At 40.7% G+C, this 123,252-nt stretch overlaps 1 long non-coding RNA gene and 1 pseudogene across 1 annotated transcript; one reads left to right on the top strand and one right to left on the bottom strand.

The window, feature by feature from the left end:
* Window positions 1-1,597: 1,597 nt before the first annotated feature.
* Window positions 1,598-73,020, top strand: LOC121165185. Its single transcript, XR_005885201.1, has 7 exons — window positions 1,598-1,904; window positions 3,012-3,161; window positions 7,418-7,637; window positions 10,460-10,599; window positions 17,728-17,851; window positions 59,041-59,084; window positions 72,959-73,020. It is a non-coding gene; the product is annotated as an uncharacterized LOC121165185 (long non-coding RNA).
* Window positions 46,900-47,996, bottom strand: LOC121165184 (annotated as a pseudogene).
* Window positions 73,021-123,252: the final 50,232 nt, after the last annotated feature.

Below are 123,252 nucleotides of genomic sequence, written 5' to 3'. Positions count from 1 at the left end.
TAGTATCTTCCCTATGTTGTGTTCCAAGACTGTCTTGTGGTTCCTTGCTGTATTCCTACAGATGAGGTGAGGTGAGAGGTCATGAATGCAGCTGCTTGGAGGCCCAGGCGTGCACAGAGCTTGATCACAACTGGTCTCACAGTCACCTGTTCTGCATAGTCTTGAGAATGTGTGTTGTATCCACATGAGGTTAGTGCTTATGACACCAGGACCACTCCCACATGGGGTGCAAAATTGTGATGCTAGGGCAACACTGGATCCATCTGTAAGCACTGGCACGGGGGTAGAGTCCTTTAGCTTTATCAAGTGCTGGATGACACACCTGTCACCAGATTCTGAGCTCTGGAACAATATTCTGAGCTCCCCTTTCTGCCCTATGCTCCAGCAGCTAGAGTCTGGCTCTGTCTGCAAGAGCATTAGGGAAGGGATGGTGAAGTAAGTACCTTAATTGCCTGGCTCAGGAGGGTCTCAGTCTGCAGGGCCTCAGGCAGGACCTGCAGGCACTAGCTTGTGTGTGTGTGTGTGTGTGTGTGTGTGTGTGTGTGTGTGTGTGTGTTTTGAGGCATGCCTGGGACTTGATTCCAAATCTGAATTTAATTTGCTCTCTGTTCTCTGCTTCTCTCAAGGCAGGATGTCTATCCCCACGCTGTGCTACTTGGAACTGAGAGACAGTGACATAGCAGTTCTTTCCCTCCTTTCTTCTTCATTGCATCTTTTCCTATTGTTATACTAAAACCAGGCATTTCAGTGTCTCCCTGGCTTACACAGCTCTTGTGAAGGTGAGCTGGTGCATGAACAGCTGTCCAAATTGGTGTCCTGTGGGGAAATGATCACCCAAGCATCTTACTCAACTGCCATCCTCCCAGAAGTCTCTCTTCTTGAATTGACACTAACTACATGAAGATGTTCTGACAAGCTCCTTTGTTCCATCTGGAGTGTTTCTTCTTGGACGGAATGGTTCACAGGTTATTTTCCCCCATGGAGTACTCATAGATGCCCCTGTTTGCATCTCAGTGGATTGGTCAGCTGTTGTTTCCTGCAGTTGGAATTATTTCTGGAAGCTGAAAACAGCACCAGATAATGGGCCATGGGTGGCTGGGTCGTCTGACCCTGCCACCTACATTTTAAAACATTATTGGGAGCTTAGATATCAGAGTGCCTGGGGAGTCTTCCTAAGGATTATATTGGGAAGGTGAGCAGATTTTCATTCTTCACTTTTGTTCTGATAAGAACGGCCAGAAATTGATCCTTCAGGGTTATTTCTTAGAGGTGCGATAGATTCAGACATGATACCCTTTTAAGTAAACCACCCTCTCACTATTAGAACAATTTATTGTAAGGGAATGGTCAATGTGCAGTGTGTAGAATCATTCTGCTTGGATCAAGTTCAAGATTCAGTGTTCACTAACTGGTTTTTGAAAAACTGACCTTGACCTTTCTATACCTCAAAATATAATTTCTCAATATAAAATAGGAATAATAACAATTCTATTTACCTTAAAATCCATTTTGAGTTGAGATTATATGAGTTGGTACAAGTTAAATGCTTACAGTATAAGTGCCTAATATATATTAGCCATTATTATTATTTTCCAGATAATATGATCAAAATGTCTTCAAGTATCTAGAGAATCTGGAGAACCTCTGACCTCCACGTCCCTCTGAATTTCTTCCCACTGGGAAGAAAATAACGATCTGCTCTGTAGAAACCCTCATTGTCACTAGCTCACTAATTAGATTTTCAACTCTTCATGGCCAAGAGAATGACAGACAAAATTGGAATGTAGAAGAAAGGAATTGTTCCTAAATATAACGAGAAATTTTCTAAAATACATTGTTGCTATGGAGGCACTGTGTTTGCAGAAGGTGCAATGGACATGGGACCAAATGTCCTCTGCCCCTGGGTGAGTAACTTATTTCTCACCCTGCAAAATGATAATAACATCTTCTTGCAGTGGATGCAATGTTTGTGTTTCTCCAAAATTCATGTTAAAGTCCTAATCCCCAATGTGAAGAGATTTGGAAATTAAGCCTTTGAGAAGCAATTTAGTTAGGTTAGGTCTTGAGAGTAGGGTCCTCATAATGCACAAATGTCTTTATAAAAAGAGTCCAAGATACAAGACATTTCTCGTGCACAAACCAGAGAAGTGCCAAATGAAGATATAACAAGATGGCCATCTGCAAAGCAAGAGAGAGCTCTCAGCAGACACCAGATCTTCTAGCACTTTGGTCTTGGACTTCTCAGCTCCAGAACTGTAAGAAATAGATACTTGCTGTTTAAGCCATATAATCTATGGTGTTTTGTTATAACAACACAAATGGACTAAGATGCTGCTTTGCAGAGCATTTTGAGTATTCATCACATACAAATGTGTACACGCACACACACACACACACACACACACACACACACACACACACACACACACACACAGAACTCATATTCATGGAATGTTAGCAGTCCTTGGGAGGTAATTCTGGATGTTGCTTGTCTTTTGATTGTCCCTCAGTCATTGATGACCCTCAAAAATCTGTTGTAAGCCTCCTCTTCTCAACTCAGACTTCTCAACTCAGACTTTAATGAAAGAGAACTGTTTGCTCACCTTGACATCCAATTTCTCCTTTGTTCTTAGTAACAGAACTTGAGTTTTAGATGAACACCTAAACCACTGGTGTAAAGACAGTTCCCTACCTCCTTTGCAACTAAATGATAAAGAAATGATTATTTCATATGGTACTTCAAGGAATGTTTTTTTTTTGTGATTCTCATCATTCTCTTCTGAAATAAAGATGTAATGGTGAAGATCCTAAAACCATTTTTGAAAAAGAGGGGGCCTTGATTGTAAAAGCCATGTTCCAGGGTAGTCGGGAGAGGGCGAGGGAATAGAAACCCTTCTGAGGAACTGCCCCATCAGCCCTTGATTTCTCATCTTTATTGTCTTTTGTTTGAGAGAGCCATTTCCATTTTGTTAATAGCTATATTGGGTTTTCTTGTTATGTGCTTGACACAGGTGAACTTCAAGGCACATGGAGGAATGGGCAATGAGGTGACTAGTAGATAACAATGGACTGGAGAAGAGACCATATTTTGGAGGATACCATCTGAGATTCTGGTGCAATGAATGTGAGCGAAACTCAATATTGACTGAGACAGGTCAGAAGTAAGATCCATGTTCATATGAATAAATAATATATGTTTCTTGCACACATAGATTTGTAGAGTAGGATTTCTATTGCAACATATGTAGGTAATCTTTTGTATATGACATTCCTTAAGCTATTTCCCCACAGCTTCTTATAATGAAGACTTATTTCTATGTGAGTATAAATGTATATTATCACATTTGATGGGTGAGTATAGTCTGCTAAAAAGATGTGCTATAGCGTATCTCCAATATATCTTTAATTGTTTCTGCCAGCTGTTGTCTCAGAAGATGTAATGAATTCTGGTGCTTGTTGCTACTTGTGCATATATTGGGTGACTTGTTCCCGGTCTTGGCTCTTCAAGAGTGGTTGTTGGACTAACTAACTTAGCTGTGATTTCTGAGCATTCTGTGGTAGGCACACTCCTGACTTTTATTTTAGCCTTCCTGGTTTCCTGTCAGTACTGGCCCTTTCTGCAAGGCACCCACCCTTTTGGTGGTATGCTGTAATATCACTCTTCCACATTCTCCTCATATCCATCCTTTAAGGCTCAACTAAAATACTGTCAAGTGATCAAGTCACTACTGACCCACTACATCAAATCAAAATGGTCCATTTTTTATTATAGGTTAGCCCTTTACCTATACCTCCGGTGTGATCTTGATATTTTTATCTATTTCTGTAGGATCATAGCCTGCCCTGTTGCCCCTCCCAAACCTTGGAATTCCTTGACAAGAGGATTGATGCAGCCTCATCTCTCAAGACCAGTTATCCCAGTATTTTTCCAGGGCTTTGGAGATGTTTGTTGGATGAATGGCACCTCTGTTATCTTTCCCCATAATAATTTGCTTTGCATCATACCCTTGGATCTCAGTATCACTTAGAGACTCGTTCTGTAGTAAAAATCTCAAGGCTCTGCAGGTAAATTTCAAGTGTCTGAAAACATGCTTGCTCTTCTGCAGAGGCAATTAACAGGAAAACAGAGCATTATAAATGGCTGGGCTGGATTGCCCTGGATGGTTTCAAGCCTTCAAAAACAAAATGAGAGCGAAAAATGGACTTTCCTGCTGTCCCAGGAGCTGTAGGCTATCTCAGGTTGCACTTGGCTTGTCATTGTCCATCTGTTAGGGCTGTTAGCCCTGAAATACCTAAAGGAGAACGTAATGTCTTGAAGTGATCAGACAGGCCAGCCTGACCTGGGCCAGATCATTTCCAGTGGCTGATACATGAGGTTACCAGGACACCAATTTCACATGTGATAATTGCCACATGAGCCTTCCAAAGATGGAGGGGAGATGGATTGCCTCTTTGCTGAGTGGAGTTGTCTGGCAAGTTTAACAAGGGCATCTCCAGGCTCTTGCAGTCGGCTGATGGGAGGTTTCATGTGACAGGCAGTTAATGTCTAAGGACATTGAACTTACTGTGTGTGATCGCTGCAAGATGTCTTTCATGGTCTCACTGATGACTCATTCTCTCAGGGCCATCAATTTTTAGTTTGCTATCCTTGCTTCACTTTCCCTATGAGTAAGTTTATTTATAATCTTCAAATCTTCTATTCCTGTTTGATCTCTTGTGAACTTTTGGCATCAGCTGGGGGACTTCAGGCTGTTTAGGTTTAGGGTATGTACCTCAAGTCAAGTTGTCTAGACATCTGTTTCAGAAGTCAGTGTGGCTCTGCTGAGCGTGTCACTTGGGAGATGAATTTCTTTATGGCTAGCCTGACATTATTTTAGCAGAGTTTTATGTTATAATTTTATTCACTCACAGTCTAGAAGTGCTCTGCATTGCTGATCTCCACAGGCTGGGGGAATGGAAAGCCTCCGACAGAGTCTATGGCAGAAAAACATAACCAGCTCCAGCACCTGATTATTCACTGATGTTTCCAATGAATCTTCCAATTCCTGAGCCACCTGCTCCACCTAGGTTTTTTTTTTATCACTTAATATGAGAATGTAAACATGTCACCATTGCTGAGAGCATAACAACAACACCAACAGTGATGGCAATGGTGGCACTGATGGCCACCATTTATCAAGCATTGGCCAGGAGACCAAGGTATTCTCAGTGAAGATTGTCAAAATAAAAGAATTTTTAAAAAAGACATGAGATGAGAAGAGGAGGTATTTGGCTTAGTGGTCAAATACCCAAATGCCTGTTGGGATGCCTATTGGAGCGCTTGGGTTAGTCTAGGTTCTACTCGCGGTTCCCTGGGAGGCAGGGACAATGACTCAGGTAGTAGTGGCCTTGCTTTTTATCCGGCAGACATGGGTAGAGTTCTCAGCTCCTGGTTTTTTGCCTGATTTAGTCCTGGTCATTTTGGGTTTTTGAGCAGTAAAGCAGTTGGAGGGAATTCTCCTTGTATTTATTCTTACATCAAATAAATTTAAGAAATTATATACGCATTTTCCTGTGTATATTATTTTCTTCAAGATAAGAGTGTAATAGGTATAATATTCTTTTGTGCGGTTCTCATAATTAGTACAACTTTCTTTTACTATTGTGTGGTGACATAATTTCTGCCTTTTTACTATTAGACATGAAAGCATCATGAATGTTTGTAACCCATCCTTGTTGATTTGAGCTATTGTAGCATAGGACTTCAGTTAAGTTAAATCTTTGTGCCTCAGTTTTCTCATCTACAGATGGGGCTAATTTCAATACCTACAATATAAAGTTGCTGAATGAATAAATAAAATATTACATTTGCACAGCAGTGTTTAGCACAGCATTTTATGAGTTTTCAACTTATATTAATTTTCACTATTTTTTTTGCATTTAGGCATATGTGTGTGTATACTCTCTCCCCATTAAAATGGAAGCTCTCCGAACACTATAATATGATTTTTGCCTGCTCTGCAAGGCACCAAGCAGTAGTAAGCATGTGGTAAAGTCAGTATACATTCTTTCATAAACCAACTGATGACCTGTTGGTCCACCAACAACCACATTCTTTGGAAAGGGTGTCAGCATCCTTAGGCTCCCATAGCTCTCCTTGGCCTGAAAAACCTCCATGGGCCCTGCTCACATTTGCTCCCTTCATCTCCTGCTGTCGTGTCAGCCTTTCTCCATGTAATCATGGCTGCAGGGGGTCAAAACCACAGGTGACTCAAAGCAGGGGAGCTCAGGAGCATTCTGTGACCTCTCCCCTCAGCATGTCACTGACTTGTTCTAGAAACAGAAGCAGATGAATTGGAAGAGGCTGAGAATGAAAAAGGACAACAGATGCTTTTGCCCCTGAGAGATGCCACCTTGGAGAGATGCAAGGAGATAAGACAAGGACAGAGCTATAAAGTACGGCTGGACAGGGTGCCAGCAGTATACTCTGTTCTGATAGAATAGGAATGCAATTGTATTGGTGGCAGGGGATAGGGTTGGAAGACTGTTGTTGGAGGTTGTATTTTCCTCCTCATGGAACTGTGGAATTAAGGGTCCTCCCCACACCCAGCCCTACATTAGTGCACGTCCCTGCAGGTCTCTGGATCTCTGATAGGATAGTAGTGCCTGGGGCAGCAGGCCACTCCCCATGCTGGCCTCAGATCTGAGGTGTTCTACAGGCCGAGGCTAGACTTGGTGCTTAAGGAGATGGGCATCACCCCTTCCATGTTTCAGTAGCTTCAGCTCCGTGGCATTTCCAGATGCTTCCTTCTTCCCTTCCCTGAGCCTTGGAATCAGGGAATCTGAAATTGTTGACCATGTGGAAAACAGGAGCGCTGGGGAGTCAATATTTCCTTCTTCTGGTAAAAGAGCTGAACTGAGAAACTAAGACTATATCTGACTTGTTTGAAAAGGACAAGAGTGAGCAGGGGAGTTTCCAGAAAATGATGTGTCTCCCCTTTCTCATGAATACACATCTGGCTTCCCAGCAGTGCCAGGAGGTCCAGAAGCTCAGGAGGGATGACCATGCTGACAGCCTGGAGGTGCAATTCTAGACAGCAGGACTCCCAGCCCCAGGAGACACGGCATGGAAGCAGGGTACCACCATAACTTGCTGAGGGTCTTGCTGAATACAGATGGTGTTGAGAGCTACATTTGTTTCTGCCACTGCCCCTTGGGACCTTGCAGACTTTGTGATTCTGGCACATCTTTCAGAGAAAAGGATGGCAGAGGTGTAGTCAGAATGGGAGTACTGGAAGGAAGTTCTAGAAGTTCCACAAGGGAATGAATTTATCCAGTGCTTGTTTGCATGTCCTCAGCCAGTGTTTGTTGAATGCATGATGAGGGAAGAAATATGCAAAATACAAATTGCTTTTTTTTTTTTTTTTTTGATTAACAGGTTCAGGAAGGAAAAAGAGCATAGACTGGGTGCATTGAGGTGATGCCATTCTCCATGTCTGCTGAAGGTTAGCTTCAAGTCATTGGACGAAGCTCCAGGTTATGGACAATACTAAAGGCCATCAGATGTCCTCCAAGACTCCTATAAAGGCTAGCTGCCCTGAAACAGCCAGTGACCCAGTCAGAAGATGACATGAATCTTCACCAGACATCTAAAGGAGGTTGGCTTTGAAACGAAAATAATTTGAATTGAGGAATGGAAACGCAGCCTACTGCCTTGTGCTAACTTAGGCACTGGCTACCTCAGGATGAATCACAGGGACTCCCAGCCTGAGGACGCTTGGCACAGAATGTTCACAATGGGAAATGTCAAGTAAATAACTGAAATACTGTCGACTGCTACAGCAGCTTTTATTTAGAAAAAAACAAACCAGCAGTGTTCAAAAGATAACCTATTTTATTTAATAAAATATATTTGAAGGGGGAAAAAACAGCTTTCCTGAACCCTGCAGAGTCAGAGGCAGGAAAGGCAAACACAATGACATTTCTTTAGGCTCACTGACTTGTCTGTTACCTCATTTCCTTTAGGCTGCTCCAGCTTCTTTCTAGACGCACGATCTGGGAGATATGCCCACCTGAGAAATCCCACAGGGAGTGGGAAAGGGTCACAGCTGTGTGCTGCACAGATTGGCCAAGGTCATAGTGTGCTCCGGTCCCTGGCCCCAGCCCCGTGTAGCTGGTGCAGAAGCAGCCTTCTGCTTTGTATTGACCCCTTCTATTTTCCAAACTGCATGGGTTTAAAAAAATAAAACCCTGACTCAAGCCATTTTCCCCATTAACACTACCTGTGCATTAATGCCTCATTGCATTCTAAATGTCAAACTCTAATGGAATAATAGGCTTTAACCCAGAGCAGACAGCGAGGCTGATCAGGTGTTAAAAGAAGGATTATTAATGAAAATGAGGGAAACAGTATACTTAAGAGAGAGTATATTCAAGTGAGAAAATGGTGGGCTGGGATCATGGTTTGCTGCAGCTCATGGGGAGCAGCTGCAGAACCTGTTGTCTGCTGCACAACAGAGGGGTGCTGTTTCCTGGGGAGCAGTGACTCACCTTCCATCACAGGGGGGTAGCACGTCTCCTGCATAGGAGCTCCTGGCTCCCCTGAGTTCCTGAGACAGATGTTACAGAGAGTGGGGGAGAATCTCGCAGGAGACTGTGATATGAAGCTACCAGAGGTGTGGTTTGGAAGACAAACAGGAAGCAAGGGGGGTGGTGGTTCAAGGTGTTTTGGGACCAGAAATGGTACAAGATAGAACTAAAACCATGATAGCAGAAACAATGGAGAAAGCCCCACTTCCCCACGTCAGTGCTAAGACTGGGGGAAGTGAATTTTGTTCATCTGGCACAGCTCTTCAGAAGGATTTAAGGAAAGGCCCTTTCCCTTGGTGACCCCAGGGACAGTTATATCCCTTGTGCTTTGCTCCAGTGCCTATTTTGTTATGGTAACAGATGTGAAAACATCTTTAATTGAAAAGTGTATTTCACCCAATGAGTGTTTATTTAACAGTTTGTAAAAAAAAAAAAAAATGTGTAGTCCTAATATGGGAAAGTACTGTGTTCTATGCAAAGGAAAAAGAAAAAGGCTTTTGAGGCTAAATGGTTACAAAGTGAGGCAAGTGATGATGGCTCCTCAATTGAAAAACCATGAGATCTTGATAAGGAGATTATTTTCAGCTTGATATCTAATAATTGGAAGTTTCTTTGGAAATAGATGGCAGGAGGGCTAAGAAAAAGCTGGACAGACAGGTAGAGACAACATGCCAGTTCAAGAAGCCGCATGAGGGAGACATGGGATGGAAATGGCTTACCTGTGTTCTAGGAGTGTAGAGTAACTGGATATCTGGAGTGAAGGATGCGTAGAGGGAATAATCCAAGATAAGGTTGGAACACAAAGGAATTGTGTGACTTGGAGGGCCATGAAGCTAGGGTGAGAAGTGGGAACTGTATTCATAGCTAACGGGGGCCTCTGTCAAATGGGTCTTGCAAATAATTTAATTTTGTTGAATGGTATAATGTGGACTAAAGCAAAGAAACATTCATTGTCCCTGTTAGGAGGTTCTTGTAATAGCCCAGATATGAAACATTAAAGAATGGAATTGGATGATGACAGGGAACTAAAAGGAAAAAAAAAAGGCGTGGAATGGGAATAAGGAAAAATCATCAAGTGCTCATTGGAAATAAGAGTCCTGGGAGTAAAGAAGGTTAAGGCTACAAGGGAGAAGGGACAGGGGGAGGAGCATCTGGTTTAATTCTGAGATACCAGAAGCCTGCAACTTCTACTTGAGATCCTGAGGTCATCCAGTTCGTCTTGGAGGAGGAGCCCTGTGTAGGCTATGAAAATATGGCTGGCAGAGAGAGCTGTCAGAAAACTTTATAGCCTATTGTTCAGATGCACAAAATGATGGGCTGTGATCAAGGGCAACAAAGAGCTATTTCTGAGTTGAAAGTTACGAGTTGAAGATGACTCAGTTTTCTACCTGTGGAAAACAGGTGGCTGGTGATGTCTGTTAGTCTATTACTGGAAACCAGGAGCGCCGGCAGAGGAATGCTTTGTGGAGAATGGCAATTAATGATGTTTTGGACTTGCTGAGCTTGAAGTGCTTTTAGAACATCTGAGTGAAGATCTTCAGGAGAGAGCTGGAAATAAAGACCAAGAGTCCTTTGGAAACACAGGCTAAAAACAGAAACTAGAGTCAGCAACATAGAGATATAAATAGATGCACCAAGGTTGGGCTCCTGGGTAACCCCAACCTTCACAAGGCATTTAATAGCCTGCACTGGGATTTAACAGTCATTATGTCTTTGATCATTACAGCCTCATGGGTTAGGGAGTGAAAGTTTCATTAAAACCTATGTTTCATGGCAAGGGTAGTGTACAAAGATGGGGCTGGTAGAACAGTCTCGTATCGTAGTGATGTGCTAACTTATTTTGAGGGGAAAATTTATCCAGTTTTCTTGATTATTTCTTTATTGCTTATAGGTCTTTGGAGCAAGAATCTTCCTGCTTTTCTGAGCTCAATTTGATCTTGAACAAATCACCAGAAAAATTTCCATCTAGAAGACCAAGGACAGAAGTAGATAGGATATGTGTTATAGCAGCCAGAATGCTTTTTGTCACAGGTAACTTAACAGAGGTCTTAACTTTTGATTACAAAGAAAGTTGTGTGTGTGTGTGTTTTAATATGGCAAGACGTCTGGAGATAGAAAACTAAAGTGTGGGTTTGGCAGTTGAGTTCAGAGAGTTTTTAACCATTCTAGTCTTTACCTTGTAACTTTTAGGTGACTTATGTGTTTCAAGTTTCATGGTCACCTATGCAGGAAAAAGAGAATACCATCTATGTTGATTTTTTTTCCATAATCAGAAATACCACAAAAACACTCCTCGCCTGTTGGCCAGAACTTTGTCATGCAGAGTGTTTAGGAATGTAAATATTTAGCATTTTCTATTCTCTGTAACAGAGTCAGGCAATGATATTGGGCTGGGACTGAATCCTACTTGGCCACCCAGCACTCTGCTACTTGTTTTTCTCAATCACATTGATTATTGTAAGAAAATTACAACCATACAATAACAGAACAGTGGAAATAGTCTCTGATCACGGCACAGCATTCTTTTTCTTACAAAGTTTTTCGTGTTTACAAAACTTGGTGTTTGTTCTTTACTGCCATCCTCTGAGGCTTTTATGGTTCTTTGACTGTTGAGGAAACAGAACTGAGGGGAAGCAGAGAGACTTCTTAAAGTCATAAGGTTAATAGCAGAGATGAATGAACGGCTGCTATGTGGCCACAGTGTCAGTAAGGCCTGATAAAGACCCTCCAATCCAGAGCTGCTTCCACTGGCCACAAGCTGTTTTGTCTAGATGCTAACACAGTTACCATGCTAAGTTCTTGCCTTGGCATTTTCACAAATAAGTATATGTTTGGGATCTCAGTGCCAATTTGCCCTGTAGGGTTTCCCACAGTGTCTCTGATCTCAGGTAGGTAGAGACCGAAAGAGGTTGGAGAAGCACACAGCCACTGCCAAGGTCATCTTGTTACTGTTAGTCCTTTCCTTCATCTCCCTTTATAGCTGCAAAGATGTGTAGACTGAGAGACACAAGTAACCTTGTTGAATATGAACATGTAATAAGGCATCCAGGGAACTTACTAATAGGAAAGAGGTATCCATTCAGTTGTGAGCAAATAAGAGATGCACAAGCACATGTGTAACTACAACCATTTGCTGGTCACTTGGGTATCCTGAGGTTCTCCAGGTCCCCAGGATCACCCTGTTGATTAAATTTGTCTACAGTCTTCCAGTTATGACTAGTGGCACATGTGGCACCCATCTTCACATCTCTGGGAAGTCCTGCGGGAAACGGTATGTGTTTTTCCAGTGATTCCAGGGTCTCCTCTCCTCTCTTCTTCTCTCTTCTTCTCCTCTTTCGTCCCCTTCCTTCCACTTCCCAACTTTTGCTTAATTATTTTACTTCTTGATTTGTTTCACCAAAGTGAATATGGATATGCCAAAGATCCATGTAACCCTATCACAAAATGTATCACTTGGTGCTTGATATTGCTGTGAATTTTTCAGTGCCTTAGAATTTCACCTCCATGGGCAGGTAGGTATGTATCTCAGACTTTTATCTAAGCTCTGGTGCCCTGTGGCAGATAACCAGGCAGGACTAGAGGGAAGCAAGGGTTCTACATTTCCAACTCTTGGTGCTTCTTGTGCTGGTCATGCTAGGCTGACTCCCAGTACAACAATGCATCACAGAAAAAGCAAACAATTTCAAAGTCAGTACTAAGTATTCCTGTGCTTTAGGTCACCAAGCTCTTCCCACAGTATTCATGGACCCTCCTTAGTAGAGATGTGGGGCTTTCTCTGAGCTCTTCTTGGTGGTTCATTTTCTTATCCTTTGGGTACTAATTACCATTCCTAGCTCCGTTTCTCCATTTAGCTCAACCCGGCCATGCCCCCTGACTTTCACCCTTCACTGTGAGTGACCATCAAAACTCTGAGCTGAACAAAGACTGTATTTTGCCTAAGAAGAGCTCCATAGACTGGTATGCTTGAGTAGCGGTGGCATGGCCATGTGTCTGGACTGTGTTTCTGAAGCTGATCAAAGTCTGGAGTTAGCTAATCATTCTCTAGGTGAGACCTTCTTGTTGGGAAATAGTTTGGTAGGCCAGGCTGTGTCCTGGGCTAGCCTGAGGTTCTGGCACTGGTTGAGTGTATACCTGCACAACTGTGTGCTTTGTGAATCCATACGGTCTCTTCACCATCATGAGTTTCCACATACTCATATGTAAAATGGTATGGAGATTATGAGACAGTAGCTGTGAAGTTGAGTTTTAAATTGTACAGTGCTCCAAAATGCTATTGTAGTATAACAGAATAGCAACAGGCTGAGGACTAATGGCTGGGATGATGTGAACTGGATTGGGGGAGGGCCATGGAGAAGGGGCAGGAAATCAGAATGCCATGTTTTCTGCTGGATGATCCCCACAGGAAATGACCTGCTTCTTACTGAACTCCTCTCTCAGGAGCCTCAATTAGGAAGTGACTGAAGTGCCAAGTCCAATTAGTGGCTAATTTCCCAAAGTGCCAGAAGAACTTCAGTCAGGTTCCTAATGCCTAAGATCATTTGGTGGAAGTATGAAGCAGTGAAGCAACTCGCAGGAAACTTCTTATCTCTTTGGGGTCTCCCATACCAGCACACTTTTAAAATTAATTTTATTTTTTATAATGATTACATGGTTGATAAGGGTGGGGAGGGTAGATGTCTAGGAAAAACTGGGTGAACTTACTGTTGCCAATTTTGCTATTTCTTCTTGCTGTTTCTGGGGAAGGGGAGAGACAAAGAGGGAAGTCACTCATGACTTTCCAAGTGTCCCAGTACCTATGGATGAGGAACCACCGCCTCTTATCAGCCCAGAGTCTCAATGTGTACATATTCCGAGGATTCCACCCAAGTGGTTTGGATAGTTCTAGAATGCTGTTGATTTCACCGATCGAAGGATGATATCACCCTCCCAATGTCCGTTGGCTGACATAGTAAGCCTCAGGTCTCCAGTCACTGAGGTTTTTTTCTGTCATCGTTTGACTGGGGTAGTTGTCCAGCTTGTTCTGTTCTTCTATTGTGACACAAAATGAGCTGCCATATTCACCTTTTACAACAGGGCCTGTGTCCACTGCTCTGCTTTTTTCACTAAGTAGGACATGTTCTTACACGGCAACCCAAGGACCTGGGCAAAACAATCCAAGCCCCTCCAGATCCCTCTAGGACCTGGGCCAGGCGACCCAAGCTGCACCAGATTTCCCATCCCTGTGCTCACAAACCCAGCCCCCACTACGCAGGTGGGCCCTAGGACCTGAGCCAAGTTACCTAAGCCCTGTCAGATCCCCTCACCCTGAGACTCAAGTACCTGGTCCTCCCAGGCCCATGCGAGCATGAATCGTCTCATCTCAGTATCCACAATCTTATTGTACAGCCTGGATTGGTCTAGTCTGCCCCTTGTTGCAGCTTATGCTGGTGGGTGCTACAGCCTAGCCCACTGAGCCTGATTGTTGTCCCAGTCCTAATGTGAACTGGCTGATGTAGCCCAATTTGGTTCCTCCTGCCCTCTGTCCTAGTTCTCAGATCTGCCAGTGGATGTTATGAATTGGCCCAGACTGGTCTGTCCCCAGACCTGACCCACATGTATGCTTGCAGGTACAGTATTCTGGCGAGGTCTGGGCTGCTCCTTGCCTTGCTGTTTGTATTCACCTGCAGGGACTGCGTCCCAATGAAGGTGTTTCCCAAACTCCTCTATTGAATCTCCTCCCAGTGGCAGTTCTTGCGCACACCAGTGGGTCCTTGGCTAAGGTTGACTTTGTCTACTTCCTGTCCTGGCAAGAACAGTAACCTTGCTCCACTGGCCCACACTCCTTCTGGTTCTTACCAGCACATTTTTAAAAACCAATTTACACTAGGAGTCTGCTGAGACATGGCTGCAAAAATAATGCTTAGAACTGCCTCTCTGTTAATCTGTGAATTTCATTTTCAGTATCAGCAAAAGGCGAAGATAGAATTCAATAAAGCATTTAGTGCTAGTTAAGTGGTGGAAAAATTATTCTTGGTTCTCATTACTCTTCTACTTATGAGCAGCTATCAATGAACTGTAAGCAAATGCTTTGCCTAGCTGTGGCATCTCTTCCTGATTGACTGATAGAAAACATGGAAAATGCTAACTACAAAATAATTTCCTAGTATTTCTAATCAGATGTGCTGTCTTGCAGGAAACGAATCCTAATGAATAGAGCTAATACATGTGCTGGGCATTAATGTGAGACCTTGAGTTCTTGGGCCTCAGATAAATTCTTCAATATATACATTTTCAGATCATAGGGAGCTACCCACAGCCTCCTCTGAGCAGCAAATGGGGGTCGCAGTGGCTTGCTGAAATGCCAAAGAAGCTTCTCCATTGTTCTAGTTTTGTTCCATCAGCCTTTGCTTAGAGATGACTGGAGGTATCATTTCTTCAATAACAATAGTAATAATAAAATACCTAATTTATTAAGTGTATGGCAAATGGGACAAAAGTGAAATTAACCAAACCCCTAATTAAGAAAATGGCACTTAAATGTTAATATTCTAGTTATTGTAATTAAGTTTCCTTTTTACTGCTTTTAATTATTATTATTATTTTATGCTACAGTTCCATAGGCTCTGGGGTTTCCCATCTTCCTTCCCGCAACTGATTTCCCCTCTAGTATTACAATGGGTGGTCCTTCATGAACAATCGTTAAGTCCATCATTCTGCTATTGAAGTGCTTCCTGAGAGTGTAGGCATGGACAATGGCAGAGTCCAGCATCCTACTATCAGGATATAGTCAACAGTTTTACTGGGAGTCCATCTTTGGTCTGGATGCAGAGAGACATACTGCGCTCTGTCTCCACATCTGGTCATGTCAATCTCCACTGCATTTCTATCTATCTTAAATACAGAGCCAGAAAACACAATCCACAGTGGGGAAAAAAACAGACAATTCATATTAACGTGAAGTTAAGCAACATACTACAGAACGACCAATGCGTTGCTTAAGTCATTAAAAAAATGACACTTAAATATTAATGTTGTAGTTATTGTAATTAAATATCTCAACAGTAATGTTTAGAAATAATTATTTGTGTTGAATTATTCTTTGTCCTATGGGTAAAGGTGATAGTCCTGGTTGCAAAAACACAGTATTGACATTGCTCTAAATATTCCAGGTCCCAGTGTACTAAGGGGACACGTTTTCACATATGGTTCGGGTCTTAACACAAGAGGCAAATTTCTGTATCATCCTCAGGAGACTGAAGCGTAAATTAAAAACAAAAAATCGCTCTAGTAGAAGAGTCAAGTTCATTTTCCATGGTCAACCCTGCTCTATAATTGGGGATGCTGGGCATCGGTTACGTTACATTTGCAATGAACGGGATTGAATTGTAGAGAACTGGTACAGTCTGGCGGAGGGTACTCAAAGCTCTGATTCAGTAAAATGCACATAAAGGAATTACAGATGTGGCTAGAGCCACGTCCTGGTGAATTGAGAGTATGACATCATGCCTTGCAGTAAATGCTGAGGTCAGCATGTTGTGATATCTGTGAATCAGTTTAAATACTTAAGCTTAGATCTGGTAACATTGAGAATGCGTGTGAACTGATTTATGCCACATTTTAGGGAAAACTAGCTGCCTTAATTAGAAGTTCATTTTCTGAGAATATTTAGTTAACAATTAGAAACAATACTCCAGAAGCTACCATAGGGGATTCCCCTCTCCTCTCTCTCCCTTCATTCCTTCCTTACTTTCTCTTTCACCAATCCCAAAGGCATAATTAGCATAATACATATTGGACATGAAACTTAACAGGTGAAAGTAATGGCTTGTTAATTAGAAGATGGATACCTGAAAGGGTTTCTCTCTGATTTTTACTTAGCAAGTCTGGATTAGTTAAAATATCTCAGAGACATTCTCCTTCTTTATACAAATCAGATATAAAACTTGAGCACGCCCACTAGTCTAAACTTTCAGGGAGATCTCTACGCAGTACTTCTAGTACAAAGATCAGCAGATGTTTCCTATGAAGGACAAGGCAGTTAGTATTGCATGCCTCGATGCTCGCGTAGTCTGTTCTTCCAGACTGCATTCTGCCTTTGGCCTGTGAAAGTCGTGGTAAAAAACAAGTTGAAGATTGGATGTGAATGTTCCAATTGAACTTCATTTACAAAATGAGACACAGTTGAGTCTGTCCTAGGGCTGGAAGTTAGGCCATCTTTGCAAATAGTGTTTTGTCTGCCCCAGGTGAATCTTAACCTGACAGCTCAGACGGAATCTTGGGATGAAGTCAGAGACAGAGCGGATATATGGATAGTTTTGTGACGATGTACTGATGATTAGTGTTACCTTTGTGGTCAAATTTGGACTCAGACTTGGCACTGTAGGCTCGCAGTAAGGAATTAGAAAATACATATACAACTAAAATTGCTTTTGGCCATTTTTATTTTCCAATTTAATGGTTGTATACATTGAATTGTCCTGGGTCACAACCTTCTACAAGATTAGGGTGCTTGTATTAGATAGTGGTCTCCCACTGCTGCAGTCCTTCCTCATGGTGTGTTACATGATAGGTGCTCGATGCAGATTTCCTGAATCAGTGACCGGGTTGATGCTCGCTGGACAGTTTAGTTCAAGATGAGCTGTTTCCTGGGATTCTGATATGCCTAGCCCTTAACTATCAATGTCAGCATGAGAATTAGACATGTGGATGAAATACTATGCAAACTTACAGTATCAACTTTAGAGATTTTAATTCATAAATTTATCACCTGATTTCCATTTGTTTCATCAAGTTTTATGCAGAGAGTGAAATGAAAATTCTGAGCTCTTTACATTGTCCTCATGTTATTTTTATATCTAACATTGATTTAGTTAACATGACTTAGGAATGAAACTTTAATTTCTGCTGTGAACTAGTCCTCATTGTAGATAACCTAGTACATAATTGAGATAACTAATAACTGACTATAACTGGAAGAACAACGGTGACTTTTTTCTTCACTTTTCTCCTTGTGTCTCTCTACAGAGCTCTTTGCAGTGAGGGCTTTCTTGTTTTAATACCTGTCCTGACATTTTCAGATTAAGCCAGTATTTAGTAAGCAACTTTCATGTACATAGCACTGTGTTAGTTGTCCTGAGGGAACAGAGGTGTAAATGATGTAATCTCTGATCTTAAGTTCAGGTGGAGAAAAGATGGGCAGCTTGGAGTCATGAATGCCTGATTGGATCCAGACCTTTAAAGACAGGTGGGATTTTGGTGGATGATGGGAGCTGATGTAGACGAGTGGATGAGAGAAGACTTACAGGTTAGTGCCTTCTGGGTGTGTTTGCATACAAGTCGCTGGTCAGGTTTTTTGGGGTCATTTTTACACAAGCGTAGAAGCCTGTCCTCAGGTGGGTGGGAGGGCTGTGAGAGAGACCTTTCTACAGGATCACCTTTACTCCAGGACAGATTCCTTTAAAGGCCAAAGGAGAATACCTCTGCTGAAAGTTTGATAGGTGCGGCAGCTTGAACTCTGACATCTGGCCCGTCCTGAGAAGCCAGGAGCTAATGTTATTTAAAGTGCTCAGAGGTTAGCTACGGTGAAGAGAAAGCTGTGTCACTAATGTAACATGTAACAATGAGAAGCTATTGTGGGAAATGGTGAGGTAATAAGCTGAAAGGCTGCTGGGCTGTGGAGACCAGGTCTCCTTCCCTGCCTTCCTCTTGTCTCTCACCAGCTGAGGCTGATAACGCATAGCCAACTACCTTAACGATATTTCTTACCTGCATAAGAAATCCTCTGGAATCCTTTTTTTTTTCTTTTTTTAAAAGATTTATTTATTTATTGGAAATTCAGATATACAGAGAGGAAGAGAGACAGAGAGGAAGATCTTCCGTCCAATGATTCATTCCCCAAGTGAGTGCAACAGCCGATGCTATGCCGATCCGAAGCTAGGATCCAGGAACTTCTTCCAGGTATCCCACATGGGTGCAGGGTCCCAAAGTTTTGGGCCGTCCTCGACTGCTTTCCCAGGCTACAAGCAGGGAGCTGGATGGGAAGTGGAGCTGCTAGGATTATAACTGGCGCCCATATGGGATCCCAGGGCGTTCACGGTGAGGACTTTAGCCGCTAGGCCACGCCGCTGGGCCCAAAGCTTCTCCCAGGTCTCTCACGTGGGTGCAGGGTCCCAAGGCTTTGGGCCGTCCTCGACTGCTTCCCTAGGCCACAAGCAGGGAGCTGGATGGGAAACGGGGCTGCCGGGATTAGAACCGGTGCCCATATGAGATCCAGGCGGGTTGAAGGTGAGAACTTTAGCCACTAGGCCACCAACCTGGGTCTAGAATCCTTTTTTTAAGAGAGATTTATTTATTTTTATTTGAAAGGAATGTTTACAGAGAGAAGGAGAGACAGAGAAAGATCTTCTGTCTGCTGGCTCACTCCCCAAGTGGCTGCAACGGCCAGAGCCGAACTGATCCAAAGCTGGGAGCTTCCTCCAGGTGTCCCATGTGGGTGCAGGGACCCAAGGTTTTGGGCCGTTCTCAACTGCTTTCCCAGGTTATAAGCAGAATGCTGGATCCTGGGTGTTCAAGGTGAGTTATTTAGCTGCTAGGCTATCACTCTGGCCCCAAATCATCTGGAATTAAAAGAAAAATTCATAATTTGTAGGTTCACTCAATCTAAATCAGTAGATTCAGATGTACTAATGCAGAGGTGAGAGTATGCAATTCAATCCTTGTGATGTGTTTGGGGCAGGACTATAGCATGTGGGCCCAGGGGGCTCAAAATAAGTGAGTGAGCAAGGGGCAAAGCTGGTCCTAAGCTGGGCTCATTTGACTCCTAGTCCTCTGCTTTTACTACTGTGCAAGCCACTGCCTCAGCACAAGTTGCACTCTCCTCAAGGCCAGTTCTAAAGGTTTTCCAGCTATGGTATGTTCTAGGCTTTTTAAAAGTTGTATGAGCACATTAGTAGCCCCAAGGGATTCCACTGAAGTCAAGTCTTCTTTCTCAGCGCATTTATGTGGGCAATTTTCACTCCTCACTTTTCCAGACAGAGGAGCGGGCACACACACAAAGTATCCCCAACTTCTGTTAAAATTATCTTGGGTTTTGGAAGATCGTGTTCGTGTTTCTAACTTCCTTTACCTGAAGGGTGCCTCTGGATATTCGGTCAGGTGATGAGTGGGAAGTTTCAAAAGAATGATCTGTTTCAGGTTTCATTGCTTAATGATGTTCAAAAAAAGCCAGTGCAGGTGATTGAAGTGTGAACCTACAGGCAGAATATATTTTAATTTCCATTTAAAGTGGGGAGCAAGCCCATGGGGAGCTGGCCTGACCTCATTTGGTAGCAAAAGGCAGGTATAGGCATAGCTAATAATGAAGGTATCTTATATTTGTAAAAGGTTTTGTGCTTTTAAAGTTCTTTGACATACTTTACTATAATTTTTACCCTTTCACTAGTCCCAAGAGGAGACTAGAATTATTATTGCCTCTGCATATATGAAAAATGTGATGAAGAAAGATTCAATAATATATCTTCTGTTACCTGGATTCATAATCCCACTATGACATTGGCAGTGTTACAGTTCTAGAGATCACATCTAGTGCTGTTTGTTGTAGAGAAGGCATGACATGTGGTGTAATCTCCTCCATGTATAGCAAAATTAATCATTACCATGTTTGAAATCAATTTTGACCGATTGGACAATGGCTATAGTACATGCAAAACACTTCATCCCACTGGACCCTAACATCCTCTTCGAAAAATGTTTATCACAAAGCACCCCCAAGTTTTTCATCTTAAAATTTTGTGATTTGGATCATAATGGATTTTGAATGGAATATTTTGTTACATGGATCCTTATTGAACTTTCAGGATAGGTCAAGCGCATTTTAATCGGCTTTCCAGAAGTAGTTTAGCTATTTTGGGTTTCGGAAGCATTCCTAGAAACCTCTGAGACTGTTTCCTTTAGCCTAAGAATCAGCTAATGAAGCCTGTTTCCTTCATAATGTGAATATAGTGTGGTCATATCATGGTGGTGTTTAAATGCTTTCAAGTTTTTCAGTAGAGATGATGTAGTGTGAAAAAAAAGATTGACATGTTATAGCATATATGTTAGAAAAAGCATTGATGAGGTATAGAAGCAGAGGATATTCATGTTAGGAGGGCTTTGCAGCCCATGATACCAGCCTCACTTCATTGGGATGGCGCCCATGTCTTACAGAGGTTAGATAGCTTGCCCAAACTGACGTGGCAGGCAGTGGCACTGCCAGGCCTAGAAAGGAGAGAGACGGTCTTTGAGTGTCCATTTTGGCAGGGACTTAGAACGTGTCTGTTAAGGATTGACTCATTTCTCCCTCTCCAGTCCTTCCTGTGGTTCCTTTGTTGACATCTAGTACCCAGGAGCTCAGATGGTGATTATATTTGGGGATAAGTCTGTACAGAGGGTCATCCAGTTAAAGATAAGTCATTAGGTGGGTTATTGGCCATTACAACCACTAGTGAGGGGAAATCTGGACCAGGTTATAGAGACAGCATCATCATGGGAGCATGAAGATAGTCATTTGCCTGCAAAGAAGAAACATCTGGAACAGATCCTGCTCTCAACAGCCCACAGAAGGACTTAAAATTGCCACCATCTCGATCTCTGACTTCCAGTCTGCAGAACACTGTGAGGCAGCAGGTTGTTCACTCGTGGGCACTTCGCTACAGCAGCCTGAGCATTATACCTAATCACCTTATCTAGCTGGTCTCGTTTTCATTCTTGAATGTAGCTGCAGAGGCTGAAATGTTGTAAAGTGGTGGTTCTATTGGAACCTCAGATCTGTGAGCCTTTTGCTACATGAAGTGGCTTCCCTGGGAGGACGTTATAGGCTAAGTAGGCTTTGCCTTCCTCCTTTGCCCCACATTATTTTGGCGTGAAACTGCCCATTGAAAGCCACAAAGCAAAATACACTTAGTGACTGTTCAGTTTTCTTTACAGTTGAACCATAGAATCTCTCTCTTTTTTTCTTTTTAAGTAGAGGCTTTTTTTTTTCCCCTCTCAAGTGTTTTCAAATGTGAGACTTCGTTTGCCCCAGGTATAGCTAGATAAACCCTTAGCTTTAGCAGTTGGGGAATTTAAACACTTCAGTGCATCGAGTGGTGTGCTTCTCTTTGAATCCAAAATGCCTACAGCTGCAACTAAACATAGTTTAATCAGTCAAGTGTCAGGTCACAAGTTGTGCAGTGATCAAATGCAGTGTTGCTTTTCACCAGTGGGAAATCCACTGTGAATAAGGCTACGATGCGAGGTCAGGAGTCCACCAGAGTGGGATTCGGCAGTGTGAAAAGCTGCTTAGGTTTAGAGGATGAATGTCTGTCCCCTGATTGTTCACTCCTTGAAGCTGAGTTTCCTCAGATAGGTTCTCCCAGTGGTGGTAGTTTTTACTGCTTGTTTATAAACCAAGGTAACTGGTAAAAAAAAAAAAAAAGGTTTTCTAATATCCTGTTTCCTAGAAAAAGCATTTTACTCAAGTTTTTTTTCCTTTTTCCTTTTAAAGATTCATTTTTATTGGGAAGGCAGATTTACAGACAGAAGAAAAGACACTAAGAGCTTCCATCCTGTGGTTCACTCCCTGTATGGCCACAACAGCCAGAGCTGAGCCAATCCAAAGCTAGGAGCCAGGAGCTTCTGCTAGGTCTCCCACATAGGTGCAGGGTCCCAATGCCTTAGACTGGTCTCCACTGCTTTCCCAGGGCATAAGCAGGGAGCTGGATAGAAAGTGCAGCAGCTGGGATGTGAACTGGTGCCCATATGGAATGCTGTTACTGATAGGTGGAGGATGAGCCAGTAGAGTCTTCACACCGGTTCTCTTGTTTTAAATTCTCCAAACTTTAGTGACCTTAGCTGTGAAATGTGGTTAGATCTGTCTTTGGAGGATTGTTGTGGGGACAAAATAAGATGCACATTGGAAGTTTTTGGAAAGCAGATGACTCTACACTATGATAAATAGTACTTTTTAATCAGACTGTAATTTTGCTCAAACATTAAAACGATCTTGGAATCCATTCATTCTCAGACATAGCTAAGCCTCTTTCCTCCTATATTTGAAGTCAGCAGTGAGCATGCCCATGTATGGCACTGCTTGACACTTTGTGGGGAAAAAAGTGCCACGTGAATTGGAGGTCTTAAAACTATTAACTGGGATGTTTCTCCTTTCACAATTGATAAATGGCTTGGAGTTACATCTAAAGGTGTTCAGTCTTGTTTTTTATTATTTTTGACTGCACTGGGTCAGGCACGACTTCTCTTGGCACCAGTGCAATGTTTGAGACTTTTTTGTTTTAAAGCAGATATGTTTTCGTACCCATAGTGCCAACGCCCTCACATACCACCTATTCTTTATTCTGACCATCTGCATTAGTTCTCAGGAATGAGGGAGAAAGAAACGTCATGAGAGATTTTATAGGAAGGGTAGCAGAAGTGACATGTAGGAAAAGGGGCTGAAGTAAAAGTGGTGGTTTAGATTATGGCTTTTGAGACAGACTTGTAGGATTTGAAATCCAGTAGCTCCCTATCAAGTACCTTAGTTTCCTTGTTAAATAGGAATAATGATAGGATGATGATGCAATGAGCTACATGTGTAAGCAACTGATGCCTGTGCCCAGCACACACATGTGTTGCTCAGTGTTGCCCATTCTTCCTGTCTATTTGTGTTCTCTCTTCTGTTGAACTGTGAGCTCTGTGCAAACGTACAGTTCATCTGGTAATTTCTAATGTGAATATGTTGAAGGAATAAACCTGAAGAGCTTTTGGAATATTGTGTACCTTCACTCTCACTTTGCTGCCTTGTGTCATTATCATCATTAAGCATCATGTGGAGGCTAGTTGGGGAAATTGGTTAGAAGTTGACAGACATTTGATTTTGGTTCCAGGTCTAGACAAGATGAATACATTGGATTATAAATTGTGCCTTAGTGTCAACAGCAGCAATTTTTAAAGTTAAGGTTCAAAAAACCAGTGGAGGTTTGTTATTTAGAACGTGTAGCAAGTGTCTGCCTAGAACAAAGTGGCTGAATATAAAGTTTGCCTTGAAGGAGTAGCATCAAGCAGAAGGTCATTTCTTAGATACCAAATAGCTCATTTGTTATCACAGCCTTTATGCTGTCCTGCCTGAACCTTTCTTTTTCGTGTGGCCTTGCCTTTGTCTCCCTCCCATCTTTCTTGTTCTCTGTTAGTGGTGTTTGTGTAGATGCCAATCCCCATTAGAGAGAGAGAGTTGCTCAAGGGAAGGACCATTTATCCTTACCCTTCTTTAACCGTTGCTTATCTCAAAATTACCAAGGAAAAGTAACTATTCCATAAATGATGGCCAATTTTTTTTAAAGATTTATTTATTTTTATTACAAAGTAAGATATACAAAGAGGAAGATCTTCTGACCGATTGTTCACTTCCCAAGTGATTGCAACGGCTGGAGTTGAGCCAATCCAAAGCCAGGAGCCAAGAGCTCTTCTGGGTCTCCCATGCGGGTGCCGGGTCCCAAAGGCTGTCCTCGACTGCTTTCCCAGGCCACAAGCAGGGAGCTGGATGGGAAGCGGGGCTGCAGGGATTAGAACCAGCAGCCATATGGGATCCCGGCGCATGCAAGGCGAGGACCTTAACCACTGCGTTATCATGCCAGGCCCAAATGATGGCCAAATTTAATGCTTGCCTCCTTTCTGCTTACTCTGTCTGTCCCTCAAAGCCAAATGGCTAAACTCAGATGTTTTAGGCTCATGCAAATGAACATTTCTAAGACCGCAGTTGGACTGCTAGTTCATTTCATATACTATTAGAAATAGTAGGTACTGGTGTGATGACTCAACTGGCTAATCCTCAGCCTGCAAGAGCTGGCATCCCAAATGGTATAATGGTATTGATTTGTGTTCTATCTGCTCCACTTCCCATCCATCTTTCTCCCTGCTTATGGCCTGGGAAAGCAGTAGAGGATGCACAAAGCCTTGGGACACTGTACCCATGTGTGAGACCCAGAAGAAGCTCCTGGCTCCTGGCTTCGAATTAACTTAGCTCTGGCTGTTGTGGCCATTTTGGTAGTGCATCAGCCGATGGAAGCTCTTATTGTATTTCCTTCTCTCTATAAAGCTGCCTTTCCAATAAAAACAAATCTTAAAAAAGAAAATAGTAGATAAGTGAGCATCCAGTCAATGGTTTGCTGAGTATGATTTGGCATATTCACAACTAAGAAGCAGGTAATGTTTCAGTAGCTGATTTAGGACGAGACAGTAAGAGAAAAGAAAATTCTGAGTGAGTCTTTCAAGTCCATGGACTTCAGCCTGCTAGGGAGGAAAAATTGGCAATCATGCCTTTGACACACTTGAGTCAAGCTTCTGCATGATGGGTGGTTTGTGTGAGTGTGCCTAGGTAACTCTTCATGTGTCTATTTGTTGACTGACTACATGCTATTTATTAGAGTTTGCATTAATGTATTCTCAACTAAATCTTATTTATGTACTTATTTATTCTACAAGCATTTATTGAGCTTCTGGCTGTGCCAGGTGCTCAGGATATAATACATGACAAAACAATTAGAGTATGCCTTATAGTTTAGAGTGGGAAAGTGACATTATTCAACTAATCATACTAATAAACATAAAACTACAGCTGTGACAAGTACAAGGCACTATAAACCCAGTCTTGAAGGTCAGGAAAGGTTTACCTCAGGAGGTAGGTTATAGACTGTCAGCTGAAGCTGAACAAGAGATAAGTAGGCATAGGGCAGGTGAGAGCCATAACTTCCGGGGCAAGTGGGAATATGGCTCACTCTTAAATGAACTGAAAGGAGTCAATGTGGTGGGACCCTGTGGAGCAATGGAGGCTGGGAATTAAGGGATTCCTGTTCTACAAAGCCTTCTGAATGTACCAGGGGATTTGCTTTTGTCCCAGGAACAATGGGAAGCCAACAGGGAGTTTCATGTGTCGCCAAATTCATATTTTGGAAAGATTGTATTGGTTGCAAGAATATATTGGAGGGAACCAGAGTGGATGAGGATATATAGACCTTGCCCTTGGAGGAATCTGTGGTAAAGATGGGGTGGTAGTTGTAGAGGTAGAGACAAATAAAGACTTCAAGAGTTATTTTGGACCCAAGCTTTGCAAATAAATGCTAATTGATTGTGTATGTGTAGGCCTACACAGATGCTGTAGTTTATATGGAGCACCTTAGAGGCTAAAGGCTTAGAGGAGAAATAGAGCTAAGGAGAAAGCCTAGGGGATTGTCTAAGCAGAAGAGGCTGAGTCTTCAGGGGCAGTAAGGATGCACGAAAGGAAAAATAATCATTCCAAGAAGACAGATATGGTCATTAGTGTTTGCCATGAAAATATCAAAGAAGACGAAGAGTAAAATTGAAAACTGGGTTCAGTAACATGGTGAACATTCATGAGAATTGCTTTGTTGGAGATTGGGGAATGCGTCTGAATGAAATGTCTTTTTTGAACTCAACAGCAAGGGTTGCTTCCTATAGCATAATGGAGAAGCATACAAACCAGATAGATTGAGCAGCTGTGTGTATTCACAACCTGATGCTTAGGGTGAGAAAACAAACATGATCCTTCTTAGAATGGTGTGGAAATAGGCCTTTTGTGTGGGTCACACACATGCACATACTCAGTTATGCACTGACAGTAGGATCAGGTCTACCTTACAATCAAAATTTGTTGTTGGGACAGACGTTAAGTGAGGTGGTAAAGATGCTGGTTGTGCTGCCTCCTTTCCATGTTGAAGGTTACAGTCCCAGCTCTGCTGTGGATTCCAGCCTCATTCAGACCCTGGGGAGAAGAGGATGATGTCATGCCATCCACGTGCGACACCTGTATTGAATTTCTAGTTCTCAACTCTGTCCTGTAGACAGGTTAGGAGCCACTGTAGCCACTGTGAACAGTTGGGGAGTAAACAAGCAGATGAGAGCCCTATGACCCTTAAATACATTTTTAAAAATTCAAAAAGTTGTTACCTTTATATGTCTCAAACTATGTTAGAAATTTTTGAAACTACTTCAGCAAAATTTTCCTGTGCTGATAAACTAGAAGAATTATAAGACCTTACGTTATTTTAAAAAATCCTCTACTTACTTGGCCCTTAGAGAACCTGAAAAAGAAAAAGAAATACAATTTACCCCCAGAAGGCTGTAGCTGATTAGCTTTCGTAGATATTGAGTGCCTTCGAAAATTCCTGCGAAGGTCGAACTCCTTGAATGTAATTTATCCTTTGTTTATCCTCTTGGGCAATGAGAATGAGTATTTGTCTGAAACTTATATCATCTGCACTTTATTGAGCCACTCTGCAGAAACAGAAGCAAGATTTACAGTAATGCTTCATAACCACCAGTATTAATAAAACGTGTAAATGTTTTTTAGGCTCTTCAAAGGCGAGCCTCCAGATTTTTGGAGAGAAAAGGAGATTATGGATTGTAATTTTCAAAGAAGCTCAGTTAAATTCAGTTCTTCCTCTCGAGGGTTATTCACTTGGTTATGCTTCTGCCTGTGGGAAAGGATAATTGTATAAAAAAATGTTGACTTCTTCATGTTTATTTTAAGGCTATTTTAACCTTATGTGGCCATTGATAGGGTGCTTAAATAGTTTTAAAAGAAGGGTTGGCATTACCTCGTTTTCTAGGGCAATAATTCCCTTCCTGAGGGACTAGCTGCAGTGACATTACCTGGGTCCTGGGTAGGATGGAAACTGTGGAACTCCACCTGGATTCACAGCATCAGAAATGCTGGGGTTAAGGCTGAGCAATCTTTGTATCAAGCTCTGCAGGTGGTGCTGTGCACAACCAAATCTGAGTGCCACTGCTCTCAGGATAACAAAATCTATCTGTGTGTGTGTGTGTTTGCTGACGCTGGAATATTATGCTAAACATTAAAAGCTAGGAGATAGAAAAATGAGAACATTTTATCTATTCTGCAAATGTCTGCCCTGTCCATTGCTGGCTCCACACAGCTACGTAGCCTGATTGTCCCTATAGAACTTACCGCCCTTAAATTTAGCATGCAAGGTTCCAAGGGCAGGAGCATTGATAGTTACCCTTTAAGCTCAGAGGAGCTCGGAGCTCATTTCTTCTAAGGGGCATCTGAACGACATTCATCACAGCCAGGCGCTGTGCTAAGTACTTTGCTCTAAGTATCTCTTAAAAAAACACAACTTGTTACTGCTAACTGTAACTTAGTACCCATTATATAAACTTTTCTCTCCTTGCCCCAGTTTCTGGTAAGTCATTTTGTTCTCAACTTTATGAGATCAAAATATTATAGATAATGGTAATATATTGTATATTTTGTAAAAACTAGCAGGGAAGATTTTGAATATTTTTATTAGGAAATGATAAGTATTGGTAGACACACATTTACACTTGTTGGTCATTATACAAAGTAAATATATATATATTATATATAATCTCCTCATTCCCCATAAATATGTATAATTTTTTATATGTCAGTTAAAAAATAAAAGAAGTTCTTTGCAAAACATAGCCTCGGGCCCGGCGCGGTGGCACAGTGGTTAAGGTCCTTGGCTTGCACGCCCGGGATCCCGTATGGGCGCCAGTTCTAATCCCTGGCAGCCCCGCTTCCCTTCCAGCTCCCTGCCTGTGGCCCAGGAAAGCAGTCGAGGACAGCCCAAAGCTTTGGGACCCTGCACCTGCATGGGAGACCCGAAAGAGGCTCCTGGCTTCAGATCAGCATAGCATCGGCCATTGCTCTCACTTGGGGAGTGAATCATAGGATGGAAGATCTTCCTCTCTGTCTCTCCTCTCTGTATATCCACCTTTCCAATAAAAAAATAATAAAAATAAATCTTTAAAAAAAAACATAGCCTCATGAGTAGACATTTTAACCATCCTGTCACTTATGAGAGATAGAAATCTTTTCTTTTTAGCATTCATTTATTTTTGTTTGAAAGGCAGATTTTACAGAGAGAGAAGGAGAGACAAAGAGAGAGAGACATCTTCCATCTGCTGGTTTACTCCCCAGATGGCCACCATGGCTGGAACTGAGCTAATCTAAAGCCAGGAACCAGGAGTTTGTTTCTGGGTCTCCACCATAGGGGCAAGGTGCAAAGAACTGAACCATCTTCTACTCATTCCAGGTAATAAACAGGGAGCTGAATTGGCAGTGGAGCAGCTGGGACATGAACTGGCACCCATAGGGGATGCTGTACTGATGGAAGAATAGCTTACTATATACTACACTGGCCCCAAGAGAGGTTTATGTACTTCTTTAATCAATGAAGGAGAGAATTCTGTTGGCTGTTTCTATCAACTTACATCCTGGAGACCCTGAGCTATAGATTTCTTTGTCCAGTGACTGACTTGGGGTTTTTGATTTGATGAATCTTGAGCACTGGTAAAAACAAAAAGCAATAGTATACAAAAAAAGATTTTTGAGTTTTTTAAGCTGGATGAACATTAACATGAGGAGCATGACTATTAGAAGCTAAAGATAAGTGAATTATTGCATCCTGTAGTTATGCAGATAGAATTGGAGAGTATTGAAACTGTACACAGCTTAAGAACTTCCAAGTAAAATGCTGAAGATGTAGAATAGTTTCTTCTCTGCTTCGCTTTTCCTCTCCCATCTGTTCCTGTTTTAGACTTTGCAGGCTGCTATACTAGAATGCCAAAGGCAAAGTAGTTTAACAACAGCAATGGATTGTCATATTTGGAATGCTTTAAGGTCCAGCATGAAAGTGTGGACAGATTGAGTGTATGGGGAGGGCCTGTTGTCTTCCATAAACACCTATGGCAGAAGGGACTAGCGGTCTCTTTTCTTAGGGCGCTAGTATTATTCACCAAGTCTCCATCCTTATGACCTAATCACATTACCAAGGGCCTACTTGTAAATACTGACACCTTGGGATTTGGGATTTCAACACATAAACTTTGAGGGAACATAAACATTGAGCCTGTGGCTCTTCTCCATGCCTCTCCTGTGCTGTTTCTCACCTCTTCTCTGCCTTGTCTCTAGATTTGGATGTGTATTTGTCTTCAAGCAGTTAGATTAGTTCATAGTATTTTTTCCTCACTCTTATTTGTTCTGTTGGTTTCTATTACAAGAATGTTTGTTTATTCTCATTGCTTTGTATATTTTTATGGGAGATTGAGATCTTTATACGTTTTTAGCTGTCATTTTGTGACTTAGTTTTTTTGGCTTTGAGGTACTTGACGTTTTGGGCTGCGTGGTGCCTTGTGTTGGGGGCTGACCTGTGCATTACAGGATGTGTAGCAGCCTTGCTGGCATTTACTTACTAGATGACTATAGGAGCCTTCATCCCCTGAGTTGTGACAATTGAAATGTTTATAAATATCCCTCACAGGACAAAATCACCTCCTACCCTCGGTTGAGCATCGCTGTTCCCATGAACGCTTTCCACCTCTTTTTGCTATATTTCTGATCTTTCATGGAAAGTTTCTCAATTATACATTTTATTGCTGTTATCATCATTTAACATTTGCTATTCTCAGAGTGTTCCTTTTAACAAATTAAAAATAACATTCTGCTTTTTCCATGAATGAGGCATCTTTTTATAGAATATTTATAGTTATTTCTGTCTCAATTAGCTTTGTTCTAAGTTCTTTTATCCTATTATGTGAGTCTGTAGAATGTCTGATCACTCTTGGTTAGCAATTGTTAATTAAGAACAAGACATGCAGCCTGGACCAAAACCTCCTTATATGTGCAGGGGCATATTTGGTGGCCTTCAGTGTAGAGTAATTGGATAGTAGTCTCATTTCACAGAGAACCCCTGATATCAGTGTTTATGGGTTTTGTCGCTTGGCTCGGTTAGTTCCACCATGCATTAAGCCTTCAGTTTTCTGCTTGTCGGTTACTATTGGGGGAGGGGCAGAGGTGCAAGTTGGTATTCTTGGAAGGAGGGTTGTTTATGTCTGAACGCGTAGACTTTTCTTTCATGGTGCTTTTTAATAGAGCGCTTCCCACACTTTGCCAGGTTCCTCCAACATCAAGTCCTTTATGGCTTAAACTCTTCTGATAGAAAACATGTAACTTTCTTCTGGGATTAGGAGATTTGGAGCATAGCTGCTTCTTTTAATGACTATTAATGACGTCTACTTTCAGTCCTAGCTCTTAAACTTTTCTTAAAGATCCCTGATGCCTGCAGTCTTGCTCCTTTGCATGCTGCTGTAAGATACTGTCCCCAAAGGGCACTTCGCTTTCAGCTTTCTCTCATCTTCTGTGTCAATTGCCTCATCTCTAATTGTTTTTCTGCACCTAAACCTTTGTTTTTAATGGTGATAAAGACAAGATAAATACAAATACTGTTATCCCTTGCTATCTATGAGGGATTGGGTACAGGTCCCTATTTAGATACCAAAATCACTAATGTCCATGTTCCTGATGTAAAATGATGTAATTGCAGTTAACCCGTACAATCCTCTAAGTTACTTATATATAGGTGAAATTATAATTACTTGTAATACTTAATGTGATTTAATACTCTGTAAATAGTTGTTACTATTTTTAGGGAAAATGACAAGGAAAACTGTATGTATTCAGTACAGATGCATTTTTTTCTCCAAATATTTTCAATTAAGGGAATCAGAACCTGGGTATATGTGGAGAGTCAACTGTACTCAAAGAAGTTTCATATGAATGCATGCGTACACACAGTCCTCCTGTATAGAAAAGGTTTCAAAGTGTCATTAGCATCAGACTTTAGAACCTGTTTAACATGCAACATTCTAAGCCTTTTGAGAGCTAAAACGGCATTTTAGTTTGAAATATAATAATTGACTTTATGTATTTTTTATATTTTAATATTTGCTTATCTTTTAAAAACAAATATTTCAGTATCTCCTGAAAGACTTCTTGTATTTTAAGAGTCAGTTTTTATTTCTCTGGTTTCTTCTATAGCTATTTTAGTATGTTGTGTCTTATAGCCCTTTGCATTGAATTCAAATGCTTTTTAGTGACTTCTGTTTCAACTTTGAATGATCTTCCTTTTTAAGCTACTTTTTCAATGCATTACAAAACTCTAATTAAAACTCCTTATTTCTGTTTCCTCTGAACTTATGGTCCAAATGCAAATGTCTTCAGCTTTTCTTTGTGCAGTTTTGACTACCTAACAAGTGTAAATATTGAGTTGGTTATGTTCCCCTTTTAAAAAGAGTACTTGTCACTACTTTTGGAGTTCTGGAAAATGTGTTGAGAACGTGTTCTCTTACTCATATTGAAGGTATGCCTTTCTTTATCTTCAACTGTAAACCACTCAAGGCAATGAATACAAATCAGAGTTGTAGTAGCCTACAGCTACTAGTGTAGCTGCTAGCACGCTATGACTGTGAGTCATGACAGGGGATCTATCAAGGTGCCCTGATTATTCCATCTGCCTTAAGACACACGAGGTAAATAATTCTTCATTATTAAATTTTAATAACCCTTCACATAATTTTAAAAAATATTGTAACTTGGGCCCGGCGCGGTGGCGCAAGTGGTTAAAGGTCCTCGCCTTGCACGCCCGGGATCCCATATGGGCGCCGGTTCTAATCCCGGCAGCCCCGCTTCCCTTCCAGCTCCCTGCCTGTGGTCCGGGAAAGCAGTCGAGGACAGCCCAAAGCTTTGGGAACCTGCACCCGCGTGGGAGACCCAGAAGAGGCTCCTGACTTCGGATCGGCATAGTATCGGCCCGTTGCGCTCACTTGGGGAGTGAATCATCGGACGGAAGATCTTCCTCTCTGTCTCTCCTCTCTGTATATCCGCCTTTCCAATGAAAAAATAATAAAAAATAAATCTTAAAAAAAAAAAATATATTGTAACTTATCAAAGCAATCCTATTCCCGTAAGGCCAAGTTACTTCTGTCTGTTGTATAGATGAGAAAAGAAGCTGATTATTTAACCAGGGTCATGGGCATGCAGAGTTGTTATTAGATGTCTAGTTCTGGATTCTTATCTCTGACATAAGATACAATCCAAGGATGAAAGGGATGTAAAGGCTAACAGAGGAAGATATATTTTCATGCAGGGAGAAAGCACATTCTGGAAAAGGGAGTGCAGATGTGTGTCAGTGAACTGCATGCAATCAAGTTGAGAGCCATCTCTTCAAGTGTGAGGAATATTGGGCCCAGGGGTCAGAGAAGTTCCCCTAATTCATTTGGTCTGACCCTGTCAAGGTAACCAGAGGTGTGACTCAAAACTCAGTAAATCTATAGTAGCTAATTTTGAAACAAATAATTTTGTATGTCCCTTCAGTGGTGTTTTAAATATCCAAATGAACCCTTAGCAGAGAAAGGTTCCATGCTTGTGAGGTGTAGGGAGTGGTGTGAAGGTGATGTTTGAGTATTTCCAGGGGTCAGGGTTTGAGTTCTGGAAGTCTTGGATAAGCCATGGAGTCTCAGTCCCGGCGATTTTGTAATGATGTAATTAGCTGAAGGACACCACAGACACACAGTTGGTAGTCATGTTGGATACTTTTGGTTGATGCTCTTTCTGGGCAGTAGTTTGATAGAGATTGCAGGTTTCTTCTTCATGAGGCTGGGAGGGGTTGGGGTCTTTCAGCTGAAGCTGCAGATGGGGTTTGGTGACCTCAGCCTCCTTGCTCTGCATCTCGTTGCTTGATCCACCATGACAAAGTAATTGTAATTTGCTAAAGCTGCCCTAACAGAATACCCCAGTCTGGGAGGTTGTACTACAGAAACACATGCAGTTTTGGAAGTTGGAGGTCTGACACTAAGGTATCTGCTACTTTGTGCTCATCTGAGGTGTGCCTCCTTGATGCACATGGGCCCACTGTCTGTGTCCTCACATGGGCTCTTCTCTGTGCGTGCCTTCCAGGTGGGGTCTTAGTGTGTCCACATCTCCTTTTCTAGTGAGGACCTGTATCCAAATGCAGCCACATTTTTCAAGTACTGAAGGTCAGATTATTAAAATCAGAGTGCTTGAGGGCTCCCAAGTTAGCATACAACAGTGATAGTGATCAGCTGCTTTTCTGGTTAAGCATAAGATGGAAAGACAATGCAGAGAAAAGCAAAATTGATGAAAAGTTCAAGTTAGGACAAATGCCAGCTATGAAGGTTCCAGATTACTCTCCCAATCAACTTCTTAATGACTCTTTTTGCATTTCTGAATGTTTTAAAACTCTTCAGGTTGTTTTCATTTAAGAGACGTTGGTGCTTCCTTTTTAAGCTGTGTTGAAATAGTTTCAGTACTGTTCCCCAGCCTGGCTTGGACCTTTTTAAGTGCAGACACAAAGCTACTCTTTGAAACTCAAGCAGATCCTCAGGTATCTATTTTTAGAATCTGTTTGCTAAAAGTAACCTGTATCTTGTGGGTATCTGTGATGATTGTGATTTCCAGGTGCTGGAAAGAAGTGACTTCCACAAAAAGAACTCTCCTCTCCTTGAAGTACCTATGCCTTCACCTTGTGTTGTACTGCAAAATTCTTCAACATGTGTGAACTTGCAGAGTGTCAAACTCACTCTGACTGCATAGTGTCCTTTACTCACTGGCAACAGTGAGAAATTTCCTTCACTTTCCACACAGTACACGGTAGAATTTTAACAATGTTTGAGGAGGCTAGCATTGTGGCATAGTGAGTTGAGCTGATGCGTACAATATGAGCATCCCATACAGATAGGAATTTGAGTTCCAGATAACTAATTCAATACAGCTCCCTGCTAATGTGTCTGGGAAAGCAGCAGAAGATGGCTCAGGCTCCTGCCTGTGGGAGACCAGGAGAAAGCCTGAGCCATTGCAGCTTTTGAAGGAATGAACCAAGGGATAAAAAATTTCTTTCTCTCCCTAACTCTACCTTTCAGGTCTTTAAGAAAACAAATCAAAAATTCGATTCACAAAGCCTTTGAACAAATATACTTCTGAATCATATTTTGGAAGGGAACATTTGCAGCTCTGTATGTTTTATTTAAGAAGCACAGATATGCTATGATGGCAGGGCTTATTTTTTGGGAATATGAGTATTTTGGGGAACTTTTCTTTCCTGATATCTCTTTCTCTCTAATACAAAGGTCTCAGAGAAATGAAACAAATTAGATCTAATTGTGAGTGTTTGTGTAAAATGGAGACTGAAAAGTGTGTGTGTGTCGGGTGGGCAGAGGCAGGGGGAGCGAGAGAAGAGGAATGAACAAGGGAGATAGGTTTCTGTTAAGTGTTGGAGTCCAAATTTCCTGGATCCTGAAGCTGTAGTGTCCCAGAGTACAAAAAAATGGATGCTTTATCTGGTGATCAGCTGATGAACATCTGGATTGATTCCATATCTTAGTTATTGTGAATCGAGTTACTATAAACATGGAAGTACAGTTAACCCTTTCATATTCTATTGTTTCATTGGACACATTCCCAGGAGTTAGGTAGCTGGATTATATGGTAAATCTGCTTTTAGTTTTCTGAAGAATCGAGAGGATCTTCCATGATGGTTGTTCCACCAGTAATGTGTTAGGGTACCCCTTTTTCATTTTTCATAACCTCAGCAGCATTTACTAACTTTTGCTTTTTCACAGTAGCTATTTTAATTGGGGTGGATTGATAACTCATTGTGAATTTTATTTGCATTTCTATGATAACTAATGATTCTGAACACTTTTTCATGTGCCTTTTGGTCATTTTTATTTTTTCCTTTGAAAAATATCTGGATACATCTTCTTCCTTTCTTACTTGGATTGTTTGCTTTGTTGCTATTGAGTTTCTTAAGCTTCTTAAATGTTCTGGATATAGTCCTTTATTAGACATATAGTTTCCAAGTGTTTTCTCCTCTGCCTGGTTAAAACTTCCCAAACAGTTGAGTAATACTGCATAAATGGTCTTGGAAGCTTCTATACTGCAGGATTTCTATTTACAAATGGAATTGGAACCCTTGGAGAAGATTTACCTGATAATGCATTTGATTAATCATTGAAAGATTAGTAAAAGTGGTCGCAAAGTCTGAATCTGGGTGGTTGAACTGTAACATGAGTGGAGAATGCCCGAGTTTTATAGAGGAAACACTGAGGTGCAGGAGTAGGGAAGTTTTTTTTTTTTTTTTTTTCAGCCAAGGGCCATTTGAATGTTTGCAACCTCATTCAAAGGGCAACCTCATACATAGAGCACACAAAAGTATTAAAACCAGCCAAATTTCAAATCCCATCTGGGATTGCTTTGGTGAGGCCAGAGAGCTGAAGGGCAGAACTGGGGGATCCCAGATAGAGCCAGACATTGCTTGTTCCTGTTAAGGGATGATACCCAATGTGCTGTCAGGGCAGGCATCACTGACTTAGGTATTGGGTGTAGTTAGGAAAGTTTGTAAGAATTGCTTGGAGAAAGAGTGAAGAAAGTTCTGTTAACTGAATACAATGGCTATAGAATTGTCAGCCCTATTGTTGACTTCACTGGAATTTAATACTGTGGTTTTAGGATGCAGTTGATAGAGTGATTGAAGAACTACCTCTTGTTACAATCAAGGACTATAAAATATGATACATGATTCACAAGACTTTTGGCTGTTGATTATTTATATACTGAACTATTGATTTTAGTTCTCGAGGTTGTTTTTTCCATTTATTATGAATTCCTAAGGCTGTTTGGATAGCAGCTAAAGATGAGGAAGACTTCAATACATTTAATAGATGTTAAAATTATTTAAATCACTATTGCATATATTTCTAGAATAAGTGATGACATAAACTCAAGTGGGATACAACAATAAAGTAACATGAAAGGAAAAAGAAAAATAAGAAGACTAAATTGTAGTATTTCCTAGACTACTCAAAGATACAAGTAGTTTAAGCCCCTCAACAACAAAAAGACAGCAAAGATGCATGCTTTTTTTCCCTAAAACACAAAAGTTCTAGACCAGTTGACAATTTTTTTTTGTCATCTAGAAATTTCTGATTTGAGTTAATACCTAAGTTTGGTCTTTTATTACTAGATCAGTGCTGTGTAATAAAATATGTCACATTAAAGCTTTCTAGGAGATTAAACTTTATAGGAGTCACTAAAGTATTTAAACAAATGAAATCAAGAGAAGTTATATTTTTATCAATTCTACATACTGAACAATATTTTAGTATATACTCAGTATAAAAATTATTCAAGCTTTGCATTTTCTTCACATATGCCTTTGAATCTGATATGTGTTTTGCACTTGCAGCACAACTCAATTTGAATTTTCAGTTTGAAGTATTTAATAGCCACATGTGGCTGTTGGCTGCTTTGTGGAAGCACACAATTCTGGAATAACAATGCACATTCCATAATGATGTAAAATATGCTCATCACATTTCTTTCTACAGCTTAGAAATGCACCTAGAGATTTTTCCCAGGCAGAATCTCTCTTTCTAAAATTTGTCTAATTAAAAGTATTTAAGTTACAATGATTTATCTTGAGGGCTTTTATGCATTGAGCCTACAGCCATTTTCTGTCTGAACTGTCATTCCTTTGTTGAAGAAAGGGAAATCCAAAGTGTTAACAGGCAAGATTGTGTTTCTCTCTGTTTGACTTAAGAAACAGTAAATTTTGAATTTCAAGGCAACATTTGTGTGATGAAATTTCCTGTGAAACAGGAAAAACACTGGTTTCCTTTGAAGACCTGGGGAATTACAGCCAGAGTAACTGTACTATGTTGGTTATGTTAGTGTGATTCTAAGACTTGTATTGGTGGATTGCCTGTGAATACAACATCGCAAGGATTTCCTCTACTTTTATTAAATACAGAAGTAGTTGAATGATTTCTTTGCGCTGCAGGTTGAGAACAATATATTTGATCTCTGGGGCTATTTGAACAAGAATGAGGGAAGTTTTGTGCTTCAATGGCAGAATGAGTTAGGGTCAGGTGTAGATCTTAGCAGGTGCCTACACAACTAGGAGGTATTTATTATTTATTTAACAGATATTTATAATGTTTACCAAGCACAAAATGTTTTCGAGGTGTTTTTGATAAATGTGAATTCACTTAATCTACATGACAACTGCAAAATAGTGTTGCCCCACTTCACAGATGAAAAAACTAAGAATTAAGACAATTTAAGAGATTAATCTGTAGTCTCATAGCAAGTGATTGGTAGAGCCAGGATCCCCCAGTTCTGCCCTTTGTCTGTTCCTCTCAGCTGCTGTAGCTGTCACAGAGGGCCTCCCTATGGACTCTTTGACAGCTGCACACGCACAGTTCTCCTGAAATAACACTGGGTGCCTTGGCAAAGAGGTCATTGATACTGTCTTTTTTTCCCCTGTTCCCTCCAATGAGACAGTGGAAGGAATTTTCAGTATTGAAGTTATAAACATGAGTTCCATCCGTGCTGTACAAATATAATGTGTCACATCAATAAGTGGCCTAAGTGTCTGTCTTGTGTATATATAGACTCTTCAGTTCTGAGGACTGAGATGTTGCTGTGATGTTCTCCAGGATGAGACAATCTTATGGGCTTAGGGCAGATATCAAGCCCCTCTCCTATCAGTATAAATAGTGGCAGCTCTCTTTCTTTTCAAAGGATAAAAAGACAAAGGATAAAGTGCCTTAAGGGAGAGCTGCTCCCATTGAAGGTATTTTTGGAGAAGCTAAGATTATCTGCAGTTTAGCATAAGTATGGATGTTGGATATAGGTTAGCTTAAGAAAACAGGTATAAAAGGTTTAAGAACTCCAACAACAAAGTTAAAAATATGCAGAAACAAAATGTTCCCCTCCTTTTTGTGTGGCTTTGAAACAGAAGTCTCTACCCAAACACTCTGATACTATTTTTAGCTATGGTTACTCATTTCTGTAGTTGCCTGAGAACAAGTTTCTTCATTTAGCACTTATTTTGTCTAAGGAGATAGTTGCCCTCACAGTTACTATTTCATGCAAAGATTCAAATGCAATGAAATGTCCTGTTTGGTTTTCATATCTGTTGTTTTATGAAAGGTTTTGGCAAGCTTTTTCGGTAAAGAATCAGACAGTAAATCTATGGTCCTTGTTGCATTATTTTTGTTTTCCGTTATAACACTTGAAAATACAAAATTCATAATGTTAGCTCTCTAGAGAAATAGGTTGCAGGTTAACTTTGGCTTGTAGACTATACTTAGCTGATCCTAGTTTTAAAAACTTTTATTGATTTGTTTGGTAATGATGAGTGTTAATTTTAAAAGGGATTTGAAAATAGAAATTCATGTATTTGAATTCTATAGATTTTTCTGTACTTTTTTAAGGTCATTATTTTTGATGATTTTTACATAGTTGATTAAGGTGATAAGGGTCAAGGGCTACACAGGAAGGTGATGAGACCACTATTTGCACGTTCTCTTTTTTTCCCTTCCTGCATCTGGGGGAAATGGGGATGTAAGGAGAGAAAGCGAAACCCAGTCTCCCAAATGCCTCTGTACCTTCAGATGGAGGACAGAGACCCAATACCACCCCAGGGTCTCCCATGTGGGGAAAGATCTGAGGGTCTTACTATAGAGGTTTTGATAGTTCAACAGTTCTGAATTACTGCCAATCTTGCCACTCCAAGCACAATGAAATCTCTCCAGAATCCATTGGTCGACATAGTCCACTTTGAGTCTCCATTGGCCCAGATATTCACTGCCAACACTTGGCTGTGGTAGTTGATTTGTTCTGTCCTCCATCCTCTGTTATGGTACCTGGTGTCCTCTGCAGGATCCAATGTACTGCCATATCTTCTGTTTCCATCTGGATATGCTGTCTACTGCTCCATCTAAGCCACTGAGGAGGTCCAGCTATGGCACATGCACTCCACGGTCAGACCATGGAACCTGCAATTCTCTCCATGGTTGGGGTTCTGAGTCTAGCATTTCACTTGAGAGGATTCCCCATAGAAACTTCATGTGAGGTGATCCCAGACCTGGTTGTTGTGTGTGCCTGCCAGTACAGGGTCCAGACCCAGTCAGCTTATGCACATGCTGGTGATTGCAATTACTGAGTCACTTCTGCCTCCAGCCCTGTCTTCTGAACAAACCAGTGGGTGTTGCAGCCCAGCCTGATCCTGTCCATCACACACTTGTCCCTCATGCTTACCAGTGGGAGCTGCAGTCTAGTCAGAACAACTCGCAATAACCCCACCAGACTTACTCCCTGCCCTGGTTCCTGTGTTTGTCAGTATGTACAGCAGACTGGTCCAGTCTGTCCCACATCCCATTCAGCTCTAATACACATCAACGGGCATTGAAGCATAACTTAACCTAACCAGCCCCACTATCCAGCCCATACATGTGCTGGTGGGTGCCATTCTGTTTAGCCACCACTGCCCTAGTCCTGGTTCTCATGCTAACCAGTCAGAGTGACAACCCAAGAGGGACGTGCCCACTGTTTTGCTACTGGGCCCACTCCCACACTCGAATCTTGCACTTTCCAAGTGGTTCTGTAGTTTAACTTGACAGAATTTCGCCGCTCCCTTCTCCTGCCTCATGCCAGCATCTGCTAGCTGATGCGGCAGCAAAGCCCAACCAACCCACATCCACTCTGACTTATGCATGAAGGAACAGCCAACCCAGCCTGGCTTTCCCCTGATCCGGCTCACATAAAATCAGTTGGTGTTGTAGCCCTGCCCAGCCTCGTCTGCCCCAATCCCAGCTCTCAAGCTCACCAGTGAGAGTGGTGGTCCAGCAGGGGAGCCCCATGCACTCCCCCTTCCAAGTTCAGTACCTCCCTCTCTGGGTCTCACGTGTGCTGGTTGGGGGCTGTGGCCCAGTTTGGCATGGCCCACTTCTCAATATTTGCCATTGGGTGCTGTAGCCTGGTTGGGCCCAGCCCACCCCCAATTCCAGCTCACACTGATGGGGGCTACAGCCTAGAACAGCCCAGCTGGCTCCCAGTACTGGCCCTCATGTGACCTGGCTTGTGTTGTGGCCCAACCCAGCCTGACCCACACTCCATTTTGGTGCTCAGATTTGCCAGTGGGTGATATGAACTGGCCCTGCCTGGTTCATGCTTGACCTCAGCCAAATGTATGCCAGTGGATACTATCACCTGGCTTGGTCTGGGCTGCTCCCTATCATGTTTCTTGTTTTCACCTACAGGGACTGTGTCCTGACAGAAGAGTTCCCCAAGCTCCTCCATCAGAACCCTTCCCGATTACAGACCTTGTGCACACAAGTGGGTCCATGGGCCGGCCCTGCTTAGTCCCCCTCCTCTGCTAGCAGGATCATTGGCCTTTCCTGACTGGCTTTCATCCCATTCAATTTTTACTGTTGGGTATTACAGCCCAACCAAACCTGGTTCACACCCAGACATAGCTCACTCATGGCTCAGCAAGGGTGGAGACCTCGCCTAGCCTGTCCTATACCTATTCTGGTTCTCATGAGCACCAGTGGGTGCTGGAGTCTGGCCCAGTCTGGTACACCTCAGCCCCAGTCCACAGCCATTCGAAGGGACACTGCAGTCATACCCAGACTAGACAGCAGCCCCCATTCTGGCCTTTACACTAACCAATGGGAACCACAGCCCAGCCAGGGTATCCCCTTTGCTCCCCAACCAGACCTGTCCCCAGCCACAGATCTCACCTAAGCCAGTGGTTGTTCTATCCAGCTTGGCATAGCCCCTCACCTGCCTTGGCCTTTGCCTTTGGATGCTGTAGCTTGGCTTGACCTGGCCTGCCCCCAATCCTAGCTCTTTCCTAGGGGTTCTGAAATCTGGCCTTGCTCAGCCTTCTTCCATCCCTGGCTCATGCAAACCACTAGGTGTAACAGTCTAACCTGGCATGACCTGTGCTCCAGCCTGGTTCCTGCTCTTGCTGGGGAGCTAAGGTTACTTGGCCCTGCCTGATCTGCCCCCTTCTAAAACTAACCTATACATTTGCCAACAGATAGAGCTACCTTGCCTAGCCTGCTCCCCCGCCCCCTTGGTCTAGACCATGTGCTCACCAGCGGGAGCTATGAACTACCAGGGGAGTTCCCCACATTCTGCCACTTGGTCCACTCCCAGACCCAGGTCTCACACATGCCAGCGTATGCTAGCCTCTTGCTTGACATAGCCTGCCCTTCCATCTTGGCCTTTGTATGAGCTGGTGAATGTTGCAGCCCAGCCCGTCCTGCTCCACACCCTGTTTTAGGATGCACAGGCACATGCTGCAAACTGGACCTGCCCAGGCTATTCTTGGCCAAGTACCCATGAGTGTTGGTGTGTTCCATGGTCACACCTAGCTCATCCCATCACCACCCCAACTCTTAAGCTAACCAGCAGGACTTGTATTTTCACACTTTTGGGTCCATTTATCCCCCACAGAATCTACCCCAGACCTAGATCTCTCACATGCTAATCAGTGTCTTGGACTGGTCTAATGTGACCCTCTCATGTTCCAACATTCAGTCAGGTATTGGGATCTATCCCTGTTAGGCTGACCCAAGCCCTAGCTTTTGAGTAGGCTCGCATTATGTCACGATCAGCAATGTTCTGTGCTAACATGCCCAGCTCAGAACTCCCATGTGGGCTGGTGCAGATTTCCAGTCTCTCCCCTCTAAACCACCAGGTCTAAGTCTCCTTGCTCACCTGCAAGTACAGTGACCCTGTCATTAGGAGTCCCTCAGGATTCATTCATCACTTAAATGTGTGGTGGCCTTATCCATGGTGTCCTTAGGCAGTAATTCCACACCTCCAAATCCCCAGAGCTTGTTGCCAGGCAGCCAGCATTGAGCCAAGATGGCACTGGCTGTTTTTAAGCAGTCAGGCTAGGTTTCCCTCCTTTCCAGGCAGAAGCAGCCAGTAAGGTAGAGGCTCCCATTTGCATCCCTAACCCCCTACCACTTAAAAGTAGGAATATTTCCTCTTGGTAACATGTAAATAACTCATATGGCCGTAGACATAAGCCTATATACCTAATGTATAATACATGACTACACATATCAGTATCTATACAAATAGAGGCATGGGATTTGATTTCTCCATTCAGCACCCATCTATTCTATAGACTAAACAGTGAAATAACATAGTAGAATAAAAAACTTGTATTTTGGGTTTCCAAATGAAGAATGCTAATAAATTATTCTCCCATCTTCTCTCCAAAGTTCTGATATGGTGAAGATAAAACAATCTGAAGTTCTAAATGTTGCTTTTATTGCTAACAGGGTTGTATGGAAAGATCTTAGGTTTAACTTTCTAATTATTAGACCCTAGCAGTAGATTCCTTCCTATCTTTGGCTGTACTGGACAAGCACAGTATTGCCAGCATGTATTTCCTGCTAAGGACCATAAGCTTCACAGGCTGTGGATAAAGCCATGTCCTTGCTGGGAAGCAGATCTGCAAGATAGCATTTCCAGATTCTCTTCCTCATTTGGTGAGGGCAAGAGGCTTAGCCTTTCCAGTTACAGGACGGGCTGTATTGTTCAAAGTGGGGACCTTACAGAAGGAATTGGTGCTGAAGTAATAAAGGTACACAGGTAGCTATTTTTAAGTGGATGAATAGCAGGACGACGTTTAGCTTTCTTGTAGTCTGAGAAGGTAAATCCTGTTTGACCCCGTGGATCTTTTATCCTGGTCCCTGACATTACTATCCGTCAAGTGATTTTTTTTGTGTAACTAAAATGCTGGAAGTGATTTGGGCTGTGTCACCCAGTCAGGTGGCAGCCTGTTGCCCAGGGGCAATGATGCCAGCCATCCAGTCCTGCATGCCTAAAGGGATTTAAGATAGATCCACGGTTATGACATTGCAGTATTTCCCACTATGGTCATCTGCATCAATAAGCTGTCAGTGGTGAGGGAAGCTCATTTGGGCTGGTTTAAGCCAAAAGTGACATAAGCAGAAAAGGGTTAAATTGTACAACTTAAGAAAGACCTCTGATTTTCTGCCTTACCCAACCTAGTCTTTTTGCATTTTTTTAGTGTATAGCTGCAGTATTTGGGTACAGGAAAAGTGGGGTCATTTATTTCCATTTCTTCCATCTGTTGTGTTCTCTGTTTGCCCTGCCATTGCCAGCCTTCTCCCTATCTATCCATTTATTCTACCTATAAAAGAGTTGATATTCACTTTGTGAGATTGTGCTTTGGGTTGGGGATACAGTGACCAGTTATACCAATAGACCAGTGAGACAGCCAAGATACTCAAGAGACCGAGGACTCCATTGTAGATTTTGTCTCCTTGGTGTTCATTGAGGTTATTGAATGTGTAGATTCAATAAATGTTTTTCATGAACTTCATCTAGAATCTTAACTTCATCTAGAATCCATATAATTACTTTATCTGTGAATTGCCTCATGTGAAAAACATTTTGATTATATTTATTTTGTTTTTGAGGGACCTGTCTTAATTAGCCTGTGTACTTTTTTTTTGAAAGAGTATGAAGCAATAGTACAGACAGCTGGCTGGGGCCAGGGCCCTATTACAGTTACTAGGTAATGACTGGATATCATCATAGCAGAAATGATTCGTAGCTGACTGTGCTTTCTTCTGCAGACTTGTAGCCTCGTTTTTTTTTTTTTTTGCTTAATGTATTTGTGATAAGGGTCAGAAACATTTCATTCAAAAAAACAGCAGGAAGTCGAATGGCTTCTGGGAGTGAAATTTCATCTCCTTTCCACTAATTTAGGAAAGTTTAAGACCACCTAAGAGCAGAAGTGGTGTTGGAGAACAGAGCAAGCCAAATTTGACTGAAGTATTGCTTTGGTGACCCAGTAAGGCTGAAGCAATTAATTAGTGCAGATGTTGTGAATGATAGGGCCTACAAGATTAATTAATAGGTTGCACTCATCAGACATGCAGTCCTCCATCTAAGGATGAGCATCCTCTCCTCTCCACCCTAATGAAGAGGGTGTGATCTCCTCCACTCAACACGCCAAAATATGCTTATTGGTAATGACTGTAGAACAGTGGGACATTAAGTGCTTCTTATAAGACTGTGTAAACCCCTTCTTGACACAGTGATTAGGGATGAAAGGTGAGGACAAGTCACAGAAAAGAAGCAGCAACTCTCCCAACCATGCGTACCTTTGGTGCACAAAATGGTGCAACTATCTCAAAGGGACAATGAAATTTCATATGCTGCAGAAATAAAAATATTATGTATAGTGCTGTGTATGTGTCTGAATAGTTGCTAAGAGTTAACCTGTAGAAATTTCTCTTGGGGGCCCGGCACGTTAGCCTAATGCCTAAAGTTCTTACCTTGCATGCCTCAGGATTCCTATGGGTGCTGGTTCATGTCCCAGTGGCCCCGCTTCCCATCCAGCTCCCTGCTTGTGGCCTGGGAAAGCAGTCGAGGATGGCCCAAAGCCTTGGGTCCCTGCTGCATCCACTTGCTAGACCTGGAAGAAGCTCCAGACTCCTGGCTTTGGATTGGCTCAGCCCTGACCATTTTAGCCAAATGGGGAGTGAATAAGCAATGGAAGATTTCTTTTTTTTTTTTTTTAAGGCAGTAATTCTGAGCAGTTTATTCTCAAGTCATTACAGTGTTGAAACAAGTTAACATAAAGATGACATGTGCAGCCACATTTAACACTAAGAGGCAGGTGTTCCCATTTTGAAAGACATGTTATATATACAGAAAAACATGGCAGCAAACATTAAAGTATCCAAAGTGATTTCTTAAACATTTCAGAGGTGAAATATTTACAAGAGAAGTATAAGTTTAAAAACAATTAAATAATTTCCATAGACTTATAAAAGAATTGAGATAAATATAAGGAGACCATGAGAATCAGAACATTTTCCTATGCTATTGAATAAGAGAAGTTCTATAAAAAGTCTCAGAATACAGTTCATGTTTTGTATTGTGAAATATATCAAACTACCAACACCAAAATATGCTAAAATGAACAGGCAATGTGGAAGCTGTACCGAAGAAAACAGCATGAAGCTCTTAAGTAGTGTGCTGTGTCTATACAATGTATCTTCCATGTGTTCTAGAAAAAGAAATTTCCAAAAAAGCCAATATATTGCGTATGAGCAGAAAAAGTGGTAACTACTTAAAATATCTTCATTCTCATTTTCAAATGTAGCTGCATAACAAAAAATATAAATATAACTTTAAAAAAGTAGCTTATGAATAAAAAATGTTCAGTGGCGCCTTGTTATTCATGAGGATTTTTAAACTGAAATGATCTACTTCTACTTTAATATATCTTAATCTCTGGCCCCCCAAACCTGCAGGAGGGAACTTCTCTATTTCTCTCTCTGGCAAGTCATCTTAGAAAATGAAAAGGAGAAACTGATGTGCATGAGTTCAAAAGAGTACTGTAAGAAGGCAAAAAAAAAAAAATTATAAACATAGCAGCATGTGAATTTGAAGAGGTTTTAATGGCAAATGTTTAAGACTAAATTACACACAGTATTTGCTCAATTCCTAAAATTTATGATTCTTAGCAGAGGTGTTTATGATATTCCTGTGACTAAATGTATACTTAAATTTGCTCTTTAAAACACATATTGTGCAGGTAGTAACAGACGAGCTTTCTGGTATCTGTAACCTCAAATGCTACTTTACTGAACACATTAAACTTTGTAACTGGAAATGAACTGCACTCCTGTATTTAAAACGAACCATGTAGGACTTCTGAGCATATTAAGTCATTCCCAAACAAGTTGAGAAAACACAGCCAGTTGAATTTAGGCTGTTAGAGACAAAAGTTAGAGGCTGTACCACTTCATGTCTCAGGGCAGTTATTATGTCTTTACATACAAATTTGAGGTCTTTTATTGATTCAAATATACAAATGAAAACTACTTTACAAAACTTGGTTAAGAAAATCAGATCTCCTCCAAATTCTCTACTGAATGATTTTTACTGGATGCAGTGCTGACTCCTGCATGTCCTGCCAAACCTTCTTTAAACATAGGTCTGTATGTCAGTTGTCTGAATTCTAGTTCTCTCCACCTTGCGCCCAGTACAACTCCTAACCCCGACTGACGGCCTGACTGTATCTTCTGTGCAAAATTCACCACTCACTTGAGATTGAGGGCATTAAATATGTTGGGATTTCAAAAGGTCTAAATAACATAGTATAAATTTGAAAGCACCACAAACATGAGTTTAGATATCTTAGTCTGGCAATATTTCATGTGGCAATTATTAACCAATAAGAATCTGTAAATATTGAACTTTTAAAGGAAGTTATAGTAGCATTTAAAAAAGTGACCCAAATAATTAGTAAGTAAGTACCTTAAACGTTACGCATTTAAACTCAAAGTCGCCATGTAAACAGGATTATCACACACATGTTTTTACCACCCACATAACACACCGACCTCTCAAAACAGCTGAAATGGAACACTTCATATTTTTCCCTTTCTTAAAGAAATTCTATTTTGTTTGGCCACTTGCTAGATTCTTGGCTCGCCACCTCATAAAAATATCCCTCAGAGGCAGTGGAGCACTCGCCTGGGGAGCCACCTCCGCCTCTGCCGTCTTTGTCTAGAAGCCTCAAGAAAGGAAGCCGGGACGGAGGAGGCAGGCCAGCCCCATGTGCTGTCCCCTCACACATCACTGACAGGAAGGCTTGCGTCATCCAAGTCCACCGGGTCGCAATCTTCTTCCTGAGGACCATTTTTACTCAGAGGTTTCAGTAGAGCTCACTGGCCTCCAGAGGAAGCTGGTTCTCTTGCAGAGAGTCTGGACCTTGAAGCTCCCTGACTTGACCTTGGCAAAAAATTTGTAAGATCCTGGCTTCTCCAGGGCAAAGCTTGAGGCCAGAGTGGCTACGAGAGGCTGTGGAATATGAAGCCCTGGCGGGACAGGCAGTCTGGCTTCTGTGGGACAGATGCAATGCTCAGCAGTGGCCGATCTGCCGGGCCCTCGCTGGACCACGATGGTGCCAGAGACCGCTTTAATCCAGCTGTGCATCTCCTCAGGACTATCGACCTGCACATAGAAAGTTCGCAATGATGTTAAAATTTCAAAGAGATTATCCCTTACCATGATGTCACTTTGCTTGCTTTCCTGCACCCTATGAACCTCTGTAAGTGGTATCACGCGGAGAGGTTTCTTTTCCAGTTCAGCTTTGAAGTAGCCTATTGTGTTTTCACCAAAATGTTTCCTTTTCAGTTTTTCATCACTGCTCCTTGTTTTACACAATATCCAGCTTTGATAATGGCACCGTCTGAGGGTGCTTTAGGAGTAAAGTAAGGAAGTTGGCTTGGGGACTGTTTCAAATTACTCCGGTCCATACTTTGGGCACATTTGTTTGCTCTTTTCTGAGTTGGAGTAATGATGGGGACACTTGCTTCTTCCCATATTCGCCTTGGTGACTCTGGTTATCAGAGCGAAGCATTGCTTCTGACTGCTTTGCTACTGTAATTTTTATAGCTTTGTTCAACACATTTACCCATTCCACTGGGCCCTGCTGAGCATTGGCTTGTAGGAAGAATTCCCTCATTCCTGCATTCATAATAAAACAGGGCTCAGCCTTTGGCCTTAGCCTGGTTGCATTGCTAGCCTTTGAAATGTAGGTAAGTTCAGTGGCTCCAACACGTGATGATCCAGAGGGTAGGTTCTGTGGATTATCTGTGTGCCATACAAAAGTATCTTCTCTAGTATCTAGTAGGAAGTAGAAGAATTTTTCTGCTGTTTTCATTCTCTTCAATGTTGAGAAAGTCACAGATGTGATTCTGATCACATAGGGCATCTCTGTGCTACATCGTTCCACGGGGCCTCGGCCTGGGGTACCCGCACTGGCTCCGGCTCCCACCAGATGGAACATACTTCTATCTCTCCTTCTCCTTGCAAATCTGTCTTTCCAAGAAAAATCTATCTTTACAAAAGGGTCACTTGAAGCCATCATATATCCATTTAATATAGAGGACCTTCAAAAAAGCTCATGCAAAATGCATTTTGTAAAAAAAACATAAATTTTTAAAACATGCAAATTTGTACTTTTTTTTTTTTGGTGTAATGAAATGTAATTCCTATGCAAAACATAAGCTGACCAAGCTTGCCTCTCCATTTCCTTGCCTTTTCTTTGTGTTTAGAGCCTACCAACTCCTCTTAATGGACAATAGATTGCTTCATTGCCACATGTGTTCATTCCACTCTGCTATGAACAATAGAGTTGTTACTTGAATGTGACTTTGGCGTTCATTATCCAACCTCTTTCTGCTCTTTCTCCTTGCTCTTCTTAGCCCAAAGTCGCTATTCCTCGTTTGAACCTACATTTTTTTTTAAACTCTCACATATGGGAGAGATTTCATGGTGTTGTCTTTTGGTATTTGGCTTGTTTTACTTAACATAATTGATCTCCAGCTCCATCCATTTTGGTTCATGTGTCAGGATTTCATTCTTTTTTTTAATAGGTGAATAATATTCCAGTGTGAGTATGCGCCATATTTTCTTTTTAATAAAGTTTTATTTATTTGAAAGGCAGATATATATATATACACATATATATATAAAGAGAGAGAGAGAGAGAGAAGGAAGGAAGGAGGGAGGGAGAAAAAGGTGAAGGAGGGAGGGGAGAGGTCTTTGAACCACTGCTGGACTCCCCAGATGGTTCCTGTGGTTGGGGCTGAGTCAGGGTGAAGCCAAGAGCCTGTGATTCCATCCTTGTTTCCCCCCGTGGATGGCAGGGACTCAAGTATTTGGGCCCTCTTCGGCTGCTTGCCCAGGTGCATTATCACGGAGCTAGATCAGCAGCGAAGCAGCTGGGACTCAAACTAGCTCAGATATAGGATACTAATGTTATGTGTTGTGGCTTAACCTGCTGCCCCACAACACCAGACCCCAACTTTTCTTTATCCATTCATCTATGGACAGACACCTTGGCTGTTTCTGTACCTTATTGGTGAATGGTGCTGCAGCGAAAACAGGGGGCACAGATAGCTTTCATAGGCTGATTTTGTTTTCTTTCAATTTACACCTGGAAGTGGGATAACTGCATGATATGCTGAGTCTGTTTAGTTTTTTTACACACTTCTCGTCATAATGGTTGGACTAATTTGTATTCCTGCATGCAGCGCATAAGGATCCCCTTTGTTCTGCACCTTCTCAGCATTTGCTATTTTTTGTCTTTGTAGCTATTCTTAATTGGAGTGAGACTGGATCTTTTTGTGGTTTGAATTTGTTTGCCAGTCTAGTAATAGTGAACATTTTTCAGTTGTTGGCCATTTTTATCTGTTTCTTAGAGAAGTATCTTCAAATTATTGTCCCATTTTAAAAAACGAATCAACTTCTTGTTTTTTGTTTTTGATATCCTTATATGGCTTGGGTATTGATTATATTTCATGGTGTTTTATTTTTACATGTCACTGTGTCTTTGATCATCCTTGGTCTGCGCCAGCCACTACACAAAAGTTATATTGGTGCTTCTCATTTTCCTTTCCATCCTCCAGTAATCTGTGAAAGGACCAAGTGGGAGGCCAGTCAGTGTGATTAGGCCATTGCATTTGCCAATTGTCAAGAATGGAAGTTAGGTCCTGTATCTCACGAAGACCAGGGTGTTACCTTCTGGTTCCTGAAGAAAAACATTCTTGGATCAAAAAATTTACATCTCGGGCCTGGCGCGGTGGCGCAAACGGTTAAGGTCCTCACCTTGCACGCCCGGGATCCCATATGGGCGCCGGTTCTATCCCGGCAGCCCTGCTTCCCATCCAGCTCCCTGCTTGTGGCCCGGGAAAGCAGTCCAGGACGGCCCAAAGCTTTGGGACCCTGCACCTGCGTGGAAGACCCGGAGGAGTCTCCTGGTTTCGGATCAGCATAGCATCGGCCGTTGCGCTCACTTGGGGAGTGAATCGGTGGACGGAAGATCTTCCTCTCTGTCTCTCCTCTCTGTATATCCGCCTTTCCAATAAAAATAAAATAAATCTTTAAAAAATTTTACATCTCAAAGGAGCAGATAAAGAATGGGGCCACTGCTATGGCATAGTAGGCTTCACTGCCTCGGGCAGTGCTGACATCCCATATGGACATCACGTCAAGTCCTCGCTGTTCTACTTCTGATCCAGTTCCCTGCTAATGCATCTAGGAAAATGGCAGAAGATGGCCCAAGTCCTTGGGCCCCTGCAACGAGGTGGGAGACCTGGAGGAAACTTTGGCCTAGCCGAGTCCCTGTTTTTGTTACCATTTGGGAATTAAACCAGGAGATGGAAGACTTCTCTCATTCATTTGCTGTAACGCTGCCCTTCAAATACATAAAATAAACCTTTAAGAAGAAAATTTGTAATTGCTAAGAAAGTTAGGGACCTGTGATCGGGAGATAGGCTATCTGAAGTTCAGTCAAGCTGAGGGCAACCTTAGCTCCAACCTGATGAGCAGTGGCTCTCACATAGCCTCAAGGTAGTTTGTAAGGTTAGTAACTGATACCTCCTTGTCCGTGTCGATTGAGAGCACTTCCCTCCTCTGCATAGCTATGAGCAAGTGTTCTAAGGTAGCGGCCAGGTTTTCTGTGGCAGATTGACCTGGCATAAGATACTTGGCCCCAATCTGTATGAGGGGTTGATAATTCATACCTTGTTTATGTACAGAAGAAGTTAAGCCCCTATCCTTTCTTAAGATTGTGCTAAGCTGCAAATTGTGTGTGTGTGTGTGTGTGTGTGTGTATTTTTAAAGATTTGTTTATTTTTATTGCAAAATCAGATATACAGAGAGGAGGAGAGACAGAGAGGAAGATCTTCTGACCGATGATTCACTCCCCAAGTGACCGCAACGGCCAGTGCTGCGCCAGGAGCCAGGAACTTCCTCCAGGTCTCCCACCCGTGTGCAGGAACCCAAGGCTTTGGGCCCATCCTCTACTGCTTTCCCAGGCCACAAGCAGGGAGCTGGATGGAAGTGGGGCTGCCAGGATTAGAACCAGTGCCCTATGGGATCCCGGCGCATTTGAGGTGAGGGCTTTAGCTGTTAGGCGACCGTGCCAGGCCTGAATTCTGTGGTTTGGGGGGGGGGGGATCTACACTTCTCTTTCCAATGACAACTTCAAAGTTATTGTAAGTTTATAAACTGAGAGCAGTGGTCAGGTCTGTATCTCCAGGTCAACAATTCAAAGGTAATTTACTTCCTTAGAAGTCACCTTGATGCTCATTTCCATTGTATATAAATTCAACATATGTTGTAGTGGTTCTCATTTGTTCCTATTCAGCAATTAGAGGAACATATACTGGAGCTGCTGAAATTTATTTGGAAGATTTTGAGACCATTTTAATTTCTGCATACTAAAATCCACATGGGGAATCGTGGCCAGAGTTATTAGCTTTGTTTAGATCAAGATTAAAAGGAAGCTCTGATCCAATTAGGAGCTTGTTTTGTTGTATGCATTCGCCTGTCAAGTCAGGCTCTCCGAGCACGAATGTTCCCCAGTATTTTCACGAGGGACTCCTCATGGTGTGTGCTCTGTTCATCACCAGTGAGAAGGAACTTGGCATTTTCGTTGCTGATAACTCCCTTGCAAAATATGTTAACTCTTACATCATATTTTGAACCAAATCAACAAATAACAAATACCTGCACTGTGAAATTCACCCACACAGTTCTTGCTTGCAAATGACACAGACTGTTGAAGGGCCAAGACATAGATCTGTGAGGAGTGAAATAATTGTAGATTTCTTACAGCAATTTTATCTGGAGGTATGTGAGTAATTATGTAATGAACTTTGCAGACATTAATTACTGCAGGAAGTGACAGGATGGGAAGAATATGTTCAAAATGGGCCTCCTGTCTCTCCTCAAAACTTGCCTTGCTGTTCCTTCGATCTTTCTAGCTTAAAGCACACAGCATTGACAGGTCCTCACACATGGGCCTCCTGCTGTGCTGTGTTCCCTGCTCCTTGCAAATAGGATGATCCATTCTAAATTCCCCAAATTCAAAATTCTATGTAACACCCTTGCTCCACTCAAGCAGTCCTCTTTGTGGGGAGACCTTATCTCAACTCTTTTCCTCTTCTTCTCCCTCTACCTTCTCATTTCCTCTGTTAGAACAACTTTTATTTAGAACTTGTAGCCTCTTGATTTCCTCACAGAGGTAGAAAGAACATGTGGGTAGGCAGTGTTGGTCAAATTTTGGATTGAGTTCTTTGCTCTCTTTGTTCTGACTGTGTAACCACATATTTCTTAAAATCTTAGAGAAACAGTCTCCTCACCTTAAAAAATGGAGATCCCTAAGATTAATATTTAGTACTAGGAGAATTATGAATGAAAGAGATAGGTGCATATCTATCTATATGAAGACATGATTTTTATTTTTTATTTTATTTCATTTATTATATATATATATAAGAAGGCATAGGTTTTTTTTAATCTTTCCCACTGGAATTTAGTAATAGCTGGAATTGTATGTGACACAAAGTAAATTATTTTTTAGTATTTCCATATAGATTTTTTTTAAAAAATGTATTTTGACTGGGGCTTATAATTAATAGCAAGAGAAACATACACACTGTGATACAAGCTTTCTGCCATTACAAGAACTGGAAATTTGTGGATCACATTCACTGTTTCTTGCTTTTAATGTTTTTGAGATTTTTTTTATTCTTGTTGGAAAGGCAGATCTATGAGAGGAGAGAGTGAGAGAAAGATTTTTCATCTGCTGGTTCACTCTGCAAGTGGCCACAACAGCTAGAACTAAGCCAGTCTGAAACCAGGAGCCAGGAGCTTCTTCTGGGTCTCCCACAAAGGTACAGGGTCACAAAACTTTGGGCCATCCTCTGGTGCTTTTCCAGGCCACAAGCAGGGAACTGGATAGGAAGTTGAGCAGCTGGGACATGAACCAGTGCCCATATAGGATCCTGGTACATGCAAGGTGAAGATTTAGCCACAGAGCCATCATGCTAAGCCCTACTTTTACTTTTAAAAATTAAATATATATGTAATAAAGTGGCCCAATTTTTGTTGTGTAGTTCTATGAATGCTTTCACATGAATAGCTTATTCTTTAATAGTTAATTCTTTGAATGAATGAATGAGGTAGTTAACATAATACTTGCATTATGCTGGCTTTTCATATGTATATTTACCTATCTCTCTCTCTGTGTTTAGGTATTAGTGTTACTGTAGTTGTAGCTACTCTTCCCCAATACTCTGTGAGTAGATTGTTTGGCATAAAATATTTTGCAAATATCAGGGCCACCTTTAAACTTAACAGAAGAGCCCCTGTCTTGGGTCCTGGGCTGCATGTAACTTTGCTGCTATGTGGAGGTCCACTTATAGGCATCTTATGGGCGTTGTGCTGTGGCACAGTTAAGCCACTATTTGTGATGCCAGAATCCTACATAGGCACCGGTTCTAGTGCTGGTTGCTCTGGTTCTGATCCAGGTTCCTGCTAATGCTCCTGGGAAAAGCAGTGGAAGATGGCCCTGTTATTCATGTGGGAGACTCAGAGCTTCAGGCCCCTGGCTTCAATTGGGTTCAACCCTTGCTTTTGTAGCCATTTATGGAAGGAAGAAAGTAAATCTTAATATATCTATATCTTTCTATTGATATCTATGTATCGATATCTATCTATCCATCCATCCATCCACACACACTCCCACCCACCCACATACCTTAAGCCTCAGTTCAGATTTATTGAAGCTCCATCTCTGGGTGTAGGGCCCATCAATTGTTGTTCTAACACGCTTTCCAGAAGAAGTCCTCACCAGAAGCTGAACCCTGAAGCAAGCTTCATTGTGGACATTCTAACTTCTAGGATTGTGAGAAAAATAAATTTGCATTGTTTAATTCACACAGCCTTGCTATTTTGTTATGGTAGCCTGAGCTGACTAATACAGAGGGAAAGAGAACTGAATGTTGTAGATTAATTAGATGTAATGAAAACAGCTGTCAAACTAGTCTGAAACCTTGGCTTACTTCAATTAAGTGTTCAATACAAACTAATTAAATTAGTAGTTCCCAGGAGCTGGCTTTAAAGACAGCATAAATTATACATTGGAATGGGAAGTCCTGTGTTGCCAAGACCTTGCTTTGGTGATTCTTTTTGTTTTGTACATGGCATTTGTTTGTGATTTCATTATAATACCTTATGTTGATATATATATATATATATATATATATATATATATAATAGTTACATCACTGAACAAATGTATGTGGTTGTTGTTGAATATATAAATAGCTTTATATTTTTTCTCTTTGAAATTTTTTTTTAACCAACCAAGGCCCAATCCTACGGACATTCTTGAAACTCACTGGCATAATCTCATGGAAAGCTGGAAAAAACAAAATCTTTATAAGATGAATTCTTAATCCTGACTGCTGTAAGAGATTGATAATAAAGGAGCTGATAGCACCTGCTGCGGTTTCTCATTGAACTTTGATGGTGGAGGAAGAGTATAGGTTTCCAAGCTCCATGAAGACATGTTGTTTCAGTTTCTGCTTGTTTAGTCAGAGCAGGGTCCTGGGTCTGTCACCTCTTCCTAATGGTTGCGTAGTGTATGCATTTTGGCTGCTCTTCAATCATTTCCAAGGAGCACCTGCCATTTGGATTGTTCTTGAAAGATCATTCTCTTATTTTTCCTTTAGGATCATTTATAAAACTAAGCTTACAAACTATTTCTTATTTATTTACTTTTCTTTTAACTTGTTTTATTTATATAAGATGAGCAAACTTCTTGTATTTCACAACACATTTTGATGTTTCCTATCCTACCCTCCTTCCTCATGCATTCCCAATCCATCTTCCTCTTTCCATATTGTTTTTTTTTTCTTAATTTTTACAAAGACAGCTTTCCAGTTCACTTCACAATCAGGCTTGACACCCCTTTAGGTTAACAATTCAACAAACAGCAGGTAGTAAAAAGAAAAACCATTGTTCCTCAAGCATATAGACAAATGCTGTAAACTATAATCAAATCTCAGAATGTCAATTTTGTTCATATAGATTTTGAAGGTAGGAGTTACGGAGAAAGAGGAAATGACATCCGGAAATCTTATGTTCTCTGGTCCACTACCCAAAGACCTGCAACAACTGGACTGGGTCAGGCTGAAGCCAGAAGCTTCTTCTGGGTCTCCCACATCAGTAGGAGTCCATGTACTTGGGCCAGGTCTGTTATTCTCAGGTCAATGACAGAGACCTGGATCAGAAGCGGAACAGCCAGGACACAAACGGCATCCCTGTGTGATCCTGGCACCACAGGCAGCAGCTTTATGAGCTATGTCACAGTGCCAGCCCCCAAATGTTATTTACTAAGAACCTACTTATGGCAGTATTGGGCTGAGATAGAAGGAACTTGTAAAGCAGAGTAATATCTTGTCTTAATGCACAGAAAATCTAGAGCTCAAATAAGAAAATAGGAGCTGACAAGGTGGCTTATTGGGCTAATCCTCTGCATGTGGCACTGGCATCCCATATGAACAATGGGTCCAGTCCTGGCTGCTCCACTTCTGATCCAGCTCCCTGCTTATGGCTTGGGAAAGCACTAGATGATGGCTCAAGTCCTGGGTCCTCTGTACCCATGTAGAAAACCCAGGAGAACAACTGGCTCCCAGCTTTGGACCAGCCTGGCTTTTGCCATTGTGGCCGTTTCAGGAATGAACCGGTGGATGGAAGATCTTTCCTAACCTCTCCCCACATCTCTGTAACTCTTTCACGTTAAATAAATAAATCTTAGAAGAAGAAGTTGATGCAAGTGAAATTGTGGGTTGCAATAGCTTCGTATGCCAAGTTACTAACTGCTCTGAGCCATGTAGGCAGTCGTTTCAGATGGATTTATTTCCAGTTGAGGAGCTACGGGGCTGTGTAGGAGGAGTGCCCAGAACCACTCCAACATTGCTTTGAATAGTGTTTTTCAAGTTGCGTTGACCCTGAATTGTAGTAAGAAAATACTTTATACCACAATTATGTACATGTGCAGATACTCCAAAAAAAGTTGTGAAATGAAATTAAAACTTAAGTGTTTTGATGTAAACCATCCTTGATATTCTTGTACTGTTTTTCAAAATATGCATTTCCACGAACACTTTGAAGACTTCTGTTTTATGAGTATGAAACAATAAAACTGAAAAGATACTCAAGTTTTCTATGTGCTGTGCACTTGGGTCTGTCCCATTGTACTGCATTCATTTCTGTTAGTGCTTTATGCTGTGAGATGTTCCGTTTTAAGGAAGTCACTGTGATTAACTGCTATATTAATTGGTTGTCATCTTGTGTTGGTGGAGGTTTTCTAGAATAACAGTACTATTAAGAGATACTTATTTCAATATGCTGATGGAAAACAGCATTGAAAGAAAAGTTTATTTTGTTGTAAAAAAAAAAAAAAATTAAGTCCAGGATCAATGTTGTGGTATAGTGGTTAAAACCATTGCCTACAATGCTGGTATTTCGTGTGGATGCTGATTCCTGTCCTGGCTGCTCTGTTTCTAATCCAGCACACTGCTAAAAGCCTTGGAAAAGCAGTGGAAGATGGTCTAGGGGTGTGAGCCCCTGCCACCTGTGTAGGGGTGCCAGAATAAACTTCTGGATCCTGTCTTCAGCTGACTGATACCTGGGTGTTGTGTTGTCTGGGATGTGAACCAGCAGATGGAAGATTCTCTCTCTCTAAATATATCAATCAAATTTCACTTTTAAAACTTAATGCAGGCCCGGGGAACGGCGCAAGTGGTTAAAGGTCCTTGCCTTGCACGCCCGGGATCCCATATGGGCGCCGGTTCTAATCCCGGCAGCCCCGCTTCCCTTCCAGCTCCCTGCCTGTGGCCTGGGAAAGCAGTGGAGGACGGCCCAAAGCTTTGGGACCCTGCACCCGCGTGGGAGACCCCAAAGATGCTCCTGGCTTCGGATCGGCATAGTATCGGCCCGTTGTGCTCACTTGGGGAGTGAATCATAGGACGGAAGATCTTCCTCTCTGTCTCTCCTCTCTGTATATCCGCCTTTCCAATGAAAAAATAATAAAAATAAATCTTAAAAAAAAAAAAACTTAATGCAGGGCCTGGTGCAGTTAAAATCCTCACCTTGCATGCATGGGATCCCATATGGATGCTGGTTCATGTTTCTGTGGCCCCACTTCCCATCCAGCTCTCTGCTTGTGACCTGGGAAAGTAGAAGAGAACGGCCCAAAGCCTTGGGACCCTGTACCTGTGTGAGGGATCTGGAGGAAGCTCTTGGCTCCTGGCTTCAGATCAGCTCAGCTCTGGCCATTATGGCCACTTGGAGAGTGAATCAGCAGACAGAAGATTTTCTCTGTCTCTCCTCCTCTCTATATATCTGACTTTCCAATAAAAAAATAAACCTTTAAAAAAATAAGAATTAAAAAAAAAAACTTAATGCAGATTCCAGCATAGTGGCATAGCACACTAAGAAGTCACTTGAGACACTTTTATTCCATACTTGAGTTTTGGTTGGGGTCCTTACTGTTCTTCCTTACACCCTGCTTCCTGCGAATGGATCAGATAACACAGCAGAAGATGGCCTAAGCACTTGGGCCTGGTGTGTGTGCAGTCCAGGAAGTTTTTCTACAGAAAGATTATTTCAATAATTAATGGTCAACTTTAAAGTACTATAAAATACTCAAGAGAGACTACTTTGCACAGAAAAGGAATTTTTTTTGGCTCATGCTCTGGAGGTTTATAGCCCAGGATTGTCATCTTGTGTTGGTGCAGGCCCACTGATGTAGCTTTGGATGTGGGCACCATTGTTGCTAGAGTCCCCAAGTGCCACAGGGAGTCACCTGGCAAAAATTTGAGTGAGCATTCACCAATGTGTGGTTTCCAAACCTCTTTATATAAAGCTGTAAGAAAGCATAGAGTGTGAGGCTCCCCTCTAATGACCCAATTCAATAAAATGACTTCCCAAGGGCTGTCAACACTGTCATATGATTAAGCCTCTACCTCTTGGAACTTTGAACGTAAGGCTCAAAGGACAGGCTCCTGCATGAGCTTGGGAGGACAAGTACATGAACCACAATGAGCATTTCCCCTTTTTCCTTTCCCTCGCCCAGCCCCAACAGGCCACATTAGTGGCTGCCTGTATGGAGGGTACAGGGCAGACCTTTGCCAAACTGACCCATATCCAGTTAGTAGTTCCATGGCTTTTTCATTAAGTTCCAGGACCAAACTGAAAGGGGTATGTAGTGATGGGTTTGGGTGATGAGAGGAGGATTTTAATAATATTTCTATATCCCTGAGGAATTTTGTTCTCATGGAATATTAAAGTGATTATTCTTAGTCACTTGAATATTAATATATCTTCAGGAGAGTTGGTTTTCTTTTTTTTTTTTTCTGGACAGATCAGATCTGACAGTAGCTACTCCTTAGGCCATCACCAGGTGCTTTGCTAAAGTACCATCTCATTAAATGTCATCATTTGTTCAAACATTCACAGAGGATCTCCTGTATTCCAGACTCTGTGTTTGACCTGGGGAATCATGTCCTGATGCTTCAAAGCTCAAGGATCCTGGGGGAGAAGTTGCATGGGGAGGCTGAGTGAGACACTAGAGACATTCAAGTACCCAATTGCAGAAGGTGTGAGAAACTCTGTGGGGTGGGGTAGAAAGGGAGAGAGTCAGGAACAGGTGAGAAAGTTGGGGAACTTTTATGTTCTGGTCAGGAGTTTGATTTTATACATGGAGCACTGGAACTAGATGCATTGCATTAGCCAGGAACTGCCGGGGAAACAGAATTGAACAGACCTTCTAATCCTATGCAGCTATGACTTAGTACCAGTTAATCATCCTTTTCTCATTCCCCTTTCCTTTCTTTCCTCCACAGCATGATCTTTGCACTTGTGACTTCTGTGAGGCCTCTACATTCGGGTAAGGTCATGTGAAACTTGTCTTTCTGTGTTTAACTTATTTTGCTTAGCCAGATGGCCACCCATCCCCATCCATGTTGTCAGAAATGACAAAATTCCATTCTCTCTTTGAAAACATTGATTGATTTGTAAGTGAGAGTTACAACTCGTTGTTGGCCACCTAGATGGCCACAATGGCCATGGCCTGGGCTGGGGAAGCCAGGAGCCAACAGCCTTATCCAGGTCTCCCATGTAAGTGACGAAGGCTCGAGCACTCATGCTGCTTTCCCGGGCCATTAGCATGGCACTGGATTGGAAGTGAAGCCTGGGAAACTTGATCAGGAGCTCATTTGGGATACCAACATCACATGTGACAGATTTGCCTGCTAGTCCACAATGCTGGCCCCCTGGATTTCATCCTTCTTATGGATGAGTAACGTTCTGTTGCATATGTACCCCACTCTCTTTATCTGTTCTACAGTATATTAATTCATGAAGCCAGAAAAAAGTTTTTTTGTATGAAAAGTGCCTATGTGATTATGATAAGATCTGGGATCTGGCCCCTACAAAGGAGAGGCCCCAATATTCTGAAGTGTAATTATAGCCTAAAAGTTTGAGAACCAGGAGCACTAGTGTCTCAGGTTAGAAAGAGAACAATATCCCAACTCACCCACAGAGCAGACTGCCCTTCCTTTGACCTCCTGTTTTACTCATGCCTTTAAGGGACTGAATGGAACCTAAATTGGTCAGGATGGCTTTCTATCTCAGTGTATCAATTCCAGTGCAGATGATTTTTGTAAATGTTTGACCAACTGCCTGGATATCCCCTTAACCCAGTCAAGTTGACATTACATTAGCCATTATATGCATTTAAGGTAGCCATTATATGCGTTTAAGGATTATTGCTATCCTATATTTTTGGAAAGATTCCTCAGTAATTATCCTGCAAACAATGTGTTTTTGTGCAATTTAGTTGTTGCAACAGATGACATTTTAAAGTGGGGAAAGAGGATGTAGAGCAGACATCAGTGTTTTCCTGGCATGAGCGTGCGTCAGAACCACCTTGAGGGCTTGTGTATGGATCTCTGTGTTCCACTTCACCAGCTTTGGTTTGTAACTATAAAGTTATTCTACAATAAAAAAAATTGCAAACCACCACAGGCAGATGGACTCCAGCCACAGAGCTTCTGAATTGTTCATTCTGGGAGGGGCCTCAGTATTTGTAGCTCTACCAAATCCATAGGTGATGGCGATGCAGCTGGTGCAGGGAACATCTGTTCTTACAATTTTTTTTAATAAGAAACATACCTTTTATTTGCTTTTTAAAAGGTTTATTTATTTGGCAGAGTTACAGAGAGACAGAGATGGAGAACTTCCATCTGCTGGTTAACTCCCTGAATTGCCACAATATCTGGGTCTGTGTTGATCTGAATCCAAAAGCTTCTTCTGGGTCTCCCACATGAGTGTAGGGGCCCAAATACTTGGGTCATCCTTTGCTGCTTCCCCAGGCTCATTATCAAGGAACTCAATCGGATGTGGAGCAGCTGATGCCCTGTGAGATGCCAGCACTGCAAATAGCTTAATACATTGTTCCAAGGCATCAGCCTCCATTTTTATTCTTGAATACTGTGGAAGGAAGAATAGATACCCCTGGTCTTGTCCCTGTAGTCTGTGAATATGATATGCTAGATGGAAAAGGGAAAGTTAATTAATTTGTTAATTAATCAATTCATCAAGGTTGCCAAAGAGCTGACATTAAAGCAGCGATTATTCTGGATTATCCAGTTGGCCCAGTGAAATCGGAGCCCTGCAAAGTAGAAGTCTGGGGTAGAAGAGGAGAAACAGGGGAGCAAATGATTTCTACGTGGTACAATATTGCTGACTTTGCAGATCGAGGAGGGAGATATGAGGAATGTAAACAGTCTCTCTAAGCTGGAAAAGGAAAGAAAATGATTTCTCTATATTCCAGGAGGGGACTCAGGCCTGCTGGTTTTCTCATGGTTGCCCACTAGGGCACGTGTCATTTCTAATAAGACCTGTAAGACAACAAAGTTGCATTGATTTAAGCCTTTAACTTTCAGTAATTTGTTACAGCAGTAGAAGGAAACTAATCCAAATGCCTCTGGGTACTGCAGTAGTATGGGTAGCATGCTGGTGAAAATCAACTTGTCAATGGAGTTTCCCTTTTTTCTTTTCTTTTTTTCTACTTTCAACTCAGAACCAATCATGCTTCCAGCTTCCCTAGGCCAGCAACCTACAATCACAGCATATCTAACCCCCTCTTTTTCCCCTAGAAAGCCTTCACACTCCCCTCTGCCTGCCTTTAAATCTGCCACCCATGAATGATGTGGCTGACCACACACACACACACACACACACACACACACACACACTACGGCAAGCTCTGAATAAATGGCTGGCTGTTCTCATTTGGGGCCCCTTGTTTATTTCCATCAGAGTCAGTACTCTCATTTTTCTTATTACTGGTTATTCTAATGCAGTTGTTCTTAATTGAAAGTGATTACTCCCACCACCAACAGCAATAAAAAAGATTGGTGGACAGTTGCAATGTCTAGAGATAATTTTGTTTGCATAACTGTGGAATGCTACGTGTTTGTAGCAAGTAGAGGCCAGGGCTTTAGCTTCACATCCTAAGATGAACAGAATAGTGTCTAAGAATAGTTTATCTTGGCCAAAACACTAATCGTGCTGAGGTTGAACAGTCATTTTCTCATCACTGTGCAGTGGAAATGACAGTCTTTTACCTGATTAAGGCCGTAATGCTAGAGTAACACAGGAGCAAGCATTTGGCTTAGTAGTTTGGATGCCTGTGTTTCACATTAGAGTACCTGGGCTCAATTCCTGCCTCTGGCTTCTGAATCCAACTTCCTAGCAAAGCATCCCCTGTGAGGCGTTGGTAACGGCTCAAGTAGCAGGGGACCCTGCCATGTACACGGGAAAATGTAGTGTAATTTCCAGCTTCTGTCTTGGGCTCTGGCTTAGCCCTGACCATTGTGAGTATTTTGGGGACCAAACCAACAGGTTTAATATCTGTTTCTAGTAAGAACCAAATAAAACAAGACATCTAGCCAGCAATTTACCTACGTAGACTCTGATGAGGCTTAGTCTTTTGTTTCCACAAAAGAATGGGATTACTCTTGTATTTTACCAAATAGCAAAACCTAATGTTTCATTTTGTGCTTCTGCCTGGTGACTCCTGGAAATTGATATGCTAATATGGTTCCATGTCTCTATGAATTGTGTGAGGTATGACCAGCATGTGAAATTTCCACGTATGTGTTGTAGAAAATGGCCTGCTTACTGCATAGCTGTGTTATGCAAATAGCCATGCACATTGTACTCCCACGCACATACACATAAATTGGTTTCTAGCTGGTTTCATTTGCAAAACAACTTCCCCAGTTCTCTCCTTCCACCCTCACCCCAGTCAAATGAGGTTGCATTTAGTTTGAGCTTTATGTATTCAAGACACTCTCATCTCTGGATCTTCCAAGCTGATTTGGAATGCAAGCTATTGAAGCCTCCACATTCTCATGCATTTAAAATAGAGCTGTAGTTGTGAGATTTCTTCCAAAGATCGACCTCTAGTGTTTCCGATTGACAAGCTCAAGAAGAAAGAGGCAGGTGAGGCGTTAGCTATGGAGAGAAGCATTTTCAATCCTTTGGCGCTGACATTTTGTGAGCTCCCAGGCTAATTAATCAGTTTCATTAAAAAGGAGAGAATGTTGCTATGGTATCGTGAAGCATGTGTGTACTGACACGTTAGGATTCAGGATATTTTAAACCTGTTTTTGCTCACCTATTTCCATTTTTTTCTTTTGAATTGGCAAAGACCTTAGTATACTTTTTTTTTTTTAATGATATAGTCTTCTGCAGTGTTTTGAGATTGAGGCACTTATTCAAACAGAACTACTTTTCTTCTTTGCAAAGAAATAGGTCCACCTTTGGAACCTTGGTTAGTGCAAGATTTGATTAAAGGTTCCATAGGGTTCATTTTAGCAGGTTACCTTCAATGCATATACTTACTTGAGTACATAAGAAGGCACTTATCTATCACCAGATATGACCCAGAATGAGCGTTAGTAACGTATGTTTATATGGATTCAGAAATATTTTCAGGGACATATTTGATTCTAGCATTTTCTTTACTCAACAGCTTCATGGGAATTCTGAATTTTGATAACAAAATGATAGTTTTCTGAGTGCATCAAAGGAATTAGACTTGTAAAGAATTTGTTAATGCAAGGTAACTAGTAACACATTGATCATTAAAAGGCCCCTTTTTCTGGAATGTTTTCTAACTCCTAATCTGCAAAGATGTGGAAAGAAAGGGTGCAATGTAGCTTTGGAATTAGATCAGAATGAAATCTTTCTTATTAGAGCAGCATAGGAATAACAGTAATAAAAAGAGGGAGACAGAAGCTTTCTCCTGGATCTTATGAAGAATGTGAAATGTGTGCTGTAATTCTGTTTTCTTTTCTTGATTTATTATCAAGTGTCTGTGCTTATGAGGATTTAGAATCTTATTTTGAAAAAGGGGGAAGGGAGAAATGGATGCAGAGAATCTAAGTATGAACTTGCCTTTGATTAGGACCAGTGTGGCTCGTGTGTCTTCTTCTGGATCTCATTTATGCATTCTTATTCACATTTGACCTGTGGCTTCAATTGTAAGATGTGGCCATTTACAAGCTATGTTTTCGTGCAACTGACACTGTGGATTTTTCACGTAGCTCAGTGCTGTTAAGGTGCTCCTGGAAAAGCTGCATTTGCCAGGACAAAGGAGGCATCTTAGGTATGCTCCTTGCAAAGAACATGTCAGGAATGGTGCTTTCAACACAGAAACCTTAGAACCACCAACAAAAATTCTTATTTCTCCATGTAGCTCTGGAGCTACCTGTGAGCTTGTCTGACCACTGGACATCATGATGCCCCTTGCCTTATGGGTGCCACAATTAGAACTGCCTGCTAGTATGATGGTAGATGGCCAGATCCCAGGGTGTTAAAAAAAAACCCGAAGTCTGTAATATCAAAATTATTATGTTTTCAGTTATTTCTTGTATTAAAAGCCATCACTGTAGAAGTGCTAAAAATTGTCAACATATATGTAGGTAAAATGTTTCTAAGTTTGCTGTAGCTAGAAGCTGTTGAGTTAATATATAATGAATATTGGACTTTTTGCCTCGATAATCGATCTTGATAAAAGTGACACTGTCTAGTGTTGTGTCTAGATCATGTACTGTGTGACTTGTAACTCAATTGCATAAAGCCAATGAAGGTTCCAGAACCTTTGGAATTTAGCAATATTTATTCAAGTTTTCAAGTGTTGGTGCTTGTATGTATACTACTATAAATGCAACGTAGTTTATATGATTAGGATTATAGACTTTTTAATAAAGATTTATTTTTATTTGAAAAGTAGATCTTACAGAGAGTGGATTTCATCTGCTGGTTTACTCCTCAATGGCTACAATGGCCAGAGCTGAGCTGTTCCAAATCCAAGAGCCAACAGCTCTTCCAGGTGGTTCATGTGTGTGCAAGGACCTAAGGACTTGAGCCACCATTTACTGCCTTCCTACGCCATGAGTTGAGAGCTGGATTGGAAGTGGAGCAGCCAGGACATGAACCTGTGCTCATATGGGATCTGGTGCTTGCAGATGGAGGACTTGCTGTTGAGCCACCATGCCATCCCCCATGATTAAGGAGTTTGGATTCTACTAAATGGAAGGGCACAGAAAAGAGAAAAGATAATTAAAGTGCAATGTTCATGTTGCTAGCCTGCTTTGATTTTGTTTTGAAGTTGGGGCTTGTAAATCTATTGCAATTTCCAGTAGGGAGCTCTGCTAGGGAATGAACGCTTAGTTCCTGTCTTAAACTTTTTAGGCTGTTATAAAGAAATACTATAAGCTAATTCATCAACAGTAATTCATTCTTAGAACCTTAGAAAGTTTGAGATAGCAGACTGGCTAATTCAGGATCGGATGAAGGCCAGCTTCCTCATTTATAAAAGGTTGATTGCCCTTTATCACCTCATAGAGGGGGTGGGGAGATGATCTTGTTGGGGCCACTTTTAAAAGGGCAGTGGTTCTCTTTATGAAGGCTCTAACCTCATGATCTCATGGCCTTCTGAAGACTCTCCTTCCAGCTATCATCATGTTGGAGTATGGCCTCAGCATACACGTTTTTGGGAAGTGGGAAGTGAGGCAAGTTCAGTTTGTGCTTGTTCCTTTCTGAAGTGTTTTAGGAATACACAGGAGTGATGATCTGGAACAGCCCTGCAGATTCTATATTCCGGATAATATCTCATCTATACCATAAATGACAGATTGATGTCACTGTTGGGATTTCAAGGAGAAAGGATATGTAGAGAAAAATGGAGAGTGAAAATCCGTGTGGCTGGTGTGGGAGCTGTGCTCACACTGCATTTATCATCCTAGAAATGTGACATGAGATTAAGAATCATTTGCTTGTTGATTTGCACAAGCACAGACTTTCTCTGAGTGCCTCAAATGCGTGGGATATGCATGAATGCTGCATTTGGATCGCGAGCTAAAAGATGCAAAGCAGCATGCCCAGCTGCTTACGCCCCTGTTGACTGTGAGGAGTGCTCATTCCTAAAGGTAGGATGCCTGGTGGGTGTTCAGGGAGATTGACTGGCTGCCTCTGAAGCCAGATTTAGCAGTGGCTAAATGACTTTTCATGGAAGTCATGCATGGCCATCTTTTTAAACCTCTTCCAACATAAGATCTGTGGCTGTTCCACGAAGTCACATAATCCCAGCTCTATTGCTCACTTTCAAAGCAATTGGAAGTCTTTAGCTCAAGTTTTACTAGATAAGCCATAAATACACTACAAGGTCAGCTTTCATCCTACTTTGTAGGGAGATATATATGAGACTGTGTGATGAGAACTCAGGAAGCTAAGCAAATGGCCAAAAAAATTTACCCTGATTGTTAGCTCTATTCAGAGAAGGTGGTGATTCCCACCTTGACAATTATATTTTACTTTATCATAAAAATTGTTTTTGTTGTATCCAGGTGTTATAATGTCCATCCTCTGGCATTTTGGCTACATCATTGTGAAAATGGTTAATATTCTGGTTTCTGGCCAGGAGGTGGCATTTTCTGGGTGCAGAGACTATAGGGAGAGATAGGCAACAGAGGAGTCCGCGTTTTTGCAAAAGCTAGGTACCCTCTTACTAGAGGGAACAAAACTGAATGAGACTGCTAGCAGGGGATAGTTATAAACAACCAGTGAGTTGTTATTTTTACTCAAGCTGATTTGTTGTCATTCAAACTCTGGTCTCATTAAAATCAAGTCACCAATGTCTGTCCCACCCTTTTACTATAAATTTCAATTGCCTGATTTAAAGTACCTGACAAAAAAGTCATTATCAATGCTTATAAGTGTTCCTCTATCATTTTTTTAAGATTATTTATTTACTTGAGAGAGGAAGGTGGGGAGATAGGGAGGGAGGATGAGAGGGAGAAAGAGATAGAGGCAGAGAGAGAGAATCATCTTGTTCACTCCCTAAATGGCCATGATAGCTGGAGCTAGACGAGTCTGAAGGCAGAACCAGGAACCTCTCCCAGGTCTCTCACATTGGGTATGGGTGCAGGGACCCAAGCACTTGGACCATGTTTTGATGCTTAGACACATTAGTGGAGAGCAGGATCAGCCTCAAAGCAGCTAAGTCTTGAACTGTTGCCCATATGGAATGATTGTGTTGCAGGTAGAGGCTTCACAAGCTATATTACAATACTGACCTTGAAAGACTGTAAAAAAAATTTTAACTTTTATGGAATTTAAAAACTGCAACCCTTAAATAGAAAGTGCCTCAGAGTCCAGCACAGTAGCATAGTGGCTAAAGTCCTCACTTTGAATGCACTGGGATCTCATATGGGTGCCTGTTTGTGTCCCTGCTGCCCTACTTCCCATCCAGCTCCCTGCTTGTGGCCTGGGAGAGCAGTCAAGGATGGCCCAAAGCCTTGGGACCCTGCACCTATGTGGGAAACCCACAAGAGACTCCTGGCTCCTGGCTTTGGATCAGCTCTGCCCCAGCAACCACTTGGACAGTCAATCAGTGGACAGGAACTCTTTCTCTCTAACTCTGCCTCTCTCTGTATCTCACTTTCCAATTAAGAAAAATAGTGTCTTAAAGTGGATGAGATTTTTCATGTCCTTTAATTTGCAGGAACCAGTGAGTATAATAGTAAGTAAGGGAATTAGTAAGAGTTTGTTGTTGTTGTTGTTTAATTTTTAAACAAGGCTATAGGGGAAGAGGGAATGGAGAGAAATGAAAGAGAAAATGCCTAAACCTATGGAACTGTATCATGAAAAGCAGACACACAAAAAGGTAAAAGTACTGTTATAAAAAAGCTATAGAGTAACTATTTCCTACTTTGGGGACATAAGGCCCCTGACACCACTACTCTCCTGCTGTAGTATGAAAGTAGCCGTGGATAATTTAACTGACTGGTTGTGTTCTAATAAAACGTCATTCATGTTAAGTAAATTTGCTGCAATTCTAGTTTGGCAACTCTGACTTTAGCCTAACATCACGCTGTTTGGAATATATTCATTTTTTTTTCCCGAAAAGGATGAATTGGGATACTTGTATAAGACAACATTTAGTCACATGAATGCAGGAACAAGATAGAAACAAGGTGAGGTTGAATTTGTTTGGAACTTTGCATTTGACTAGAAATAGAAAGAGTACAATGGAAAGGAATCAGCTAATTCTTGGTGCTTTCAAAGAGACTGATGATTTAGATCTTCAGTTTGGTAAGCAGGAAAGTGAAGGTAAACAGGGAGGAGGATGAAGTCCAGGAACCTAGGAATGGGTATAGCACTTCAGTGTGCCAGATGAGTAAATGATGATGCTAGACAAAGAGATTTATTTTGCAAGGTTTTTTGTTGTTGTTGTTGTTGTTGCAATCTGGGATTTTGTAACCTGGGATTTTTGCACGTGGTTCAGCTATTGCTATGGAGTTGAGGCAGAGGCAAGATGGAGAAAAAAGTTTTCCGAGGTGAAGAGGTAGAACACTCTGGATGCTAAGATGTTGAAGTAATCAAGAATGGTGACAGGTAGAAAAGTAGAAAAGGATAATGAATTAGTTGCTAAATGCATTGGTAAAGGAAGATGAATTTCTGAGAGGCTTACGTGATTGGTCAGAAACCTGGAATGTGTCAGAGTTTCTGAAGGAAGAAGAATGAAAATTATTTTGAAGGACATTTCTTGTGGAAAACAACTGGCTTGACACGCATCCGTCTCGTTGCTGCATCGCCTGGGCAGACAGAATTTGTTTCTTGCTTACTCTGTAATTAAGCAAGACTATGTAAGGAATTCTAGCGGATCAAATGGAGATAAAAAAAGCTGCTCAGAAATTCCAGAGCCATTTCGTGGAATACTACCAGGTCCCTGGTGGTTGATGAATTACTAGATTGAGGAGCCACAAGCTCCTAGGGCCTTCTGTGTGGCTCAAGCACTGACCCAGAGGCAGCACTCCATCTCGGATACTCTGATAGGGGATACGTGTGTATCTCAAGTGGCTGCTTAGTCCACTGTACTCTAGTGCCTGCTGCATTGTTGATCTTGATTGCTAGGTTAAATTTTACTTGAGGAAAAAACCTTAATTGTGTTAAATTCCAAGCATTTACCTGTAATAATATATGTACCTATCTCTAGATTCTTTCACACACAAAGAGTGTCAGGCAAGAAATTAAAACAAAACCAAATGCCAAGCAAAACCAAAACCTTAAAAAGGGCTGACAGCAAAGTGGTGCTATTAGGGATCAACAAGTTGCATGGTTATGGTGACAATAATATCAGAATGAACAGCAGAAGCAGTAGTAACAGCGAGGCCACTTCTCTGGCCTCTGTGTGATATAGACCCTGAAACCCCACCTTGGATACTGGAAATGCAGCTTGAAATTATAATACGTTTTGGTGTAGCCATACCGTGATCTTGAATGATGAGTTTACGGCCTATGAAACCCACGCCATTGCCCAAGGCATTGCTGTTTTTCTTGGTCATTTTAATCTTCCATGTGCTCAGTTGTGATTTTTAGATCCCACATGCATAAGTACTTGTTACCTGCTCGCTTGCTTTCCTGAGAGATCTTACGGGACAGGGCAGCCTCATCTGCTAATTTCTTTATGCCTCAGTTTCTTAACTTTTAAAATAAGGATACTAAGTAGCATCGCAAAGGGCTGGTGTGAGGATTAAATGAAGTGTTTCATATGAATTAGTCATTTAGCATTTGGTGTCTGCTACATAGTAAAGAGTTTCATAATTGCTAGCTATTATTATTGTTGCTTGTTCTAGAACCTAATTTCTTCAAGTCTAAGAAGGGAATTTAAAGCACACATTCTTAAAGTATCTGTGCCCAGACTAGCAACATCAGAATGAAAATTCTTCCCCTCTACTCTGGCCCCATGGTTGTGTCTTCATACTGAATTGGAAGATTTAGGAGTGAGGTCCAGATGTCTGTTTTCTTGAAAAATAATCTCCATGAGATTTCAATGCACATGGAAGATTGAGGTCCATTGGTTTTGAGTAGTAAATATATACTCGAGTCACCTCCTTACCCATGTTGGCAATGTTTATTTTTTTTATTCTATAAAAGTGCTTTTAGGAAGCGTCAATTTTATCTCTTAAAAACAAGAATAAAAGCAAAGAAAACCCCCCAAAGCTGTTGAACATTGGCTGCATTCTCTTGCCAGCAGTAAAGTGTCAGATTGTCTGAGAGAATGTGACCCTGGGCTCCAGTCACAGCTGCTTCTGCTACACACCAACTCCCGTGGTTCGTCTTGTTTTCACTGAGACTACAGAATGTAACCAGGACTGCAGAAGATATTTAACAGGACTGTGACCTTGCATTCTAAATGCCAGGTATCCTGCAGGTTTGCAGTCACAACGCCTCACTGCAAAGGAAATGACCAGACGGAATATTTGTGCCTCGTTTGTGCATGCTAGCACATCGACCCTCTCTGCCTTTGGGCTTGATTAAATCTTGAGGCATTTTTAAGAAAAATGCAAGAAACCGCAGATACATACTGGTCATTGAGTCATCCTATTTCTTTCTGTTATCCTGCCTCTCTTTGTCCCCTTTGGATTCAGAGCTGAAAAGGAAGGAGGGTCCCCTTAGCCTCACTCTGTCAAACCATGGAAGGAGAAACTGGAGCTGGTACAGTGGCAAATGATGCTAACATTCTGCCTGCAATGCTAGCATCCCACAAGGATGCTGGTTCAAGTCCTGGCTGCTCTACTGATCTAACTCCCTGCCTATGGCCTGGGAAGTGGTGGAGAATTGCCCAACTGCTTGGTCCCCTACAGCCACATGGGGGACCTGGAAAAGTTCCCGTCTCCCAGCTTTGGATAGACTCAGTTCTGGTCATTGCAACCATTTGGTGAATGAACCGGCGCTCGCTCTCTTTTCTTCTTTTAAATATTTATTTATTTGAATGGTAGAGTTACAGAGAGGAGGAGAGATAGACATACAAGCACAGAAAGAAAGAGAGAGAAAGAGAGGGAAGGAGGGAGGAAGAGAGGGACTGATTTTCCATCTGTTGGTTCACTTATGGCTACAATAGCCAGAGCTGAACTGATTTGAAGGCAGGAGCCAGGAGCTTCTTTCAGGTCTCTAACATGGGAAAAAGAACCAGGGACTTGGGCTGTGCTCCATTGAGTCCTCAGTCCATAATCAGGGAAATGGATTGGAAATAGAGCAGCAAGGGCTAGAAAAAGAACCAATATGGCATGCTAGTACTGCAGATGGAGGATTGCCATGCAAACTGCCACACTAGCCCTATGGAAGACCTCTTTCTCTTTGTTGCTTCTTCCTCTCTCTGTAAATCTGCCTCTCAAATAAAAATTATTCTTTCAAACATGAAAAGCTGTTGTCCTGAGATGGGTACACAACTTACCCCCAGGCCATCCTGTTGCTCTCCTTTCCAGTGCTGCCAGGCTGTCCTCTTCTATTGCCTCTGATACAGACTTCTCTGTCAACTATCTTATTTTTGGCGTAGGTGTGTTTCTTTGGGAGTGGAGTGACTTTGGTACATAACTTTTCTTAGCTGAGAATCAAAATGACAATTTTTAGTCCACTGGCTCTGATGGTGGTAAGAATTTCTGTGTCTGCAGAAGTGCCTGGCAGCCCCACCAATTTAGCCATACTTGTTTTGACTTGTACATCATGTTTCATGATAATTAGCTTTGGGGTTGGGTTAATCTCCTTCTCCAGAGTTCTAATCAGTTCAGGAGATGTGATTTGTGACAAGGGAAAAACTTGGAGCTTTAACCAACTTTCTGACAGCCAGAGGAATTTGGTATGAAAGTCGTAGTACAGTTTAGCCATACTGGGCCAGCCATCTGTAGAATGTACCCAGCTGGCAGATTTGAATGCTATTATTCAAAGATCCCTGTTAGAGCCAGTTGTGGAACCAGGAAAGGCAGGGATGCTCTGGCTTCCTTTATGAGATTCCCATTTTCTCTCACCTGTGCTCTTTTCCCAGTTGTCTTTTCATGGTGACCTCAGTCAGCTTTACCTGATTTTCTGATGAGTTCAAACCTGAATGATCTCAAAAGCTGTGTGCGTTTTAGTAAATGGGCTCTTTTAGATTACAAAAGAATGAAGCTCTGGGGTCCAGCATGATAGCCTAGTAGCTAAATCCTTGCCTTGCATGCACCGGGATCCCATATGGGTACCAGTTCATGTCCCAGCTTCTCCATTCCTCATGCAGCTACTTACCTGTGGCCTGGGAAAGCAGTAGAGGAAAGGCCAAAACCTTGGGACTCTGTACCCGTGTGGGAGACCCAGAATAAGCTCCTGACTTTGTATTTGCTCAGCTCTGGCCTTTGCTGCCGCTTGAGGAGTGAACCAATGGATGAAAGATCTTTCTATCTGTATCTCCTTCTCTTTGTATATCTGCCTTTCCTTGAGAGCGTGTTTGGAGGTTCTAGCAGGGGAGCGCAGCTACTCCTATACCCTTGACTGAAGCCCGGTCCTCCTCTAGTGGGGATGGTCGTCCTCTTCGACCGAGCGCGCAGCTTTGGGAGGGACGCACATGGAGCGGTGAGGGAGGAAGAGGACACCCGCCTAGCCAGCCAGATCAGCCGAATCGACCCTGGCGATCAGTGGGGTGACAGATGTCACAACCAGATCACCCACACATCCTATATCTGCCTTTCCAATGAAAACTAGATCTTTTTTTTTTTAAAGAATGAAGCTTTAATGATAAAATGAGACATTGTGTATAACATTCTTTCATGTTGGCCTTAATGTAAAAACATGTGTGTATATAGAAAAAAAGTGAGTGCCATGTAATATAGATATTATTTTCACTGAATTATACCCACTACATAATAATATACCCTTCTTTTCTCATTTTATCATCTTTGTCATTCATTCCACATTATATAATATCCATTTTTTTCTTTAAAAAGTATGTTTATGGATGTGCATATGTATAAAACAGTTACATGTGAGGTGAATGTGGCAAAAACGTTGAAAATGATAAACTCCTCTTTATATTTTTGTGTTTTCTGGTATATTTAAAATAAGATGAAAGCTCATGAAAAATAAAATTTTTCCAAGATAAGTTCAGGGAACTGTGATAAATGGTTGTCTCTGGGAGCCGGGGCACAGTTCCTTATTGCTTCTTTTGTTTGACAGCATGGGAACAACTTTGATCCTGTGTGAGGACAAGCACCGCAAGTAATTTGTGACATGGACTATATTTTGTATTGTCTTTATCAGAATATCAGACCAACTATCGCAAATGGTCTGTGTAACAGTTCTGATACGTGTGAATGGATTTAAGCTATCTTTTGTATTAATTGGGCAATGTTAGAATTTAAAACTTTTTTTTTAAAGAGCAAAGGATGATGTGCACAATGTGTAGGAAAAAAAGAGTACGTGTGAAAGGCTGATATACCAAGGACAATCGCCCATCACTTAAGGATGGAGTTCACTCTGCAAGATGGGAAGGTCTGTCCGTCTCATCCTGTGTGAGCATCACAAAGTTACACAAGTCTGGAAGGCTAGAGCGTTAACAGGTTAGATTATTTTATGAAAGCCATCATATTGGTGGCTGGAATGTTTGATTGAAATGTTATGTGGCATATGATTGGATATGTCACCTTCACAGGCAGAAAAAAAAAAAAGTGCTTGCAATTCCCCTTACATAAAATTCTAGAAAGTGCAACTTAATCTGTAGTCACCAGAAGTGCACTGTATTTCCCTGGGAGGGAAAGGCTACAGTGGAGTCTTAAGATATTTTTGGGGAATGATGGATCCAGTCTTGCCTTGGTTGTAGTGGTAGTTTTATGGTCTGTACATAAATGAAAATTCACCAGTTGTGCATTTTAAAAATGTCGGTTATATCTCAATAAACAGGTTAAAAAACTGAGAATGGAAGTTTGCTCCTCAATCTGGGCTGCATTCCATACTCAAATGCAGCCCATGCAAGGAAGCAGTCCGTTTATTTATTAACCAGGCACCACCTCTGTGCATTAGAGACAGGAAAAAAAGTGAGGCAGAACCAAGGAGGTTTTCTATTATTGATCCTCTACCTCTCTTTTTCCTTCTCCCTTTCGGTTCATTTTCTCCTCTTTTTTTCTCTCCACTCCCTCCCCAAAGTCACTAGAATGTGAAAGGCTACATCTGTTCTTGCAAAAGCTATTTTGCAGTGCAATTAAGCATTCCTCACCTTAGCTCCCCAGGAAGCTGGAGACTTGTGTGATCGCTGACATAATGGATGGTGCCCAACATCCTGGCCCAGGTGTGTGGGGGCTGAGAACAGATCCATGTGGACAAGATGCTGCTCTCTGGCCTGCAACATGAGGCTGCCCTTCCCTCCTTGGGTCTTTTCAGAACTTGGAGCAGCTGCTACCCTCTGGGTGACCGACAAATGCTGCCACTGCTCACCTGCTCAGGCTGCCTGACAAATGGAGTTGTGCATTGCAGGCGGAATAAATAGTTCTGTAGTCATCTCTGGCTCCAGACTGGGAAGAAATGCATGAGCTTTGTGACCTGACAGGCTTCTTGGAGGCTGCAGAGAAAAACTACTTAGAATTCATATCTGCACTCCTTTCAGCTTGTTTCTAAAAGCTCGAGTGGTTCCTAGACATTTTTCCTTAAGTATGGTGTCTGCTTCCCAGTGTGGATAGGACAATTAGCTGGAGCATCCAAATGCTTTGCAGATAACTATTTAAATTCTGTCATTTTAGTTATTAAAATAATCATTTATTATTGGAACACTTAAAAGTGTAGTATCAGCATTAGTAAGTGATAATTGATATCTTAACTAGTTTGATGGTTCTGTATCTGCTTTTAGAATTGCCTGTAAAACAGGGCTAGTATTAAAATTTTGGACAGTGATCATTTGAAACTACCATGTTCTACTCTGGCTTGTCTGAACATGGTTCCATCTGAGACCTCAATTTGTTCTCTAATGAATACCTCCATAAGAACAAAAATTATATAGACCAACTTTCTTTGTACTCTTCCAGCTTAATTGTATAACTATGTTGTTGCAAATTTGCTGAAACCATCCATTTCAGTTTTTTCCCTCCCTATAACCGGCTCTGAATAGATGAGCAGAAATAGCTCTCTTCATGTCAGAAACTTTAATTAAACCGTTCTGAAAATAAGGATGTGGAAGTCCTGGCAGGACCTTAATATAGTCACATTTGCTACTCAACTGTTCCTGTTTCCCTGAAGGATTGACGGTTACACTGAGATATGCCAGGACTGTTGCAGGCATGGGCAGGGATTCAGAAAATTGTAACTCTTGATCTTTTGAACCCCAACACTAAATGAAAATTAAGACAGAAGAAGACACAGGGTGTATGGAATCCTTCAGGTGTTATTCACCTGAATGATTCACATGAAATTAATCGATGATCCCTCTTTACACATACAATTCATGAATCTTTACCCCATTATTTAATGCAAACGTAGAGAGCTCTTATATAAGCACTTGTAAATATTTACTCCTTTAATCCTTGGGACAAACCTATAAAACAAATCCTTTTGTAAATCTCACTTAATATATGAAGAAAGATAAATAACTTTTTTCAGCTGAATTTTAAACCCTCCCAAATCCAGATTCCAGAACCTGGGCTTATGCACACCTTTTATTTCCCAAGGATTCAGGATTGTGCCTGTGGATGGGGTCAGTCTGCCCTGCGTCTTTGGGAATGCATGGCCCTCACTCCAGCATCTAGCTGTAATGATCCACTCTCAGCCCGCTGCTATTCATGTGCTGCTTTCAAATTCTCTACAACATCCAGTTTTCCTGAACTGCCAAAGGATCTTAATGGTACAGGTTCTTAAAAAAAAATGAACATTTTTCTGGTTTGTGAATATTAGCTGTTAGACTTTTCTATTCTTCCCCATTCCCTGTGAGTCACTTCTAGGATCATAAAATTGGGCCTGCTCAGAATTAATTGATATGAGGATAAAATCACAAATAGAAAAGTATAGTAATGCTATATTAAAATTATTATTTCTTAGTTCTCAGTTTTCCTTAGTCACTTTGATCATCCTATAACAACTTTACCTGCAACACATACATGCACACACACACACAGCTTTCTAAAGAAATATTATTCCTGTATTCACATCCACTTAAAAAGCATTGGGTAGCTGTGAGATTTTGCATTTCTTAATTGAGTAAAATTAAAGGTACTTATGAAGCAATGTCAATATTCCCACTAGAAAAATAATTAATACTAAAACACTTATAAGGTGTTGTTAAAGTCAAATGCATTGAACAATGAGAAGAAATTTCCAAAAGAATATAACTTAATTAGCTTATGATCCATCCTACCATCTGGCAAAATTTTGTTCTTGGGGTGGTTATAGAGTAAAATTGTAAATGTATGTTCTTTGTACATTTACAAAGATTAGAATGTTCACAAGCTTGATTACAAAGATCCCTCTACTCACCTACTTGTGTACCCTGTGTAAATATGAGATTATGTCAAAACAGAATGCATCTAATCAACTTTTTATTTCATTTATTTTATTTCACCCTGAAAAGCTGGGTGACTGGCCATTCATCTTCTTTTTTCTATTCATCTGTGGTTATTTCACAGAAGTTCAGTGGAACCACTTCCTTAAGCATCTTTAAAACAAATGGTGTGGTAAGTTGTGTACAAGGAAGTATAGATTTCTGTAAAGAGGTTTTTGGCTAGTAAAAGCTCTGTCTTTAAATAACCATTGATCAATATGTTTAAAAAATGGTTAGAGAAAGCTGGATATTATTGAATTCATTTGTTAACATATCTTTACTTAGAACAATAGAAGAAACACCCAAACCAGAAATCGTTACTACCACTACCAGAGGCAGACACAAGGAGCAGAGCAGGGGCCAGGGGTTCCGCAAAACTTGCTGTGGCCAGTGTTTCATTTCCTGATCTCTTTCATACTGGATGTTAACTCTTTTGAACTTGAACCCTGCGTATAGGAGGCTGATCTCAGTTGAAATCAGCTTTAAGTGGTACCTATCAATGACCAGCACAGATAAACACAAATAGTTTGAAGACCAAACCACAGTGAAAGTTACATTTAGTCACAGTCTAAGAAGCAATGGGAGCGCAGCATCCAACCTCACAACAGTCTTCAGTAAAAATGAAAATAATCATGAAACTTTTGGTTAAAGGAGATGAACCTGCCCCAGACAGGCAGTTCTTGCTTTCTTCTCTCTTATTCTATGAAAATAGTGAAGGTTGTATTTTGCATATAGGATATTATGAAGCACTTCATATCTTAAGAAAGTGGTTCTTATTGATGTGTGTAGGTAGTTGATGATTCAGAAATAGACACAAAATGGCATATCATGTTTATGGCAAGTGTGACTTTATACACGATAGAGACTATCTGGGACCATGTTATATCGGTTGTATGCATCTATGAAAGCCCAAGACACAACTTACTCATATGAATAACACCAATGTGTTGAAGATCCATTTCTATTTGGGAACAGTTTCAAGAAAGGATGTTTTCATGAGCTTACAGCCATTTGGGGGAAAGCTTAAAGTTCAAGTCTGTGATTCAGGTAGCGACACACACAAACACACACACACACACACACACACGGAGAGGAGAGAGGAGGGGAGGGAAGGAAGGGGAAATAGGGAAGGAGGGAGGGATAGAAATGGTTTGCTCCCCAGTGTGCACCATGTGAATATAGGCCAGTTACTGTTGCAGATCCCTTTTGGTTTTCCCAATACCATTGAGAAGGGGATGTTGTTGACAAAGTTTCCTAGATGAAACTCAGAGAGGCAAAGTGATTAGTCATTTCTTCTCACAGCAAACATCTCAAAAAACTTCCTAGATGGTGATTTCTGTATTCTTCCTTATAAAACAAACATGCCATTTTTACTGCTCTTACAAGGTTCTGTTTTAGCTTCCAATATGTCTTCTGTCTTTGATGTTAAACAAATAGTTCCGTTTTACAAAAACAGAAATATGAAGAGAATTAAGATGATAGAATAAGGACATGTTTAAACAGACAAAGGAACGTTAGCCAGGTTGAAGCAGAGAATGCACATTCCAGGAAATAGGAGACGACAGACAGAAACGCAGGAAAGCAGCAGGTGTTTCAGGGACCAGACATTCCAGCAGCATTCAGCCTGCACCAATCTGAACTGCCCGGTGACTGGAACTCCACCAGCACCCAGGTGGAAAGGAGAGTTCCCTGGGAACTCAAGAGGTGAACCTGGACAAAGAACTGCTCATCTACTGGTTTGTTTGATTTGACCAGGCACAGACAGAGTGGCAGATCCAAAACAGGTGGTACAGGAATAGGGTGGATTTCACAACCCAAACCCTCAGTAGAACCTAATTGGGTACCATCTTGTGTAGCGAGGTAAAGGCTCCGGGACAAATTTGTGCATGTGCTAAGCTGGGAGTGACCTAATTTCTTGCTCAGTGAACTGCAACAACATGACATCCTACAGGTTCCATTCAAGATAGGTCTAGGTAGCTCCAGACCTAACAGCCAGCAGATCAAGGACTGCAGCAGTGGCACATGTTATGCCATTTTGTATAGTGTAGCAAAGGCTTTGAGACTGCAAGGATAACAGTGAGCTGCACATGCGCTGGTCTGGGAGCAAACTTACTGAGCTCAGTGTATTGTACTGGTCCCACATAACAAATAATACCTACTTTGGTATCTTATGATTCAAAATAGGTCCGTGTGGCACTCATATCTAATTATCAGCAGGTTCTGGCAAGATTATCACTGCAAACCGCCCAGCTATATAGGACACCTGATGTCTCCCTAACCCTGGGAACTGCGTGAACCGGAAGTGAGAGAAACGTTGTGCAGAAAATGGTGCAGCCTCAGCATGGTATCACAGGAGGTAGAGACTGGTGAACCAGGAACTGGGGCTATGGAGACCATGGTGGAAGTCTAACATAAGAGCCCCAGATCTGAAACTCACTGGAGGGAGTGATACAAGTGACTGCAAACAAAGAATCGTGTACCAACCATAATAAGTAAAATCGAATTGCAGACCTGTGGGCTAACACATCTTAGAAACCGTAGGAGAAGAATCTGCTGATCAGAAGGACAATGACCAAGAGGAAAAGATGAGACAAAAGCACAGTGAATGTTACTGAAGACTCCCCTGCAAAGGAACAAAAGCCTTTGCCAAGCTCAGAGTTAACTAAGGAATACGTCGAGAAAATGGGGGATACAGAATTCAAAACAGTTATTATATTTAAGCTTCTTATCAATAATGGGAAGCACATGCAGAGATTTAAGGAATATATCAAACAAGGAATAGCAATACTGAAACAAAATCAAGCCAAATTGTTGAAAATGAAGGACACAATGGAACAAATTAAAAATTCAGTGGAAAGTCTTCATAATAGAATGAATGAAGAAGAAGAAAGAATCACTGAATTGGAAGGTGTTTCTTGTCATGATAGGGAAAAATAAAAACTGGAGGCAGAACTGGATCACACTAAACAATATATTCAAGAATTTAGAGGCACTAACTTGGAGAAAGAATTGGAAAACAATATCAAGCAGGGGCACAGAACTCCCAGTAGGGTTGACCAAAAAACGATTATCACCACAACACATGATAAGCAAGTTCTCTTCAACTGAACATAATGAAAAGGCCCTTAATTGTGCACATGAAAAAAAAAATCAATTAACCTATAAAGGAATGGCAGTTAGATTCTTAGGTAACCTCTCAGAGGAAACTCTACAGGCAAGAAGAGAATGGAGTGACATATTCCAGATTCTAAAAGCAAAAAATTGTCAGTCCAGTACAACAGACCCAGCAAAGCTTTCCTTTGTCTTTGAAAATGAAATAAGATTCTTTCTCAGTAAAGAAAAATTCAAAGAATAAGCCTCTTCCAAACCTGCCCTACAAATGATACTTAAAGATGTTCTCTTGACACAGAAGAGGAATGGCACCCACCAAAATCAAAGGCAAATGTGAAGATCATCCCCATAAAATAACAGAAGATTAAATCAATGAATAAACCATTGCCAAGTGACAGCACCAAATTACCACCTATTCATATTAACTCTGAATATAAATGGCTTATGCTTAATCAAACATAATAGATTAGCAGACTGCATGAAAAAAACAAAACCCATATATTTGTTACCTACAGGAGATACATTTCACCAACAAAAATCAGTGGAAACTAGATCTCATGGATCTTGATTTATTTGCTTTTAGTTTCATTTCTTCAAAACTCTCATTAAGTTCTTCAGTGACTCATAGATCATGCAGTAGCACCATTTTCTTCAAGGAGGTTCTTGATTTTCATTTCTTCAGCAACACATTAGTCATTTAGTAGCATGTTATTTAACTTCATGGTGCTGTTTCTTTTTTCTTCCTGTTGATTTTGTTTTGTGACATTTTATTTAAGGGGATGTACAGTAACTGTCATGGAGACTATCATATCCAGTAGCATGTTGTTTAACGTCATGCTTTGTAAATTTCTGTTTTTCTTCCTGTTGTTGATTTTGTTTTGTGACTTTTCACTTGGAGGGATTTATAGTGACTGTGTAGTGGAGACTGACATGTCCAGATGTGAGGATACAGTGCAGTGGGCATCTCTACTCCTAGATCAATGACAGTTTCCCAGAGAAACTGTTGGATGTGTCTTGACAATGGGATGCTGGACTCTGTCATTGTCCATTCCTGCAATGATGGACTTGTGACTGTGTATGAGAAACTAAGCTGTTGTAATGATATGGGAGAATTCAGCATGAGCAAGTGGGGGAGATTTGGGGAGGGGCTAGGGAAAATCCCAGGGCCTATGGGACTATATCATCTGTATCATAAAATAATAATAATGAAAGAAAAAAGAATAGATGTATAATAAAACAATATGTGATGACAGATATTTTATGGGAATAGGAAGAGATAAAGAGCTGATTCCAAACGTGGAGGGTGTTGAGGTCATGAGACTGTCTCTTTCCAGGTCAAAAAGTACTGCTTCGTTTCTATATGTTCTTGCAGGTTAAAAAGTTAAGAGCAGGCAGATTGGTATTTAAAAATCTTTATTGAATCAATGCTCATTCCTGCTAGGGTCTTTGGAATATAATTGACCATCCAATCCATGAAATGACCCTGTAAGAAAAAATGTTAACCTCATGTCACTGATGTGCTACTTGAAGCCATGTTCCATGGAGTGAAGCTTACAACTCTTGATTTTTACGAATATAAAAAACTAAGTGACCCATTTTGACTGGAAACCTTTTCTTTGTAGCTTTCTGTTTCCTTTTTTCAGTACTAAGAGGTGAGTATTGGCTTTACTGAATATTCCCAGTCCACTTCCTTGAAGTCGATAAGCAGTGTTAGTGCCCAGAAATTTGTAGTGTTATGATTTACATTCTCCCTTTTCAGAGTTTGCTGTGCTGTAGTGAAATTTTCAAGGTAAATCAGTAGAAAAACCAAGTTTCTAATTAGCATGGAAAACTATGTGAATATGTGAAAGGCAAATACTCTATAATTAAAATATTTACAAATAAGTTAGAAATGTCATTGTTTGATAGACCACTCGTTTGTTTTCTCCATCTTAAAACGTATTCTGGTCCCAGATTCTAGTACGTGTCGCTCCTTTCATTGACTGTGTATCAGCACCTGCTTTCTGCAAGCCACTGACTCTGACAGGAACTATCACGCAGTTCTAATTCAGAGGTCAGCTACTGCAAGGTGATTCATTAGCTCCTTAATCATACAAATATGGCCAAAGCCACACTCCCTTAGTACAGATAATGGACATGGCAAACAAGTTCTACATGCACTGCTGTCGCTGACCTTTGAAACCAATCTATTCTGCCTCTAGTTCTCTGGCCTCATGATGACTTTTCTTCTCCAATCAGCGGCTGTGCTAAATTTTGCTTTTATTCTGGTCACTTAATGTTTAGTTGTAAACGTTAGAAATAACCTAGCAAGTATTTTAAAATAAGTTTTACAAATTTATTTAAATGTGATTGGCAAATGTGATTCAGGCTGCAAAATTCACACAGGACTTACCCACACCACTATTTACCAGCTCTCGTCACTGGCTGCTTCTCTCATTGGCTTGAAATGCAACAAATTCACACTGTTTCTCTTCTACCTATCTATTTATTTAACATTTTATAAATGATTTAATTTTACTTTGGTTAGAAAACTCTACATGAGATAGACCCTCCTGAGTGACCATAAATATGGAATACAATATTATTATCTGGGAGGGTGTTGTGCAAATCTACAGTGCCTGTTCATCTTGCAGATCTGAAAATCTAACCCATTGATTCTCCAGTTCCATTTCTTTCTTCCCCACAACCCTTGCTGTTACCTGTCACTTGTCACCTACTGCCTCTCAGGGTTTGCATTGGCAGAAAGCAGCAACGGGAGCTGGTGCTGAAATCAAACTCAGGCTCCACATGAGGCATGGATTTCTTAGGTGGTGCCTTAGCTGCTAGGCCAACACCTACCCCCTGTTTCTCTCTTTTAGAAGAATTATAGATCTGCTCTGAGTAGGGCCCATTGTATTCTCTTGTGTGTGCCTTTTGAGATGTACTCACACACATATGGCAGCCAAAAATGGGAAATATTGGCCTCTATTTCCTACTCCAGTGCATTCAAGGGAAACTTTTTTTTTTAATAAAAGGCATATTTGACATTTTGGAATTGCTATAGAGTGTTCTCTCAGTGTCTTCTTCAGTATTAGTATTAGTCTATTTGCATCTTCTTTCCTTTTCTCTGCGGATGTTTAGGTATTTTGTCTGTTGAATTCAGAATTTTAGAGAAGAGTTGGACAGAAGTCAGCAGGGTGCCAGGGCTAAGTAGATCCAAAGAAATACCTGCGGCATCAACACATCTGCTCTATGCCTGGGACTGAGCATGGAGTTTGAACTGAAAAACAATGCAGCCTCAGTGGTGTTAAGGTGGAATTAGCCTCACTAGCAATAGGACATGGTTGGGAATTTAGAGGCTTCATCAAAGAGGTTATGAGATTTCTTTCCTTCCACCAAACTTTACAAAATTATCATCTGACTTCTCCATGTGAAATAAAGCAAGAGTAGCTGCCTACTTTCCACGCCCATGAAGACTTTCAAAGGTCAATAGGTTGAGGACTATTACATTTTTGCAACATGGAGGCGTGGGACTTATAATTTAAAAGCAATGTCATCCAAAAGGAGCTATGCATTCTTTCCTTCAAAAGTGGGAATGCAACAAATTTAATTTTGTGTGGGCAAGCAAGCAGTCCTATTTTCATGTAGCAATCAAGGGAATAAACACAGAAGTATGTTTTGCTTAGGATTATCTTTGATGGTTTAATGAGTCTTCATGAAATTTCAGGTGTATTCCCAATTCTCAGCTCTGCCCACAAATGCATATTTTAATTACTCTAGGGCACAGAGGGAGATTTTGTTAATCCTTAGCTATAACATGCTTGGGTGATTTGAATACTTCAGACTCTTAACCAGTAGCATGCATATTCTATATTGAGGCCACATTAACTATGCAAGGGGGCAAATGAGGACCTGTGAGAATGGCTTTCAAAACATGGTCTCAGCAGAAGGGACATATTGTTATTAAGTCAAAACAACCCCATAAACATCCTATGAAACCCACAGCCTACTGTAACCTCAAACCAAATATTCATGGAGAAGTCTCTTAGGATATAACCATCACTACTAGCAAGATTTGTGGTATTTAAAGTTTAAGTTTATTTCATTGAAATTTTTAATAAAAGATGAACAATTTATGTAGAGTTCAGATGCCCTTCATTAAAATATTTTCTCTCTGAAAGATCTGTTTACATCATTAAATGCAAATGTTGTTCCAATTGGGATTCCAATTTCTCAAATTACTTTTTGATGACTCCCATATTTTGGGTCAAAACTGTTACTTGAGTTTCAAAGACAATTACATCAGTAAGGTGTGAAGGTGAGAATGATGAGGTAGGTTGCTTGGAAGCTAAAGCTTGTTCACAAAGCAATTCTCTATTTTAAAAATGTGCTGCCTGCTAGTATAGTTAGTTTGTGAACAAACTGTTTTCAGGATGCTGTTGGGGCTAATAACATTTTTTTTTAAAAGAAATTTCAGGCAAGATCAATTTATAAACCACACAATATACTGTTTGTTTATATTGACAGTTCTGCATTGAAAATTTATATTGATAGTATATTTTGAAAAAATGTCTAATTGTTTAGTTTAATTTGAAATGATGTGCTATTTGATATAGGTAGACCTGGGTAGGGCAGTGGGCATTTAGCTTATTGGTTAGATACTGACATCTTATATAAAAGTATTCGGGTTTCATTCCCAATGCTCAGCCCTGCCTCGAGCTTCCTATCCAGGGACACCACAGGAGGCATCAGTGACCACTCAAGTAATGGGTTTCCTATTACAATCCCCGGGCTCCTATCAGGCTTCCAGGTGGGAGACTTGGATTGTGTTCCTAACTCCTGGTTTTGGCGTATCCCAACTGTAACTGCTGTGGACACGTTGCAGAATGGGCCAGGGGAGGGGAGCTCTGTCTGCCATCTGTCTCTGTCTTGGTCTGTCAAATAAAAAAGAAAGAAAAACCCTTGAAACACAAAAAGAATATTTAGGAGAATTTGAGGATATTTGGATAGATAATGAATTTCAGTCAATAATGCTTGGTTCTTTCACGGAGCCAAATATATCTTAGAAATGCAAGATACTGACAATAGAAGGAACTGAGTGTAAGACACACGTGGAAGTTATCTCTACTATCATCGCAAAAATTCTGTAAGTGTAAAACTGTTCTGAAGGGAAAAATAGAGAAAAAGTCTCATACTCATAGTATATTTTCTTTTTCTAAGTCTTCCCAATAACTGAGGAATGGAACAATGAGAAAACTGAGCATCTATTATGTTCAGAATCTTATGTCCATATTCTCATTAATTTCTTACAATGGCCCTTGAAAGTGGTTATTATTTCAATCTTGTAGAAAGAAAAAAAAAGGACACTCAGAAAGATTTAATAATTTGGCCAAAGCAAAATAGCTAATATTATGAATGCTTGAATTTGGATGTATTTTTATTAGGCCCTAAGTTCTCCCTATCAAATTATCATATTTCTCCCATAAATATGTATATATGGGCTTTGAAATTAGTCCTTGAAAGGCAGTTACCAAAACAATGTCAAATCCCAAAACTGCCTGGCTTGAACAGAGTTAACCCTGATATGGATACAAAATTTGTTATATTTATCTCCAACATTAGTCACATTAGTTTATTATTCTTAATTCTAATTATCTGATGAATCACATTTTCACACTTGGATGGCAAGTTTAACTGCAGGAACAGTGGCTCTCTTCAACCAAGCCCCTTTCTGAACTTGCAGTGAGGCCAAACCATCCATTTGGTAGAAAGGCCTGAAGTGTGGGAGTGAGATTGGCTCTTGGAAATGTGGAACCAAGTACACACTCCGCTTTGATGGAATATCTGACTCTTGCCGACAAGTGGATTATCCATGCACCAACGTTATCATGGAGAAAGACAGGGAATTTTCAATGAGCCCAAAAAGTAATCTGCTAGATGGGAGTTTTTGCACATGGGGTGAATTCTGTGGTACACTTGCCTTGATCCTTTGTCTCCATGGAATACTCATTCTCCCAGCTTCTGCAAATGTGGGCAGGCTGCCCACAGGAGCACTCACAGGTGCACCACCTCACCTAGGTTTGGGTCCCTCCTTAGGTGCTGCCTGTATCCAATGACAGATGCATGGTCCCTTCGCCTCAAAGGAGCACATCTTAACTTTCGAGTTCCCTCTGGGATCAACTGCTACCTCTTGTAGTGCCTCACATTTCATTTTCACCTTTGGTCCACTTCTGCTCCCTTCACTGTCTTACAAATGTTGATCCAAGGGTCTTCCTCAATAATTTACCTGTATGTAAATTTCACAATCAGTTATCAGGACAAAATAATCTGTGACAACTTCTCAGTGAATTATTTGCCTAGTTCCTAATGGGAAGAAACCAGTCATTGGAAATGCTATCCTGACTGAATAGGTTTTATTATTTTTTTCTAGGAAATTCTTTTTGACTAGAATCATATCCCTTGTAGGAACTCCCTTGAACTTAGGCAATTGCCCACAATGGAATTTATTCCACCAAATTATAATTAATTCATCTTATGAATTCTCCTCTTTTCTCTTCCCTCATGCCCCATACGCCTTTCCCTGCCTCCCTCCCTCCCTTCTTTCCTTTCTTTTTTCTTTTTTCTTTTCTTTCCTTTTCTTTTTTCTTTTCTTTTCTTTTCTTTTCTTTTCTTCTCTTCTCTTCTCTTTTCTTTTCTTTCTTTCTTTCTTTCTTTCTTTCTTTCTTTCTTTCTTTCTTTCTTTCTTTCTTTCTTTCTTTCTTATCTATCACAGAATCAGAGAAGTAGTCTCTGAGGATTGTAGTTATGTTTTGCACAAATCAATGTCAGTATGGCCTACCTTGGTGTCTGCTGTGCAACAAGAACTCAGAAAACATTTGTGAGATTGAAGTGTACTTAAGTACTGTGAACTAGTCAAGCCCTTTAAAAAATAGTCTGTAGTGGTTTTGCTTCAAAATTAATGAATCACACAATTCTAGTATGGATGGTATTTTCTGGAAACATTATTTCTTGATATCACAGTTGATTTTTGAAAAATGGACCAAGAGCAAAAAGGAACGAAATCCTGGAAGAGAGATATTCTAAAAGATCTCACTCTCTCTCTCTCTCTTTAACGATTTATTTATTACTTATTTGTAAGGCAGGTCACACAGAGAGGGAGAAACGTAGAAAGTTCTTCATCTGCTGGTTCATTCAGCAATGGCCAAGGCTGTGCCATGCTGAGGTTGTGAGTCCAAAGCCTCTTCTGAGTCTCCCACATGGATGCAGGTGGCCAACCCCTTCAGCCTTTTTCAACTGTTTTTCCAACAGCATTAGCAGGGAGCTGGATTGGAAGTGGAACAGCTGAATCCCCCATCAGTATATATGTATGATGCTTGTCAGATGTCATGGCTTGGCTCAGCCCACTATGCCATAATGGTACTAGCCCTCCTCCCCCCCCCCTTTATTTTTAAAGATTTATTTCATTTTTATTGGAAAGGTGGATATACAGAGAGGAGAGACAGAGGGGAAGATCTTCCGTCCGATGATTCACTCCCCAAGTGAGCACAACGGCTGAATGCTATGCTGATCTGAAGCCAGGAGCCTCTTCTGGGTCTCCCACGTGGGTGCAGGGTCCCAAAGCTTTGGGCCGTCCTCGACTGCCCTCCCAGGCCACAGGCAGGGAGCTGGATGGGAAGCGGGGCTGCCGGGATTAGAACCAGTGCCCATATGGGATCCCGGGCGTGCAAGGCGAGGACCCTAACCACTGCTCCATCGTGCCGGGCCTCCTCCTCCCCTTTTAAGAAAGAGAACTGAAAGAAGTCATGAAAACAGATTTGACTACTGAAGAACAGATTTTTTTGCATTTGATTCTGAAACAGATGCATTCATATTACAGAGTACTGATTCAAAAATTATGATTCCCACAAACCAAGAAATAGCTACCTAAAACTGAAAGACATTTTGCCATGTTCTAAATAATCTTACTTTTAACAGAAATTGAATTGTTACATATTATTTCAACTAAGCTATGGTGTAACAGCTATGGCCTCCAGCTCATAAGCCTTTCTTTTTGGGTCTCCATTACCTATTTTGTGTTTTTTACGTATTTTGTAAATGTTACTTTAAGGTTTTTATCAAATATGATGCTGGCATATTTTTTAAGGGATAGTGCAGTATGTCAAGCACAGACAACATAGACTGATTAAGTCGCTCATCAAGTATTTCAGTTTCTTTTCTTTGTGTTTGCAGCCTTCCAACCATTCACTTCCAGTTCCTTACATAGTGTATGATACATTGTGAACTACAGTTACCCACTGTGTGGTGATGGTACTTATTAGGAACTGTTTCTGACTGGACCGCGAGTGTCCCTGCAGATGGGCCTCTTGTACCTTAAACAAAAGACAATGTCAAACTATAAGAGATTCACCAACCAGACATCATTTGAGTTTTCTCCTAAGTGAGGCTGCAGATTGTATGGTCTTACAGGGCCGTTGGCCTGTCCTTCTAGCTGATGCCTACCGTAACCAGCGGACCTGTTCTCTCTCCTGAGGCCTGTCATAGATGTTTTTCCTTGGACTTTCTCCTTTGAGACCACTAGTCCATCTTCACTTATTTCCATTTTTCTTACATGTTTATTGTCTATATTTTAGTGTTTTCCACAATGTGATCACCTTATAAGCCAAGTGGAAGAGGAGAGTTTACTTTGTAATAATGGCGTGTATTTTTATAATCACTTGCTATTGAAACTTTCATCTGTTTTGAGAGTTAGGTGGATCTATTTGAAGATGAGTCTGTTTTGACCCTGGAGGAGTTTCAAATCTCCATGCAATCCCTCTTGCACTAGCGATGCTACCTTCATTACTGAAATAATTTAGACACTAATAAGGAGAGGCAAGTGGCTTGTCTTGTATCTAACACAAAGCCATTTTTCTTACTATGTTCTATATCCATGCAACTTTATACTCAACCCCTTAAATACTCATTTGTTGTGCTGAATACTAATAATTTTCTTTCACTGGTATTAACTTTTCACAGTATATTTCTTGTTTTGGTTAGAATAAATGTCTTCTAAGAAAAAGTTTTCTGTCAAATACTTTTTGATCTCTCCAAATGCTTAGAATACTGCTCTGCATATATAATTCTAGGCCATATGCAGTATATCATACTTAGCATTTACTTTTTTACTCCCCCAACCAATATATCATAGATGGCCTGGAAGGCAAACAGCTTCATTTCTTGGACTTCTGCTTAACCTACGTGATGATACAGTCTGTGCTCAGCAAGTAGATGTACATGCATGGGGTTGGAAGGTGAGAGGTGGAGGGTGTGTTTGTACAGAGGTATCTGTTACAAGCTGACTCCCAAGGTGGCACATCAGTCATGTAGCACAGTTGAGTCTCCAGCCAGCAGCACGTGACTGTGAGGCAAATGTTCCCAGCATTAGTTCAGTAGCTTCTGGTCACAACTGTGACTTTGAAGCAAGGAATCCAAGACAGTACAACTCTGACTTTGTTTTCTTGATCCCTTTCAGTAACTTTGAAAATAACTCCCTCTTAAGCTATGTTCTTTTTGAAATGCATAAGGTTTGTGTTTTCTATTCCTTGCACTGAACCTTGTTACATAGCTACTCACACACATCATTTTTTTTATGTAGTAAGAATATTTCATGCCCATTCTAGATTATGCAAAAAGTTTTGCATTTTAGCTCTGTTTGCTCTTATGTTTCTAATTTCTGGTTGTCTACTAAGGCATGAAACATGTTATAGATTCATGTACAGTCTTCTTTAAAAGTCACTGTGATGGCACAATGAGCTGCTCGTTTAAAATAACTGCAAGCATATACAGGTGGTAAGTAGCAAGGAATTAGAGCAAATATCACAGAATATGCAGTTTTTTAAATTGATCTTTAGTCTATCCAAAAGGCAGAGAGAGAGAGAGAGAGAGATGGAGAGAGAGAGAGAGAGAGATGGAGAGAGAGAGAGAGAGATGCTCCATCTTGTTCATTCTCTAAATGTTTGCAAAGTGCAGGGCTTGGTCAGGTTGAAGCCAGCATGCTTGAACTCTTGCTTCCTTCTTAGGTATACTTTAGGAGCACAGAGTGGAAGGTGGGGAGCTGGGGTTTGAACCCAGGCACTCCAATATGCAATTTGGGTGGCCCAAAGAGACTCAATTGTGCCAGATGCCCTTTCCAATACTGTAGGATTTTGAGTTAATTATTATTATTTTTTTCTTATTGGGAGATGAGCCTTTTCTAAATGAACTGAAATTGTTTCCTGAAGTCCCTTGTTTAACAGTGAACAATTCATTTATTTTAGCCCACTAACTCTCCAATGAGTTCTTTTGGTCTTGTCACAAATCCACATTCTGAAGTTGAATATTGTAGACTATTTAATTTTCTGAATATAATTTTAGGGGAAATTGTTTCTCTTACATAAAGCAGGCTTATCACAGGAGAAGCTCAGAACACATTGAGAGATGATTAATGAGGCATGAACCATGAATCATTCCACTCTCCCAAATCACAGTCCTGGTTATGGAGGTAGGGCAACATCCCAATTGTGTTGATTCTGGTCCACTGTGTAGTCTTCCTCGTTCCCTTGTGCTGATTAGTCTTTTGGTCTTTTGATAAATCTGAATAGTTTTGCTTGAGCTTTCTGTAGCTCTTTCTCATACACATGTTTTCTGCAGATCTGTGAATGAGAACTGAATTCACCTTCTTGGCAACCTTAACTTTTGAGGATAATATAACTGCAAGTATTAACATGGTGCTTTATAGATATATCTCACACATTTTAATTTTTTGAACATCCTGAAGCCTTATGAGATAACTATGGGCAGTCATATATCATGCTAGCCTCATTTTATAGGCAGTGAGAGAAATATTTAAGAGACAGACACAGCTTTATATGCGTATTTTTAATTTACTTATTTGATGGGTAGCAGGTTGGAGAGACAGAGCCATTCTCAGTCTGTTGTTTACTTCCCAAACAATCACAATAGCTAAGGTTAGGCCAGGCTGAAGCCAAGATTAGGGAAGTCAATCAGGCTGTGCAATATGAACAGTAAGCACCCAAAATGTGCCCTCCCAGGGTACATAGGCACAGGAAACTAGAACCGTGGGTGAGGCCGAGAACAGGAGAGCAGGTACGCTGAAATGGGATGTGGACATTTCACATGGCATGTTAGCCACCTACTTAATGCTTGCCCTTATAAATATTTTGAAATAAAGGATGGAAGTTTGTATCTTTAAGCAATACTTTTTTATTGTTAGCTATTTTCTTTAAAAAGTATTTATTCAAACATTGAACTTTGCTTAAAACAATTGAAGATATCAAGACACAGATTCTTCTACAAGAGTCTTTTGTTATCTAACTCCTACCAATTAGCATAATACATAAGTACGTGAGAAGGTTTAAAAAATGAAATTGCAGAATTGGTGAGATTTTGTATGAAGTTTTTCAGTGTAGATGTTGACCTCAAGGCAAAGGGATTATCCTGGTTTATCTACTCTCTGGGGCTAGTCCAGGTGTGAATAATTCAGGGGAATAAAGGTTATATCTTAGTCAACCATGTGCCTTCATGAGTGCTTGGAATATAATCAAACGTCCACTAAGCTGTGCTATTGACTCTTACACAAAAGCTCCTCTAATTACCGTTTGAGATACTATGCTGAATACTTCACCTCAAATGCTAATGTGAATCTCTGGACTTTCATTTGGAATTCTCTCCTAGTATAAAAGCAATCAATATTTTGCCTGGCATGATGGCTTTCTATTAAGGCTTGCTGTTTATTGTGTATGCTCCCATTATTCTCTCTCCTTACACATTTCCTTCACACTTACTTTCCTTTTGGTAGAAACTATTGGTAAATCACAAAATACAGAGACAATGTGAGTGCAACATTTCCCACTTCTGTTCCAGTCCCATTTTATTTAACCAGACCATTTTTTTAAAAAAAAAAGATTTATTCATTTTTATTGAAATTACAGATTTGCAGAGAGAAGGAGAGACAGAGCGAAAGCTCTTCTGTCTGCTGATTCACTTCCCAAGTGGCCACAATGGCCAGAGCTGAGCTGATCCAAAGCCAGAAGCCAGGAGCTTCTTCTGGATCTCCCATGTGAGTGCAAGGTCCCAAGGCCTTGGCCATCCTCTGCTATTTTCCCATGTTACAAGCAGGGAGCTTGATTGGAAGTGGAACAGCCAGGACACTAACCAGTGCCTATATGAGATCCAGGCACATAGAAGGCAAGTATGCTCTTAGGCTTGTTACCTATGCTAGGTAACAATTAGGCTACCGTGCTGGGCCCTAATCAGACTATTTTTAATGTCAAATTAATCCGACTAGATTCAATACTGAAACATCTCTCAGTGTTTTGAGGAAATCTGTGGCAAGGACTTCACTTCCATGTTTTTTTTACATTGGGCTACACTCTCATATATAGAGCTCAGGTTGTTGCATTGAAGTGGATGTTGATAATTGATTGAAAATTCTTCTATGAAAAGAATGCCCAAGAATAGCTGCTTATGATAGAGATTTTTCTTTGGCTTACAGTTTTGGAGGTTCTAGATTGGATGGGCTCCATTGCTTCTGCTGTCTAGTGAAGTTGGAGGATGGACATGGTGGAGTCTTCTCCCTATAAAAATGATTAATCACAGGGGATTATATATGTGCTTGAGTTGGGGAACCAAATCTTATTCAAGCTATAACACAAGGAAATCTGTGGCCAGCTCTCATGCTTCCTGTTGTTTAATTTTCACAGTTCTCTTCACTTTCAAAGAAAAAAAGGTGCCTTGTAATTCTGAGAAGTCCATTGCAAAGTAAAATTCCTTTTTGGTGCCTACACTATGAATATGTGAAAAAAAATCTCACGCTGCCCACATCCTCTTGAAGTCCAAGAGGAATTGAGTTGGCAGTAAATTCAGAATCCATTTGCTTCTCTTTTCCTTAAGAAATTCCCAGAAGATCTTTTCGCTTAGAAATACAGGCTTGAATTATGCCCACTCCTTGCTAATGCTCCAGGAATGAGATGGCAACACTAAAGCAAGCAGCTATTAGCAACGGCATTTGGGCCATGAGTGGTTTGCACATGTTGAGAAATGTAATATTTCAAAATGGGGCTGAGAAGAAAAGCCAAATTCACATTGATAAGGGGACTGTGCATGTGCTTCATTTACTTCAGACAGATTTTTGACTACTTGTGTCATATGCAAATGTGTACAACAATGCTTGAAATTGGATTCCCATTTTACTTAATTAGATTAGTGTAAGACCTGCATAATAATCAGCTTTGCACTACTGGGGTTCAGAATTTCAAAATGGTTGCCAGTTTTGAAGTTTGGTCTGTCCCAGGGGAACAAGGTGTATTGGTTGATTTAGGGAGCAGCTTGGTTTTACTTATGTTTGTGTGACAAGACCAAAAGATTGCAATTTTCTTTAACTCAGAGAGAGAGACCTAAAAATAGAATTACATTTTAAAAATTCTGAAGAAGTAATTAAGAATTTTTTTAAATTAAAGACTTTACTCCAGCAGATATAAGTTCAAGTACTATTTTTTTCCTTAAGTTTTAGAGAGAATGGGTAATGAAATCTCACTGCATGTTTTTTCTCCAACCTGAATAATTGGAATTTGAAATCCATTATAATTATAATTAGGGTGTTTTCTCTCCAGGTTTTAGATATCTACAGTGTGTGGCCTGCAAAGAGAACAGCTTTACATAATTACAAAAGACAAGGAAGATTGGTTTCAGAAAAGCCAATAGTGGAACAGATGATTACACATAAAATTCTGGGCAAGGAGACAATGACAATACCAAGAGAGGAGAGAGAGAGAATGAGCTCAAGAGACTGATACTAAGAACTCATTCAGAAATCAAGAGAACCCAAATAGCATTTATCCAAGCAGACAGCAGCTCTGTAGTGTTCTATTAAGCCAAAGGAAGGTAGATGTTCCATCTTTTCCCTGTTGGGAAGGTTTTTCATTTGTAGCTGGGTGATATTTTTAAGTAAGACTTTCCTAAATCCTGCTTTACAGAAGCAAGTCAAATTTCATGACAGGGTAGAGGAGTTTTAGCCTCTTCTGTAGCTCTCAGAGGTGTGGTTTAAACTTTGACTGAAAGGTAATGTGTAGAAATGGAAAAAAAGTTTTAGACCAAGGGTGATGTTTGCCTTTGCTGTTAAGTAGGCTTTCTGCTCCTTCATGCCTCAGTTTGTTTTCATTTGTTAAGCAGGATTGTAATAGTGCACAGTGTAGGTCTGTGTTTTTTTGTTTGTTTGTTTTTTAGCTGTGTTTATTTCAGAGGCAATGGGATAGAGTGAGTGTGTGTGAGTGAGAGAAAGCAAGCAAGCAAGCAAGCAAGGAAGGAAGGAAGGAAGGGAGAGAGATCTTCTATCCATTGCCTCTCCCCCCTTGCTGACTGAACCAGGCCAGCACCAGGAACCTGAAACTGCATCTGGGTCTCACATGCAAGTGGCAGGGCCCAAGAACCAAGGCCATCTGCTGCTGCTTTTCCGGGTTCCTTAACTTGGGACAGGATCAGAAGCAGAACCGTGGGAACATGAAGCAGTACGCTGTAATGGGCTGCCAGAGTTGCAAGGGGGCACCTTTAACTGCTGTACAACAATGCCAACCCTCTCCTTTATACCTTTTAAAGCCGTTAGCTGTACATTGTCCCACTCACTCATCATAAACATTACATGAAATCTGGAAGGAAATTAGCAGGGCCAGAATAAGAGAAATGTACAGATAATTGAGGATTAACTAACACAGAGAATAAAGTCCTCTTATTCAGACATTTGTTAAAGTCATAAAGTAATCTCATTTTACAGATAAAAAAATGCTGAGTCCCATAACTCGCCCTCCCCTCCTGCTCCACTTAGGGTGACAATTTAGTACAGCGGTTAATCCGAAGTATTTGGATTCAATTCCATTCTCCCAACTGCAGCTTCTTGCCAGTGCCCCCACTGGGAGTCAGTGGTGATGTCTCAAAATCATTAGGTCCCTGCCACTCACAGGGGAGATCTGGACCACATTCTTAACTCCCATATTTCATCCCTAACTCAGCTCTGACTGGGACAAGCCTATGAGGAGTGAGTCAGAGAATGGAGGCATTCTCACAAGTTTGTTCTCTGCCTCTCCCTTCTCTCTCACTGTGTCTTTCAAATAACAGTGAAAAATAAATCATTTTAAAAAGGTATGAAGGACTACTTAGAGATCAGACTCTCATTGATAATTCAACATCAGTTTTGAAAATAAAACTGAGAATCTTGGCCAAAATATCTTGTAATCATTCATCCAGTTTGGGTCGAACCCTTGGTAGAATTTTGTTGCTATATAGCAGTAAGCAGTGAAGAGAAAATTGGACAGTCTGATTGGGGTACACATACCAAGAGATTGCACTGAGAGAATGCTGACAACACAGTTCTAAGCTTTTCCTCTTCTTTCCCCTTGAGTTCTTTGCCTAAAGGTAGAAAGCCATTATGTACTTTTCGTATTTCCTACATCAGGTCTCTGTAACATCAGCGATTTGGGGGCAATAGTCAGGGTGCAGCCGGTTAAGCTACCACATCCTATATTAGGGTGCCTCATTTACGTTTTGGTTACTCTATTTCCAATGCAGCTTCCTGCTAATGTACCTAAAAGGCAGCAAATGGATTGAGTATGGTATACCTGACATACATGTGGAAGGTCGTCATGGAGATCTAGGGCCTGGCTTGACTCGGTCCTAGCTGTTGTGAACATTTAAGCAGAGAACTAGTAGGTAGAAGATCTCATTTTCTGTGTTTTTCTCAATGTCCCTGTGTCCATCTACTTTTCAAATAAACATATCTCTAAGAAAACAAGAGATACTGTGAAGTATTAATTTTACTGAGGTGTAAGATGTATTACAGCCCAAGTGATCAAGTTATCTATAGAAAAATATTCATTTTACAGTGTCTGCTATATAAAATCTATGTGACTTGATTTTTTTGATTGAACAATGCTGTTCCTAAATGTGTTTTTAATAATCTGTCAATGAATTCCTTAAAATTTATAGCCTGATATTCCTAATATTCCCCATCAAATTGCCAAAAAGAGAAGAAGCTATGAAAACAATTTTATTATTGGGCATATATCTTAATGGGCTATTAGCTATGGTGGTGGCAGTTTGCATTTAAATGGTAAGAGGTGAATGTAGCAATGTGGGCTGGGCTTTATTAACAATAGTTCTAAAGTGCCACCTTTTCTAAGTTGGGTTGTGGGCAAGGTCTAAAATGCATCATGACAGCTGGCAGTCAGACTGATGTGAATATAGGCTAAGGTCTTTGGTGTTAAGCTCCTGTATGTGCCAACATCCATAAGCAGCATATTTATGCTGCATAACACACTAGATGTAGAATGCCAGGACATGGGAGGTGGCCTTAGATATACCAGTGGTTTCCAACTTGGGTGACTGAAGTGGTGGGGACAGGAAGAGGAGCCGATGTGGGTAAAAAGATGATACATTTGGATTCTTATTTGTTGCTCATGAATTTGCTGGGAGATATCCAGAGGAAGATGGCAGCAGACTCTCAGCAGTGTAGAAGTATACTTCAAGGAGGGTATCTGCACTGGACAGAATTCAGATTCATTGGTTTTGTGAGAATGGGGTGACTTTGTCAGAAGGGATGGACTTTAGAATAACAATTGCGATAGGATTCTTGCATGATGGTTCTGCTTCTTCAGTTTTAAAAAAAGTTTTCCCAGTTTTTTAAAATACATACTGTTCATAGACAAAGTTCTGAGAATATAGTATTCTTTTTCCCTCCTTCCAGTTTCCCCTGTCTCTGCTTCATTTTTGAGATCGCATATCTTAAATTCACATTGAAGTCAAGGACTTAATGCTCCGATTAATAAGGTGTTCAGCAAGTAAAAAGCAAAAAAATTAGTGGAAATGCAGGCAAAGGCTACAAACAATTTATTAAAAAATGACTATTTGACCTGTATACAGTGAATTTAGAGTAATCATGGATCATTAAAACTATAGTAGCATAACATTCTTAACCATCAGTTTGATAGAAGCATAGCACAGAGTTTGGCAAAACTATATTTGCAGCATTACTGATACATATGAGGGCTGGTTTTAAACAGAGACTGGTAAAGAATTATAAGGGAAAATGATATTAGCAAATAAATTGGAGTGCAGTCCTTTCAAACCCAACTGCACGCTCCTGCTTCTGGGATTTAGCACATTTTAAAAGATTTATTTAGTTTTTATTTGAATGGCAGAGTCAGAGAAAGAGAAACACAGAGGGAGAGGTCCTCTATTCCCTGGCTATCTCCCCAAAAGGCAGCAATGACCGGAGCCGAACAGACATGAAGTCAGGAGCCAGAAGCTTCCTCTAGAACTCTCCCATGGGTGCAGGGGCCCAAGGGCTTGAACCATCCTCCACAGCCCTTTCAGGCCACAAGCAGGGAGCTGCACCAGAAGTGGAGCAGCTGGGTCTAGTGCAGTGCAGTAGCTTAATGGCTAAAGGTTTTGCTTTGCTTGTGCTGGGATCACATATGGGCACCAGTTCATGTCCTGGCTGCTCCAGTTCCTATCCAGATCCCTGCTTGTGGTTTGGGAAAACAGAGGATGGGGCAAAGCCTTGGAACCTTATACCCACATGGGAGACCTGGAGAGGGCTCCTGGCTTCTAATTGGCTTAGCTCCTACCTCTGTGGCTCCTTGATGAATGAACCAGTGAATGGAAGATTTTTCTCTCTGTATGTTCTTCTCTCTGTATGTTTCCCTTTCCAATAAAAATTTTAAAATGTTAAAAAAAATAAGTGAAACAGCTGGGATATGAACCAATTCCAACATGGGAAACTATTACTGCAGGCTGAAGACCAACTCGCTTTGCCACAGTACTGCATTTTTATTACAGTCCAGTTTCACAGCATTTATTTTTTCTAAGTACTAATCATTTGACATATTAGAATTTTAAGTTGATAACCTGTACAATGTTAGTTTTATATCTACCACAATTATAAGCTTTATGAGGGTGAAGCTTTTTGTTTAGTTTGCATTTCTAGGATCTTTAAGCTTACCTGGATATAGTAGGAAATCCAAAAATACTTGCTTAGAGAATACATGGGCCCATGGAGACACACAGGTACTTGTCTCATGTGATCATTAGCCTTGAAAATAGAGGTGGGCCCAGTTTTGACTGGAGAGTAGAAGACAGATTATATCCTTAAACCTCATAGCACAGAATTTGAGCTCATGTTTTGTGACTAGAAAATGTTTAAAGAAGACAAATGGTGAAGCCATTTGTCTTCCAGAGAGGATAATTTAGAATATTAATGGGGCTGTTGATAAGTTAGTCAAGAAAATTAAAGATGCACGTGCAGTGTTTGTGCAGCTGGAGATTGATGGCCAGAGACCTGGGTTGTGAAGATGGTAGCGTTTCTGAAAACAGGGTAGTGTGGAGTCACTTGAGCTTGGTATCCTGAGCGCCCTGTATACTCAAGGCTGTAGTGAATGGTAGGTCAGGTTGGCTTCTTTAAGCCCTTTTTTGAAATGTTTCTGTATTAACAGAGTTGGTAAAATGAAGAGAACGAATAGTTTAGATATAAGAAGTTCATAATGAAAATATTTATAGAATAATATTTTCTGAGTTATGCAACTAAATTAAAAAAATGTCTTAAGGATACAGAATTGACATAGAGTGACACTCAGGTCAATATAAAAAATTTTATTATGAAGCTTTAGAAATCTACAAAGCAGTTATGTGGGAAGACTTCACAAGATTCTCATTTGATTTCTTAATCCCCTCTTGGTTTATACACGTCCTGTTTTATTATTTTCCACATTGGAAAGTCTCTTGGATTGTCTAGATCTCAAGTGAGGTGGTGATTGCAAGTCTCTATGGAAAAAGCTGCCATTGTGCAAGATATTTCTGAGTTGATTTATGAGTAAGTTCTGCTCGAATGATAATTTGACCACCAGAGTGTGTCTTGAGAAGCTTATATTCTAAAACACAAACGTTTGTACACTGTGTACAGGTATGCATTGGCTTGCTTTCCTAGCTTGTCATTCCATGGGTTAAGCATGGTCATTGATGCTTTACTTTTGGATCTCATCAGTAAGCACAAATCTGGACAGTGAGGCTGACCCGGGGCTGTTTGTCTCTTACCTAGCAGAGTATCTGCTTCTCCCCTCTCCTGTGTTTTCTCCTGGTGTCAGTTCAGATCCTTCAGTTGTAAGCGACAGATGCCACTTCTACTCATTTAGAATAAAAGGGTGTTTCTTGGAAGGTGGCAGTGAATACTTGGGATTGGAGAGAAGACTGAATCACTAGGCTTAGAGCAGACAAGCCCCAGGCACTCCAGATGGCACTGGGGGCAGACATGTCTCTGTTCTTGTCCAGGCTGAGTTCTCAAATTAATTTTCTCCAGCTATTTTCAGTATTTGCATCACATTGCTCATGATTCACATTTTGGGAAAACATATGTGTTTCTTCCAATTTGGCTAAGGGAAGATAGAGCCTCTGATTAACATTTCCATAGATGTGATCCAGTGGAGGAAGATAATTCTCTCTGAAAAGAGAAAAAACAAAGAATGTGAAATGGACAACACACAGGGAAAAAAACAGCTTATATCCAAAACTGCTGTGGATTAAGAGAGAATTAAAAGTTAAGCAAATTGCTCTGTCCCTGCATATGGCCATGGCACTTTAATTATTGTGCTTCAGGCATTATTGGGGACACCTCCAATCCCATAGTGCCTTCTTCCATGGCTGGTAGGAAATTAGTTGACACTTGCCTGGTTTTGTGATGAAGTTGACAAGTTTTGTAGTTTTAATCTACTACTTTATGTGTGCAGGTAGACTAAAACAGAATTTAGACAACAGGTTAGTGCTGCTACTTTCAATAGTCTTAATGTTGCTTTGCTGGATTGTTTTTATCATGTTACATGTCTGTGAAGATTTGTTTTCATCTTGATCCATATTCAAGAATGATCTTCCTGTTTTCCATGATTTGATTTTTCTAGCTTTTACTGTAAGAGTGCTTTGTAACACATAGCACCCAACATCCCATTGGCTTATATAATGTTTTTTATTCTGTGGTCTCAAGGTTGCTCAGTTGGGCATCATTAGGGTTCTTTGAGCTTGGCTCTAGGCTGCAGATTAAGTTTAGATCTGATCTAAAAGCAAACTTTGGGATAATCTGATCATCTCCCACCCCAGGTATGCTCTTCTTATGGTGGATACTAGACTACTGGGGGCTCGTACATCTTATGTCACTCTGCTAGTGTTCTGGCCAAAGCAGTTCAAGTCACCAAGCCCAGTGTCAGGAAAGCCACGGCAGATGCAGAGAGGAAGGAACACAAAGTGTAAACAAATATTACTGTCTTCCACAGCATTTACATATCCTGTCCTTTCTTCACACCAGCTGTAAAGATGACTATTGTAGTGAGCAGGCAACTGAGTGTTCGGTTAGGAAGAGAATAAGACTGGAGAGTAGCAAAGAGGCAAATTGCTGGTGATCTGGGAAGGAAGAAAGATTTCAGAAAGAATCGCCTAATTTGGTCAATTTGGTATGTGATACACTAAGCAGAGTTCTGAGATCAACTTGGTACTCAGCAATGTAACAATGGAGCACAGCTTGCCGATGGATGAGGGCCTGGGCAGCACCCAGGAGAATGTGAAGTCTCCAGAGCCAATTCCGAATAGGAGCTGTGGTTTTGGCTACAGTAGTTTGATTTTAATCAGTGAGAAGAGATGCAGGAGGGTTTAAGGATCAGCTGCTTGCTTATACAATGTAATTTCAAATGAATGTATATATTGACATAATTGGCTTAGGAAAAATTCTACGTTTTTTTTAAACCCCAACTGTACCTACACAGTGATGTCTACTCCAATATCTTCTAAATTGAGATTTCTTTTCAGAGTGGTGCTTTTTTTTCATTGGAAATGAACTTTTTGGCTATCTTAATGAAGGCCTTGGAAGTTGATTCCTTAGTTGGGTAAGCACAACATAATCATTAAGGTCAAATGCTGGTACTCAAAGTATGCAAAACCAAGGAATTACACCAGTTTTTCAACAAAATATTGTGTGTGTGTACGTGTACAATGAAAAGCATTTTGTTATTTTACATATTTAAGAATTGAAGTGTAGGCATTTCAAGTAAAATCTGTTTATTTAAAATATAACATTGGAAGTAGCCTTGTAGTCCAGGAGGCTCAGCCTGCTTTGTGACACTTGAGTCGTATACTGGAGTGCCTGGGTTGGAATCCTGCATCTGCTTTCAATTCAGCTTCCTGCTGGGAGGTGGCAACTGATGGTCAGAGTATTTCATTTTCTAATACCCGTGTGGGAGATCTAAACAGAGCTCCATGCTCCTGGATTTGGTCTGACTTAGCCCTACTGATTGCAGGCATTTGGAGAATAAATCAGTGGATTCATGATCTCTATTTGATTCTTCCTTTCTCGCTCAAATTCTCTTTCTATTTCAAATAAATGAAGAAACCTTAAAAATAGAGCCGTTAATTGATGTTTAAATGGAGAACTAAACATTTGAGTGCAGATACACAGATAAATCCTAAACAATGTTATAATTAGACCCGTGATGGTCCAGTGCTATAAGCCTGTAGTAAGAATCTGAGATCAGAAGACACCAGGGTAAATCTTCCAAACATAGGTTCTGATTATATTTCACAAAAATGGATGGTAGGCTCCTTTGTTCGTCTCAGTGGTGCCCCACAGAATGCAGTCTGAAATCAGTGGTTTATGTTACTTCTTATCTTTCCTTAATAATTGTGTGTTCTTCCTGATCTGTGTCTAAACCTGTAACAGGGAAACAATAACAACGTTATTAATAGTGACAACAATGATAGTACAAAGTATGAAAAATCATCAAATGAAATGGTGTTTCTCTAAAGATAAAAGGACTTTTTCTTTAAGGATTCATTTAATTTTATTGGTAAGGCAGCATTATTAAGAGGAGAGACAAAGATCCTCCATCTACTGGTTCCCTCCCCAAGTGGCCACAATGGTGAGAGCTGATCTGAAGTCAGGAACCAGGAGCCTCTGTCAGGTCGCCCATATGGGTGCAGGGTCCTATGGCTTTAGATAATTTTCTGCTGCTTTCTCAGGCCATCAATAAAGAGCTGGATGAGAAATGGAGCAGCCAGGACATGATTCCAGAGCTTGTAGGAGGAGGAGGATTAGCTAAGTGAGCCATTGTGCCAGGCCCCATTTTTAAGGAAAAACATTTTTAAAGAAAAAAGAGCTTTATAAATGGTAGTGTTTCTAATTTAGGCATCAACAGGGGAAAAACCAAGGTTTTCCTTAGTGGAATACACATAAGGTTATGGGAATAATTTTTTATACACATTCACTTCATTGGGCTCTTGTTATGAATTACAGCAAACTCAGTGATATGAAACAAAAGAAATGTATTCATGCAAGTTCTGGAAGCCAGTTGTCCAATCTCAAGATGTCGACAGGGCAACCTGTCTCTACTGAGAGTCTTCTCTCTGGTTTTCCTTGGCTTGTAGCAGTAACACTGCGATCTCTGCCTCTATCCTCCTTTAATCCCTGTGTGTGTCTGTGTGTTTCCATAGCTTCCTCTCTTCTTGAGGACATCTGTTATTAGACCTAAGCTCCAGTCTAATCCAATCGACTTCATCCTTACTTGATTGTATCTGCAAAGACCTTCCTTCCAAATGAGGTCACACTCACACATACCAAAGGTTAGGCTTAAGTATATCTTCTTGGAAGACTTAATTCAACCCACTACAGATGTATATCAGAGTGAAGTGATAAGGTGACAACCTCAGTTGACAAGATGTTATCTACAGATGAGCAATAAACTGAAGTTCATCACTACTAATTCTTTTTAAAAGGAGAGCTAGAATGGAAAGTTCTAAATGCTTTAAAAACTGTAGAAGATGCTGCAGAGTAGAATTGAAAAGAAGGGAACCTGATCATGACATACCATATACTCTTTGCTGTTTTTCAGATGATAACTAGATATTTCAATCTGATGCAGATAATCATGAAACAGTGCATCTATAGCCAATAAACTGATTCAGAAAGAAATTCCAGTGATGCAGTAAGCATATTTATCAGGAGTGGAGTCTGTCTATAAAAATCCTGAAATTGTCAATTTAATTTAGATGATTCCTCCTTTTGAAAAAAAGTACTTGATTAACATAACTCTTCCATCAAGAGAGTACTATAAGAAATCATGTTGTAGCACATGCTGTGTGGGTTGAAAAGTTTGCAGGTGTGAGGAATTTAGAACTGCAGATATAAGGACATGCAAGTGCTGCAGATGGTAACCTACGTATACTAAAATGCTACCATGGTTTAACTTTCTACAGCAAAAAAAATGTGTAAATTCTTCCTAGATGTTCATGAATCTTATAGCTAATAGAGTAGGCAGGTTCTTTCTCCATCCTAACTAACGATAAAGACTTTACATAAGCTGCAAGGGAGGTTATTTCAGAGCTTTTGGACTTGTTTGTGGATTAACTTTCACTAGTCTGGAGGTAGTGTCTTAAATATCATATCTACAATGGTAGGCCTTTTTGTGAAGTCTCATTGTATCTGCTCTATATTTAAAGGATGGCATTGATGTGTAAAGTTGACTTACGCATTGAGTTGTTAGAAATGTAAGGATTTAAAGTTTTAGTGCTTGGTGGCTCTGCCTTCTAGAGGTTTATTTAGGTTTCCTTAAGGAAATATTATGTGTTAACTAACATTATGTGTTAAATATTATGTGTTAACTTGACTAGTATGTGGTACTGTGGGGCTTGATCAGTACTATTGTAAATATAGTTGTGAAAGTATTTTTGCAGATGTGACTTTAAATGAAATCGCTTACTCGTTATGACATAGGTGAGCCTCATCCAATCAGTCAGAAGTTTGTGAACAAAAGTTGAGGTTTCCTTAGATAAAGAAATTCTGCCTTAAGCTTGCATTGTATAAGTTCAAACTGTTAGACTACCATGTAAATTTTGCACTTGCCAGATACAGCCTTTGCACTGCATTTCTTTAACGAATTTTGGTGGATGCAGTTGTGCATATTGTGTTTGCATATTGCATATTGTGTTTGATCATTTTCAGTCTTGGTGAGGAAAGATGTTTACAAAATTATGGTAGGGTTAAACATGTTGCAACAGCTGCTCTGACCCTGTATCCTCTTAGCACAGTGTTTTGAGGGTTGGGTCCCAGGCAGGAACAAGCTTGTTGGTACATCTTTTTTTTTTTTTTCCAACAGAATCTTGAAGAGCATGGTTGGTCCTATCCTGTTGAGTCAGTAGCATTTTCCTCCCTGACATTTAAGAAGTTTTAAAATTACAGGGCCTTACAATAACAATGCAAATTGAAAATTGAGCAATGTAAGATGAGAAGCACGATCTGTACTCTAGAGTAATTCTAAAATGAACACATAATACAAGAATATGGGTGTAAGGGTATATAAGAACCCTTTGTAATCTTGTTTTGCAAATTTAAAACTATCCTGAAATATAAATAATATAATATAATATAATATAATATAATATAATATAATATAATATAATATAATATAATATAATATAATATAATATATAGCAATATAAGATTGCTAGGCATTCCACTTAAAAATACTATATTAGGAATTAATTTTTATATGAAGTTAAATTTTCCTTTATGGAAATTTATTGAACCAAAGATAAGACATGTAAGGTAATGCATACTTATATCTTATTAATATATGAGGATGAATTTGAGTACATGTGCATTAAACAACAGCGATGCTTTGTGGTTCTTATGTCTGCATTGCGCATTGTGATGTGCTGCTGAGTGGGTGAAGCCTCTCAGGTGGCAGTGGCATCAGCTCTGTCCTGTCCAGTTGCTCACTGTTCACTGTCCTTTCTCTTGGATGGATTCTTCTTACTGACTTTCCACAGCTCTTATGGTCTGCATCACGCTTGTTGTTTCTTTACACATTATATCTTTTCTGTGAAAACTAGGTACTCTCAGTAGCCATAGTGTTGTAACATTTTTCATACAGAGTTTATTTTATTCCATCTCTTTCTGTTATACTCAGAGAGATTTCTTGAATACTGCCTATGGCGGCGATCCTGTGAGGTACCGCCCAAGCAGCTAGATGTTACATTAATTCGATGTAACCACAACAAATTATCAAACATAACTGACTTTAAGAATAGAAATTTATTCACTCACAAAAACCTTATATATATATATTACAATGACTATGGTTTTAAAAAATACTGTGTCCTACAATGTCAGTTGCATTTTGCTGTTTTTGTCTGTGCTAAAATCCAAATCACCATGTAGAATAAAAGTACTTATTGAAATTCTCCCTTTAATGATTAAAATTTCATGTATAACAGACTACTAAAATTAATTCTTATTAGTAATGAATATTTGAATAAAAAGCCTACAGAATTTGAAAAATAGAGTTATAAAAATTGAAAGTGAAATAGTGTTTTTGAAAATGGTTTGGGAAATTTGTAGTAATATTATTCCAAACTGATGATTTTCACATTTTAATATAGGAATGCCTTCTTGGTTTGTTGTTCTTCATTCCAATTTTAGTATATGTGCTGCCGAAGCGAGCACATGTTATTTGTTCTTAAAGGGTACTCTGACCATTAGTTTTACCATTTGATATTTAGACAGGGCATTCAAGCGAAAAGTTCTGCCAGCAGCTCATGAGTTATGCCCTCCTATTATCTAATCACAGAAATGCTACTGTTCTCTGTAAGAATTCACCCCTTGCTCAAGCAAAGGGAATTGCATAAAGATATGAATACCAGGTGACAAGAATCATGTTAGAGTAATCATCCATGTTAGAGTATAACTTTTACGAATACCTTCCGTTGGACAGTGATGTCATAATTTCCAAAGTTATTCTGGCCTGAAACCCGAGATTCAGCTTTGATTCTCCTTTTCCCCTGTTCTAGTCTTCCATTTTTAGTCTACTTCTTTACCTCTCTCATTGAAAATAAAAAATCAGAAAACCGAATTGCAGTCCTATTGATACTATGAACTTTGAGGAGTCACTTAAATTAGATTATATTTTCCTCATCTGCAAAATAGGACTTACAATAAATGATCATTAAGTTTACCATTTTCATATTTGCACTTGTTAACTCACTATCTTGCACACAAGATGAAGGCTAATTATGCCGTAGCTATCTGACTCTCTCCAGTCTTGCCCATATTCTGTTGCCAATTTCATGTTGGACTTTATCACTTTGGGGACCTGCAAGCTGTGAGTGGACTCCAGCTGTGTCAGGGCTGTTCCATTCACTTGCCATGCCTTGACTTTTCCTCATGATTTGCTCTTATATACTCCCTGCCTCATTTTCACTCAGTCCTGCCATTCTCTAAAGTCCAACTGAACACTTTCTTTACAATGTAGATACAGCTTTTGCCTTCAGAAGAACTATGGTTAAGATTTTAATGTACTGGTTTTGAGTCCAGAAAGGCTAAGTTTATGTAGATAAAATTAACCTCTGTTACTTAAGAATATTTAAACTCTTTAGATTTCTCACTTAAAGTAAGGATATTAATACATGATACACCTGAATTTTTGCTGTTTTTGAAACTTGATTTACTTCTACAAGGTGAACAAATTTCACAATGCAGATTTAGGAGCATAGTAATACTTCCCACCTAACCCTCCCTCTGCATATGTTCCCCACCCATCAATTAGAAAGAAAATCGGTAGAGCTAATCTGTACTATGAGTAAATGGGCCAAGTTGAAATATATACAATATTTTATCATACAGTTACAGAATATACATTCTTTTTAGCAGTGTATGGAGCTTACTCTAGAATAGACCAAAAGCTAGGCCATTTAAGCAAGCCTTACCAAATTTAAAAAAAAATAAAATGTAAGCGTATCATTTATCTTTTATGAACAAATGGAACAAATCTGGGAATTCTAGAAAAAATGAAAATATATGGAGATAAAATAATATACTACTGTATGAGCAGCAGGTTATAGGAGAAATCAAAATATTCCTACAAATGAATGAAGATGACTACACAGTGTATCAAACCATGTGGGACACAGCAAAAGCAGTGTTAACTGTTAATTAGTTAAGTGTTAATTAATTAGGTAAGTGCTAATAATTGCCTATATCAAGAAATCAGAAAGACTTAAAATAAATTACCTATGAAAGCATCCCAAGGACATGGCAATACAACAAACCAAACAAACTTAACAGGAAGAAAGAAACAGTTAAAAATCAGAGAAGAAATAAATATGATTGAACACCCCAAATCATACATAAGATCAGTTAATTGAAGAACTGTTTTTTTGAAAAAAAAAAAAACATAATTAGCACACAATTTGCCCAACTACACTGCCCTCCCCAACACCAAACAAGAAGATCTAAATCAGAAACATCAGGAAAAGGAAACAGGAAAAAACAGACACCACAGATACACAGAGAATCTGCACAAGTTACTCCAAACAGCTAAAGCCAACAAATTAGAGAAGCCAGAAGTGGCTAGATTTTTGGATATACACAGTCTGCCTAACCTGAGTGATGATGACGTAGAAAACACGAAGGTCAGGCTGGATGGCTCCAATGTTGAATGCTATTAAACTTTTGAAAAATATTAATTTCAACTCAAACTATTTTTAAAAACTGATTTATTTATTTGAAAATCAGACCTAAGAAAGGGAGGGAAAAATACATTCACACACACACACACACACACACACACACACACACACACACACACACAAGAGTTAGTAGTTTCATCAAGATCTCCTATTTGGGTACAAGAGGCCCAAGCACTTGGGCTGTCTTCCATTGCTTTGCCAAGCCATTATCAGAGAGCTGGGTTAGAGACAGAGCAACTGGGACACAAACCATCGCCCATATGGAATGCTAGCATTACAGATGGTGGCTTTCTTGCTACACAGCAATTGGTCCCCATTTACCATATTTTACTGTTTAGCTGCTGTATTAAATAAGATGGAAAATGAGAAGATGCTAACATAGCCCTTGGTACATTGTGATTCTCAAAAATCACTGTTGTTCTTGAATTTTTCTAGCCTGAATTGTCTTTTTCTGACATGGAAATATGGTAAGCTATTTATTAGTCCCTTTCAATTAATATGTCTTTTTAAAAGTTTTCATTGTTAAATTTTCTTTCTTTTGCATTGATCTTGTAGCCTATAGGCATATTTATTAAGGGTAGGGGCATGGTTTCATTTCTTAAACTATTTGTTTTTTAAAAAACTGATTTATTTATGTGAAAATCAGAGCTACAGAGAGATAGGGAGAGAAAAATACACACACACAGAGAGAGAGAGAGAGAGAGAGAGAGAGAGAGAGAGAGAGAGAGATCTTCAGTCTAGCGGTGGCCAGCATTGTACCATTGTGCCATGTTTCTCTCCTCACGTAGGACCATTCACCGGCCCTTCTCTAAACTTGCTATCTGTGGTCATGCTATCTTAAGTATGTGCTCTCAGCTTGTTTTTTCATTCTCACTAGATGAATCTTTTTCATTCTTTTGGTGTTTTTCATGAGTTTCTCAGTGATTGCACACCAGGTATTTGTTAACAGTCTACCATTTATTTGCCAGGTACAGTTTTCCACCCTGGAGATAAATTAATGAACTAAAACCCACCTGTCTTCTGACTTGCAAGGCTTGTGTCTCTATGGGGTAACACTGATATTTGTCAAATATGCACATAAAAAAATACACATGATTTCTTGGGAAAGTTGACATATTACCCAAGAATCATACCGCACTGTGGCATGATAAGTGACTCTTATTTGGTAGACATATTTGATACCTGAAGAATGAATAAAACTGATATGGAAGATGAGGTAATAGGGCAGATGGCATGGGAGGATGCTTTGTGGGCTTGAGGAAGGACAGAGCTACTTGCTAAAATTAGGGCAGTAAGCCTAAGGTGGGCAGGGCAGGAGTGGGGCAGGTGATGTGTTAAGATTACTATTTTAACACTTGATTTACACATGTCATGACTTTGCTTTCATTCATCATAATCTTAAAACTTGTAATGCTAAAATATTTTACTTCAGGCACCTATTTTGTAGAATGTGTTCAGGAGAATAACTGTAAAATCTGCTGCCTCCAGCTACAATTCTGGATAACAAGAACTGAAAGTGTACCTGGACTTCAGAAAGCAGATTTTATTACTGAGGATAAATCGAAGTGGTAGATGTGGTCGGATCACACAGGGAATTATATACCATGCTGGAGGAATTTATCCCATGTGATGGTATAGTATAATTTTAATCTAGAGAACAGAGTGGATTTTGACAGCCTGTTTTGGCTACTACGTAGAAATAGGAAACTTCCCTGCTTGAATTTTTGTTGGTCTGTTTTGTATGGAAAAGGATGTTACTGATATAACCAATATTTATTTTAATATTTTTCATGTTACAGTATTTCCCATCCATTCAAATATATGCCACATCATTTAGGATTTGGTTGCTATTAGTAACAGAACAATCTAAGTAACAAGTTGAACAAATAAGTTTATTTTTCTCTAACACAGAAGGATCTTGAATTACTATTTTAGGATTAAAATGGAAGCCCAGCAGTAGTCAGGGAAATGTGATCATCTTTCCTGTTATTTTACCAGCTTGGTATGTCCTGCCTTATGGGTTCTAGACATTCGCTTGGGTTTTCCAGTTAGCCACAAGGGAAAGAGGTTTGTGAACGTAACTTTCTCTTTCAAGGATACTTACTGGATTACACATGATATTTCCATGTCTTAAAACTTAGTTACATGCCTGGCGGCATGGTCTAGTGGCTAAAGTCCTCGCCTTGAATGCGCCGGGATCCCATATGGGCGCTGGTTCTAATCCCGGCAGCTCCACTTCCCATCCAGCTCCCAGCTTGTGACCTGAGAATGCAATCGAGGACAGCCCAAAGCCTTGGGACTCTGCACCCGTGTGGGAGACCCAGAAGAAGCTCCTGGATCCTGGTTTCGGATCGGCATAGCATTGGCTGTTGCACTCACTTGGGGAGTGAATCATCAGACAGAAGATCTTCCTCTCTGTCTCTCCTCCTCTCCGTATATCTGACTTTGTAATAAAAATAAATAAATCTTAAAAAAAACTTAATTACATGCTATAATCCGGTTACAATGAATGCTAGGGTATGTAGTTGCTTTTCTGAGGTCATGTACTCACATGTGAGGAAGGGGGAAATGAATACTGGGAACAAATTTGGACTATTGGCCCCACTCTTCTTTGTAGGAAGGCAACTTTGAATCCAGATAAGCTTACTAGTTGTGTTTCTAGGCTCAGGATGTCTAGGGGTTGGGAAGAACTATCCATGATGCCCGAGTATGCATCTCTGTGTCCTGATGATTGACCAACTACAAGTTGTTTGTCATAAACACACCAAACATTCAAAGATGAAGAAAGAGCAGAGAAACTGTAATAAAAAGTTTCATAGAGAAATGGGTGGAATGGAAAAATATCATTCTCCTTGATCCTTAGGAATTTTCCATGGACAAGAATCTGGGGAGCTAAATTCCCTTATCAGCTGTCTGGAAATTACCAATTCTGTTCTTTGAGAGGAAATTCCTTATCCACTGTCTTCTGTAGTTCTGTCTCTTCTCTTGGCAAGTTTTCCTTTCATCTAAGGACCTTGGAGGGCAATGGATACTAAATTCCTTTTGAGGGCTATGGAAATTTGCAGACGATATGTTGTTCCCATGTTGTTCAGAAGTTTTATTTTGAAGCCTTTATTTTCAAAATATGGCTGTAGCAATATTTCACATCCTAGCAGTTTCTCTTACATTATAATCTTTTTTCATTTCCTTGCTGAAAAATAGTCTGCATCCCATTCTTAAATCTGGTCAGTTTTCGACTGCCTCCACCAATAGACTAAAGCTAAGATCCCCAATGCTTCACTGTAAAGTGTGATATGTCTTCAGCCAGCTTTCCTGGGGTGCTTGTTGTTGGAAGCCAACAACTGTATTCTAAGGAAGCTTGGCTTTATGCAACAGTCTCATACAGTGCTCTGGCTCACAGGCTTCAGTATGGTTGTAGCCAGTGGCCATGATCAGCCACAGGACATGTAAGTCAGGTACCTGTTGCCATGACTCCGGCCCTAACCACCGGCTGAGTGCAACTGCATGAGAGAGCCTGCTTCAGCACAGTCCCCTCACAGAGCTGACAGGAATGGTGAGAATCATAATGAAGAATTGCTCTAGTTTCACGCTATGGACTTTGGGGTGGCTTTTATGTAGCAAAAATTAGTGGATACAAAGCTTCTGTAGGATAGGTGTGATGATTTTGCCAATAAAAATCTTTGTGTTAAAACAGTAGTCTTCTAAGTTTTAATTTTTAGGGCTGTGTTCTCTTATGGTTGGTTTCTTCAATCTTTCTGCTCTTATCTCTGATTTTACTGATGACTATTTTGTGACTATGGGATAATAGGTATATGGATGAAGGAAATGTTTTAGTGTTAGGCTTGTTAGTAGGGTCACAGGCTTCATATATGTAAAGGTAATCTGTTAGAATCTTTACTTCTTGGTCACTATTTTACCTATGTTCTACTTCAGAGTGAAGTTCTGAATGGTAAAATAAGTGATCAATGTTCTACGTCATATAACACATGGACAGAGGAAACCTCCTTCAGGAACACTGGGTCACATTCCTTCTTGTCCTTCTGTCTAGTTATCTCTGGCTTTGTGATTTCAATCATCTTATAGAAAATTGATGAAAATGAATGGTGAAACAATCCACCACCATGACTTTGATGACTTCTTGTCATTTTCCTTACTGTTTTTTGGTCAAGATTTCTTTTTGAAAGGCAGAGTTATACTGTGAGATGGGGATAAAGAGAAGTCTTGCCCTTTCTGGTTCACTCCCCAGATGGCCACAGTGGCTGGGCTGGGCCAGGTCAAAGCCAGGAGCTTCTTCCAAGTCTCTTACATGAGTCCAAGCATTTGGGCCATGCTCTGCTGCGTTCCCAGGCACATTAGCATGGAAGTGAGTGAATAGGAAGTAGAACAATATGGACTTGAATTGATATCCATATGGGGGGGGGTCAGTGCTGTAGGTAGCAGCTTAACATGCTTTACCACAACACTGGCTCCTGGTCAAGAACTGTAAATGACCAAAAGCGTGCTATGTGAAATGAGAATGACCACTTTCTGCTTACTAGAAGTTGTGTCATGTGTAGCGTTTTCTTCTTGAAGCTAGATTCTGAACCACTTTGGATTAGATTCATCTGTAAGTAACAAAATCAGAAGACAAATACTTATTTCTGTGTAACACAGGGGCCTCTAAAGGTAGGCAGTCTGAGATTTCTATGGTAATTTCAAGTTTCATCTCTTTTACTTTGGTGCTTGACATTCTCAATCTGTTGCTTCATAATCCAAGTCAGTGGCTTGAACAGGGGCCCTCACAGCCGCTGTCTAGCCAGTAATAGGGAAAAGGGGGAGCAGAGAATACACCTTCTTTCTTTAATGTAATTGTTCGAAATTGTACACATAGCTTCCATTTGTTTTGCATCTGCCAGCACTAAGTCACATGGTATCATTTCACTGGAAGGGAAGATGGGAAATGTCTTTATTCTGAGTGGTCACAGGGGAAAGTAGTTATTTACATTTCTCTTTCAAATGACATGATTTTTTTGTTTCATATCTTTGCTTTTCTTAAGAATTTAAACTTTTAACATAAGCTATGCCATGTGAGAGAAATACTATTGCAACTCAATCACAAAACAGACTTTTAGAGTCATTAAAGCTGATGAAATTAAGACTTTCAAGGTCCTTGTGGTCCAGGCTCTCGGGACCTTCCCCATCCCTGGTTACTGATTCTCCAGTGTCAGCTCTCATTATGTATTCTCCCAGCAAGCACTGGTCCTCCCAGAAGGATTTATTATTTGCGTACTGGGGAGGCAGTTTTAACTTTAGAGTAAGATTTAAATTTGATGAGAACTTCAGTATTTTTATATTTCATCTCAATAGCCTGATCTAGGATTTTCTTCTTCCAGTTTACTAAACGTTGTCAAACCTGTTGCTAGAAGCAAAAAACATATTGCTCAAATAAAAGCTTCTTTTTCTTTACCAGTGGTAAATAGATAATAGATGATGACTTGCCTCTTATTATATTTGAGAGAAAGATCCATGAAGTAGTCAAGTGATTAAAAACTCATTAAATTCAATTACTCATTAAAAATGTTAAGTGAGTGTTTCTTTTTAATGCTTTATTTATTTGACAGGCAGAGTGACAGAGTTGAAGGAGACTGGGAAGAGATCTTCCATTCTCTGGTTCAAAGCCCTGATGACTGTGCTGGTTGGAGGTGCACCTGGCAAAAACCAGGAGCTGGTAACTCTGTCAGTGTCACCCGTGGGTGGCAGGGATATAAGCACTTGCGCCATCTTCCACTGTCTTCGCAGGCACATTAACAGGAAACTGGATTACTAATGGAGAAGTCAGGACTTGAAACACAATTGGATAGGGGTGTTATAGGTGCTGGCTTTACCTTATATGCCACAACGCCAGCCCCAACTGAGTATTTCTTATGTGACAGTCACAGCACTAGCTATTGGAGATGTTGTAATGATAAAGCAATCACAGTCTTGATGGAAGTAGACAAACTAATGACTCATGGAGATACCCAAATCCTAGCACATGGACTGGGTGAATTTATTGTCTTAGCTGGTACGAGATTATGCAGACATGATGAGTAAGGGTCTTGAGTTGGGGGGATTATTATGAATTATTTTAATAGATCCTAAATGCATTCACAGGGTTTGTCTAAAGGAGTCAGAGGAGGAGGGGATAGAAGAGAAGAGGAAGAGGTAACATAAAGCAGAGGTGGAAAAAAAAAAATAACTCCTGCATGAAAAGCCATGAACCAGGGAAGGTGGACAGCGTCCTGAGCAGGGAGTGGGGGAAAGGCAAGCAGTGAGCAGGATTCTTCCCCAGAAGGATTCAACTCCAGCCCCTGAACCTAATGAACAACCTCTGGTCTCCACCTGTGTGAGAATAACTTTCAGTTGTAAGTCATCCTGTGAGCAATGATTTGTTGTAGGAGTCCCAGGAGACTAATAAACTGCCTTCTAAGAAGCTTATACTTTGGTAGGTTAAAGGTCAGAGTGAAGTATGAAGTGGTATCTGGCTGGAAACTGGGAAGGGCAGCCTGAATTAGTGGGAATGAGAAAATGGAAGATGGGAAATTGAGGGTAAGTGGAAGTGCTGGTGTTTTCAAAGCCATCTGGCCTCTTGGACATGGAGAAGGCCTTTATGGAGCTGGGGGAGCAGAGGGGACACTGGCTCAGCATGAGGCTGAATGAGATGTTAAGCAGGTGCTGCCTGATGAAACCACAAGTCATGCGAAGGAGATTGGGCTTCACTCTTCAGTCCCGGGAGTCCTTCAAGCATTTTGAGTGCAGGATTGCCCTAATTTGGTCTGTCCTTGGGCTTTAGAATGGATTATTGGAAAGCTCCTAATTACGCAGCACTTTTTTTAGGGTCATTCTTAAGCCTTCAGGATTTAGATGATTTGATTTTATTCTTTTTATCTCTTTTCTGAAATATGTTCTGTCAGCGACAAGAGTCTCTTGGTTTCACATGTCACTGATTCCTCGGCTCTCTTTGTGCTCGCTCTCCCTGAAGTGCAGACATACGTATGTGTATGTGCCAACTCAGTAGCCCTACTTGGATCGCAAGCACCTGAAATGAAGCATTCTCATACTGATCTCTACACAGCGCTTTAGCTTAATCTTGTTCTTTACTTCAGTAGGTGGCAACTTGTACCTAATTGTTCAAGTCAACAACTTTAGAGTTGCCCTTACCTTTTATTTTCTCTTATATCCTACATATATCAATAGAAAATTCTGGATATGAAACAAATAAAAAATACAACTGCTTCTTACCATCCACATTGCTGGCACCCTGGTCCAAGCCAGCATTACTGCTTAAAAAAAAAAGATTTATTTATTTTAATTGGAAAGTCTGATATACAGTGAGGAGAGACAGAGAAAAAGATCTTCCATCTATTGGTTTACTCTCCAAGTGGTCCAAACGGCCAGAGCTGAGCTAATCTAAAGCCAGGAGTCAGGAGCTTCTTCCTGGTTTCCCACATGGGTGCAGGTTCCCAAGTCTTTGGGCCATCCTCTTCTGCTTTCCCAGGCCACAAGCAGAGAGCTGGAAGGGAAATGGAACAGCCAAAATACCAACCAGCACCCATTTGGGATCCTGACACAAGGCAAAGACTTTTGCCACTAGGTTACCACGCTGGGCCCACTGCTTATCTTTTGTTGCAGCCATCTTTGAATAATCATCTAGTCTTTGATGCTATTCTGCATCCTGTGATTATTTTCATTATACCAAGCAGGATGACCATATTGCATCTAAATTGAATGTCAATTTTTTAAAAAGAATTTCTCAGTCTTAGAACAGGACTAAAAACTGCAGCCTGTAACAGAAATGCTGCCTGCTGCCTATATTGGTACGTAAAGTTTCATGATAACACTGAGGAAATAAGCCGTCTTATGTTCTTCCTCCATGGTCCTCCACATGGGATTGTAGCCCACTGGGGCTCCTGATGATCTGCACCTATGGAGACTGAAACCTCATGTCTGGGGCTGGCATTGTGGTATAGTGGGTAAAGCCGCTGTCTGTGATGCTGGCAAACCATATGAGTTCCAACTCATGTGCTGGCTATTGCACTTCTGATCCAGTGCCCTGCTGATAGCCTGTGAAAAGCAACAGAAAATGGTCTTAAAGTGCTTGGGCACCTTCAACTATGAGTCCTGCCTGGAAGAAATTCCTGGCTTCAGCCTGACTCAGCCCCAGACACTATTGTCATTGGGGGATGGGGAAGTGTGACCCCATAAATGGAAGAACTCTGTTTCTCCCTGTCTTTACTTTTGACCTTGAAGTAAATAAATATTCAAAACAAAAACAACATCCTCGTGTCCCGCTGCTTTTTGTGCTGTTCATGCTGCTTAGTCCCCCTGTGCTGTTGTTTTACAGAAATGCCAGGTGTGATCTAAACTTAGGGCCTTCTGCTTCACCTCTGCAGTGTCTCCTCCTTGACATTCCCAGGGCAGTTCCGCTGTCTCACCAACTCAAGCATTGCCTGCTTGCAGAGGCCTTTCTGAACATTGTATCTAACTTTCTAAACTCCTTCATCTTTCTTCTATTCTGTCATCTTTTTGTTTTACATTTTTGTCTATAGCATATATTCTTATCTAGCACTATCTGATTTTTCCTTATTGCTATTTTGAAAAAGTATTTATTTCCTGGGAATATATTTGAAGGAAGAAAATTTTAATTTTAATTAATTAAAATGTTTTCATTTTAATTTTTAATTTATATTTAGTTTTTCTTTTTTTAGCTCTTAAAATATTTCCTGGCATGTAAGAATTGCTTCATAAATGATATGTGGATGGGAAGGGAGTGAGTACATACTGTGTTGGGACAGATGTTGTTATTTTTCTCATTTGGGTTTCAAGGTTCTTCAGACACTCATATAACTCAGAGGCACTTAGGTTTAGTACAAAAGGTAAGACTGAGTAGCTCAAACATTCATTCATAAGCAGTGAATGCTCAAAGAGTAAACAGGAGCCAATCTCACTGAAAATGACCATGTTCACTCCCGCCTCTCCAGCTTCCCACAGGGTCTGCCATCGCATGCCAAGATACTCCCAGATCCCCCTAGCCTTAAGGAAAGTGAAGGTGTCTGAGCCGCCCAGTGGCTTTCCATGTGGAGGCAGGAGTCTTGGTGTCTCAGAAAGCCGCTGACAGCAGAGTGTCCGGCAGCACATCCCCGCTGGGTCAGGGCTTTGGGTACTCATCTAGCTCAGTTTCACCACAGGGCACACCTATCTCCTCAGCAATTCCTTTTGCAGCCTTCTGCAGAACATCTGCTTTCCGCCATTCATAAGGAGTCTGGACACTATTGGAAGATCTCATGCTCTAGGCATCTTAAGAACACTGGCCAAGGATGCAGGTTAAGGTGATGTTAGTGGGGATGGCATAGGGCAAGAGGCTCCATGAATCTCCCCCAGACAGGACTCCGGAAACTCTTGTCAAATGTCAGGTGCTACTGTCTGTTGTTCATGATCCAGGCTTGATGTTCTACTATATATATTGCATAAGTCAGAGATTCTGTCATTATTTTAAAATATATGATATAAAAAGTCCAGTTGGATTTAAAAATCTCTTCATGTTATGAGAACTTACAGTTACATTTGTCATTGGAAGAGCTTTAAATTTTTAAAATATAATTTCAACTGCTATGTATTTTGAATGGTTACATAAAAAGGGTTTTTATTTCTTTCTAAATCACTTTCTAGTCAGAACAAAGTTCCTGTTGATGTTACCCATCAAGAATTTATAGGAATTGTTATGAAAGTATCTTGACCAGAATTGCATAAAACTACTCTAACTATAGCCATCATGTGCCTTTTTAAAAATAATACTTTCTTTAGTGGTTTAAATGACTTCATTAAAAATGTTGAAAAATTTTAATGGTATGTTTTATAGGACTCCATGCTTAATAAATTCTGTAACTCTTTACACTTTAGTTTTCTTTTAACTATATGAAAAAATATTAATGACTTTAATCAGACTCCATTTTGATTTCTCTCAGGGCTGCTGCTTCCAGTTTATCTCAGGAGAGCATACTGTCTATTTTCAAAAAAAATGTGATAATGAACACATAGCATGAAATTTGACATGTTTGCTTTCTGTATAGTTCAGTCGTCTTAGGTATATTCATGTTGTTCTGCAACCAATATCCAGAACTCTGAATCTTGCAAAATTCAAATCCATAGTCATGAATGATGAGTCCTCATTTCCTCTTCCCTGGAGCACCTGCAAATGTTCTATTTTCTGTCTCTATGTGTTTGGCCACTGTAGTTAACTTACATAATATAATATTTGTTTTTTGGTGATTACTGTAGCTATATAGTCAGCTCTTAGATGCAGTAGAAGGATTCCTTCCAATTTAGTCTCCTTTTAAAAAGTTACTCTTGCAATTCTTACTTCCTCTGCCTTCTCATATGCGTTTTACAATAATCTTGTTTGTTAAAAATTTCTCCCAGATTTTAATGGGAATTGTCTTAAATCTGTATATCAGTTTGGCAAAAATGGCCGTGTGCACTGTGCTGAGTCTTCCAATCAGAATGCATTGTGTATCGCTCCTGTTATTTGTATCTTTGAGTTCTTTCATCAGTATTTAATAAATTTCAGTCTGCAAGTCCTGCACATTTTGATGAAATTTATATGTAAGTATGTGCTGTTTTGGTGACTTTGAGTGGGATTTTATTTTTAGTATCATTGTTTATTGCTTTTGTGTAGAGATGCAATTGATGTTTGTATGTTTCTTTTGAATCCTGTGGCTGTACTGATTTTGTCAATCTCTGGAGCTTTTGTTTTAGCAGAATGCTTGATATCTTTAAAGTATGCAATCATGGCATCTGTAAAGATGAACATTTATTTCTCCCTTTCCAATCTGTATACCATCTTTTCTCAATACAGTGGCAGGAGCTTCTATTACTAGGCAGGCAAAACTGGTGAGAGCTGACGTTCTTGAATTGTTCCTGATCTGAAGAAAAAAGCATTCACTCTTGCGCCACTTGTTATAATTGTGTGTGTGTGTGTGTGTGTGTGTGTGTGTGTGTGTGTGTGTGTCTGAGAGAGAGAGAGAGAGAGAGAGAGAGAGAGAGAGAGAGAGGCAGAGAAAAGAGAGCGAGTAAGCTATCCTCCATCTCCTCCTAGTTTACTCCTCAAATGGCTGCAAAAGCCAGGACTAGCTCAGGATGAAACCAGGAGACAGGAGCTTCATCCTGGTGCCAAATGGGTGCCAGCCCAACACATGGTCCAACCTCCGCTGGTTTCCCAGCATATTAGCAGGAGCTGGATTGGAAGTGGAGCAGCCAGGATTAGAACTGGTGTCCATATAGGATGCTGGTATCATAGCTGGTGGCTTCACTCACTATGCCACGGTGCTAGCCCCGTTTTTCAGTTTTTAACTGAATTGGTATAGTTCATAGGTATGATTCCAAAATAAAATGATACTGACCACCTACTTCCCCTCCTCTTCCTCTCTTTGACCTTCTACTCTCCCTCCTACTCTTTTTCTTCCATTCTTCTCAGTTTTTAAAATAGTGTAGTTTTAGTTTACATTACAGTCAGGGGCTTAATGCTTCATGAAATAAAAATACCCTACTTTAGCAGGAATATAGGCAAGCACTATAAAGAATAATTGAAAAGAAAGATGCTCATTTCACCAGTATACTGTAAATTTTAATACAGATCATTAAACTATCACAAATCATTATAACGATAGTTGCTTTGCATTCTGGGCTTGGTGTGATGATTCAGTGGCTAAACGTTCAACTTGCACATGTCGGGTTCCTTTATAGTAGCTGATTATGTCCTAGCTGCTCCACTTCCCATCCAGCTCCGTGCTTGTGGCTTGGGAAAGCAGTGGAGGCTGGTCTACCTGGAATAAGCTCTTGGCTCCTACATTTGGATTTACTCAGCTCTGGCCATTGATGCCATTGGGGAGTGAACCAGAAGATAGAAGATCTTTATCTCCTCTTTGTAAATCTGTCTTTCTAATAAAAATAAAATAAATCTTTAAAAAAGCAAAAAATAAAAAACTATGGCAGTTTAGCATTCTTAATCACTGGTTTCTACAAAGTTATAAAACAATGCTATATTTGTGCAGCTTCGTATAGTTATATGTCTTTGTATAAAACAAAGGTATATTTGTATAGTACTGATACACACAGACAATTTTTTTTTTAAATTTTAGCCTTCGCATATAAGTGACAACACACAGTATTTGCCTTTCTGCTTCTGGCTTATTTCATTCAGCATTATGTAATCTAGTTGCATCCAGTTTGTTGCAGTAATGGAATTTCATTCTTTGTAATAACTGAATAACATTCCATTGTGTATGTATACCACATTTGCTTAATGAATTCACCTGATTATGGATGTCTTGGTAGATTCCTATATTGACTGTTTTGAACAGTTACACTCTCTCTATATAGAGTGGGGGGCAGATATCTCTTTTATACAGCATGTTCATGTCTTTTGGGTGTATGCCTGTTATATTGGGGTTACTGTATCACATGGGTCTACTTCTGGTTTTTTAAGAAATCTCTTCGCTGTTTTCCACAGAAGCTTTATTAATTTACATTCCCATCAACTGTGTGCGATGGTCCCCTCTTCACATACTTGCCAGCATCTACTACTCCATGACTTTTTGATTTGAGTCATTCTGATGTAGATGAAGTGATGGCTCATTGTAGTTTTGACTTGCATTTCTCTGCTAGCTTGTGATGTTGAGCAGTGCTTCTTGTATTTTTTTTGCCACTTGTGGTTTTTTTTTTTTGAGACATATCTATTGAGGTTCTTTGCCCATGTATCAAATTGGACTTGCAATTTTGTTTTTTCATTTTTTCACCTTCTGCCAGGTAAGTAAATAATAATAATTTTTTGCATTCTGTTGGAGCTCTCTTCATTTTGTTTATGATTTTTTATGCTGCAGGAGTTTCTGAGTTTGACACTATCCTGTTTGTTTAGTTCTGTTTCTGTTTCCTGAATTTTGAGGGTTTTGTCTAAGAAGTTGTCTCCTGCGGTGATTCCTAATAATAGTTTCCTTACATTTTCTTGCAGCAGTTTCACAGTTTGAGATCTTAAATTTAGGTCTTTGATCCATATTGAATTGATTTCTTATATGGTGAGATGTATGGATCTAATTTCAGTGTGGTATTGACTGTTGGCTTGTTATATATAGCCTTTATAGCTTTCAGGTTTCTTCCTTCTATACTTAGATGTTTTATATTGTGGAGTGGTGCTGAATATTATTTCAGCTTTATCCACATATGTTAAGATGATCATATTTTATTCTCCTATCTTGTCATCATGTCAGTGTGATGCTGGCTTCTTAGAAAGAGTTTGGTAGCCCTGGTGAGTCTGAAGGCCAGAGTAGGGGCTGCATTCTGGTCTAGGTATGGCTGCAGTGTCCCTTGGAATGGCTGTGGACTAGGGCTGGCCTGTGTCCGACTGGGCTGGACTCTGGCACCCACTGGTGTTCATGAGAACCAGAGTAAATGTAGGACGGTCTAGGCTAGGTCTCTGCCCCTGTAGAGCCATATGTGAGCTGTGTCTGGGTATGGACCAGGTTTGACTGGGCTGTAACACCCATCAGTAAAAAACATAATGGGTGAAGGCCTGTCAGGAAAGGCTACTGATCCTGCTAGGACAGGACATGGACTAAGTAGGGCTGGCCCATAGACCCCACTTGTGTGCTTGAGATCTGGCATTGGGAAAGGTTCTGATGGGGGAGCTTGGGAAAATCCTGTCAGGACACAGTCCCTATAGGTGAAAACAAGATCCATGATAGGGAGCAGCCCAGACCAGGCCAGGTAACAGTACCCACCAGCATACATTTGGTTCAGGTTGGGGGTGAACCAGGCTTGGCCAGTTCATATTACTTTCTGGTGAATCTGAGCACTAGGATGGAGTGTAGGTAGGGCTAGGTTAGGTCACAACACAAGCCAGTTCAAATGAGGGCCAGGACTGGGGCTGGATGGGCTGTTCTAGGCTGTGGTCCCCACCAGCATGAGTTGGACTGGTGTTAGGCTAGGCCTGGCCAGGCTACAGCATGCACTGGAAAATGTCGAGGAGAGCTGGGCCCTGCCAGACTGGGCAATAGCACCCAGCCAGCACACACGAGATCCCAGGGGGCGGGTGAAGGCAGTAAGGGGACTACATGGGGCTCCCCTGCTGGACCACTACTCCCAATGGAGAGTGCGTATTGGGATGGGGCAGACCAAGCCGGGCAGGGCTACAACACTTGTTGGCCTCATGTGGGCTGGTTTAGGGGAAAGTCAGCCTGAGTTGACTATTCTTACTGGTACATACATAAGTCATTGTGAATGTGGGTGGGTTGGGCTTTGCTGCAGCATCAGCTGCCATATGCTGGTATAGGGGACAAATTCTGTCAAGGTAAACTGCAGAACCACCTAGAAAGTGCGATATCTGGAGTGGAGGGAAACAATGGGTACCTCCCTCTTCGGGGTTACTACTATGGCTGGTGAATGTGAGAATCAGGACTGGGGCAGGCATGGCTAGGTAGAGAGTAACACCCGCTAACACATATGTGGGCTGGTTAGTGGGACTGGTTGGTTTGAACTAACACATGAGAGCTGAATGAGATATGGGACAGAAAGGACAAGTCTATTGTACATACTGGCAAGTGCAGGAACTAGGTCGGGGGTGGGTCTGGTGGGAGTTATTGCGGGTTGCTCCAACTAAGCTACAACTCCCACTAGTGTCCGTTAAGACTGTGTGTGTGGTGCGCAGGATTGGACTAGGCTCCAAAACCCATTGGGTTGTATAAGAGACAGGACTGGAGACTGAACTGATCCCGGAATTGCAGTCACTGATTGGGGTGATGAACTGTGCCAGATCCTGGCAAGCACACACAACAATTGAGTCTGTGATCACCTCAAATGAAGTTTCTTTCAGAATCATCCCAACTGCTGGACTCAGAACCCCAACCATGAAGAGAATTGCTGGTTTTATGGTCTGACTGTGGAGTGTGCGTGTCAGAGCTGGGCCTCCTTAGTGGCTTAGACAGAGCAGTGGACAGCATATCCAGGTGCACATGGAGGATAGGGCAGTACATTGGAGCCAGCAGAAGATACCTGGTGGACTATGTCAACCAGTGGATTCTGGAGAGATTTCATTGTGCTTGGGATGTTGTGATCGGCAGTAATTCGCAACTGTTGAACCACTGAAAGCTCATGAGCAGGACCCTCAGACCATGCCCCACATTGGAGACCCTGGAATGGGATCAGTTGGCTACCTCCATCCCAGGATGCAGAGGTGTTTGAGAAGCTGGGTGTGGCTTCTTTCTTTGTTTCCTCCCTTCCCCCCGATGCAGAAAGGAAAAAAAGACAATGTGGAAACAATGATCTCACCTGCTTTCTTGTAGCCCTTGGGCCTGATCACCCTAATCAACTATGTAAAAATAATAAAAAATAAAAATAATTACTAATTTAACAAAGTTTGGTAGCCTTCCATACAGTTCTTTCTTTTGAAGTAGTTTGAAAAGTGTTAGAATTTTTTCTTATTTAAATGCTTTATATAATTCAGAGATAAAGCTATCATGTCCTAGACTTTTCTCATTGCTTGTTATGGACCTTTCAGCTTTTCCATGTCTCCTCCAGTTAATCTTGGTAGATTGTATCCAGAAATTTAGCTGTTTCTTTGAAGTTTTCCAGCTTATTAGGATATAATTTTTGCATTACTTTCTTATGGTCCTTCGTAGCTCAGTGTTTTTTATTGTAAAATGTAATCTGTCAACTCTAATCCCATTTGAATTTTTTTGTTCTTTGTTATTCTGGTTAGAGATTTATTTGTTTATTTATTTATTTTTTGACCTGTGTCTCTTGTTGTATTTGGGTTGCCTGGTTTAAGTTAGGGAAATATGAAGAAAGTATGAAAAATTTGCTATTTATGTTTGGCTTCCAATATTTCTAGTTGATCTCCTTCTTCTTTTTGCCTTCTAGATTTTTCTTACTTTTGGTTCTGTGCTATACCTGGATTTTAGCTGTACATGCTGGAATAATAGGAGAAGCATGTGAAGAACCTCAGAGTTTTCTGCTTTTGTGATTTTTGCCTTGCTTGCTTGGCTGGGGGCTGTATGAACGCCAGGCCTGACAGTCTCTGTGATACCTGGCAGGTCACTTAGGCAGAGCACTCTTCAGGAAGGAGGCCCCTAGTGTGCTTGTTAATTTGCTCACTATGCTATAGCCCACTAGTTTGTACTTTTTGCACGTTCCTTGCTTCAAACCCACCAATAGAAGCCTGCCAACTTGCTCTTCTTAAAAGTTAACAAACTGACCAATCATGACTGTGTAATTATATCGAATTGGCCTGAAATGTATAAAAACCCTGTGCTGTTCAACCTCGCTCTTTTCTTTTGCCGCTTCTGCCGCAGCTTTGGCTGCTGGGCTGGGGCAGCGGCTGGAACCTAGTCTGAATAAACCACCTTTATGTGTTTGCATTGACTTCAGACTCCTGATGATTTTCTGGGGATCTCCAAGTCTGGCACACACATGTATA

The sequence above is a fragment of the Ochotona curzoniae genome, unplaced genomic scaffold, assembly GCF_017591425.1.
Source record: "Ochotona curzoniae isolate NIBS_2020 unplaced genomic scaffold, NIBS_Ocur_1.0 contig_883, whole genome shotgun sequence".
In the NCBI taxonomy this organism is placed as follows: domain Eukaryota; kingdom Metazoa; phylum Chordata; class Mammalia; order Lagomorpha; family Ochotonidae; genus Ochotona; species Ochotona curzoniae.
The sequence above is the reverse complement of the archived record's forward strand: the minus strand, read 5'-3'. Positions and strand labels throughout refer to the sequence as shown.